We start from the raw sequence: 105889 nt of genomic DNA, 5'->3' as shown, positions 1-105889 counted from the left end.
CCCTCTTAGACAGTGAGCCTCACGTGGGCCAGGGACTGTATCCTATGTGATTAACTTGAATCTGCCCTAGCACTTAGAAGAGTGCTCGACACATAGTAATTGCTTAACAAATGATTATTATTATTAAGTACTATCAAGTCATTTCCGATGCATAGGCACGCCACGGATATACTTTCTTCAGAATGTCCTGTCCTCTGCCATAATCCGCAGCCTTTCTAATGGTTTTTCATTTATCGTTGTTATGGTCTCAAACCATCTAGCTCCTGGTCTGCAGCTTCCACGTTTTCCCTGGACTTTTCCTAGCATTAGTATCTTCTCCAGAGAATTAGTGCCCCGACTATGTGTACAAAATATGTTAATCTAAGTTGAGTCATTTGGCCTTCCTAAGACCACTTTGGTTTAACTTGCTTCAAAATCCATTTGTTTGTTTTTTGGGCAGTCCAAGGTATTCACAAAAGCCTTCTCCAACACCACACTTAACAAATACCATCACTGTTATCAATCAATTTTATTTATTTAGCTTTTACTATGAGCAGAATGCTGTACTAAGCACTTACAGACTAGAGGAGGAGACAGACATGAATATAAATACATAAATAACAGAAATGGACATAAGTGTGTAGGGCTGAGGGAGGGATGAAATGAAACAATCACTTGGCACAAGGGGATTCAGTGCAAGAACAGTTATAATAATAATTGGGGTACGTGTTAAACACTTTCTTTGTGCCTAATGCTGTACTAGATACAAAATAATCAAACTAGGCTCAGTCTCTGTCCCTCCTGAGGTTCACAGTCACTGGGGAAGGGACAAACAGGCTCACTGTCTAAGAGGGAGGGAGACCAGCTATTAAGTCCCCATTTTCCAGGAGAGTAAACTGAGTCCCAAAGAAGAATAATAATTATAATAATAATAATGATAAGAATGGTATTTGTTAAGCACGTACTATGTGCCAAGCACTGTTCTAAGCGCTGGAGGAAATTCCAGATAATCAGGTTGTCCCATGTGGGGCTCACAGTCTTAATCTGCATTTAACAGATGAAGTAACTGAGGCCCAGAGAAGTGAAGTGACTTGCCCAAGGTCACAGTGGGAAAGTGATGGACCCGGGATTAAAACCCAGGTTCTCTGACTCTGAGGCCACACTGTTTTTTTGTTCTGTGCACATTAACAACTGTACACTATTTAAAACAGCAAAATAGTGGTGACTGTCTTTGCTACTAGACTGTAAATTCCTTGTGGACAGGGATTCTAACAACTCTGTTTAGTTGTACTCTCTTAAGTGCTCAATACAGTGCTCTGTATGCAGATAGTGCTCAATACATCATACTAATTAGCGGAATGAAAGGTGTAAAACGCTTTGTTAGCAGTGAATGTAGTAGTAATACAGGAATTTGTTTTGAAGCAGGCCAGACATGGTGATCACTTTGAAGCCCCTACTTCTAATCTACAAATTCCCATTGAATCATCAATTATTATGCTGCCATTTTCCCATTACAAATTTCTTCAATCATTCAATCCGTGGTATTTATTGAGCACTTTCTATGCCTAGAGCACTGTACTGAGGACTTGGGAGAGTACAATACAACATAATTAGAATTATGGGCCCATTCCCTGTCCATAATGAGCTTACAGTCTAGAGGGGAAGACTGACATTAATATGAATAAATAAGTAATTAATATCTATTTTAAAGATATGTACATAAGTGCTATGGAGTTGGGGTTGGGGTAAATATCATGAGTCATGTATCATTAATATAATGTCTGTCTCCCCCTCTAGACTATAAGCTCATTGTAGGCAGGGACTATGTCTGCTATATTGTTATACTGTACTCACCCAAGTACTCAGTACAGTGCTCTGCACACAATAAGCAGTAAATATGATTGAATGACTGACTGAAGCAGAAGGTAGAGTGAGATGTAGAAAAGAGGGCTTAAGCAAGGAAGGCCTCTTGAAGAAGATGACGTTACTATTGTTTTGAAGATGGAGAGTAGTGGTCTGGCATATATGGAGCGGGGGTGGGGGAGAGTTTCAGGCCAGGGGAAGGTTGTGGGAAAGGGGTCAGCGGCAAGATAGATGAGATGGGGACACAGTGAGTATACTGGCACTAGAGAATGTGTGGGCTGGGCTGTAGTAGGAGATCGATGAGGTGAGGTAGGAGGGGGAGAGCTGATTGAGCACACCCCCTGCATCCTGGAAGAAATGACCTTTCATCTTGATTCTATTTAATGCTCTTGATTCTATTTATTGCTCTTGATTCTATTTATTGCTATTGTTCTTGTCTGTCCGTCTCCCCTGATTAGACTGTAAACCCGTCAAAGGGCAGGGAATGTCCCTATCTGTTACCGATTTGTACATTCCAAGCACTTAGTACAGTGCTCTGCACATAGTAAGCGCTCAATAGATACTATTAAATGAATGAATGAATACCAACCTGATTACCTTGTATCTACCCCAGAACTTAGAATAATGCTCAATGCATAGTAAGCACTTAGCAAATACCATTATTATTATTACTACATGGAACAGACACTCTTTTTGGTTTGTCCAAATCATCAGGGAGTATGGGTCTCATATTGGCATTTTCAGCCACACATGTGCCCATAGCAGAATTTTACCATCAGCGTGGGACATCTTCTTTGAGTATGAAGGACACTATATATTCAATCAATTGATCATGATATTTATTGAGTTCTTACTGTGGGCAGAGCACTGGACTAAGTGCTCAGGAGAGTACACTACAACAGAGTCGGTAGGCACTTTCCCTGCCCACGGTGAGTTTGTAGTCAGACATTAATACAGTCCTCTGTCTTCTCCAAAGCTCCTCAGAAGATTCACGCTTCTAGCAAGGTGAGTCCTGGATTCATTTGGAATCACCACTTTTCTGCCTGTGATTGAGTTTGAATCTTGGGGGATTTATTATCCAACTAAAAACTGGGCTAGGCCCTGTCCTAAATGGAATATTTCTCTTCACTAAGACCAGTCATTTTCACATTTCTGAGTGTGAAACGATTTAATTATCAAATCTAATTACCAAAGGCAAACTTGTAGACTGTAAGTTCTAGACTGTAAGCTTACCTTGGGCAGAAAACTTGTCTACCAACTCTGTTGCACAGTACTCACACAAGGGCATAGTACAGTTTTTTGTACACAGTAAATGCTCAGTAAATACCATTGGTTGAATGACTGATTTTAGATTCCTCTACTGGAAATTGGACAAAGGTCATGGAAAAGATATATAGGATTAGGGTCGCTTCCTCGTCCATGGGGGCTGGTATTTTATTCCATGTTCAGAAAACAACAACTCTTGGATAGTCCAGGAATATTAGGGACCCTTAGGAAAGGACCGATCAAATTCCAAGCCTGTCCTAACAAATTCCTTTGTAATTTGCCTCTTTAAGGCAGACATCAGGACTTTATGACCTGTTTCATTTTCTAACAAGATTTTAAAAATACCCTCCTGGGCTGGGTTATTTTTTGTTTAACGCATTCAAAGTCCTAAAAACTCAGATCACATTGATGGAAACACTTAGCAGATGTGTTCTATTTCTGGACAAAGTTTTACTATTAAAGTGGATTTCGTACACAATGGAGTGATTAGGTGTGTGTAAAAGCCCGGCGGAGAAGACTGCTGTCTCCCAGAATCGAATCCACACTGAGTGCCTGGCTTGGGAGAGAGCCCGGGTCGGTCCTTTACCATTTTTTATTTCACTTGGGCTCAACTCCCCAGTGTGACTGTTAATGGCATCCTTGTGAACTCTAAAAATTGGAAAACGCTCTTCTCTTCCCTCCCTCTTTTCCTCTCTCTCCTCTTCCCTCATCGCTTTCCCTCCTCTTTTCCCTCACACCCTCTCCCCTTTTCCTCTCTCCTATTCCCTCAACCCCCCCCTCCTCTTTTCCTCTCTCCCTCCCTTTGCTTCTCTCCTCTTCCCTCACTCCCTTTCCTCTTCCTTCTGTTCCTCTCCCCTCCTCTCCCCTTTTCCTCTCTCCTCTTCCCTTTCTTCTCTCCCCTTTCCCTTTTCTTTCCTTTGCCCTCTCTCCTCTTTGTCCTTTCCATTCTTCTCCGCTCTCCTCTGAGCTCTCCCCTCTCTTTTTCATTCTCACTTCTCCACCCTTTCCACTCTCTCCTCTCTCCCCTCATCCCTCTTCCCTTTCTCTACTCTCTCCCTCCTCTAAGCTCTTCTCCCTCCTTTCCCCTTCTTCCTTCTCTCCCCCCCTTCTCTAAGCTTTCCTCTCTCCTCCCCTTCTTCCCTCTTTCTCCTCTCCCCCCTTCTAAACTCTCTTCTCCCCCTCCTCTAAACTCTCCTCTCCACCCTCGTCTAAGCTCTCCTCTCTCTTCCCCCTTCTTTCCTCTCTCTCCTCTCCTCTCTCTTTTCTCCTGACCCCTCTGTCCCCTCTCTCTCCTCTCTTCTCTGGGCACTTTCTCTGAGGCTCCAACTGCCCATGTGTAAAGTCTTCGCCTACCTGTGGAGATGATGTGCCATCATCCCATCAGCGCTCTAGGTTGGGCGATGTGTCACTCCATGCCAGTCCTTGATGGGTGGGGAGTGGGGGAGTGGGAGCAGCAGGATGAAGGAGAGGAACAGAGGAAGCAGGAGAGGGGGGCAGAGATCACTATCAAGACAGAGAAGCTGAAAAGGACAGAGAGGAGAGGGATATAGGAGGCTCAATATAATAACAGAAAATGTCACCAGGGAAAAAAGCAATCGAAAAAGAAAAGGGGTCTAGAACGCCTTTGTCCTCTTCTAAATTCTTAGAGTCTTGGGACACTTGGAGACCAGGACAAAAGTGCTGCCCCTTGGGGGAGCGAGAGAGAATAAGGGAGCAGGGGCAGCACAAAAATCCCAAGAGAAAGAAATAAGGCAAGTGGCTATCAAAAAGAAAAGAAAAATGCCTGCAGGCCTCAACCCGTTCAGAACAGGAAAAGTGGAAACGATACGGGGGCTGAGGCTTCCACAGAAAGACAAGGAAGGAGAAAAGGAGGAGGAAGATAAAAAGGAGGAAGATAAAAAGGAGAAGGAGGAGAAGGAGGATGAGGAAGAGGAGGATGAGGAGGAGGAGAAGAAGGAGGAGGAGGAGATGGGCCTCAATTTTGTGTCCTGTTGCTATTTTTACTTGTGCCTTCTGATTTTTGCCATTGCACAGTCCTTTAATGGATTTTCCACACTCCCAATCCCCAGAACACCACACCTTGTCTTCTTATATGGCCAATGGAAGGCATTTACTCTAAGTACCATCGCTTATGGAAGACTTGAGTGAGTTTTCATTTAGGGATTTTGCCACCTCATAATCCCAGAATATCCCTCCAAAATCCCAGCCACACTATACCAGAGGCAGGGGAATGCCTCTCCATGTGGGCAGCGAATGTGTCTCCCCACTCAGTCATACTGGACTCTCCCTAATGCTCTGCACAAAATAGGTGCTCAATAAATACGACTGGTGGATTGATTAATTGAGTGCCTGCTGGGATTTTGCCATCAGCTGGGAAGGTTTCTTTTTTTTTAATGATACTTGTTAAGCGCTGACTATGGGCAGGGAATGTGTCTGATTACTGTTATATTTACTCTCCCAAGCACTTAGTATTTGGCACACAGTAAGCTCTGGATAAATATGATGGATTGATTGACTGATTGATCTCACCATCTCTCTCTAGGTTCTCTTCCCAAACTCCCGTTAAAACACCCATCTACTCCCAACCAAAGACAACTAAAACAGTATTTTATGCTCTTTTCCAGGACGGTTCACCACTGACTGCGGGCAACACAAATCCCCGGCCTTTGCTTTGACCTCCACTTTAATTTTCCGAGGTCCTCCAGGGGCTCCCTGAGGGAGAAGCGGACAGTCCTCCAGGGGCAGGGGGTTTCAGGGGCTCTTTGCAAAATTCAGCCCTGCTTCTCTTTGAAAACCCTTCCAGGGATTATAAGTGATACTTGCAGGTGGCTCAACCCTCCATGCACATCTGCTGGACAGACTCTGGACAATAACCTGATTTTGGGCAGGGAATGTGTCTGCTAATTATGTTGTATTGGACTCTCCCAAGCATTTAGTAGAGTCAGTCCTCTCTAGACTGTAAGCTCCCCTCTAGGCTGTAAGCTTGTTAGGAGCAGGAATCATGTCTGTTAACTACGTTGTATAGTACTCTCCCAAGCGCTTACTACAGTCCTCTCTAGACTGTAAGCTTGTTGTGGGTAGGGCAAATGGCTGTTAATTCTGTTGTATTGTTCTCTCCCGAGAGCCTAGTACAGTGCTCTGCACATAGTAAGCGCTCAGTAAATACTAATTGATTGATCTGGACATAGCGAGTGCTGAATAAATACAACTGATTGATTGATTGACTGGGGCCTGATGTGTGGGTGGGCTGATTGGAAAAGCTCAGTGGGTTAAGAGAGTTTATGCGGAGAGTACCCGGAGGAAATTTAAGACCCGCGACAGAGAAGACGGACGAGCAAGGCTTGCCAGGAAGAAGAGAAATTTACTTATAGTAACGTCTGTCTCCCCTTCTAGACTGTCAGCTCGTTGTGGGCAGAAAAAGTGTCTGCCAACTCTGTTATATTGCGCTCTCCCCGGCCCCTAGTACAGTGGTCTGCACGTACTAAACCCTCAATAAATATCATTAATAGACTGACTGAAAAATGCAGGCTTCGTGGAGACCCGAAGAGTAGAAGGGTAGGGGCAGGGAGAGGAATCCAGCTGCAGGAGGGCAAAGGACAAGGGCGACCGAGAGATAAGGCTCTTTTTTTCCCCCCCCCGGAGAGGGGAAGAGCCGCATTTTATTACTCTCCTAAAATCCCAGCAGTTTCCTAACTAAATCAAAAGTCTGGTAGGGGGCGGGGCGCGGAGAAGCCAGACTCGCTAAGCCAACAGGCGTCTTACACCCCCTCCTTAAATACCGTCTTTTGGCATTCGCTCAGCTCGTAGTGGGCAGGGAACGTGTTTTACATCTCTGTTCCGTTGCTATGCTGTAGTCGCCTAAGCGCTTAGTACAGTGCTCTGCATATAGTAAGCGCTCCCTAAATACGGGAAGCAGCAGGGTGTAGTGGATAGAGCCCGGGCCCGGGAGTCAGAAGGTCATGGGTTCTAATCCCAACTCTGTCCTTTGTCTGCTGGGTGGCCTTGGGCAAATCATTTTAATTCCCTGTGCCTCAGTTACCTCATCTATAAAATGGGGATGAAGATCGTGAGCCCTTGCGAGTCCCCCGATTAGACTGTAAACCCGTCAATGGGCAGGGACTGTCTCTGTTGCTGATTTGTGCATTCCAAGCGCTTAGTACAGTGCTCTGCACATAGTAAGCGCTCAATAAATACTAATGAATGAATGACAGAATCTCTATCCAATCCCATTCGCTTGTGTCCACCCAGCGCTTAGTACAATGCCTGGCACATAGTAAGTGCTAAACAAATACCATGATTATTAATTATGATTGATATCTGTCACTCCCGTAGACTGTAAGCCCGTTGTGGGCAGGGATGGTCTCTATTGCTATACTGTACTTTCCAAGCGCTTACTACAGTGCTCTGCACCCATAAACGCTCAGCGTGGCTTAGTGGTAAGACCCCGGTCTTGGAAATCAGAGGTCATGAGTTCTAATCCCGGCTCTGCCTTTTTTCCAGCTGTGTGACTTTGGGCAAGTCACTTAAATTCTCTGGGCCTCATCTGTAAAATGGGGATGAAGACTGTGAGCCCCACGTGGGACAACCTGATCACCTTGTGTCCTCCCCAGCGCTTAGGACAGTTCTTCGCACATAGTAAGCGCTTAACAAATGCCATTATTATTATCAATGGGAAAATAAAATGGGGGAGGGCGTTAGGGTCCTCCCACCCGCCATCTCGCTCGCTCGCAAGGAGGATGGGCCAAGGATTGTCCCTCTTTATTACTCTATTGTACTTTTCAAGAGCTTAGTACAGTGCTCTGCGTACAGTAAGCGCTCAATGAATACGATTGAGCGAATGAATGAGGCTGGAGGAAATCACTGCAAGGCTCTGGGCCAATTCCGACCACTTTCCCCCCCCGCCGGACCCCTCCATCGTCCCTCTCCCCTCCCCCTGTTCATTCATTCACTCATTCAATCGTATTTATTGAGCGCTTACTATGTGCAGAGAGCACTGCACTAAACGCTTGGAATGGACAATTCGGCAACAGAGAGAGACCATCCCTGCCCAGCTTCTGTTGTATTGTTCTCTCCCAAGAACCTCGTAGGGTGCTCTGCACATAGTAAGCGCGCAATAAATACCAATCGATTGATCTGGACATAGCAAGTGCTTAATAAATACGATTGATTGATTGACTTCCCCCTCTCCAGGGCCAACCTTCTCCCCCTCCTCCATCCAGCCCGCCCCTCTCTCCCTTGCCCCTCCGTCCCGGACCCCCTGTTTTCCCTCCCTCCAGGGCCGCCCCCGCCCCCTTTTTTCCCCTCCCCCCCCGGCCCCCTCCCCCCTTTTTCTCCCGGGCCGCCGCCGCCCCTCCCCCTGCTCCGGCCCCTGCTGCCGGTTAAGCCCCCGCTGGCGGGCTAATTGAGAGGCGAGGGCGAGGGCGAGCTCCCTCCCTCCCTCCCTCCCAGCCGGGCTGGTCCTTTTCTGGCTCGGGGGCCCGAGGAGCCCAGGGCGGGTGGACAGGGGGAGGAGGAAGAAGAGAGGAGGGGGCTCCTGCAAGGCCTCGCACCGCGGGACGCCGCAGCCGAGAGGACCCTAAGCCTTCCCCGGAACGCTCTGCGCCATGGAGCCCGTCGGAAAGCGGCCCGGCCCGGCCCTGCTGGTCCTGCTGGCCGTGGTCACTCTGCTGGAGGCCGGAGGTAGGAGGTGGCAGGGGGTGGGGGAGAAAAGGGGAACGGGGGGGGGGTCCCCGCTCACCCCGACCCTTCCCCTAGTGCAGGCATGCATGCCAAGAGGGGACGGGGGTCCCTCTCTGAGCAGCCCCCTTCCCCAGCCAGGACCAGGTGTGGGTCACCCCAGGGACCCCCTCTTCTCACCGGGAAAAGGGGACACCTGGGGCTCTTTGTTGGCTTCCCGGAGGAGGGGGCTAGCGCAACTTTTTCTTGCCCCCCTCTCGCCCCCTTCCCTCCAGCATGGGGGTGGGGGAAGAAACCTCATGGTCCAGTGGAAAGAGCTGGGGGAGGCAAGGGGCCTGGGTTCTAATCCCCGCTCTGCTACTTGCCTGCTCTATGGTTTTAGGCAAGTCACTTCACTTTTCTTTGTCAGTTTCCTCCTCTTCAAATGGGGGATAGAAATCTCTGCTCCTCCTCCAGTGTAGACTGTGAGCCCCGAGTGGGACAGGGACTGCATCCGGACTAAGTATCATGACTCTATCCCTGTGCTTAACAAATACCATAATTCTTATGACTGTATGGAGGCGGGAATGTGTCTACCAACTCCCTTGTGTCTTCCCAAATTCTTACTACAGTGCTATGCCCACAGCAAGCACTCAGTAAATGCCACTAATTGATTGAAGAGGGAGGACAGGAAGGTGTCACCCAAAGCCAGTTAGTGTGTCCTGATCACTCAGTCTCTTCAACACACTCACACATGCACACGTTCATTAGTCCCCTCCACCTGGCAGGGCTGCACTGGGTAGGAAGTGTGTCTCGGGCTGTCCCGCTTGCCCCACTCCGTTCAGACCTGGGATGGGGTATGTGAAACCCCCACTTCTCCAGACACTTCTTTGAGCAGGACCCCTTCTGCTGGTCTTTGATGACTTTAAAAGAAAAAGAAAAATGACAGCTGCTTCCAGCCAGCTGCCTGGGCTCTTTTTTCCAGCTCCTCTTGGGGCAACCAGAAAGTAGCCTCCAAACCCTTATAAAAGTTGCTGGGCTCCAAATGGGGAGGTGAGGGGCGAGGACTTAAGCGTCCCATGACATTCCATCCCACCTGCCTCCTGGTTATCATCCCAGGTCCCGCCAGCCGGGCACCATCATCAGAGATTGGCGACCGTTGACCCTGGAGATTTTCCCACAGTGGAGAGGCAATATGGCAAAATGGAAAGAGACTGGGGTGGGGGTTTGGAGACACCGGTTCTAGTCCCAGCTCTGCCACTGGTGGATTGGGTGACCTTGGACACGTCAGCCTCTGGCTTGCAGTTGTTTTGTCTGTAAAATGGGGTTAAGATTACTGCTCTTCCTTAATCAGTCTATCAATCAGTGGTATGTACTGAGTGTTTACTGTGTGCACTGAACTAATGGCTTGTGAAAGTACAATACAACGGATTGGAAGATGTGATGCCTGCCTACAAGGAGCTTATTCATTCAATAGTATTTAGTGAATATGGTTTATGGCCTACAGGAAGAGACGGACTTTAAAATAGATTACCGTTATGGGAAATAGTGTATAAGGATACATGCGTATGTACTCTGGGGATTGGGTGAGTATCAGAGTGCTTAAGGGGTGCATAGCCAAGTGCATAGTTGAAACTGAGCAGGGCAAGGACAGGTAGAGGAAATAAAGGACGTAGTCAGGGAAGGCCTCTTGGAGGAGATGTATTTTTAATAAGGCTTTGAAGGTGGGAAGGGTGATCATCTGTCAGGTACGAAGAGGAAGAGAGTTCCGGGACAGAGGGAGGACATTGGCCAGGGGTCAGCGATGAGACAGATGATTGACGTACAAGTAGGCAGGCAATTGGATTGTAGTAGGAGATCAGAATGTTAGATGAAGGGTCCTGTGGGCGAACTGATGGTGAGGAGTTACTATTTGATGCAGGGGGCAGTCCTCTGTACCTCACAGAGATATGGTGAGGGGCAAGTGAGAACACTGATGCAGAAGTGCTTTGGAAAAATGAAATTGCTCCTAAAAATACCTGGTGTGTTCTACTATTCTTCCCCACAACTGGAAATGGGTAGAAGCCACTGCCCAGTCTCAAATGTGTCTGGCAGAAGCTCAGGAACTGAATTAGGAGGGAATAATAGTAATTGTAAAATCAGTATGGCTTAGTGGAAAGAGCATGGGGCTTGGGAGTCAGAGGTCGTGGGTTCTAATGCTGGCTCTGCCACTTATCAGCTGGATGACTTTGGGCAAGTCACTTCACTTCTCTGTGCCTCAGTTACCTCATCTGTAAAATGGGGATTAAGACTGTGAGCCCTACGTGGGACAACGTGATTACCTCGTATCTACCCCAGTGCTTAGAAAAGTGCTTGGCACATAGTAAGCGCTTGATAAATACCATTATTATTATCATTATGGTATTTAAGTGCTTGCTATGCCCAAGCACTGTACTAAGTGCTGGGGTAGATAAAAGACAATCAGTTCAGACCCAGTCCCTGTCCCACATTGGGCTCATGGTCTAAGGGAGAGAGAGAACTGGTGTTTCATCCCCATTTTACAGATGAAGAAAGTCAGGCAGAGAAGTGAAGTGTCTCAACTGAGGTCACATAGCAGGCAAGTGGGGGAGCAGGAGGACTAGGATTGATGGATTGATTAGAACCCAGGTCTACTGACTCCCAGGCCCATGCTCCACAACAGGGGTACTATGACCTCTGACCTTGCTTTGGTGTTGGGATCCTCTCCAAGGACTGGTTTGGGAGGGCTGGCATGCCTTTTATGGTGTTTTTGTTTGAAACCTGAAACTTTTATGTGGGGGGGAAGGAACAAAGACCAGCTGGGTGGAGTGTGTTTCGGGATCCTTTTGGATCTCAGAGTTAAAGTGCTGGAACTATCAGCATTTCTACTTTAGTTGTGGTTATTTATTTAACCCTGACTGAATAAATAGATGGGCAAGTGACCCAAGCCAGTTCCAACCAGGTATTGAGAGGGGGGGAAAAAAAGAAAAAACCCCAAGCTCCCCACACTAGGAGTCTGAAAAGAGAAAGCATTTCCTAATTTTGTGACTCACTGGTAGGATTGTCAAATGTAACACTTAACACCTCAAGTATCAGATATTTGTCACAATGACCTCTTAGAATAGTAGTGGTGGAGGTTTTTATTGAGTGTCTACTGAGTGAAATGCACTGTGCTAAGCTCTTGGGAAGCTACAGCAGAAAGGATAAAGCCATGTGGTTTGATGTGGTTAAAAACCCCAAATTGGTTTTTTAAAGTTAGTTTTGTTTCAAAAAGGTGCCCAAAATAAATGGTATAAAGCAAACCTTTATATAAAGGTATATACATATACATGTATGTGCATATATATATATATACATATAATAATGTTGGTATTTGTTAAGCGCTTACTATGTGCCGAGCACTGTTCTAAGCGCTGGGGTAGACACAGGGGAATCAGGTTGTCCCACGTGGGGCTCACAGTCTTAATCCCCATTTTACAGATGAGGTAACTGAGCCACCGAGAAGTTAAGTGACTTGCCCATAGTCACACAGCTGACAAATGGCCGAGCTGGGATTTGAACCCGTGACCTCTGACTCCAAAGCCCGTGCTCTTTCCACTGAGCCACGCTGCTTCTCTACATATGTATTCACACATTAGTAAACACATAGATTCACACACGGATGTCTTTCATACTCAAAGAAGACACCACTGGCAGTTAAATTCACCTATGGGCATGGGTAGGATAGGGCACCGCAGGAGCCAGTCACAGTTGCAACATGTGCAACACACACACATACACACACAATCCCTTAATATGCCATCATGTTTATAGTAGAGCATTTAAAAAATTTCTTAAGTACTTACTATGTGCCAGGCACTGTACTAAGTACTGTGATAGATCCATGCTGATCAGGTTGGACACAGTCCATGTCCCACATGGGGCTCACTGTTTGAATCCTCATATTCCCAATGAGGTGACTGAGACACAGAGAAGTGAAGTGACTTGCATTTATTAAGCACTTACTATGTGCAGAACACTGTACTAAGCAGTGGGAGAGAATACCCATTTGGAAATTCCACGTAGTTCCTGTCCCCAGGGGCTCCAAATCTAAGAGTACAAGTCAGGAGACGGGCCTGGAAACAGACACATCTGACATGATAAAACAGTAAAACACAATAAAGACAAATACACCGAATAAAAATAAAATCAATAGCGTGCCATGGCTTAGAGGGGCAGAAATTCAGCCTCTTTGGGGCTCGGAGTTGCGGGTAAACTCTCAGCCTTCCCAGGATCTTGTGCTGCCTGCTGGGTCTGGCGCTGTTTTCGCTTTAGCCTCCTCGTCTCATGTTCCTTTTAAAAAAGGATTATTAAATGGCAGCCAACTCTCCCGCCTGCTGCTGTTCCCTGGGAACGTCGCCTTCAAATACATTTCAGAAAGAAACACAGTTATGTTTGCCGAATGAGAAATCAGAGTCATTTGGAAATCTGGTGTGAAATGGGGTAGAAAAGAATGGTCTGCCTCTTCCAATTGTCATTTTTTCAGCGGCACAAAAAATGTAAGATGAAAAGAATATTTGCAAATTTGTAGCGGACCAAAAGAACCCTGCTTTTCTTTTGAAAGAGAAGCAGTCAGAACTCCGTAAATTGCTGTTATAAAGTAATGCTCTATCCCACCTCCTGCTAAATCACCTAGTTGAAAACTCTAGAAAGGAGTAAGGCTGAGGTTGGAATGTAAAGTTAGCTGTCCCATATGTGATATGGATGGAGATAGCCAAAATGCCTCTGTTTTTGTTACTTTTCACTTTAGGTTGGATGGGGAGTAGAGAATCGATCAGCTTTCTCCAGACCTGTGGGCCAACTGCTTTTAAACTTCTCAGTCTTATGACTTTTCAAACAGATTAAGGAGAATGGGAAAGGGTTTCGAGACCGAAGACTTTTCTTAAAACCATGTGGTCGTGCTATTTTAGAAGTAGTTCAGCTGTCATGGAACCTTTTCCCATTTATAACGAAATGTTGTAGAGCTTATTTTTATTTACTGTATTGAGAGTTTCTAGTGTCCCCTGTTTGTCCCTGTCTTTCCCCTATTTCCCTCCCTTCCCATCTTTCAGTTTGCTTTCTGTTCTCATCCTCTTCTGTCTCCCGCCGGTATTCACCTCCTTCACTGCTGGTACCTTTCTTAATTTGGTGTGTCTCTTTACTCTCTTTGCTTTTGGAGGGTTATCACCCCAGTTACCTCTCCCTCATCTCCTCACTTGCTGTTACCACCACCCTCCTTCCCCTATTCTCTCTCCTGCTCCTCCCTTCCACTGAGTCAATTGTATTTATTGAGAGTTTACTGTGTGCAGAACACTGTACTAAGCGCTTGGGCGACTGCAGTACAATAATGAACAGACACATTTCCTGCCCACAACAAGCTTACAGTTTAAAGGGGGAGGCAGACTTGAATATAAACAAATAAATTATAGATATGCACATCAGAGCTGTGGGGCTGGGAGGGGTGATGAATAAAAGGAGCAAATCTAGGGCGATGCAGAAGGGAGTGGGAGATGAGGAAAGGCTTAGTTAGGAAAAAACTTTTGGAGGAGGGGGGGCCTTCAAAAGACTTTGAGGTGGGGGAGAGGTCGGCGGTGAGGTAGACGAGATAGAGGTGCAGTGAGGAGCGAAGTGTGCAGGCTGCGCTATAGTAGAGTAGCAAGGTGAGGTAGGAGGGGACAGGGTGATTAACTGCTTTAAAGCTAATGGTGAGGAGTTTCTGTTGGATGCTGAGGTGGTCGGGTAACCATTGGAGTTTCTTGGGGAGTGTAGAAATATGGCCCAAACATTTTTGTAAAAAAATGATCTGGACAGCAGAGTGAAGTATGGACTGAAGTGGGGAGAGGCAGGAGGCTAGGAGATCAGCAAGGAGGCTGATACAGTAATCAGTGTGGAATAGGATAAGTATTTGGATAACGTGGTAGCAATTTGGATGGAGAGGAAAGGGTGGATTTTAGCGATGTTATGAAGGTGAAACCGACAAGATTTAGTGATGAATCCTTCTCCCACACTCATCCTTTCCCTCCCCTGCTTCCTCTCCTTCTCCTCTTGCTGCTCGCCCAGGTCCTCATCCCCCTCCTGGGATGTCTCTCTGTGGGGTGAGATTCACTCTGGTGATATAGGAGGAGGAAGCAGCATGGCCTCATGGATAAAGCCCAGGCCTGGGAGTCAGATGGACCTGGGTTTTAATCCTGGCTCCACCACTTGTCTGCTGTATGACCTTGGGCAAGTCTCTTAGTTTCTCTGGGCCACAGTGTGTACCTGACTATCAACTCTATTGAATAATATTCTCCCAAGTGGTTAGTATAGTGCGCTGCATACAATAGACACTCAAATACTTTTGAAGGATTGATACAACTTACATCTATTTATCCAGGTCTTTAATCTCAATATGATTGTACTGCTTCCTGTTTTATACTTGTTCTTTCTCTGAATGTACTCATCTGTAAACCACTTTTGTTTGACTTTTCCTGAGGTCAGGGGACATGTCTTGCTAGTGCTGTACTCTCCCAAGTGCTTAGTACAGTGCATTGCTTTCAGTAGGGGCGCAGTAAATGCCATTGATTGTGAAGGTCAACATCCATATGCATACTCTGTAATTCACAAGATTGGAAGCCCTTTGAAGGCAAGGATCATGACTTCTTACTCTTTGGTACGTTCCCAAGCACTTAGTACACTGCCTAGCCTACAGTGCTCAGCTCACATTAAGTGGTCAGTAAATAGCTTTGGTTGACTGGGGTTGTTGTGCTTGGGATCTGAAGTTTCTGAGTTCGTTAGGGGCATTGCTGAAATGTCCAGGTGAATCCCGTTCTAGGGGAATATCCTGAAAGCAAGAAACATCCCAGATTATTTACAATTTGGTAGAAAAAGACTGAGTAATAACCAGAGTGGAAGAGAATAATTAAATACTGAAGTTGTAGAGTACAGATTGAGGCAGTGTAACCTCAAGAGCACAGGCTGGGGAGTCAGAGGACCTGGGTTTTAATCCTAGGTTCTACCATTTAATAAATGTGGTGTTTGTTAAGACCTTATGGTGTGCCAGGCATTGTACTAAGCCCTGGGGTAGTTACAAGCAAATCAGGTTGGACACAGCCCCTGTCCCACATGGGGCTCACAGTCTTAATTCCCATTTTACCGATGAGGTAACTGGGGCACAAAGAAGAAAAGTGACTTTCCCCAGGTCAAACACCAGACAAGTGGCGGAGTTGAGATCAGAACCCAGGTCCTTCTGACTCCCAGGTCTGTGATCTATTCACTACGCCAAGCTATTTCCTCCAGTTTACTCTGTGTCGGGCACTGCACTAAACACAGGGTTAGATACAAGCTAATCAGATGGACTCAGCCCATGTTCCACATGAAGTTCACAGTCTTCATCCCCATTTTACAGATGAGCAGGTCCTGTCCCTCACAACTATCACCTAAGCACTTCTGTGCTCACAGCTCCTTTACATGTCATTCATTCATTTGATCGTATTTATTGAGCTTTTACTGGGTGCAGACCACTGTACTAAGGGCTTGGGAGAGTACTGTATAACAATAAACACATTCCCTGCCCACAACAAGCTTCAAGTTAGCTTTCATACCTTATTATTAAAGCACATACTACTCTTAATTTTCATTTCCCTATCGCTCTTATCTGTAAATTTTGTGTATGTCTACCCCTTTCTATGTAAACACCTTGTGGAGAGGGATCTATTTCCTTTTTGTGTCATTATGCAGTTGGATAATAATAATAATAATAGTGGTGATATTTGTTAAGCGCTTACTATGTGCCAAGCACTGTTCTAAGTACTGGGGGGATACAAGGTGATCAGGTTGTCCCACGTGGGGCTCACAGTCTTAATCCCCATTTGACAGATGAGGTCACTGAGGCCCAGAGAAGTGAATCTGTGACCTTTGGCCATTTGACCTTTGGGCACTCTCCGCACCTTCAAGCATATCTCCTCCAAGAGGCCTTCCCAGACTGAGTCCCACTTTTCCTCATCTCCCACTCCCTTCTGCGCCACCCTCACTTCTTCCTTTTGATCTTCACTTGCTCCTCCCTTCTAGACTGTAAACTTATTGTGGGCAGGGAATGTGACTGTTTATGGTTGTACTCTCCCAAGCACTTAGTACAGTACTCTACACGCAGTAAGTGCTCAATAAATACAACTGAAGGAACGACTGAATTTGATATTTACCCCACAACACTTAAGTACACATCTGTAAATTATATATTACACTTTTTTATCAGTCAAACAATCAGTGGTATTTATTGAGTCCTTTCAATGTGCAGAGCACTTGTCTAAGCACTTGGGAGTCTACAATAAAACAGAATTAGCAGATGTGTTCCCTGCCCATAATAACCTTCAGTCTAGAGGGACTGTAACATTTATATTAATGTCTGCCTCCCCCTCCAAAATGTGAGCTTGCTGAGGGCATTGAACATATCTACCAACTGTGTTATTCTATACTTTCCCAAGTGCCTAGTACAGTGTTCTGCACACAGTAAGGACTCAGTAAATACCACCGATGATGATGATAATAATAATAATAAAAATGATGGTATTTAAGTGCTTACTATGTGCCAAGCACTGTTCTCAGCTCTGGTGATCAGGTCTTTTTAACTCTCATGGTTTCCCAAGTACTTAGTGCAGTAGTTTTGCACACATTAGACAGTAAACTCCTTGTGGGCAAGGATCATGTTTACAAACTCTGTTGTACTCTCCTTCCTCTCTATTGTGCTCTACACAGTAGACTATAAGCTTCTTGAGGGAAGGGAACATGTCTACTCATTCTGCCGTGCTCTCCAAAGCACTCAGCACAGTAGTCAGCATGACTTAGTGGAACGAGCATGGGCTTGTGAGTCAGAGGTTGTGAGTTCTAATCACTGATCTGCCGCTTGTCAACTGCGTGACTTTGGGCAACTCACTTAACTTCTCTGTGCCTCAGTTATCTCATCTGTAAAATGGGGATCAAGATCGTGAGCCCCACGTGGGACATCCTGATTACCTTGTATCTACCCCAGCGCTTAGAACAGTGCTTGTCACATAGTAAGCACTTAATAAATACCACCATTATTATTTTTATTATTATTATTAGATAAGAGTGGCTTTATTGCCATTTTCCCATCCATGCAGTCTCCACCTACCCTTCGATATCACTGTTTTAGAAGCATTCTCTTTCATTAATTCCTGGATTATCATTGGGTTGGCTTAATGCTTGCATCTGAAAAATAGACAACAATTGGGTGTTTCATTTGGCTGGAGAAGGATGGCCAAAATTTCACAGTAAGAATGTGAACCCGAAAAAAAAAAAAATCCCTTGGAGAAAAAATTGATCGAAGCTACTGTCGTGGATGATGATAAATGATGGGTGATGTCATTGTGTCAGGGACGTCTGTGTAGTCATCTGCTGATGGATTGTTGGGCGGATCTCTCTCCTTCCCAGCGGCGGCTGTAGTGTAACTTTAGACATCTGGAAATATGCCTTTTCTGAGTTTTCGACAAAAAGCAGCATTCTGCCATTTTTGTGGAAGAGAAATTGTGGATCCCACTTCTGCCACAGGTCTCTTAGGTGATGCCATTGAAGATGGTGATTTGGAGACCCTATTTATCATTGATGGATATCCAAAACTGAGTCTCTGACTAGGTGGTTCCCTTGCTGGTCTCTTCGTGCTGTGCTCTGGGAACAAGATGGGTAGGGATGAGAGAGAGAGAGGGAGTGATCTCAGGACCATCAATTCTCTGGACCGAGGCTCACTTGACCATATCATTCATTCATTCATTCATTCAATAGTATTTATTGAGCGCTTACTATGTGCAGAGCACTGTACAAAGCGCTTGGGGTGAATAGATAGAGACAGTCCCTGCCATTTGACGGGCTTACAGTCTAATTGGGGGAGACGGACAGACAAGAACAATGGCAATAAATAGAGTCAATATCCTGGGTCTTACCTGTGTCCTCCAGGCAAAGTACTTGATTAGTTCAGAGCTCCCAGTTACTCATCAGTATGATACATGAGAAACAGTGTGGCTTAGTGGATAGAGCACACACCTGAGAGTGAGAAAAATCTGGTCCTAATCCCAGCTCCACTGCAGGTGTGCAGTGTGACCTTGGGCAAGTCACCTTAATTTCTCTAGACCTCAGTTCCCTCATCTGTAAAATGGGGATTAAGACTGTGAGCCTCATGTGGGACAGGGACTGTGTCCAACCTGATTAGCTTATATCTACCCCAGTGCTTAGGAGAGTGCTTGGCACATAGTAAGCGCTTAATAAGTACCATTATTATTAATAGTAATCTCCCTCATTATTTTCAAAGGGACATTGGATTCTTAAGCGCTTTTGAACAGAGAGGGTTGATCGCTCATATTATCATTATTATAATAATAATGCAGATTATTATTAGAAATAGGGTGGTCTAGTGGAAAGAACAGGAGTCTGGGAGTCAGAGGACCCAGGTTCCAATTCCTGTTCTGTCACTTGGGAAAGTCACTGAACTTCTCTGTGCCACAGTTACCTCATCTTTAAAATGAGGATTAATCCTCCCCCTTTCCCTCTGACAGTCTATGAGCTCCATATGGGACAAACACTGTCCAACCTGGTTATCTGGTTCCTATCCCAGTGCTTAGTACAATGCCTGGCTTATAGTAAGTGCTTAACAAACATCATAAAATAAGCAAATGATTATTATTAATTATTCCATTCAAATTGCTACACTTTTCATAGGGGGCAAAATTGAGATAAAGTGAGGACTAGACTCTACAAACCACGAGAAGCAGTATGTCCTAATGGAAAGAGCAAAGGCCTGGGTATCAGAGGACCTGGGTTCTTATTCCAGCTCTGCCATTTGCCTGCTGTGTGACCTAGAGCAAGTCACCTAATCAGTCAATCATATTCATTTAGGCTTTACTTTTCTGCTACCTCATTTTCCTCAGCTATAAAATGGGGACTAAAACTGAGGGACAGGACCGTGTCCAACCCGATTATCTTGTATCTGCCCTATTATTTAGTACAGTGCCTAGCACAATTAAAAGCCTCCTGAAATTTGTATCTGGCCTCTATTTCCAAGAATTATCCTCTCTGAGTTTCTAGCACTAAGCTCTGCCACTTGCCTTCTGAGTGACCTTAAGCAAGTCGCTTATCTGCTCTGTTCCTCATTTTCCTCATCTGTAAAATGGAGACTCAACACCTGTTCTTCCTCCACCTTAGACTGTGAGCCCCATGTGGGACAAAGAATGTGTCTAACAACTATCTTGTCTCTGCGGCAGGATTTAATACAGTGCTCAGCACTAAGTAGGTGCTTAAGAAATACTGTTATGATCCCTAAGCGGTCCTTTATAAACACTCTTTTCAAAATTGTAGTTGGGAGGACAGCAAAAAAAAAATGCAACTTAAAACCCTCAGTTCTTGTTTTTCAAATAGCTAAAAATGAAGTCAGGCATAGTTGGGAAATTGAATCTAAAAGCCCCAAATGAGAATCTGCTCACTGTCTGTTCTCATTTTGTCAGACTTGTCTCGTTCTTCCAGGTCCGAGGAAAAAGATAAAACAGACACGAACTCGATGGATGGATTTATTTTGGAATGGGAGCTGTGAGACAAGGAGATGTGGGCCCACACATGTTCTTAATAAATATTGGTGCTGGGTGAACCTGTTACAAAACAGCATGTCCTGCTGACATGTTGAGAATTGGTTATGCTCTTTGTCCCCAGTGTCCCCATCCCCTGCCCCTCCTCCTCCTCCTCCTCCTCTTCCCTGTCAGAGGTCCTCACTGCCCTTCCGGAAAGGGGGATGGGGTGGAGGAGATCAACCACTGGGCCATGTGGGAGGGAGTCAGAGTTCAGCATTGTTATGTGGAAAGAGTACCGAATTTGGGGTCTAGCTCTGCCTCCTGCCTGCTGTGTGACCTTGGGCCAGTCACTTTACTGGGCCAGCTTTCTCATCTGTAAAAAGGGGGATTAAACTGTTCTCTCTCCCCCTTGGGCCGTGATCCCCACGAGGGACAGGAATGGTGTCTGATCTGATTAGCCAGTGTCAACTCCAGCGTTTAGTTCAGTGCTGGGCATTTGGTAAGCGTAAAATGGTGATTAAGACTGTGAGCCCTATGTAGGACAGGGACTGTGTCCAACCTGATTATCTTGTATCTCCCCTTCTCAGAACAGTACATGGCATGAAGTAAGTACCTAACAAACACCACAATTATTCATATTCTCTAGCTAAGTTCCTCAGTCTTGCTCTGGTGGCCAGAGAGATTGAGGCAGCCTCCCGAGGTGACCCCCCACCCACCCAGTAGACAGGGGAAGGGCAGTGATTATTTTTACTACATGGCATGTAGAAACAGCATGACATAGTGGTTAGAGCACAAGCCTGGGAGTTAAAGGGTCATGGGTTCTAATCCTGGCTCTAACATATTTCTGTTGTGAGGCCTTGGGCAGTCACTTCAATCGTATTTATTGAGTGCTTACTGTGTGCAGAGCACTATACTAAGCACTTGGAAAGTACATTTCTCTGAGCCTCAATCACCTCATCTGTAAAATGGGGAGAGACTGTGAGCCCAACATGGGACAGGGACTGTGTCCAACTTGATTTCCTTGTATCCACCCCAGTGCTCAGTACAGTGCCTGGCACAAAGTAAGTGTTCAAAAAATACTATTATTATTATTATTATTCTTACAGGAAAAGGGGCCTCCCAGGACTCATCTGGTCCTGCCTGCCATGGAGCTGGGAGAGAACCTTTATGGTCAGAAGAACCTGGGTTCTAAACCCAGCTCTGCCACTTGTTTGCTGTCTGACCTTGGACAAGTCACCTAACTTCTCTGTGCCTGTTATCTCATCTGTAAAATGGGGATGAAGACTGTGAGCCTCATGTGGGGGGTGGACTGTGTCCAACCTGATTAGCTTATATCTACCCCAGTGTTTAGGACTGTGCCTGGCACATATTAAGTGCCTAACAAATAACCATCAGCTGGATTGCCAGGGTTCTCTGGCCCTGCCACTCCTCTGAGAAACAAGCCGACCCAATAGGGTTAGGGTGCAAGAACTGGAGCCACCCAAAGCCCCTCCATTTGTCCTCCCACCCCCTCAGCATCTGCTTGGCATCGCCCCGACTTGGGTGTTCTGTGGTGGCATAACCATATGGGCACATATGATTCTCATCACTTTCAGAGCCAGGAAACTTCCAGGCGCCGATGAGGCAGAGTCACTGTCAGAGCTGGGCACAATGTCTGCTGTGAAATCTCCCAACTGCATTTCAGGAAACAGAGGCTCTGGGGTGGATGGGAATTGGCGAGTTTTCTCTGAAAGAGGAAAATCTTTCTAATCCGGGGACCATGAGGTACTGAATACAGTCTTCCCTTGGACCTTTCAGCCCGGCCATAAAAACCAGCCACTCCCCAAACCAGTCCCTTCTGGTCTCTTCTCTCATGAGGAGCAGCGGGGCCTAGTAGCTAGAGCATGGGCCTGGGAGTCAGAAAGACCTGGCTCCTAATCCTGGCTCCTCCACTTGTCTGTTGTGGGACTTGGACGAGTCACTTCACTTCTCTGTGCCTCAGTTCTGTCATCTGTAAAATGGGGATTAAGACTGTGAGCCCTATGTAGGACAGGGTCTGTGTCCAACCTGATAATCTTGTATCTCCCCTTGCTCTCAGAACAGTACATGGCCCGAAGTAAGTGCCTAACAAACACCACAATTATTCATATCTCTAGCTAAATTCCTCAGTCTTTCTCTGGTGGCCAGAGAGATTGAGGCAGCCTTCCGGGTGAGCCCCCTGCCCCCCACTAGCTGACAGGGGAAGGGCAGACCCATTTCTCTCCTGGAGGTCTGGCATAAACCCTGGACGGATGAGTCTCAGAATTGAAATACCAGAGCCTGACATGGGCTGGCAGTTATGTGAGTGGTGCCACTTGTCAGCTCTCAACCCTGTGCAGAGTGCTACTCTGACCCTCTAGACTGTAAGCTTGTTGAAGGCAAGGAACATGTCTGTTCTATTGTTGTATTGTACTCTCCCAAGCACTTAGTCCAGTGCTCTGCACACAGTAAGCACTTAATAAATATGATTGACTTACTGCAACAAGTGGAGAAGCGGGTAGGGGCGCGGCATGTTTCAAGGTTCATGAGAAGGGGTTTTACAGGAAGGACTCTGATGGCCTTATTGAAGGCCCATCTACCTTCCCTGATTAAGCCCGCCTTTCTTCTTCTCCCACTCCCTTGTGCATCACCCTGACTTTCTCCCTTAATTCATCCCCCCTACCAGCCCCACAACACTTATGTCTGTAACCGTGATGTATTTATTTATGTGAATATCTGTCTGCCCCTCCAGACTGTAAGCTCGTTGTGTGCTCTCCCTAAGCGCCACTGTAGGACACAATCTTGCCCTATTCTTATATGAAGAGTATTCATTTCAAAAAAACAAGTTTTTTCAACATTGCAAGATGCCTGTGATTCCTCTCCAGTATTTCCATTCATACGTTATTGCTCCTCTAGACATTATTGCTCCTCTAGACATTATTGCTCCTCTAGACATTATTGCTCCTCTAGACATTGTGTCAATTATAATAATGATAATGATGGTATTTGTTAAACTCACTCTGTGCCAAGCACTGTTCTAAGCGCTGGGGTAGATGCAAGGTAATCAGTTGTCCCATGTGGGGCTCACAGACTTAATCCCCATTTTACAGATGAGATAACCGAGGCACAGAGAAGTGAAGTGACTGACCCAAAGTCACACAGCGGATAAGTGGCAGAGCTGGGATTAGAACCCAAGACCTCTGACTCCCAAGTCCGGGCTCTTTCCACTAAGCCACTTTGCTTCTTTTATAAATTAATGGCATTTATAGGCCTGTAAGGGGAGGGAACCTCATCTAGTCTCATGAAATTCTATCTACCCCAGCTCATATCACATAGTAAGAGCTTAATAAATGACCTAAGAATTTATTGAGTGCCTCCTGGGTTCAGAGCACCTGCACGTGTAGACTAGGCTTTAGAAAATATTTTTCTAAACTATATAAATTCCAAGAAGTTGATGAAAATCTTGGCACTTTCTCCTGGTGGGTGGGTGGTGGGGGTGGGGTGTGTGTGTGTGTTTTTACTTCATAGAGCAGCCAGATAACGGGAAAGTAACATATGGCTGCCTTTTACTTTGAACTTTCTAACTATCACAGATCTAAATCATTTTGCTCTTACGCTTGTTCTGATTTATAGCTCACTTTTACTCTAACATTTTGCTGTTCAGAACTCTGTCAATCAATCAATAGTATTTATTGAGCACCTACTGCTTGCAGAACACTGTACTATGGTTGGGGGAGTTCAATTAAGTCAGGGATGATTCAAATCTATAATTCAAGGACTTTATGGTCTGCTGTGTGTAGAGCAACGTACTGAATTTTTTAAAAATTGCATTTATTAAACGCTCGCCATGTGCCAGGAACCATACTAAGCTCTGAGTTAGATACAAGCTAATCAGTTTGGTCATAGTCCATTCCCACATGAGGCTCACAGTCTTAATCCCCGTTTTACAGATGAGGTAACTGAGGCCCAGACAAGTAAAGTTACTTGCCCAAGGTCACACAGCAGACAAGGTGGCGGAGCTGGGATTAGAACCCAGGTTAGAACCGCATGATCGAAGCTCTTCTTATTCCATGCCTTCTAGAGCTTTCCTTTGCTTGGGAGCCAAGGGGGATGTCCAGGAGAATTTCAGAGAGGCTGAGCTGGGCAGAGTGAGACCTGGACTTTGGAAAGATAGTAAAGTTTAACCATTTATCAGATAACAAAGGGGACAGAATTTAACAGATCACTTTATGGTCAGTGTTGCTTGCTGCTAAAGGTATCCTCTAAATCCTCTAACTGGGGGGGGGGGAAGTGGGACTCATGTTCTCTTCACAATTCTGAATGCTCTACTGTGAAGTAAACTCTTACATATGTTCTTGTAGGGAGTTCTGCTAACCCTGTCATTTGTGGAAGTTTCCTCAGCTCACCCACGTTGACTACCTCCTACAGTTTGGCAAAAAAAAAAAAAAGAAAAGTATTCAGGGCAGAATATGAAACTAGGCCTGAGAGCTTAGTTTATCTTCAGGATTAGTGCTTTTCTGTCTTCTCTGATTTCCTTGCTTCTCCTCCTCACCTGTGTGTATATAATCAAAATTATAATAATAGCAGCTCTTACTTTGAGCACAGGGCTCAGAGGGATTTGGATAAATCCCGAGGTCCATAAAGGGTTATGAGGAGTAAAGTAGAGGGGCAGGTTGGAATCTTAGGTATTATGTCCTTAAATAGTATGCTGGATGTTAAAGAGAGCAAATAATTATGGTTTTGCCAAGCATCTTGTTGCCATAATCAATCAGTGGTATTTAGCGAGTGCTTACTGTGTGCAGAGCATTATACTACGCACCCTCTAGACAGTAAGCTCAAAGTGGGCAGGAACTGTGTCCACCACGTTAGAGAAGCAGTGTGGTCTAGTGGAAAGAAGGACCTGGATTCTAATCCTGACTCTGCCACTTATCTGCTGTGTGACCCTGGGCAAGTCACTTCTCTGTGCCTCTATTACCTCATCTGTAAAATGGGGATGAAGACTGATCCCCCTATGGGACAAGGATTGTGTCCAAACATATTACCTTGTATCTACCCCAGCACTTAATGCAGTGCCTGGCACTTACAAAGCACTTCACAAATACCGCAGTTACTGTTGCTACCAACTCTGTTATATTGTACTCTCCCAAGAGTTTAGTACGGTGCTCTGCCCACAGGAAGCGCTCAGTAAATATGATTGATGGACTGATACAGTGCATGAGTTGGTAGACACATTACCTTTTCAGAAGAAACTTACAGTCTAGTGAGGGAGATAGGCATTAAAATCAATTCCAGATCTGTACATAGGAGCTGTGGGGCCGGGGTTGCGGTGAATATCAAGTGCTTAAAGGGGAGAGCTCGAAGGATGAGGTGACACAGAAGGGAGAAGGAATAGGGAAAATGAAGGCTTAGTTGGGAAAGAATTAGTATTGTATTAGTTGCCCTCTCCTAAGTGCTCAGTACAGTGCTTTGCATACAGTAAGCTCTCAATAAATACAAATTGAATGAGTGAATGAATGTAAAGCCTCTTGGAGAAACTATGGTTTTGCTAAAGCTTTGAAGGTGGGGAGAGTGGTGGACTTTCTTCTTTTATAGGAGTGGTCACCTGACTCTCTGCTTTTGATAGGTGGCCAGCCTGTTCTCTGCTTTTTTTAGAGGGCCGGATCTCAACTTTGGGGGCATTGGCCCTCTGATTTGCAGTTTTTGGTGGGATGGCTGCCTTAATCTTTGCTCAGTCTTACAGCCTAGAGGGAGAGGAAGGCATTAAGATAAATAATTGATAATATTCAATTTATAGACATATATATAAGTGCTCTGGGTGTCTCCTGTAATGTGTGTTTTCATTGCTTCCGCTTAGATTGTGAGCCCCATGTAGGAGGGGGACTGGGCCCCATCTGATTATTTTGTATCTACTCCAGTGCTTTTCATTCATTCATTCAATTGTATTTATTTTACACTTACTGTAGGTGAAGCACTGTAACTAAGCCCTTTGGAGAGTAGAACATAACAATAAGGCACATTTCCTGCCCACAACAAGCTTACAGTCTAGAGTTAGTACAGTGCTTGGCAGAGAGTAAGTGCTTAACAAATACCGCCATGATTGTGATTTTTACACATCCACCTAGGCAAATCAGGCTCTGATGTTCATTCATTCATTCAATTGTATTTGAGCGCCTACTGTGTGCAAAGCACTGTACTAAGTCCTTGGGTGAATACAGTAAAATAATAAACTGACGCTTTCCTGCCCACAGCGAGCTTACAATCTGGAGGGGGAGGCAGATATTATTCTAAATAAATTAGAGATCTATACAGATATATATGTATGTGCTTTGGGGATGGAAGGGAGGATGAATGAAGGAGCAAGTAAGAGCGGCGCAGAAGGTTTACGTGCCATTACGAGTTGTCGGAGAAGGAATCTGTCCGATAACCCTAGTTTTCCTGAAGGAGGTGATCTTCAAAAATGTGACTTCTATATTTTCAGAGAACACCCTGGGCATATTTAAATAGGTACAACTTGCCATGGGCAGGGAGTGTGTATCCCAACTCTCCTGTATTGTCCTCATCCGAGCGCTTAGTACAATGTTCTACCCACAGTAAACACTATTGATTGATAGATACATAAAGGTATAGTTGTGTTCACACACTGCACAGTTATATGCTCATGCACATATTTGGATTTCTTTTCTTCCAGTTACTGCAAATTTGATGGAAGACTGCTGCACTGAGGGGAATAAGTGGGCGACTGAAAAAAGAAATTGCAATATGCTGTACATTTCAGAAGCCAAAGAATGCAGGTACTGCCTTAGTCGGTCACCACTGGGTTGTATTCTCGGTGAATCCATGTAGGTGATGGTTTTGTTCGTCGGGTAGGCAGAAGGGCAGAATTCCAGAACCTTCTCTTACCCCATTTTTGGTAACTGGGGGCGGACAGTCAGTGACCACTACATAATAGTAATAGCAATAATAATTATGTTATTTGTTAAGTGCTTAGTATGAGCCAGGAACTGTTCTAAGCACTGGAGTAGATACAAGGTAATTGAGTGGGAGAGCAAGCCCCTGTGCAAGTCAGAGGTTGGTGGTGGGGGGTGAATTTTAGAGAGACAGCCCTGCTACTGCCACCGGGAAACAGCAAAGTAAACAATTTATCATCTAATGCTTAGCATACAATAAGTGCTTAACAAATACCATAATCATCATCATCAATAATAATAACTGTGGTATTTGTTAAGCCCATACTATGTGCCAGGCACTCTACTAAGTGCTGGGGTGGTTACAAGATAATCAGGTTGGACTCAGTCCCTGCCCCACACTGGGCTCACACTCCCATTCCCCATTTTGCTGATGATGTAACTAAGGCACAGAGAAGTGAAGTGATCACAAAGCAGACAAGTGGCGGAGCGGGATTAGCACCCATCACCTTCTGACTCCCAGGCCTGTCCTGTGTCCATTAGGCTATACTGCTTCTCAAGAAATAACCGAGCATTATGAGTCATTAGTATTTATTGAATGCCTGCTGTTTGCAGAGCATTTTACTAAATGCTTGCAAGGATGCAGTAGTTAAAAGACATACTCCCTGCCCTCAAGCTGCTTACGGTCTAACAGGGGAGGCGGTCACAAGGTAACTGACCAATGGGAGAAAGCCAGAGTGGATATGTAGAGTAGAAGCAGCGTGGCAAAATGGATAGAGCCCAGGCCTGGGAGTCAGAAGGTCATGGGTTCTAATCCCAGCTCTGTCACTTGTCTGCTGCATGGTCTTGGGCAAGTCACGTCACTTCTCTGTACTTCAATGACCTCATCTGTAAAATGGGGATTAAGACTATGAGCCCCATGTGGGACAGGGACTGTGGCCAACATGATTACCTTATATCCACCCCAGCACTTAGTATAGTATGTTAAGCGCATAATAAGTGCTTAATGAATGCCATTATTGTAATTATTAATATCATTATTTCTTGAGGTCCACTATCCTCCGGGTGTGGCTGCCATCAACACTGTGATCCCAGCAGCGTGGACAACTGCCTAGAGAGACTGGGGCTGGGGGGTTATTTAGGAGTTTGGGGCTGGGGGGGGAAAAGGGAGGGAGTTTCACTCCAGTTTCATTTGGAGACCTCGTCCCTCGTTGCCTGGGGGAATTTTAAACTCAAAACAAAAGCCAGGACTAGCCCCCCGACACTGGAAAGAGCAGAGTTTTCTGGGAAGTTTCTCAAACCCCAAGGAAAGCAGGAGAAGAGGCAGCTGGGTTTTTATCTCACGCCGTTGAGGTTCAGCGAAAGGTGACGAGCAGAGGCGAATGGAAAATCTCCAGAATCTGTCATCTTGTAAAGGATAGTCCCACAGTAAGCGCTCAGTTAAATACCACTGATTGACTGATTCAGTCAATCGATCAGTGGTATTTATTGAGCTACTGTTGTGTGCAGAGCACTGTGCTAAGGACTTGGGAGAGTACACTAGAATTCCTAGGCATGGTCCCTGCTCTCAAGGAGCCTACAGTTTACTGTTGGCAGAGCACTGTATTGAGTTCGATCCACTTAGTAGACACAGTTCCTGTCCTCAAAGAGCTTATAGTCCATCGTGTGCACAGCACTGTACTGAGTGCCTGTGGGGGCACACTATAGGTAGTAGACACCATCCCGGCCCTCAAGGGGGAGGGAGTAACTCAAATTGCAAACAGAGGGGAGTAATAGGGTTGCTTTGGCAGAGCTTTTTTTTTCTTACTGGTACTTATTAAACGCTTACTATGTATCAAGCACTGTTCTGAGTGCTGGGGTAGATAATGATGATAATAATGATAGTATTTGTTAAGCACTTACTAGGTGCCAGGTACTATACTAAGCCTGTATCCGGGATGGATACGATCAAATTGGGTTGGATACGGTCCTTAACCCACATTGCCCTCACAGTCTCAATATCCATTTTACAGATGAGATAATTGAGGCACAGAGAAGTGACTTGCCCAAGGTCACAAAGCAGGCACGTGGTGGAGCCAAGATTAGAACTATACTCTGGCATCCAGGCTGGTGCTCTTTTCACTAGACCACACTGCTTCCCAAGGGCTGTGATCGTCCAAGTGCTTAGATGGTGTGGAAGTGCTGAAAAGGCATTTTATCGGGGGAAAAACTGAATAATAATTATAATTATGGAATTTGTTAAGCGCTTACTCTGTGCCAGGCATTGTATTAAGTTCTGGGGTGGATACAAGCAAATCGGGTTGGACACAGTCCCTGTCCTGCACAGGGCTCACAGTCTTCAACCCCCTTTTTGTTTGTCGTTTGGGCTCCTCCTCCTCCTCCTCCCAACACTTTACAAATATCGTTTTCCTAGCCAACATATTCACCGCTCTCCAACATTTGAACTTCCAGAGTAATTGTGAAATTCAGTTTCACCCACAACAGAGGTCTGTGTCCATAAACCACCCACTCCGCATTGTGGACACACGGCTGGAAAGGGGGCAGGCATTTTAGGGGGCTGAAGACTGGATGAGCCAAGAGGTCAGACAGCTGCCATTTTGGGTTTTTCCAAGCCCAACTGTAAACTGGCAGAACCGGTCACAGGTCGGACGGGGAACTGGTCTGGGGTTAGGGTGAGGCCTGTGGACCTCGACGATTGTGTCAGTGTTTTAGCTTCATTTAATCACTCATTCATTTGGCTGCATTTATTGAGCGCTTACTGAGTGCAAAGCTCTGAACTAAACACATGGGATAATGTAATAATAATAATAATTATGATTACGGCATTTGTTAAGCGCTTACTATGTGCCAAGCACTGTTCTAAGCACTGGGGTAGAAACAGAGTAGTCAGGTGGTCCCACGTGGAGCTCACACTTTTAATCCCCATTTTACAGATGAGGTACATGAGGCACAGAGAAGTCGAGTGACTTGCCCAAGATCACACAGCTGACAAGTGGCGGAGCCAGGATTAGAACCCACGTCCCCTGACTCCCAACCCTGTGCTCTTTCCACTAAGCCAAGCTGATTCTATTAACAATAAATAGACACATTCCCTGTCCACAATGGTCTTACGGTCTAGAGAACATGAGGACAGTGATTTTGGAAGGAACTGGGTTCTATTCCCGGATCCGCCACTTGTATGCCATGTGACTTTAACTTCTCTATGCCTTAGTTTCCTCATCTGTAAAGTCGGTATAAAGACTGGGAGCCCCATGTGGGACAGGGACTGTGTCCTACCTGATTAGCTTGGATCTACCCTAGTGCTTAGTAATAATAATGATGATGGTATTTGTTAAGCACTTACTGTGTGCGAAGCACTGTTCTAAGTGCTCGGGTGGGTACAGGGTGATCAGGTCGTTCCAGTGGGGCTCACAGTCTTAGTCCTCATTTTATAGATGAGGTAACTGAGGCACGGAGAAGTTAAATGACTTGCCCAAAGTCACACAGCAGACAACTGGCAGAGCAAGGATTAGAACCCATGACCTCTGACTCCCAAGCCCGGGCTCTTTCCACTGAGCCACGCTGCTTCTCTAGTACAGTGCCTGACATATAATACACGCTTCACGATAATACTAATGATGATAATAATAATGGCAGTATTTCTTAAGGGCTTACTATGTGCCTAGCACTGTACTAAGCACTGGGGTGGATATAAGATAATCGATACAATACAAGATGTAATAAATACCATTATGAAAAACAATCCCTCACTGAAGAAAATGGATAAAAATGGAATACTTCCACAGCCCTCTTCTCCACTCAAACAATGAAGCTTGTGAACCACTTCCTGAAACCCTAGACATGGTGGAGCGATGCTAGTTAGGGGAAGAATGCTTCTTTCGGTTCACGCTGTCATCATTGTCAGAGTTCTGCATTTCAGTCAGCGGGTGGGGCCAATCCTGTGCCCAAGAATTGACAACTTGGACTAAAATCCTTATTTAGGACATTCTTGAAGAGTCAAAAGGATTAGAGACAAAGCAAAGCCAAAAAGCGGGGAACTCACAAAATCTGGAAAGACTACTTTAAAGCACATTTGATAAGGGTAAGTTAGGATTTGGGGTGTAAGTCCACTCGTCCCTGGACGAGCCAAGACCTCTCCAGTTTCATTCTAAAATCAATCATTCAGCTTCAAAATGGGGCCTATTATGCATTTTGTCTGACCAGGGAGAATGGGAGAATTATTTAGATCCCCGCTACTTAGCCTCAGAATCAGTCAGTCAATCGTATTTATTGAGTGCTTACTGTGTGCAGAGCACTGTACTAAGCACTTGGGAGAATACAGTGTAAGAGAGCTGGTAGACACGTTTCCTTCCACAAGGAGCTTGAAATCTAGAGAGGGAGACAGATAATAAAATAAATTATGGGTATGGACAGAAGTGGTGTGGGGCTGAGGGAGGAGTGAATAAAGGGTATAAATCCAAGTGCAAGACTAATACGAAAGGTAGGAAAAATGAGGATTTTAATAATAATGATAATTGTGATATTTGTTAAGCACTTACTATAATAATAATGGTATTTGTTAATGATGGCATTTGTTAAGTGCTTACTATGTGCCAAGCACTGTTCTAAGCACTGGGGTAGATACAAACAAGGTAATCAGGTTGTCCCATGTGGTCTTCACAGTCTTAATCCCCATTTTACAGGGGAGGTGACTGAAGGCACAGAGAAGTTAAGTGACTTGCCCAAAGTCATTCAGCTGATAAGTGGAGGAGCCAGAATTAGAACCCATGACCTCTGACTCCCAAGCCCCGGCTCTTTCCATTAAGTCACGCTGCTTTTCACTTACTGTGGGCCAAGCACTGTACTAAGCACTGGGGCAGATACAAAGCAAATTGGGTTGGACACAGTCCCTGTCCCACATGTCTCACTGTCTCAATATAAGGCTTTGAAGGTGGTGACACCAGTGGTCTGTCAGATATGATTGGGAAGGGCCTTCCAGGCCAGGAGAGGGGTCAGTGGCGAGATCGAGGTACGGCGAGTAAGTTGGTCTTAGAGGAGTGATGTGAGCATGCTGGGTTGTAGTAGGAAATCAGCCAGGTGAGAAGGAAATGTCAATTCTATTCAATACCTGAGTCCCAAGGTAATATCTTATTTAGCCTGCTGTAGGCAGAGTTTGAACAAACACCTCCCCTTCTCCCGACCAGTGAGACCTCCATGAGCATATCACAGTTTAGCTTGTGGGTCATTTAAATTTGATCTTAATGCAAAGTCCAGATGTTTTTTTTGGGGGGGGGGGGGCTTGATCTTCTGCCATTTGAACAAAATTTTCTTACTGCCACTTCATTGCAAAAAGAAATTCTATCTTCAAAACACCTCGGCACTTCATAGGAGACGCAAACCCTCTTCGTATTTAACTGCCTATGGAAAATGAAATGCCTGGAAATCTGTATCCAGGTAAAGCACTGTGTATTAAAACAGCATTGAGGCAAATCGCACTAGGTTACAAAAGAGTTTGCTGGCCAGGGAGGAGATCTGAAAGGGGATGGTGAATGAAACAATGAGCTTGTCTAAAGGTCCAAGTTCAGTGCTAATATTTGTGATGGAAATGAAAAGGAATGGAGAGATTGGACATCTGTTGCAGGGTTCAGCAGCAACCTGTGGAGAAGAAAATAAGACCAAGAGGAAAGGAATTTGGGTTTATTTATCCAATTAGTAAGTGGATTGGCAGTTTCTCCTGAAGTGTGGACCAGGGAAGTATTTGAGCACTGCATTCTGGTTACTCTGAATTCCTTTGGTCAGCTCTGTAATGGAGATGGTCAAGAGTGAATTAAACACATAGAACAGTGTCTAGAATCTAGTAAGCACTTAACAAATACCATAAAAAAAGCCCATCTCAGCTATAGCCCAGAAGACTGAATGGGAGGTGTAGTTCAGGGAGGAAGTGTGATCTAGTGGATAGAGCCTGGGCTTAGGAGTCAGAAGGACCTGGGTTCTAATCTCAACTCCGCTACTTGTCTGGCTGTGTGACTTTGGGAAAGTCCCTTCACTTCTCTGGCTCTCAGTATACCTCATCTGTAAAATGGCGATGAAGACTGTGAGCCCCATGTGGCTGTGTCCAACCTGATTACTTTGTATCTACCCTGGTGCTTAGAACAGTGCCTGACACTAGTAAGTGCTTAATATAAAACACAAATATATAACAACAATAATAATAATAATGATAATTCAGTGTGACCTGATGGAAAGAGCATGGGCTCCCAGTTCTGCCATTGGCTTGCTTTGTGACCTCGGGCAAGTCACTTCACTTCTCTGTGCCTAAGTTACCTCTTCTGGAAACAATGGGGATTAAGAGTGTGAGCCCAATGGGGGACAGGGACTGACTCTGTCCAAACTGATTAACTTGTATCTACCCCAGCGCTTAGAACAGTGCCTGGCACACAGTAAGTGCTTAATATTACCATGGTTATTGCTATTATTATTCTTTGGGTCCCAGTTCTTCTGTTCTGCCCCTTACTTAGAACCGTGAGCCCCATGCAGGACAGGGACTGTGTCCAACCTAATTTATTTGCATCTACCCAGCACTTAGAACACTGTTTGAAACATAGTAAGCACTAACAAATTCCTTAAAAAAAAAAAAGATAAAAAAGCTTCACCCTTTATGGAGCAGTCATTGTAGACCCAACCAGAGCTAAAATCAAGCCTCTTGATTCCCAGAGCTGAGCTCTTTCCCCAGAGCCTCACACGCGGTTAGATGTAAGATGTTTATTCACTGGGTTTAAGGCTAGTGGGAATGTGAGAAGCAGCATGGTCTAGCGAAATAAGAGCCCAGGTCCGGGAGTTAGAGAACTTTTTTTATGGTATTGGTTAAGCATTTACTATATTCCAGGCACTGTACTAAGCATTGAGGATAGATACAATATAATAAAGTTGGACCCAGTCCATGTCCCACATAGGGGCTTCCAGTCTTAATCCTTTTAGAACATGAGATCTAATCCCCGCTATGCCACTTGCTTTCTGTAGGACCATGAATGAATGACTTCACTTCTCTGTGCCTCAATTTCCTTTTCTGGCAGTTAATAATAATAATAATAATAATAATAATAATAATGTTGATATTTGTTAAGTGCTTACTATGTGCAGAGCACTGTTCTAAGCGCTGGGGGAGATACAGGGTAATCAGGTGGTCCCACCTGAGGCTCACAGTTAATCCCCATTTTACAGATGAGGTAACTGAGGCACAGAAAAGTTAAGTGGCTTGCCCACAGTCACACAGCTGACAAGTGCAGAGCCGGGGGTCGAACCCATGACCTCTGACTCCGAAGCCCATGCTCTTTCCACTGAGCCACGCTGCTTCCCAATTGTGGATTCAATGCCTGTTTACTCCCCTACTTACATTGTGAGCCCCGTTTGGGACAGGACTGTGTCCAATCTGACTAATTTATATGGACCCCAGGGCTTAGAACAGGTTTTGGTACATAATAAGCAACTAACTAATAAATTAATGATAAGAATAATGATGATGGTCATCATAATAATAATAAGACAGGACATCCAGATAGCAGACATCTCTAAGAGGGTTCTGTGAGGTGTCAGGAAAAGTGTGGCAGGACCCAGGAAATTTGGTTTTAAAATGTTCCTTCCACATACAAGCATTTCACCCCAAGATCAATCATCAGTGGTAGCTACTGAGAGCTAATTGTGGGCAGAGCTCTGTACCAAGCATTTGGGAGAGTATAACAGCACTTATCTACTTATCTGTAATTTTATTTATTAACATTACTGTCTGTCTCTCCCGCTAGTCTGTAAGTTCATTGTGGGCAGGGAATGTGCCTGTTATATTGTTCTATTGTCCTCTCCCAATCCAATAAATACAATTGAATGACTGACTGACCGACTGAGTTAATCAGTCCCATTTTGTGAGCACCTGCTGGGTGCCCTCAAGGAGCTTATAGTGTACTACGTGCAGAGCATGGTAATGAGTGCTAGGGAGAGTACAGTAATTAGTAGACAAGATCCCTGCTGTCAAAGATCTTACCACCAGATGTCCTGTGTGCAGAGCACTGTACTGAGTGCTTGGGAGAGTACAGTAGTTAGTAGATACCATCCCAGCCTTCAAGGAGCTGACACCTAACAACAAGAGCAGCTGCCTTTTCCACTGCTCCAAAACCAACAAACACCCCAGCATTTCAGTTGTTTGATTCCTTTCCTCTGACTGTAAACTCACTGTGGGCAGGGACTATATCTGTTTATTGTTGTATCGTCCTCTCCCACGCACTCAGTACAGTGCTCTGCACACAGTAAGCGCTCAATAAATATGATTGATTGACTTTCTCCAACAGAATGGTCCAGGAACAGTGCTGCCATAGCCAGCTGGAGGAACTGCACTGCTCTGCTGGAATCAACGCTGCCAACGAGGGGGAAGAGTGTGCTGCACACAGTGACAACTCCACTTATGAAGCCAAGTTTGTCAAGGTGAAGTGGGTTCCCTATGGCCATCTCTGGGGCAAGAGCAGAGAAGCGGCGCGGCCTAGTGGAACGAGCCCGGGCCTGTTAGTCGATAACCTAATTCCCGGCTCGGCCACTTGTCTGCCGTGCGACCTTGGACAAATCACTTCGCTTCTCTGGGCCTCAGTTAACTCATCTGTCAAATGGGGATTAAGATGGTGAACCTCATGTGGGACAGGGACTGTGTCCAACCTGATTAGCTTGTATCTACCCCAGTGCTTACTATGGTGCCTGGTACATAGTGAGACCATTTTAAAAGACAAACAATCAATCATATTTCTTGAGTACTTACTGTGTATAGAGCACTGTACTAAGCTCTTGGGAGAGTACAACACAACAAAAAAACCCCACCAAACCTTTGTTCAAAAAGGAGTTTTTTTCATCATATGGTTTGTAACAGAGGGTTGTCGGTTCATTGTAAAGCGAGGCAGTAAGTCAATCACGTTTACATTTGTAAATATATGTACAATTGTTGCCGAATTGTACTTTCCAAGGGCTTAGTACAGTACCCTGCACATAGTGAGCGCTCAATAAATACTATTGAATGAATGAATGTTTGCTGAGTGCTTACTATGTGCAGAACAATTTACTAAGCGCCTGGGAAAGTACAATAGAACAATAAACAGACACATTCCCTGCCCACAGTGAGTTTATAGTCTAGAGGGGGAGACAGACGTTAGTATAAATATATTTATAAATATTGGACTTCTTGAATCCCGGACAAAAATGGCAGGTGTAGCTAGCTCTACCTGTGAGGGTCTGGGCTTAGTGAACCACGACCAAGGACTCTACCTGCCAGGGCCTGGGATCTTTCTGAGTAGTTGGGGAGAGATGCAAACCTGTGACTTTAAAAGTCGAGGGAAGGGTGCCCTCTCGAGGATAGAAAAATAGATATAGATGGACTTGCACTCAATCAATCCATCTGTGGTATTTCTTGAGCGCTTACAATCAATCACTCGCATTTATTGAGCACTTATTGTATGCAGAGCACTCTCCTAAGAGCTAGGGGCAGCGTACAATATAACAACAGAACGGAGTTGGTAGACACATTGCCCACAATGAGCTTACAGTTTTCAGGGCTCTGTATTCCTTCCTTCATTCAATCATATTTATTGACTTGCTGTGTCAAGAGCACTATACTAAGCGCTTGGGAGAGTACACTATAACAATAGTTTCCCTGCCTACAAAGAGCTTACACACTAGAGGGGGGAGACAGACATTAATGTAAATAAATTACAGATATGGACAAAAGTACTGTGGGGCTGTACTGAGCCCTCGGGAGAATACAACAGAGTTGGTAGATTTGTTTCCTGCCCACCAGAAGCTTACAGTCTATAGGGGGAGGCGGACATTAATGTAAATAAATGAATTTCATAAGTGCTGTGGGGCTGAGGGTGGGATGAAGCAAGGATGCAGATTCAACTGCAAGGGTGCCGCAGAAGGGAGGGGGAGTGGGGGAAAAAAAAGGTTTTAATTGGGAAGGCTACTTGGAGGATATGGGATTTTAATAAGGCTTTGGAGGTGGGGAGAGCAGTGGTCTGGTATATGATGTCGGTGGGGAGGGTTCCTAGATCAAAGGGAGGATATGGGAAAAGGGTCAGCAGTGAGATAGACAAGTTTGAGGCACATTGTAGGAGCTGGTGGTAGAGGAGTGGAGTGTGCGGGCTGGGTCATACTAGGAAATCAGTGAGGTGAGGTAAGAGGGGGTGAAGTGATTGAATGCTTTCAAGCTGATGGTGCCGAGGTTCTGTTTGATGTGGAGGTAGATGGGCAACAACTGGAGGTTCTTGAGGAGTTGGGTAACATTCACTGAACTTTTTTTTTTTTTTTACAAAAATGATCTGGGCAGCAGAGTGAAATATGGACTGGAATGGGGAAAGACAGGAGGCAGAGAAGTCAGTGAGGAGGCTGAGACAGTGATCAACATGGGACAAGACAGCACCGTGGCCTAGTGCAAAGAACACAGGCTTGGGAGACATAGGACCTGGGTTCTAACCCCGGCTCTGCCACTTGTCTGCTGTGTGACCCTGGGCAGCCATTTAACCTTTTGGTGCCTCAGTTCCTCCATCGGCAAAATGGGGATTCAAGACCTGTTTTCCCTCCTACTTACACTGTGAGCCCCGTGTGGGACCTGATCATTTTGTATAATAATGTTGGTATTTGTTAAGCACTTACTATGTGCAGAGCACTGTTCTAAACGCTGGGGTAGAAACAGGGTAATCAGGTTGTCCCACGTGAGGCTCACAGTTAATCCCCATTTTTACAGATGAGGTAACTGAGGCACAGAGAAGTGCAGTGACTTGCCCACACTCACACAGCTGACAAGTGGCGGAGCTGGGATACCCTAGTGCGTGGCATATAGTAAGCACTTAACAGAGACCACACATTATTATTATTATCACTATTATTGTTGTTATTGTCATCTTGTATCCAACCCAGTGCTTAGTTCAGTACCTGGCAGAAAAGTAAGTGCTTGGCAAGGGCCATTAAAAAAAATAATTCAGCGGTTTCCTGAGGGTGACATTACTATGTGCCAAGCATTGTTCTAAGCTCTGGGGTAGATACAAGGTAATCAGATTGTCTCACGTGGGGCTCATAGTTTTCATTCCCATTTTACAGATGATGTAACTGAGGCACAGAGCAGTTGAGTAACTTGTCCAAAGTCACACAGCTGACAAGTGGCAGAGACGGGATTAGTGTAAGGCATCAATTTGGGCTCTCCGCACTCACAGGACAGACCTTTTTTCATAGTATTTGTTAAGCCCTTTCTATGTGTCAAATACTATTCTGTGCACTGGGTTAGATATGACTTAATTAAGTTATACACAATCCTTGTCCCTCGTGGGGCTCGCAGTCTAAGTAGGAGGGAGAACGGTTATTGAATCCCCGTTTTACAGTTGAGGAAATTGAGGCCCAGAGAAGTGAAGTGACTTGCCCAAATTTACACAGCAGATAAGTGATGGAGCTGGAATTAGAACCCAGGTCCTCTGTCTCCCAGGCCCAGGCTCTTTCGACTATGCAGCACTGCAACTCTGAACGTATCTGAATGATCCTTTTTCAAGAGCTGCAGAACAGTGACTTGTCCCGGCCAGAGACAAAAGTCTGTCCTGGGCCACGGCTTCGACGGGAGAAGGGTCTTACTTTTTGAGGGTACAAGGTCCTAGCAGGTTTCAGACTGCAAGAGCCACTCAGGGAAGGGGTGTTCCACACAAGCAGACCATCTCTCTCTCTGCAGCCCTGGGGTATGTCGAAGCGACCCGAATTCTTTCCCAATTTTGAAAAGGGCAAAATGAAGTCAAAGGATCCAAGCTGTTCGTCACCCCCCATGGAGTGGGAAAATAAATCAGGACTGATGGGATCAAAGTTTTGGAAAATGTAACTGAATCCACTTGGTTGGATTACAAGAATGTTGGCTGGCCATACTGAATTCCCGGAGGCAAATCTTTCCTTGTAGTTTTAAACAAATTTTTTATTTAGCAAGAGTTGCTCAGTCACACTCCTGGGTGAAATCTCCCTGTCGGACCTATCATCTCCTGCAGCAGAGTGCCATTTGTATACTTCAAAACAAGGCCCCGAATGAATGAAATCTGGGCCTCTTTAGTTGCATTCTCCAGGAATGAGAAGTTGGGAATGATAATAATAATTGTTATTATGGTATTGAGCAGATATGATGTGCTAAGTACTGGGAGAAATGCAGTCAGTGGTATTTACTGATTGTAGCTCCATTGTAAACTTGTTGTGGACGGGCAGTGTGTCTACCAACCCTGTACTGGACTCTCCCAAGCCCTTATTACAGTGCTCTTCTCGCAGTAGGTGCTTAAAAAATATCATCAATTGATTGTTTGAGCATTTACTATGTGCAGAGCAATGTACTAAGCACTTGGCAGAGGACAGTACAACAGAGTTGGAAGACACGTTCCCTGCCCACAAAAAGCTTCCAATCTGAAGGGGGAGACAGATAATCAGATTAGTCATAGTCCCTGCCCCACACTGAACTCCCAGTCTAGGCACTAAAGAGAGCAGAAATCTGAACCACACATTAGGAAACAGACACAGACAGGTCAAGTGACTTGTCCAAGGTCACTTAGCAGGCTGGTGGCCACACTGGGACTAGTCCCTTAGTCCCTGCAACTGTTTCTGCCCTGCATCCCTGTTAGAAGCCTCGTCAATCAATCCATCAATCAATCATATTTATTGAGCATTAACTGTGTGCAGAGCACTGGACTAAGCGCTTGGGACTCCCATGTGGGATGGAGACTATCTGGTTTGATGATTCTGGCCCTACCCCAACGCTTAGCATGGTACCTGGCACAGAGTAAGCATTTAATAAATGCCACAGAAGTGTCAGGGGTTAGAGATTACATGGCACCTTCTGAGGCCAGAGCCATACCTGTCGTGGCCCCAGAATTCTCCTCCTGACATCTCCGTCTGCCCTGTGACATCACTGCCCACCTCTTCCCTCACCCTGGAGAGGTGGGACTGGCCTTCAAAAACGGCTGAAGTAGCGGAGTTCACGATTCACTATCTACAAAATGCTGTGGTTGGCCGGAACTGCCTGGCGGCCTCGGTGAGAGCTGGAGAGAAAAAGGTCATCCGGGAAGCCCTCTTGGAGGTGGTGTGAGATTTCAGGAGGGCTCTGCATGTGGAGAAAGCTGAAGGGGAGAGAATTCTAAGCAGCAAGGCAGGGCTGAGAAATCTTTTGACAATGCCAGGCCTACTTATTTAAACCCATGCAAGCGTAGGAATTGTTCTCCAAAACAGGGGTCTCACAGAATTTTGAAGGCATTGAGGGTGATTTGTGGCCTACAGTTGAAACCAGAAAATCAACCATAAAGGTTCGGGGTGGAAGCTTTTAGGGACTTGGGGGTGAAATGGCTCTTAATGTGTTCAATCTTTCCATTTCGCGGTTTTTGGTAACTGCCCTGCTGGGATCTCTTTTACTTCCTCAAATACAGACCCGCTTAATCTGGTTTCTGAAGTCAGGCCCCAAGATTTCACCTTCTCATCGTCATCCTTGTCCGCGACCTCCTCCTCCCCTCCCTACTCTCTATGGACTCATGTCGTGGAACGCTCCGCCCTATGTCCCTCCCTGCCTTGGTCCCCGGGGGAAAAAATGACACTCCCCGAGGTCGCTCGCCCCAACCCCTCCCCACCCGGCAAGCAGAGAAAATGCCCTTTGGAAACCCCAACTACGAAGGACAGAAGAAACAGAGGACGAAGAGATCTTGGGGCCTGAAGGCCTCCCTGCCCCCGGAGTTCCCCCCAGAATCCTCGGGTCACCCTGCTCGTCAAACGGGCCCTTTGCCAACCCCAACTTGGAAGGACAGAAGGAGCAGAGGCCCAAGAGGCTCCCCCTTTCCGGCTTCCTTGGGTCCCTCTGACCGTTCTCCCAACATAGCTTTCCTTCTGTGCTTTTCTTGGTTTTAGCAGAAGTGCTGTCACTGCTGCCTCCTGGGGAAGGCGGCCCACGCCCAGGGGCAGAGCTGCGAGTACAGCCTCCTGATTGGCTACCAGTGCGGACTGGTCTTCCGGGCCTGCTGCGTCAGGGGCCGAGAGGGCGGAGAGATGCTGCTGCCAGACGCGGAGAAGAAAGAAGCCGAGGAACCGCTGGGAATAGGTGATCTTCTCGGGGCTCTGGGTCTGTTGACGTCTGGTTCGCTCACGGGCCTCGGGGCGAAAGAGTCCAGGGCTGGAGGCCAGGGGAAGCAGCGTGGCCTAGTGGATAGAGCCCGGGACTTGGGAATCTGAAGGACCTGGGTTCTAAGCTCATTGCGGGCTGGGAATGTGTCTGTTTATTGTTGTATTGTACTCTCCCAAGTGCTTAATACAGTGCTCTGTGCACAATAAGCGCTCAGTAAATACGATTTACTGAGTAAATACAGAGAAGCAGCGTGGCTCAGTGGAAAGAGCACGGGCTTTGGAGTCAGGGCTCATGAGTTCGAATCCCAGCTCTGCCACTTGTCGGCTGTGTGACTGTGGGCAAGTCACTTAACTTCTCTGTGCCTCAGTTCCCTCATCTGTAAAATGGGGATTAAGACTGTGAGCCCCACGTGGGACAACCTGATTCCCCTATGTCTACCCCAGCGCTTAGAACAGTGCTCGGCACATAGTAAGCGCTTAACAAATACCAACATTATTATTATTATTATTACGATTGAATGAATGAATAATCCTGGCTCTGCCAACAGTCTGCTGGGTGACCTTAGGAAAGTCACTTTACTTCTCTGGGCCTCAGTTCCCTCATCTGGAATATGGGGATTAAGACGGTGAGCAGCATGTGGGACAAAGTCTGTGTCCAATCCCATCACCTTGTATCTACCCCGGTGCTTAGTACAGTGCCTGGCACATAGCAAGTGCTTAACAAATACCACAGTTGTTATTATTATTACTATTATTATTTGAGCATGAATGGGCACTTGACGGGGGATTTCAGAGAGAGAGCGCCTGGATTTCCTCCTCTCCAGTCAAGATTCCCATGAGAAATCATTCCTTCATAGAGTAGACAAACTTGAATGCGAACTGCACGTCGTCACTTTCATTTTCCAGTCTTTCCAAGAGGCTGCCTTCTGGTCCCTTCTTTTGAATTTCTTAGGTTCAGCATAAAAAACTTCCCGGTAGCAAACTGAGGGAGTCTGTTCCCATGGACCAAATGTGTTTCTTGATAATACTGTCTTCTGGTGGTCTGAGACACTGAAGCAATGAAAATATATGAGGTGATAGCTGTGATCCAACAGACTATGACTTGGTTAGATTCCCAAGTTACAGCCTCCTGTTTCCCAGGGAATAATGCATCGCCTTCAAAATTCTCCCTCTAAATAGAGAACCAGTCTGGCCTAGTGGATAAAGCACGGGGTTGGGAGTCAGAAGGACCCGGGTTTTAATGCTGGCTGTGCTGCTTGTCTGTTGTTTGACCTTGGACAAATCACATCACTTCTCTGGGCCTCGGTTGCCTCATCTGTAAAATGGAGATGAAGACTGTGAACCCCTTGTGGGACATGGACTGTGTCCATTTGATGAGCTTGTATCTACCCCAGATCTTAGAACTGATGCCTGGCATACAGTAAGTGCTTAACAAATGCCATTAAAAAAAAAAATCAGCCATTTTTTCATTCACAGCATCTCATCTGGTCTGATCTGGTGCTCGAACTTGCTACACAGAGAGGAGGCTATTTGATCAGTCTTCCTATTTTGCCTTTTTTGGGGAAGCATCATGAAAGAGCCTGGGCCTAGGAGTAAGAGGACCTAGGTTCTAATCCTGGCCCTGCTCCTTGTCTGCTGTGTAACCTTGGGCAAATCACTGTACTTCTCTGTGCCTCAGTTCCTTCATCTGTAAAATGGGGATTCAATTTCTGCTCTCCCTCTTAAACTGTGAGCCCCATGAGGGACGGGGACTGTGTTTGGTCTGATTATCCTGTATCTTCCCCAGCTCTTAATACAGGGCTTGGCACATAGTAAGCACTTAATAGATACCATAATGATTATCCAGCCTTTCATTTGCAGAAACTGCAGAGGTTGTCCTTTTTTTTTCTTTTAGTGGCATTTGTTAAGCTCTTATTATGAGCTAGGCTGTACTAAGAGCTGAGGTAGACGCAAGCTAATCCATATCCTACATGGATACTAGCAGCATGGCCTAGTGGCAAGAGCTCAGACTTGGGAGTCAGAGGACGTGTGTTCTAATCCTGGATCCTCCACTTGTCTGCTATGTGACTTCAGGCAAGTCACTTAACCTCCCTGTGCCTGTTATGTCATCTATAATGGGGATTATTTTATTGCTATTGTTCTTGTCTGACCATCTCCCCCGATTAGACTGTAAGCCCGTCAAAGGGCAGGGACTGTGTCTGTTACCGATTTGTACATTCCAAGCGCTTAGTACAGTGCTCTGCACATAGTAAGCGCTCAATAAATACTATTAATGAAATGAATGAATGATTAAGACTGTAAGCCCCACATGGGACAACCTGATTACCTTGTATCTACCCCGGTGCTTAGAACAGTGTTTGCCACACGGTAAGCACTTAACAAATACTGTAATTATTATTACCCTACATGGGGCTCACGGTCTTCATCCCCATTTTACAGAGGCCCAGAGAAGTGAAGTGACTTGTCCAGAGTCACGTGGCATAGCTGGGATTACAACTCAGGTCGTCTGACTCCCATGCTCTTGTCCACTAGGCCACACTGCTTCCCATGCTGTATTTCTTACTTTTGCAGTGGCGACTGGAGCCAGGGGAACCCTGCATAGAATAACTAGCCAGGCTAGCGAGAGACCAAATTAGAAAGAAGTGCACATTTCTAGAGGGGTTGAGAGTCAAGAAGCCTCTTTGTGTCAGGGAAGCCCAAGAGGATTTCACAACCATCTCCATCTAGGATACGGGAAGTTGCTTTCTGTGGTGTCGAGGAGAAGTTGGCCCTATCAGGCATGAGGGATTGTAGGCCCAACCCAAGTGACTAGTAAATGGTGGTCAGCAGCCTCTGGTGTCCAGTCCCTGGGAACCAGAGTGGGAGAGAGTCATTTCCGGTTTGGGAGAATGTGTTGTAGACACAAAAATAAATAAAAGTAGTGGCCAAGCACTATTTACCACCTCAGACAAGTCAGGGAGGAGTTGCCAGTTGATCTGGAAATGGTTAGGAGCGAGAAGAAATTCGGATCTCTCACGCTACATTTGTTAATACAATCTGGAGGCTCTTCATTCCTCGGGCATCTTATTTCCATTTGACTCCTTGAAATCACCAGGCCCAAGCAGAACTTTTCCCTAGAAAAGTTCCAAGCATTCGTTCATTCATTTAATGGTATTTATTGAGCATTTACTGTGTGCAGAACACAGTACTAAGTACTTGGGAGAGGACAGTAGGACAATAAACAGACTCATTCCCCGAGCTGATAGTCTAGAGATCTGAGCCAGTCCAAACAATTTTCAGGGTTGATTTTTGTGGGAAGGGAATCTCTGGAGAAGCTGAAGTAATGTTGGGTAGACTTATTATTATAAGAGTTAATGAAGACTGGTTTGGAATTTCTATTAAGGGAGGAAAACTGAGAGGTTATTTTAACTTCCTCTCTGCCTTCTTTTCCGTAGATAAAATTCCTGAAGAAGACCAAGAAGACCCTTATCTTCATGACCGCTGCAGAGGTAAGAATTGACCATTTCTTTCCCCGCAAGACTGCTGAATCAATCAATCAATCAGTGGTATTCATTGAGTGCTTACTGTGTGCAGACCACAGTACTAAGTGCTTGAGAGAGTGAGAAGCAACATGGTGTAGTGGATAGAGCATGGGCCTGGTGGTCAGAAGGAGCTGAGTTCTAATCCCGGCTCTGCCACTTCTGCTGTATGACGCTGGTCAAGCCACTCTTCCAGATGTTAAAATAGCTGAAGCCTTGCCCTGAAGAGCCAGGGCTCAGGAGTTGTTACCCCATTTCTAGTCACTGGCCCACTGTGTGACCTAGAGCTAGTCTCTTAACCTCTCTGGGCCTCATCTGCAGAATGGGAGATAACCTTCATGAGAGGGTTATAACCCACATGAGAGGGTTTGGGGAAAAAAGAAAAGGCTTTACAAATGCCAAGTAGTTGGTACTTTTCGAGTAGAGGCAGTGTGATCTAGTGGAAAGAGCTTGGGGCTGGGAGTCCCCAGGTAGCCTTGGGCAAGTCACTTTCCCTCTCTGGCCTTCGGTTTCCTCACCTGTAAAATGGAGAAGAGACTTTAGTTCTCCCTGCCTCTTAAGAAGGCGATTCCTGAGTGGAACAGTGAAGGGGTCCTAGCTGATTATTTTACATCTACCCCAGGGCTTAGCGTAGTGCCTGAACACCTAGGAAACACTTAACCAATACCATGGCGAAATCCATGATTCCTTTTCTTGTAATCAATTTCAATGTATAATTTCACGAGAGACAACACGGACGAGCGGTCTCAGCCTCTGTGTTCAGATTGTTGATCCCTCAGGATCCATGGGTATGAATCCCGCTCCGGGCAACCCTTGTTTAGAGAAGCAACATGGCCCAGTGGATAGAGTCTGGGCTTGGGAGTCAGAAGGACCTGGGGTTCTAATCCTGACTCCACCACTTGTCTGCTGGATGACCTTGGGCAAGTCATTTCACTTCTCTATGTCTTAGTTACTTCCTCTGTAAAATGGGGGATAAGACTCTGAGCCCCATGAGGGACAGGGACTGTGTCCAACCCAATTTGCTTTTATTCATCCCAGCGCATAGTTCAGTGCCTTGAATATAGTAAGTGTTTAACTAATGCCATAATTATTGTATGGGACATTGTGTCCAATCTCATTACTTTGTATCTACCCTAGCTCTTAGGACCGTGCTTGGCACATCAGTCATATTTATTGAGCATTACTGTGTGCAGAACGCTGTATTAAGCACCTGGTCGAGGACAACAATATAACAGACGTATTCCCTGCCCGCAATGAGTCAACATAGTAAGCGTTTAACGGATCCTATTAAAAATACAAATTAAATAAAACTAAGGAGAAGTTGGCAGGAGGTGCTTGTGTGTGTTTTGAACGCCGCCCCCGCCCACCCTCTCGCCCTGCCGTTCTCTCTCCAGGAGGTGGTCCCTGCAAGCAGCAGTGTGGAGACACAGGAAGCGCCGTGGTCTGCTCCTGCTTTGTTGGCTATCAGCTTCTCCCGGACCAGGTCTCTTGCGAAGGTAAATCTGTGAATGATGCTTCGTCTTAGGGGGCAGAGAGACCCTCGCTGCTCTGGGAGAGGTCGTAGGGGCCGGGGAGAGTGCATGGTTGTTGTTGGGGGCGGGAGAAATGGATGGAGCTCCTCGTTGCTCCAGTGGAGAGCATGGGGGACACGGGCTAGTCCATGACGGGGGCCAGCGGAGGGAGGTAACGGACGGAGCCCCTCGCTACTCCAGGAGGGGGTGGGGCCCAGGCCTGAGGAGATGGAGTCACGCTCAGCTCTGACCCCCGACCAGCTGTCGTCCCCCTCCTGGAGTTGGTGGAAGAAAGGTTTTGCCTAGAACTGCCTGGGGTGGTCCGTTGGGGAGGGCGGCAACCCCAGGCTGGGGAAGCGGTGGGAGAGGGGACGCCGCCATCCCAAACAAGAGGCTGTCCAGGGAGGGGTGGCCCAGTTCTGGACCCTCCCTCCCCACCCCATCTTCTAGGAGAGTCCGGCTGTAGTTCCCTGGAGGCAGATGGATCAGAACCCCAAGAACAGGGCCCTGGGGAAGTCTGAATTCAGGCATAACTCCCCACTCGCTCCCAGAGACTCCCGGGATGGGTCAGGAAATCTGCAAGCCAGACCTGTTCCCCACAGAGCTGGGGGTCTGAAGGAGGGACTCCTGGACTCTTTCACCTCACCAGGCAACCTCCAGCATGGCTACATCTTTAGTTAAGAGGCAGAAAAGCGATAAGGGCTCACTCGTCATGGTTGTACTAGTTAAGCGCTTACTCTGTGCCAAGCACTGAGAAGCAGCATGGCCTAGTGGATAGAGCATGGCCTGGGAGTCGGAAGGACCCGAGTTGTAATGCCGCTTCGCCACTTGTCTGCTGTGTGATCTTGAGCAAGTTGCTTCACTTCTCTGAGCCTCAATTCCCTCATTTATAAAATGGGGATTGAGAGCTGTAAAATGTGGGACATGAACTGTGTCCACGTTGGTTAGCTTGTATCTACCCCACCGCTTAGAAAATTGCCTGGCACAAAGTAAGCGCTTAACAAATACCATTAAAAAAACACGCAGCATTAAGCGCTGGGCTAGATGCAAGGTTGGGATCGGGGCTTGTCCCATACCGGCCTCACTCTTGGGGCCCCCCCATCCACCCTTGGGATCCAGTTCTGTGCTAATTTTTCTTCCATTTCCGGTTGACGAGTTGGACTTCTTGTTCTTGGCCACCCCTAGACATCAACGAGTGTATCAGCGGGACGCACAACTGTCGGCTCGGAGAGATTTGCATTAACACGTTGGGATCTTTCCGCTGTCAGCGCGAGAGCAGTTGTGGAACTGGCTATGAGCTAATGGACGACAACACCTGCAGAGGTAGAGACCATGTCACGGGGAAGAGACCATCCCGCGTGGAACACAGGGACCTGAGAAAGGGCCGAATCATAGCCGGGTCTCTATTCTGGGACTCTCACATCCGTAGCGGGGAGGATTGTGTATTGCTAAGGAACTCTGCCTATGAGGCAGAGCCTCCTAAATCCCTGTCTCCAGATCCCAGATCCCCTAAAACCCAGTCCACCGGGCACTGCCACTAAAATGGGGGCCGGGGTGGATTTTAGCTGCTGCGTGTGCTTTACAAAAAAATCATATTTGTGCCACCTCTTTCTAAAAGAAAGATGTAAACTTGTTCCTTCAACTGGATTAAAGCAGAATGTGTTTTGGACTGGCTGGGCTTTGCCCAGATAGATAAGCTGCACAACAAATTTTGCCCTGCCCCTTCCTCTATGGGTGGAGATCTTTGTGCATATCTTTAGACACTGGGGCTTTACGTTTTCTGAAGGAGGAAATCGTTCAGGGAAAAAGCTGGATTGAAGTAGTTTGTGGGCAGTGGGCTTTCTCTGCTCAAACACTCCACCGTGGCAGAGTTTACTGTGTAGTTTGTACCAGGGCGGTGCCGCAGAGACCCTGGGCAGTTGAATGTGAATGCAAGTCAGCGGTATACCCAGTAAACCCCCTGGGGATGTGGAGGCTAGGAGTGGAAGAAAAACCGTTGAGTTGAGCTCAGGGCAGGAGTTTGTTAGCGTTTTGAAATGCTCCCATCCCCACCGGCCCCCGCAGCTTATTTTAAGTCAGTCGAGAACGCGCCGATTTTGAACTCTCTTGTGCTTTAAGTGAAGTGAGACGCTTCGAGCCGGACTCTTGCTAACCATTTCTTTTTTTGTGACGTACCAGATATTGACGAATGTGAGACTGGTATTCATAACTGCCCCTCCGATTTTATCTGTCAGAATACGCCGGGATCTTTCCGCTGCCGACCCAAGCAGCAGTGCAGGACTGGTTTTATACAAGAAGCTGTAGGCAGCTGTATCGGTAAGACGCCCTCTGTACCGACAGCCGATTCTGAGCGGTATCAAGGACAGCCGGGGAGCCAGTTGTTGCTTTCGGCTGTTTGCCATCACGTATAGAAGGGGAGCTCTTACTGTTCCCCATCACTTTATCAGTGGTATTTATTGATCGCTTACTTTGTGCAGAGCAATGTACTAAGCGTCTGGAAAGTAAAAAAACAACAGAGTTGGTAGATATGATTCCTGCCCGCAAGATACTTACTATCTAGAAGGGGAGATAGATGTTAAAATAGATTAGGGATGGGGGAATTAGTGGAATAGAATATATTGAGTGCTGCTGTGCTCAGTGCTTGGGAGAGTACAGTATAGGGAAGCCGCGTGGCGTGGTGGATAAAGCATGAGCCTAGGAGCCAGAGGACCTGGGTTCTAATCCTGACTCCACATTTTGTCTGCTTTATGATCTTGGGCAAGTCACATCACTTTTCTGTGCTTCAGTTTCCTCAACTGAAAAATGAGGATTCAATACCTGATCTCCCTCCTACTTAGGTTGGGATAGCGACTATATCTGCCTGACTAACTTGTATCTGTCTCAGGGCTTAGAACAGGGCTTGACAGATAGTAAACGCTTAACAGACACCATAAGAAAAACTAGACCTCAAGGAACTTCAGTCAGCCGTGAACAGAGCACTGTTCTGAGCACTTGGGAGAGTACAGTCGAGTTTGACACGATCCCTGTTCTCTAGGAACTTACAGTCTAGCAGGAGAGGCAGTCATTAAAAGAGTTTTCAGATAGGAGGAAGAAGGAGTTGAGTGAGTGTGTTGGGAGGGCACTGTTAGGGCTGAGGTGGACAGAGGAGAATGAGACGAAGTGGAGTCGAGGGCCAGTTCTCTGTCAGAATAAAGAGAAAGGGAAGCCAGGGAGCAGTTAAGCAAGACAGTGATGAATTGAGCAGAAACCAGATAGAGATATAAAGATACCAGGATCTCTACCTTAATTAATTATGGTATTCATTAAGCCCTTACTATGTGTCAAGCACTGTTTTAAGCACTGGGATAGATACAAGTTAATCACATTCAACACAGCTCCGGTCCCACATGGGACTCACAGTCTAAGAAGGAGGAGGGAGAATAGGGATCAAATTCTCATTTTACAGTTGAGGAAACTGAGGCACAGAGAAGCGAAGTGACTTGCCCGAGGTCACTCAGCAAGCAAGTGACGGAGCCGGAATTAGAACCCAGGTACTCTCTCAGGCCTGGGCTCTTTCCACTAGACCATGCTGCTTCCTCCACCCAGGCATCACTGACATTTTATATCCTCTAAGAGGACCGTGCTCTAAGTTTACCAGGAGTTCCGACGTGAGATTGATACCTAACTCCAGACACCCTCCATTTGCCTCTCCCTCCCTGCCACCCTGAGCCTCCATTCAACTCACAGGAATCATCGACTTGGATCAGCGACATCATGTTACCTTAGCACCAGTAGCATCTTGACTTTCTGGTGCCTTTCATCAGTGATATTTATTGAGCTTACTATGTGCAGAGCCCTGTACTAAGTGTTTGGGAGAATAGAGTACAACAGAGTCGGTAGACATGGTCCCTGCCCTCAACAGACTTCCAGTCTAGAGGACCTTTCCTATGAAAGCTCCAAGTAATAGTCCCTTAGAGAATTTTCAACCATGGATCTTGGATGAAGGCGGTCTTTTGATCATTAAGCTATTATCGTGTGCTAGGCACTGTACTAAGCGCTGGGATAAATAGGAGCTCCACATGGGCTCACTGTCCCCGTTTTATGGGTGAGGTAACTGAGGCCCAGAGAAATGAAGTGACTTTCCCAAGGTCACAAGGCAGACAAGTGGTGGAGTTGGGGTTAGAACTCAGTTTCTTCTCCCAAGCCCGTGCTCTGTCCACTGGACCACACTGCTTCTCAATATTTTGACATAGGAATCCTCTCCCCACCATTTTTATGCCTCCTTTCCCTCAGGCCCAAACGGTGAATTCTCACCCCATTTAGAATGGCCGCATAGCTGGGTGAGAATCTTAATTCTTATTCTCCAAACGTAGATTTATTCATCCTCAAGCCGGGAGGGACCCTGAGCTTTTCCTTTTGCTGCAACTTGGCTGAGGGCAGAGGATGTCTCAGCAGAATGCTGATTGAGGTCCTTGGAATTCCTGGCGGAGTGGACGTTTAGTTGAAAAAGGCTAAGAAACGGTTAGGTTTGCAATGAGATGGGGGCTAAGCTGACAAGGCCTCCAGAAAGCTTAGTATAACTGGGCCAACATCAGTTTGACTTAGTACAAGGCTTAGAATAACAATAATAAAAATAATTGTCGCATTTGTTAAGCACTTACTATGTTCCAGGGACTGTTCAGTGCTGGGGTGGATACAAGCATATCAGGTTGGACACAGTCCCTATTCCACACGGGGCTCAAAGTCTTAATCCCCATTTTACAGCTGAGGCAACTGAGGTGCCGAGAAGTAAAGTGACTTCCCCAAGGGCACACAGTAGAGAAGTGGTGGATTTGGGATCAGATCCCAGGTCCTTCTGACTCCCAGGCCTATCCACTAGGCCATGCTGTTTCTCAGCTAGAAAGACTCTATCTTCCCATCTAGACTGTAAACTTCTTGAGGGCAGGGATTGTGTCTACCAACTCTATCGTAGTATACTATCTCCCCAGCACTCAGTGAAGTGCTTTGCACACAGTTAGCACTCAATAAATACCACTGGTTGATTGGTGGGCAGGGGCATGTCTACCAGTTCTATTCAGCCAGGAAGTCAATCATATTTATTGAGTACTTGCTGCGTGCAGAACACTTTACACTGTACTAAGCACTTGGGAGTAACAATATCACAGATACATTCCTTATACATAACGAGCTTACAGTCTAGAGGACTTATAAGCTCTCAGTCACTCAGTACAATGCTCTGCACACAGTAACCGCTCAGTAAATACCATTGATGGATTGACATGGAATTTCCCTTGCTCTAGCAATGAGCGCTAGATGATATCGATGAGGCCGAGCAGAGTTTGGCAAAGGTTAGGTTTGGCCATTAAAATGGAAAAGATCTCCTAAGGACACGCTGCGCTGTTCTACTTTACTCCTTGCAATTTTAATCAACGGAGCAACTGCCGGGAGAACAGACCGAACTATGCAGGGGCAGAAGAAAAGGGAAAAAGTGAGTTTTAAATCAGCACTGAAGCACTCCAGTGGCCAGTAAATACTGGTTTACCGACAGGTTCATTTTCAAACAGCAAAATGGAGAGAGAGGAGAATTGCCATTTTAGGATGGGGGTGTTCAGGACAAGCACAGAATTGTGGTTCAAACGCCACAGGTGTCTCAACCGGGACAAGGGACACGTAGTTAAACTGGAGAGTGGTGGGCTCAGAATGAACCAAAGGAAATATACCTCTGCCCTGCCTGGGGAAAACTGATGAATTACATTACCCCGGGATCGGGGATGGGGAGAATTGATTAGTAGGCTCAAGAGGGATTTGAATACCTTCATGCCGGAGAGGTCCAGAAAAGGTTACTGGAAGTAAAGGGAAGGATGACGGAGGGGTTGTCATGGAGACAGAATCCTGGACAAGGGAGGGATCAAGGATTTGACCCAGTAATGGTGATGCTCATGTGCATGTGTGTGTGGGGAAAAGTTTTAAAGACCATGAAAATGGAAATCAAAACCTCGGTAGAAGAAATATGTGTGCTGTAGGCACAGTTATATGTATGCATGCATGCATACACAAATGTCTGGTTGGCCTTCATACTCAAAAGAAGATGAAATAAAGGTAGAGTGCTCTGCACACAGTAAGCACTCAAATTCCACTGACAATATATTAAGCAGTTGGGAGAGTTCAGTTCCACAAGTTGCCCACAATAAGTGGTCAGTCAAGAGGGGGAAACAGAGATCAATATAAATAAATTATTCATTTTTTCTTTGTTTTATTTATTTATATTAAATCTCCTGCTTCTCTTCCCTCCCCTCAGCTAAGAGGGACAAGTACTGGTCTTGTCTCTGGACGAGTACAGGTATTAGAGCCAAACTCTTTGCTTCCCGCCCACCGCCATCCTACACAAAGGATGAAGGGGAGTTCAGAAATCTGCTAGGTGAAATAGTAACTGTCTGAGTTTTTAAGCTGCCACTTCTAGTAGGAAGAATGCTGGCTCTGTGTGGGGGCCAGTTTTCAGTCAATCAGTGGTATTTACTGAGCACGTACCAAATGCAGAGCACTGTACTGAATGCTTGGGAGAAGACAGTATCACCAAGTTGGTAGATGTGTTTCCTGCCTGCAATGAAGATCTGTGTCAGATCTTTTTACATCCCTGGGTTGAGCACAGTGCTGAGCACTCAGTCAGGACCACCATGATTGGTCTTCCTCAGGCTCCGGGTGGGTAGGGCAGCGTGGAGAGTGGTCCATTCCTCAGCACAGTGCTGGGCACACAGCACCATCCTGATTAGCACCGTTACAGAGAGCCGCCCAATGTTTGGAGCAGATTTATCGAGGACGAATGAATCCTTTTGGGAGATTGGGCCTCTCTAAACTCTTCCAGGTATTCCAGCTGATAAAGTCTTCCTTTCTTCCGGTCATAGATATCAATGAGTGCCTAAGCACCAGTGCCCCGTGCCCCGTCGGGCAGACGTGCATCAACACGGAAGGCTCCTACACGTGCCAGAAAAATGTGCCTAACTGTGGGCGGGGCTATCACCTCAATGAGGAAGGAACGCGTTGCGTAGGTTGGTACGAGGAATCCTCCAGTTTGCCGTCACGCCCTGCGGAGTGGGGTGGGGATGTTGTGGGGAGGGAGGGATTCCTTCAGGGGGTGGTGGGCAACAGGGAAACTAAGTGAATTCTTTACTTTCACTGACAGCTGTCCTTTCCGGCTACATAAGACCCCTAGGAATTTTTTTACTTAAGATGCTATCCCAGATGGAAATGTCAGTGTGGAGGTTTATATTCTCCCCCCCCCCACACATATACATACACACACATTTCTTCCTCTTCTTCTTCCTTCTTTTTTCTTCTTCTAGTGCTTACTGTATGCGAGGCACTGAATTAAGCGCTGGGGTGGATACAAGCTAATCAGGTTGGATATAGTCCCTGTCCCATGAGGGGCTCACATTCTCAATCCCCATTTTACAGATGAGATAACTGAGGCACAGAGAAGTAAAGTGACTTTCCCAAGGTCACAGAGCAGACAGGTGGCGGAGTGGGATTAGAACCCATGACCTTCTGACTCCCAGACCCGTACAAAATCATCAGGGCCTGTGTGGGGCTCCCGGTCTAAGTGGGAAGGAGAACAGTTATTGAATCCCCATGTTGCAGATGAGGGAACTGAGGCACAGAGAAGTTAATTTACTTTCCCTAGGTCACATGACTCTCAGGCCTTGCTCTTTCTACTAGGCCACACTGCTTCTCTCCATTCCTTCCTCCATTCCGTGGCTGAAGTAAGGCCCTTGTGCCCTACCCTTACCCTTCTGATCTGCTCTGATCCGCCTCCTTCCTAGAGATGCAGAGCTGTTGGGGGAGAGTTAGTTGTGTTCCTGGACACCCCCTCCAGGACCCACAAACAGCCCCCTTCCGCTACTAGAATCCTCCTCTTCCACACAGTCTAGAACGCTCGGTGAGAGAAGAACTGAAAATATCCCCTTCCGATTTAACAGTGGGCTTCAGGGGACCAGCATCAATCAATTGGTGGTGTTTATTGAACGCTTACTGTGTGCAGAGCACTGTACTAAGCTCTTTGGGGAGGTCAGTGCAACAGAGTTGGCAGACATTCCCTGCCCCCAACGAGCTTTCAGTCCAGAGGGGGAGACAGACATAAAATATGAATAATTTATAATTACGTGAGTTACCGATATGTCCACATAACTTCTGTGGGGTTGAGGGTGGGGCGACTATCAAATCCCTTCTTGGCCCCAGTCCATAACAGGCCTACAGGCCTGGTCTCTCCCGGGAAGTCCTCCGACATTCTGGAAATGTTCCAAATGCCCTCTGGGAGACCAGTCTGTATCTGTGGACATCCAAACACACCTGTAGTTAATGAAATAATAATAATTATGGCATTTGTTAGTGCTTTCTACATGCCAAGCACTGTTCTGTACTAAAACCTTACTTCCCCTGACTAGGCTGAATTTGGTTCCAGATGTCTTCCTGTCCAGGCTTCTTCTCTTCAACACCTGGCCCTCCTCAGCCGGCCTCTGGGTCCCGGGCCTCAGAAGCCGCGTCACAGCACGTGGCTCCAGACCAAGGGGCATGGGCTGGGGGGCTGTTTTGATCCACTCTGGGTTCCGGTGAACGGTGAACTCCCACCAGGTGGGACACATGTGAGGTCATGACATGCGTTAGCGGTGAGCGCGGCAGAGTGTGTTACGTCCCCTGGGTCTGTCCGAGCGGCGTCTCGGAGTGCCGACGGCAGCCTCCCTGGTTCTAGTTGGCGATGACTCGGGTGCCGGAAGGGGTGGCGGTTCTATCAAGTGACGTGTCCCCTTTTCCAGATGTGGACGAGTGCTCTCCGCCGGCTGAACCATGTGGCGAAGGCCATAAATGTCTCAATTCCCCCGGGAGTTTCCGCTGTGAGTGCCGGGCTGGTTACTACTTTGACGGAATTAGCCGGACCTGTGTCGGTAGGTGTCTTCGTCAGTCTGCTCATCTGACATTCTTTAGGGGTGTTTTCTTAAATGTACTTGTTAAGCGCCTACTATGTGCCACGCTCTGTGCTAAGCACTGGGGTAGATACAAGAGAGTCAGGAAGGACACCATCCTCCAGTCTAGAGGGAGATCATCCAAAACCTTTTCCAGGTTAAGGATGTTAGCCCATTACTTCACCAGATCTTCTTCCTGAAGTCCTAATGATTAGCAAATGTAGTGACTAACAGTGATAATTATTCCAGTATTTATTAACTGTTTTCCATGTCAAAACACTGAAATAAAAGCTGGAGTATTTACAAGGGAAGTAGATTGGGCACCCCCAGTGGGCTCTCAGCCTGTGAGGGCGAAAGACCAGTGATTTTATCCCCATTCCCTAGGTGAAGCTCAGAACCAAGGCCAAGAGAGGTTTCGTGACCTACCTAAAGTCACAAAGCACTCGGTGGTAGAGCCAGAATTAGAACCCGAGTGCCCCGACTCCCATTTCACCACTCTTCCCACAATACCACACTATCTTCGGCCTCTCTCTCCGTCAGCACCCAAGGCTGACACCCCAGAGCTGGCGAGGGGAAGGGTGCCTGGGAAGCCTGGGACGGGAAGGTCCGGCCCTCGGAGGGGGCCTCGGTGCTGACCATCGTCTGACGCTTTCCTCCCCACAGATGTGAACGAGTGCCGGCGCTACCCGGGCCGGCTCTGCGGTCACAAATGTGAGAATACTCCCGGCTCCTACTATTGCAGTTGCACGGTGGGCTTCAAGCTGTCCTCGGATGGCCGCTCCTGTGAAGGTAGGCCCCGGCCGTCTCGGTGGTCACTGTGGCCCTGTGGGGGATCTACGGAAACGAGGGAGTCGCTTTTCCGGGGTGACGGGTCACTCAGCGGAGGGACCGAGGGACCTTAGTTGCTTTTCATTCATTCCATTCGTTCGTATTTATTGAGCGCTTACTGAGTGCAAAGCACTGTACTAAGTGCATGGGGGAGTACATTAGAACAGTAAGCAGTCACATTCCCCATTCACTTTCCCACATGGAAATGTGAAGGATGGGGAATCTCAGCACTGGGAAGGTCATTCGGACCAGTCATCCCGCCTCCGGGCTGGACAGATGCTTGGCTGAATCCCGGCTTTTCATTCACTCATTCAATTGTATTTATTGAGCACTGACCGCGTGCAAATCGCTGTACTAAGTGCTTGGGAGAGTATATTAGAACAGTAAACAGATGCATTCCCTGCCCACAACGAGCTTACAGTGTGGAAGGTCACAATGGGCAAAGGAGGTACTGTAATGACTGGTCCTGAGGGTGGGACTGAGGGCTGAAGGACTGAGGGCTGCTGGACAGTGGCCAGTGCCCGCCCTTACCACTGGACTCTATCCTACCCAGTTATTCATTCATTTAATAGTATTTATTGAGCGCTTACTATGTGTAGAGCACTGTACTAAGCTTGGAATGTACAATTCGACAACAGATAGAGACAATCCCTGCCCAGTGACGGGCTCACAGTCTTGTATCTACCCCGGCCCTTAGTACAGGAAATAGTAAGTGCCTAACAAATACCATTAAAAAATTATTATAAGTATTTGACACCTAAAGAGAATTTTTTCACCTTTAGATTTGAACGAGTGTGACAGCAGTCCCTGCAGCCAAGAATGTGCCAACGTTTTTGGCTCCTACCAGTGCTACTGTCGCCGGGGCTATCAGCTGAGCGACGTGGATGGAGTGACCTGCGAAGGTAAGCGGTGGGCCGGCAAGTCGGTTAGGACGGAGCCGAAGTTGAGACTGCCTAGCCGTTTCCTCTCCGATTCCTCTCACCCATCGACAAAGGGCAAGTGGCGGGTGGGAGAATGGAAGGACTGTAGTTTGCTGGAAACCAGATCGCTTGGCAAAGGTAATGCAAGGATGTGACTCCCCAGAGTCCCGATTTAACAAGAAGAGGAGGTAAGCGGCATGGTTTAGCGCAAACAGCCCGGGCCTGGAAGTCAGAGGGCCTGGATTCTAAGCCTGGCTCTGCCACTTATCTGCCGTATGACCCTGGACAAGTCACTTCTCTGGGCCTCATCTTTAAATCCCGCATGGATTACTGCATCAGTCACTTTGCTGACCTCCCTGCCTCCTGCCTCTCCTACTCCAGTCCATTCTTCACTCAGCTGCCCAGACCATTTTTCTACAGAAATGTTCAGGCCCTGCTTTCCCATTCCTCAAGAACCTCCAGTAGTTGCCCACTCACCCCCGCATCAGACAGAAACTCCTCACCATTAGCTTTAAAGCCCTCGATCAACTTTGCCCCCTCCTACCTCACCTCGCTGCTCTCCTACTACATCCCAGATCACACACTCCACTCCTCTAATGCCAACCTTCTCACAGTGCCTCAATCTTGTCTCTCTCACTGCGCTTGTCCTACCTCTGGACTGGAACACCCTCCCCCCTCATATCTGACAGACAATTACTCTCCCTGCCTCCCTTCAAAGATTCATTAAAGGCCCATCTCCTCCAAGAGGCCTTCCCTGACTGAGCCCTTCTTTCCTCTTCTCCCACTCCCTTCTACGTCACCCTGATTCCCTCCCTTTATTCAGCCCCCCTTCCCAGCCCCTCACGTCCGTATCAATCAGCTATTTATATTAATGCCTTACTCCCCCTCTAGACAGTAAGCTCGTTGTGGGTAGGGAATGGGTCAATTTGCTGTTCTACTGTACTCTCCCAAGCCCTTAGTACAGTGTTCTGCACACAGTAAGCACTCAATAAATGCGATTGAATGAATGAATGAGTAATGTTTGTCTCCCCCTCTAGATTTTAAGCTTATTGTGGGCTGGGAATGGGTCATCTTGGACTCTTCCAAGCACTTAGTACACAGTGAGCGGTCAATAAATAAGACTGACCGGCTGACTGCCCGATGACTGGCTCTTGCAGATATCGACGAGTGCGCGCTCCCCACGGGTGGGCACATCTGCTCCTACCGCTGCATCAACGTCCCTGGGAGCTTCCAATGTACCTGCCCACTCTTGGGATACAGATTGGCCCCCAATGGACGCAACTGCCAAGGTGAGGAGAGCTGGGCATTGGAGGGCATGGGGAAGGGTGGTGGGGAAACTTGGGGAGAGTCCTTGGGAAGCTGCTAGGCAACGAGATCCTTGAGGGCAGGGAACTGGGCCGTCCTCTCCCAGTTGCTTAGTGCTTAGTTCGGGGCTAGGTAGACCATGAGCTTCTGGAGGGCAGGGATCATGTCTACTAACTCTCGGGGACTCTCCCAAGTGCTCATCACAGTGCTCTGCACACAATCTGTATTCTTCTTGAAGGCAAGAAGTGTCTCTACTAAAACTACCGGGGACTCTCCCAAATGCTCAGAACTGTGCTCTGCACAAAGACTGCAATCTGCATGTAATCACAGTGGAAAGAGCAAGGGTTTGGGAGTCAGAGGTCCTCCACTTGTCAGCTGGGTGACTTTGGGCAAGTCACTTAAATTCTCTGTGCCCCAGTTCCCTCATTTGTAAAATGGGGATTAAAAATGTGAGCCCCACGCGGGACAACCTGATTACCTTGTATCTGCCCCAGCGCTTAGAACAGTGCTTGGCACATAATAGGCATTTAAAAAATACCATCATCATCATTATTATTATATTCTTGAATGCAAAAAGTGTAGGTACTGTGTCTACTCTCCCAAGTGCTCAACACAGTGCTCTGCACACAATAGACTGTAATCTTCTCAAAGATGGGGATTGTGTCTACTACTAATAATTATGGTGTTTATTGCTATGTGCCAAGCACTGTTCTCTCATGTTCTCTCCCAAGCATTCAGCACAGTGCTCTTTACACAGTAGACTGTAAGCTTGAGGATGGGGATCATGTCTATCAGTCAGTCAATCAGTGGTACTCACTGAGCACTTTCTGTGCACAGAGCACTGTACTAAGCATGTTGGAGAGTACAATATAGCAGAGTTGGTAGACACGTTCCCTGCCCACCATGAGCGGACGGTCTAGAGGGGGAGACAAGCATTAATATAAATAAATACATAATGGATATGGACAAAAGTGCTGTGGGACTGAGGGAGGGGTGGATAAAAGGAGCAAATCCAGGTGCAAGGAGGATGAAGAAGGGAGTGTGAGAAGAGGAAGGCTTCTTGTAGGAGATGTGCCTTCAATAAGGCTCTGAAGGCGGCAAGAGTGATCGTCTGTCAGATTTGAAGAGGGAGGGTGTTCTGGGCCAGAAACATGGCGTAGGCAAGAGGTCAGCAGTGAGGTAGACGAGTTGGAGGTGCGGTGAATAGATTGGCATTAGAGGAGTGGAATGTGCAGGCGGGTTGTAGTAAGAAAGCAGCGAGGTAAGGTAGAACTTCACTCTCGATGTTCATAGATAGATATTAATGTCTATTTAGCCCTCTAGACTTTAAGCTCATTGTGGGCAGGGAACTTGACTACCAACTCTTGTCATATTGGACTCTCCCAAGTGCTTAGTCCAGTGTTCTGCACACAGTAAGTGCCCTGTAAATACGATTAATTGATTATATTCTCCCTCGTGGGGAGAGTCTAGATCCCTCTGGTCAGACAGCTCCTGTGGTCACAGTCCAGTTGTAGGTCAGACACGGTGGGAGAGTTTTGCATCTCTGCTCATCGGGTTGCCGTTCCCTGCTCCTCACCGTTCCATTTCGGATGTCCTCTTCTAGATATCAACGAGTGTGTCACCGGGATCCACAACTGCTCCGTCAATGAGACCTGCTTCAATGTCCAGGGGTCTTTCCGCTGCCTGTCCTTCCAGTGCCCGGAAAACTACCGCCGGTCTTCGGACGTGTAAGTAGGCGGAGCCCGAAAGCGTCCCCTGGAGGCTTCACCCTCAGCCGGTATGGTCGGTAGCCCTGCCGGTCTTTTCTCTGTCGCGTGACCCGGAGCAAGTCACTTCACTTCTCTGGGCCTCAGTTCCCTCACCTGTAAAATGGGGATGAAGACTGTGAGCCCCACATGGGACATGGAATGGGCCCAGCCTGATTAGCTTCTATCCACCCCGGTGTTTAGAATGGCACCTGGCACATAGTAAGTCCTTAACGAATACCATTAAAAAAAGAAAACAACACAAAAAATGGGTCCCAGAAACTTGTCATGGGGCCCGTGGCTTGTCACAACTTGATTATGACCATAACATAACTAACCTGGGAGTCAGAAGGACCTGGGTTCTAATCCTGACTCGGCCACTTTTCTGCTGGGTGGGTGGGAAGGGACTAAGTGTATTCAGGCTCTGCTTCTTCCATCCTCAGCCCTGATAGGCACCTGACATTTCATGGCGTAGTGGATAGAGCCCGGGCCTGGGAGTCGGAAGGTGAGGGGTTCTAATCCCGGCTCCACCACTTGTCTGCTGTGTGACCTTGGGCATGTCACTTCACTTCTCTGGGCCTCAGTTCCCTCATCTGTAAAATGGGAATTGAGACTGTGAGCCCCAAGTGGGGCAGGAACTGTGTCCAATCCGATGAACTTGGATCTATTCCAGCACTTAGAACAGTGCTTGGCACATAGTAAGCACTTAACAAGTACTGGAATTGTTATCATTATTATTTTAGCAGGTAATAACATTTTCTGGACGTGAGCTACGGTGGTTCTTAGGTAATCGGTGGCGGAGTTGGAGTTGACTGATTGAGGGACCCGTGGCTCCCTTCTCTGGCTTTTTCTGCTGTTTTCTCTCACTCTTTCCCCAGGATCTGTCTATATTGTGTTCTCCACTCTTTTTAAACTTGTTCTTCTTTTTTTTTCCCCCAAGGCGTTTGTTTCCCTCCAATCCCCTAGGCGGTTGAAAGCCGGGGGTACCCCGTAAATTACTGCAGGGGGGTTACGCGATCTCTCCGTGGGCTTTTCATGTTGGTCTTCATCTCTGAGCAGCTGAGAAACTACACTCGCTTTTCCCACCGCCTCTCATTTGGAATTCCCTCCCCGAGATCCTTTAATTGGGTCTGGCTCGCCCTTGGGGCTTGAAAAAGATCCGGGTGTATTAGCGCGATGTTCAAATCCAACGTGTTTTCCAACCACAAAGCCAAAGGGAGAAATCCCCGAGGCAGGAGGCGTTAGCCCAAACTGTGCCTAGCTGTGTCCGTGGTTTTTTTCCCCTCCCCTCTTTCCGTGCATCGGACATGAGCTTTGTATTTTGACAGCTCTGCTGAGCGCAGGACACTGACCCTCCCTAAATCAGTGCACAAAAAACAATTCAAGGAAATCCAAAACCAGCTGGCTAAAGTCTCCGACACATTAAAGGATCCCCGGGCAATGTGCCCGAGGAGGCCGACCGGTGAGCCTGAAAGGTGCCGGTGTCACGTGACTTCCACTTCTTCTCCGTCTGATTCCTCTCCCGTTTGGATGCCTCATCTGATATCCGACAGCACCGCATAGTGGCAACCCAGGGGATGGGGGTGGGGGGATCACAATAGGTGGTCTAGTGGATAGAGCCCGGGCCTGGGAGTCAGAAGGACCTGAGTTCTAATCCCAGCTCTGCCACAGTGTCTGCTGTGTGACTTCAAGTCGCTTCCCTTCTCTGGTCCTCAGTTCCCTCATCTGTAAAATGGGGTTTAAGCCTGGGAGCCCCATGTGGGACGGGACCTGTGTCCAACCTGATTAGCTTGGATCTACCTCAGCGCTTAGTACAGTGCCTGGCACTTAGTAAGCACCTAACAGATACCACCACTATAGCAGGAGGGACGGTTGTCCTCACGGAAAAAGCCCCAGTTCTGCCTCACGTGGGCTTGCGAGCCGAATCAATCAGTCACTCGATCACTCAAACGGTCGGTCTTGGGTAGGACCTTGTGCCAGGGAATTGGAGCATCCGTCCAACCCCGGGAGAAATGGTTTTTGTGGCGGGTATGGCGGGCACGGCAGAAGGGCCAGGGGGACTGGAGCTCTTGGCCTTGATCTGGCCATGGCTAGTGGTCGGTGCTCAGAACAATGCTGCATGAATAGAAAGTGCTTAATAAATGTTATAGTAATAATAATACTACTACTAATACTAATAAAATTAACAATCATAATAATGGTAATAATCTGATGATCTAGCTGATCCTGGGAAGGGAAGAAACTTCTGTGACCACCATCCCTCTTAAAGAGACTTGCAGGAAGGCAGTGTGGTCTAGTGGACACCTCGCCGGGAGTCAGGAGGCCTGGGTTCTCGTTCTAGCTCTGCCTCATGCTTGCTGGGTGACCTAGGGCCAGCCACTTAACCTCTCTGGGCCTCAGGGTTGGCATAGATTATAATTACAATGAGTCACTTCCTCTCCTGACCTCACAGGGCAGGGAGCCTAAAACGAGGAAGAGTAAGAGCTCTGTAGGAATACTTTGGGTTGGGAGCTCTTTCTAATGTGTCGGCGGCTCCTCAGGAGAAAGGAGAAGAGGGGGAAATGCAAGAATGCCTTCTGTCAGCCCGTCGGCCCCCATCTTAAGAGAAGTTGGTGTGCAAAGAAAGGAAACCGGGCAGGGGGCATAATAGGCAGCGTGATGAGGGCATTTCATGTCCTCGGGTTCCCCTATCCTTTTTATTTGGGAGAAACAGGGGCGCCTAGTGGATAGACTATGAGAGTCAGAAGGACCTGAGTTCTAATCCTAGCTTCTCCCCATATCTATGTGACCTTCACTTCTCTGTGCTTCAGTTCCCTCGTCTGTAGAACAGGGGACTTCAGACTATGGGCCCCACTTGGGACATGGATGGTGTCCAACCTTATTGGCTCGTATCTACCCCAGTGCGTAGTACAGTGCTTGGCACATAGTAACTGCTTAAAAAATATCTTATAAGATGGATTTCAGTAGGTTCTAGGGTGGCACCCAGGGTGCATCTCCTGTGGGCTGACGCGGGTACGCGGTGTATACTTCTTGCGGGCCGACGTGGGAACTCTGGGTGTACCTGTTGTCGGCCAATCCAGGAGCACCAGATGTACCAGCTGTGGGCCGATGTGGGAATGCTAGATGTACCTGTTACGGGCCAATGTGGGAACAGTGAATGTACCTGTTGTGGGCCAACAAGGGGATGCTGGATGTACCTGCCACGGGCCAACGCGGGAATGCCGGATGTACCTGCCGAAGGTTGATGTGGAAACCCTAGCTGTATTGGCCGGGGGCTGCAGAGGGAACGCTGGTCGCATCCGTTCGGACACAGCCCTTACCCAACATCGAGCTCACCATCTAAGGAGTGGGGAGAACTGGCACCTACTCCCCCTTTTTCAAATGAGAACACTAAGGCCCAGCAAGACTGTGACGTGTCCTTGGTCACACAGCAGGCCGGGGGCAGAACTAGGATCAGAATCTGTGTCTCCAGATTTCCAGTCTTTCCCCTCTAAGTCATGCAAAAGAGGAGCTTCAGGGGAGCTCAGCCCCACCCCCGTTAACTCTGTGTGACAGTACAAGTAGTGGTAGAGGTTATAGTTATTATTATTATTAATGTTGTTATATTTGTTAAGCGCTTACTCTGTGTCAAGTGCTGGGTAGGGACCAGTTAATTGAGTTGGACACAGTCCTTGACCCACATAGGGCTCACAAGCTAACTAGTAGGGGCAACAGGTTTTAAATCTCCATATAGTAGAGGAAACCGAGACACACAGAAGTGAAGTGGCTTGGCCCAGGTCACCCAGTAGGCAATGAAGCTCATTCGGTGCAGAGCACTGTGCACTAAATTCTCCCAGTTTTCCAACCAGCTCCTTTGAAAGCTGCCACAGTCCCTTGTCTGGGCTTTACTGAGAGGCTACCGAGAGCCAGCTGATGCCAAGGTCCGGCTGGATGGGCTTGCTGGCCGGTCAGTAAGTCAGGTAGTCAATTGTATTTATTGAGCATTTACTGTGTGCAGAGCACTGTACTGAGCACTTGGGAGAGTACAATAGAACAGTGTAATAGATACATCCCCTGCCCACAGTGAGCTTACAATCTAGAGGAGGAGACAGACATTAATATAAATTACGGATATGGACATAAATACCGTAGGGCTGGGAAGGGGGATGAATAAAGGGAACAAGTCAGGGAGACACAGAAGGAAGTGGAAGAAAAGGAAAAGAGGGCCAGAGAAATTTGTGAGCTACACCTGCGGTTGCCCAGATGGCCCTCAAACAGAGTTTGGGGGTGATCTGGAGGAGTAGGGTTCTCTGAAATCCAAAAAGCATTTTTTAGCTAGTCTTCTCCCCCTCTTCTCCTACCCCACCTTTCCCAGTAGGCTTAAATCAACCCATCAATCAATGATATTTATTGAGCGCTGACTGCAAGCCCCTCCCCACCCACCTGGGCTGGCTTGAGTGTTCCCCCCCCCCCCAGACACCCATGGCCCTGGCCCTTCCTCAGCTCGAGAAGCTTTTGGAAGATGGGAGGGGGCAGGAGGAGAGGAAGTAAGGGAGCTGGATAATCGCCAACCCACGAGATCGGCGCCCAGATGGTGGAGACGCTTTTGAACACCGGGAGCTGCGGGCTCGGTAACTCCAACCCCACAGGCGAGCGGGGAGGGAGTCAGCTGCCCCCCTGGCTCTCCCCCAGCTCCGGGGGCCGCCGATCCACACTTGGGCTAGTCAGTCAGTCCTATTTCTTGAGCCCCTCCCGTGTACAGAGCACCATCCTGAGTGCTTGAGAGAGTACCATATAACAACATAACAGGCACATTCCCAGCTCACATAGGCCAGCAGCCTAGAGGGGCTGATGGACATGAATATAAATAAATAAATGGCAGAGATGTACATAAGTGCCATGGGGCTGAAGGAGGGGGGAAGAAAGGGGGCTAATCCAAGGGCAAGGGCCAGAAGACCGCCGGGGAGTTAGAGAACGTCCTTCCGGGACGGACCTTCCGCCTGCTCAGAGGGAGAAGAAAAGGCTGAGGCTTCGATGGAGGCACGTGGGCAGAAGTGTCGGTCTTCCTCGGCGCGGGGTCTGGCGGGAACGGGACCCCCTTGGGGTCGGAGCGCCGGCCGGAACGCTTCCTCGCAAACCTGAACCCCGGCGGGAAACGCTCACCAAGGAGACCTCCCCCAGAGTCCCCTCTGGTCCCGCTGGTCCGAACTGCACCCCCCCCGCCCGCCCGCCCCCTCCGCCACCTCCTGGTGCCTGGCTTCCTGCTTGTTCACTAATCCTCCTCTTGTCTTGTGTTCTCACTTTTCTTGCAGTCGCTGTGAGCGCTTGCCTTGTAATGAAAGTAAGGAGTGCCTGAGCCTGCCTCTGAAAATAACCTACTATCACCTCTCTTTCCCCACCAACATCCAAGTTCCGGCCACCGTTTTCCGCATGGGCCCCTCCACCACTGTCCCGGGGGACAGTGTCTCCCTGTCCATCACCGACGGGAACGAGGAGGGATTTTTCACCACCCAAAAAGTGGGCCGCCACCACACCGTGGTCCTCCGCGAGCCGATCCTGGAACCCAGGAACCTTCTCCTGACCGTTCAGATGGAGCTCACTCGCCACCGAACTGTCACCAAGTTTGTCTCCAAGCTCTATATCTCTGTGTCCCCCGAGCTCTGAGAGCTTTTTGCCCGTGGCCGTTAGGGGTCCCCCCCCCCCCCGACCGACGACGAATAAAGTTCCAATATCCGCTCTCTCGCCGCACGCCGTTGTTGCCCCTCTTCTCTTGACTTCCTCCTCTCTCATCCTTCTCTCCATTTCCATCGCCGGCCTGTCTGGGGTCCCATCGCCTCACGGTTCTCTATCGGATGTGCTCGCGTGACCCTATAAAGAATATCCGGGTGTGCAGGACAGAAGGGCAGGCAGAGCGGAGGAGGTCGGTTCTCCAGGGCAGGAATCGGGCTGACTCCATCTGTACACCCTCAGGTGCTCGGCATAGTGCTCTGCACACAGTAGACTGTCACCTTGAGGCAGGGGATCGTGTCTACTAGTTATAGTGAACTCTCCCAGGTGTTCAGCGCAGTGCTCTGCACACGGTAGGCCGTCGCCTCCTTCAAGGGTAGGAATCTCTTCTACTAGCTCTGTCTAACTCTCTCCGGTACTCAGCGTGGTGCTCTGCACCCAGGAGGTGCTCAGCAAATACTACTGATTGACTGAACACAGTTGGAAGCAGCAGCAGAGAGGGTCAGCAGAATCCTAGTCGAAAGATTGTGCCTTCAGGATTTAAATGCTTTCTCCCTCTCTTTCGGACTTGGGACGTTTGAGCGGACGATCGCTGGTGAAAGTTGAGCGTAGTCGAGTGGTGCGTTCTGCTCTCAGAAAAAGCCAAGCTCCAAACTGGAGCCGAATCCTCCCCTTACTGAGAGGCGTGTAAATTCTGCGGTGGCTGCCTGGGACGGAGGGAGTGGGCACGGCCAGATCACCTGTCAGCTCTGATTTACACCCATCTTGGCCCCTGCCAACCCTCCGCGCGGGGCAGGAGTGGAGTTGTACTTCCAATTAAGGGACAGTGGAGGGTTTGCTAATGCGTCCTATTCTTGGGAGGGATCAGGTCTTGAGTCACAGGAGATGTAAACTCCTTGTGGAAAGGGACTGTGTCAATTCTAAGCTTTGTTTTTTTTTTAATGGTATTTCTTAAGTGCTTACTATCTGCCAGGCACTTTGCTAAGCGCTGGGGTAGATCCAAGCTGATCAGATTGGACATGGTCGCTGTCCCACATGGGGTGCACAATCTTAATCCCCACTGTACAGAGGAAGTAACTGAAGCACAGAGAGGTGAAGTGGCTTGCCCGTGGTCACACAGAAGACAAGTGGTGGAGGTGGGATTAGAACCCTGGTCCTTCTGACACTGACCCGGGCTCTATCCACAAGGCCACATTGCTTCTGGTTGTATTCTCCCAAGCACTCAGTACAGTGCTCTGCACACTTTAAGCACTCAGTAAATATCACTGAACGAAACTGAGGTCAGCACAACGTGGGAAGCATCATGGCCTAGTGGATAGAACACGTACCTAGAAGTCAGGAAGCTCTGGGTTCTATTCCCGGCCCTGCCACTTGTCCGATGTATGACCTTGATAGCTTGCATCTACCCCAGCACTTAGTACAATGCCTGGCACATAATAAGCTCTTAACAAATACCACCATCATCATCATTATTATTATTAGGCCTTCAGGCACTCACAGTCTAATGGGGGAGACAGAAAATATTAGCAACCAGTGGGAGCAGGAGGAGGGAAGACTTGTAGAGTCTAGACAGTAAGCTCATGGTGGGCAGGGAGGTTGTCTACCACCTCTGTTATACTGTAGTCTCCCAAGAGCTTAGTACAGTGCTCCGCACACAGAAAGCGCTCAATAAGTACTACTGATTGATTGAAGAAGCATATAGAATGTGTGACACTAAAGTTCCAACTCAGAGGCTCATTCCTTCTTGCCGGGGGTCAGCTCAGGGGCTGCGGTGGGGAAGCCCAAACCCAGCTCTCTGCTGCCTTCCACCCATCCAAATGCCCTTAGATATGACATTGTCGTAATCATCATCAGTAGCATTTAATGAGTGCCTCCCGGCTGAAACCCTTGGGACTGCACAATAGACTTAAGAAGACGCGGTCCTTCCCCTCAAGGAGCTCACAGTCAAATGTGGGGAGATCTAGACTGAGGAGATGCAGTGCTCCGCACACAGTGAGAGCTTAATAAGTTGGATTGATCGATTGAGAATTATCACCAGGAGGAGAAAGTAGGGGATTTGGGTGGGAGTTAGTGGTTAGGCAAAGAGGTATGTCAGATTAGTCCATAAGTGCTGATCAATCAATCAATCAATGTTAGTTATTGAGCACTTTGTATGTGCAGAGCACTGTACTAATAATTAATTTATAATACATATTTTAAAGCTATGTAGATCAGTTCTGTGGGGCTGTGGGCAGGGCAAATATCAGATATCCAAAGTTCACAGATCCAAGGGCGCAGACAACACAGAGGGGAAAGCGAGCTGGGGAAAAAAGGGATTCATTCGGGGCCATTTGGAGCGGATGTGACCTTAATAAAGTTTTGAAGGTGGAGAGAGTTGAGGTCTGGTGTTATATAGAGGGGGAGGGAGTACCAGGCTAGGAGAAGGAAGTAGGAAAGGAGTCAGACTGAGGGATTCTAAGTCCCAGGGTGGGTCTGAGGAGTTGGGGGCCGGCAGTTGAGAAGAAGACCCGCTGGAGATGGTGAGGGAGTGATCGTGTCCCTGTGTTTCCTGTTCCCCAGAAGGATACAATAATAATAATAATAATAGTGGTGGTGTTTGTTAAGCGCTTACTATGTGCCGGCACTCTTGTAAGTGCTGGGGTAGTTACAAGGTTATCAGGTTGTCCCATGTGGGGCTCACAGTCTTAATCCCCATTTTACAGGTGAGGGAACTGAGTCGCAGAGAAGTGAAGTGACTTACCCAAAGTCACCTAGCTGACAAGTGGCAGAGCTGGGATTAGAACCCAGGACCTCTGACTCCCAGGCCCGCCCTCTTTCCAGTAAGCCATGCTGTGATAGAGCCCTCGGGCCTGGCCCCACTGGGCCCCTTCCCCCCACCTCCCCTTTCTCCCAGAAGCCAGGGCCGTGTCCCGTGAAGTTTCCGTGGCCGGCATCCCGGCTGGGCCGGGGCTATTTGAATCCCACCGGGGACCTCGCCGTGGCCACCCAGGCTCACGGCACTGGACACTGGCTCCCTCAGCCCCCCGCCGCACGCAGACCCAACTGCAGAGGGTCCCAAGCTTCCCGGAGGACCCTAGGGGCTGCCCGCCTGCCGCCCAGCGGGGACAAGTCATCTTCCAGAGGATACGTGGGTCCCGGCTTCTTCCGTCTCTGTCAGGCTGGGCTCTTCCTGGCCTCGGGACTACCCGTGCTGGAGCGGGACCGGGGAATCGATCAATCAGTCAATCTCTCAGTCGTATTTATTGAGTGCTTACTGTGTGCAGAGCACTGTACTAAGCAACTGGGATAGAATACTAGAGCAATATAAGAGACGCATTCCCTGCCCACAAAGAGCTGACAGTCTAAAGGGGAGAAACTCGACAAGAAGTCGCTCGCTTTGGGGGTTGTGGGGGAAGAGGCCAAGTGGAGAGCTCAGAGGCCCGGGAGTCAGGGGTCCCGAGTTCTAATCCTGCCTCTGCCTCTTGCCTCGTTGACCTCAGCTATGTCACGTGACTTCCTTATGGCTCACTTTCCTCATCTGTAAGATGGAGATTACATCTCTATCTCTGCTCTACTTCCCCCTTGGACAGTGAGCCCCATGTGGGATGGGGATGGTGACTCATCTGATTATCCTGAATCAATCAATTGATGCTATTTATAATTATGGTATTTGTTAAACGCTTTCTATGTGCAGAGCACTGTTCTAAGCGCTGGGGTAGATACAGAGTAATCAGATTGTCCCACGTGGGGCTCACATTTTTTTTTAATCCCCATTTTTCCAGATGAGGTAACTGAGGCACAGAGAAGTTAAGTGACTTGCCCAAGGTCACACAGCAGACAAGTGGCAAAGCCAGGATTAGAACCCACGACCTCTGACTCCTAAGCCCGTGCTCTTTCCACTATGCGGTGGTGTTCTCTAGCACTTACTATGTGCAGAGCACTGTAATAAGCCCTGGGATAGATACAAGCTAGTCAGGTTGGACACAGTCCCTGTCCCACATGGGGCTCACAGTCTTAATCCCCATTTTCCAGATGAGTTAACTGAGTCCTAGAAAAGTGAAGTGACTTGCCCTAGGTCACAGAGCAGATGCATGGCAGAGACAGGATTAGAACCCAGGTCTTTCTGACTACCAGGCCCGGGCTCTAGCCATTAGGCCACATTGTTTCTCAATACATATCATCGATGGATATTTCCAAACCATAAGGAAAACAGCGGTCGCGGTGGGCAGGGAACATGTCACCCAACTCTGTGGTCCTCTCCCAAGCGCTTTATACAATGCCCCACGTGTAGGAAGCGCTTAATAAATACCACTGATGTTGAGCGGAAAGGCACATGGGCAAAGCATTGTGTGCTTTCTTTATTTTCTGAACTATTACCATTTTTCTGTGTTCAGAATAACTTCTTTTAAAGAACCAATGTTTCTGTTAGAAAACACTGTATTCCTCGGGTGTCGAGATGCATTGGGAACTTGTATTTCCAAGACGGCAAATCAATAAATCTGCCTCGTCTAGGCCCGAGGGCAAAGTCTGGGAATCTATCTGCTGGCTTCCGTTCTATTTGGTAAACTGATTCTCTTAACACTGAGCGGTTTGTAATGTCAAAATAAAAGTGGCTTTGTCGTTAGGTGGGTCCTCTCATTTTTAAAGAGGAATTGGAGGAATCTTATCTCTTATCTCCCGAGAGTGAAGTTTCCTGGCTCCCAGAACACCCAGAGCACTGCAGGAGTACTGTCTAGCAGCAGGAGGCCTGGGAAGCAGTGTGGTCTAGTGGATAGAGCCTGTGCCTGAGAGTCAGAAGGACCTGGGTTCTAATTCTGACTCCGCCACTTGTCTGCTGTGTCATCTTGGACAAGTCACTTAATTTCTCTGTTTCTCAATCGCCTCATCTGTAAAATAGGGATTAAGACTGTGCTCCCCATGTAGGGCAGGGACTGTGTCCTATCCGATTAGCTTGGCTCTACCCCAGCGCTTAGAACGGTGCTTGACACATAGTAAGCACCTAACGAATACAGTCAGTACAGTCAACCGCTTAGGATAGTGCTCTGCACACAGTAAGTGCTCAATAGATACGATTGAATGAAAGACCGTTATTATAATTATTACTATTATTAGTCCTATTTCAAAACGAGGGAAAATTCAGAAGAAAAATGGCCAATATCGCAGAGCCGACCAGCTGAAATGACAGTGGCTCTGCTTCATTCTGACCCCAAGCCACTTCAGGGAACTTCTTACCCTCACCTTACCCTCATCCACTCTCTTAGTGGGCTGCAGTTCTGTGGGGTGGGAGGTACTCTTTCACTGAACGTTTTCGGTCGACTCTGGTTCCTCATAGAGTGAGAAACGAGAAGACCGACACCGTCCGCTGTATTAAGTCCTGTCGGCCCAACGACGTCAACTGTGTTCTGGATCCGGTCCACACGGTGTCCCACACGGTCATCTCTCTCCCCACCTTCCGGGAATTCGTCCGCCCCGAAGGTGAGTGACCGCCGCATGCTTCCATTTCAGCCTCTAAACGAGCCCACCGGAAACACCCGGGAGGGCAGAGAATGGGTTCGGGGGTGCCAGCTTGCTGCTTCCGCCTCGCCAACCACCGCTTCGTTTTGAGGAGAATCAATCGGCACTGACCTCGCTCCGGCTGAGGGTGGTCACGAAGCACCCCCGCCCCCTGCTCGGCGACCAGGAGCTGCGGAGGGTGGAGGGAACCACCGGGAAACATCCCCGTCCCCTTCCCGCCGCCCGACTTCTCCGGAAATACTCTCAATAGGTCAATGTAAGGAGGCGGCATCCAATTTATGGACATCGGACTTCCATTTCCCTTTCCCGTGTGCATGCATGGATTATATCTCATCATCAGGAATGTTGTCTTTTGCAAACGAAGAACGGTCACACTCACGTACATATAATGCACATATGGGTCTACCCAGACACACACCACACACACCAACACAGCCCAGAGAAGCAGCGAGGCATAGTAGAAAGAGCACAGAGCTGGGGATCCAACGACCTGGATTCTAATCCCAGCTCTGCCACTTGTCTGCTCTGTGACCTCGAGCAAGTCACTTCACTTCTCTGGGCTTCAATTGCCTCATCTATATAATGGGAATTCGATTCTTGCTCTCCCTTCTACTTAGACTGTGAGCCTCATGTGGGACAGGGACTGAGTCCAACCTGATCAACTTGTATCTATCCCAGCTCTTAGAAAGTGCTTGACATAGAGTGATTGTTATAACAAGAACCATTAAAAAACAGAAACACGTGCACACACTAAACCCACACGTACAACCAAACAAACACACACACCTAGCAGACTTCTCTGGTGCCTGTTTTCTGTGCAGGGTTTAGATCGCCATTATTTTGTTAGATGAGAAAGGCAGAACTCTAAAACCAGAGAACAATTCCCAGGTTTTCCACCTCAGGAATGTAATTTCAGCTAGAGAATGCAGCATATCCGTTCCCCCGCACAGACTTCCTAGCTCTTGGTCGGACAACTGCAGGGTCCATGGTGGTGACCGGTCTTCTCCCGGAGTTCCCAGCATGGCGGGGTGACTGGGGAAGGTCCTCGGGGTGCCGCTACCTCAGACTCCACCCATGTGTGAGGACCCCTTTCCCGGTGCCTCCGTGGGGTAGGGCAGGGGTCCATTTGGCTCCCTGGGAGGACAGGCTGTCAGAGGGATGCGGGTTGTACCCGTAGACGTCCACCCTCACGGTCTGGATCAAACCGGAACCGTTGTGGCCTAGTGGATAGAGTCCAGGTCTGGGAGTCTGAAATAGCTGGGTTCTAATCCCTGCCCCAACACTTGTCTGCTGTGTGACCTTGAGCAAGTCACTTCACTTCTCTGGGCCTCAGCTACCTCATCTGCCACTTATCAACTGTGTGAGTGGGCAAGCCACTTAACCTCATCTAGAAAATGGGGATTAAGACTGTGAGCCCCAACTGAGACAACCTAATTACCTTGTATCTACCCAGTGCTTAGAACAGTGGTTGGCACATAGTAAGCACTTAACAAATACCTAATTATTATTACTAAAATGGGGATTAATGTGGGATAGGGACGGTGTCCAACTTGATTAGCTTATATCTATCCTAGGGCTTAGTATTGTGCCTGGCACATAATAAGCGCTTAACAAACACCATAACAAAAACAAAAAGAACGCCCAGGATCCTTGACCGGCCCCTCCTAAAGCAGCGTGGCTCAGTGGAAAGAGCCTGGGCTTGGGAGTCAGAGGTCATGCGTTTGAATCCCGGCTCTGCCACTTGTCAGCTGTGTGACTGTGGGCAAGTCACTTAACTTCTCTGTGCCTCAGTTACCTCATCTGTAAAAAATGGGGATTAAAAAAATGTGAGCCCCCGGTGGGGCGATATAATTACCCTGTATCTACCCCAGCACTTAGAACAGTACTCTGCACATAGTAAGCGCTTAACAAATACCAACATTATACATTGACCTATCGAGGGTATTTCTGGAGAAGTCGGTCGGCAGGGAGGGGACGAGAAAAGGTTCCCGGAGGGCCCCCCGACCCTCTGCAGCTCTGGGTAGCCGGCGGGCCTCACGACCACCCTAGGCCAGAGACAGGTCAGCGCTGACCGGTTCGTCTTTACTTCGGTTCCCAGAGATCATCTTCTTGCGGGCCATCACCCCGGCCTACCCCGCCAACCATGCCGACATCATCTTTGACATAACGGAAGGGAATATCCGGGACTCCTTCGACATCATCAAGCGCTACATGGACGGCATGACCGTGGGTGAGCAGCGTGTTCTGGCCGCGGCCTGCGGGGAGGGTGGGCGGGCTGACCGGGCACGCACCGGGACCCACCTCTCTTGGCAGTAACTCTCATTCATTCATTCATTCATTCATTCATTCATTCATTCATTCATTCATTCCATCCACATCAGAATTTATTCTGATTTGCTCCAGCCAGTCAAACCCACTTTTCCCCCACAAGATAGAAAACCATCCGGGTGGTCCCTGCTCCTGGTCGGGCGAGCCAGATCACAGCCTCTCCCCCACCACCTCCTCTCCCCCAGCAGTGGGGAGAAGAGAGAGAATAATAATAATAATAATAATAATAATGGTATTTGTTAAGCACTTGCTATGTGCCAAGCAATGTACTGAGCTCTAGGGTGGATACAAGTTGATCAGGTTGTCCCACGTGGGGCTCTAAGTCTTAATCCCCATTTTACAGGTGAGATAACTGAGGCCCAGAGAAGTGAAGCAACTTGCCCAAGGTCACCCAGCAGACAAGTGGCAGAGCCGGGATTAGAACCCATCCCCTCTGACTCCCAAGCCTGTGCTCTTGCCACTAGGCCACGCTGAATTCATTCAATCGTATTTGTTGAGCGCTGAAAGTGCTGGGAGAGGCTCCTAATCATAATAATAATTATGGTGCGTGGAAAGCGCTTACTATGTGCCAAGCACTGTTCTAAACACTGGAATAGATACGAGTTTGTCAGGGTGGACACAGTCCTTGTTCCAAATGGAGCTCACACTCTTAATCCCCATTTTACAGATGAGGAAACCGAAGCCCAGAGAAGTGAAGTGATTTGCCTAAGGCCAAACAGCAGACAAATAGAGGGACCGGGATTAGAACCCATGACCTTCTGACTCCCGGGCCTGTGCTCTATCCACTCCGCCATGCTGTTTCCCTAGAAGATAAGTGACTTGCCCAAGGTCACATAGCAGGCCAGAGTCGGAGCTGGGATGAGAACCCAGACTCTTCAGGGCTCTTTCCACTAGGCTGCACTGCTTCCCGTGAAATAATAGCCAGCCCGCCCATGGTGGAACCTCTCGAACTCGATATAAAGCCCTGAATGTAGATCTAGCTGTTGTCTAGCTGTTAGAAACAATGTGGCTGAACTAGAGCCCAGGCCTGGGAAGCAGAAGGACCTGGGTTCTAATCCTGACTCTACCACATGTCTGCTGTATGACCTTGGGCAAGACACTTAGCTTCTCTGGGCCTCAGTTACCTCATCTGTAAAATGGGGATTAAAGACTGTGAACCCGATGTTGCGTCCAACCTGATTAACTTGTATCTACCTCAGGGCTTAGAACAGTGCTTGCAGCATGGCTCAGTGGAAAGAGCCCGGGCTTGGGAGTCAGAGGTCATGGGTTCGAATCCCGGATCCACCACTTGTCGGCTGTGCGACTGTGGGCAAGTCACTTAACTTCTCTGTGCCTCAGTTATCTCATCTGGAAAATGGGGATTAAGACTGTGAGCCTCACGTGGGACAACCTGATTACCCTGTATCTACCCCAACATTTAGAACAGTGCTCTGCACATAGTAAGCGCTTAACAAGTACCAACACTGTTATTATTATTATTATAGTAGCTCTTAACGAGTACCATAATTATTGTTATTATTATTGTCTGCAGTTGACCAAGAGCACACTTCTGGGTTATTTTGGTAAAAAAGACATCTGGCCCTGAGGCAGGACCCTATCCCCTGATTATAAGACAGTTATATAAGACTGGGCAAACTGCTATGGACTGATGCCAGTCCACAAAAGCCCTAAACTACATTTATCTGTCTTCGGGGACTCTAGACTGTAGATTGTAAGCAAGCTGTGGGCAGGGAATGTGTCGTATTGTCCTCTCCCAAGCACTTAGTAAGCACATAAGAAGTGCTAGATCAATACAATTGATTGATTGATTGGTTGACTTTCCAGGCCTCCTGAGTCATGTTTCCCGAGCCCCCTCGCTCACGTATTTATTGTGTGCTTTCTGTGTGCAGAGCACTGTAATAAGTGCTTGGAAGAGACCAAGCCCGTTGCTGGGTAGGGATTGTCTCTATCTGTTGCCGAATTGTACTTTCCAAGCGCTTAGTACAGTGCTCTGCACACAGTAAGCACTCAATAAATAAGATTGAATGAATGACAATACGACAATAAACAGACACACGGCTTGCATTTGGATTTCCTCCCTTCACCCGTCCCTCATCCCCACAGCACATCTGTCATTTATTTATTTATATTAATGTCTGTGTCCCCCTCTAGACTGTAAGTTCCTTTTTTATGGTGTCTGTTAAGCACTTAGTATGTGTCGAGCGCTGTTCTAAGCACTGGGGTAGATACAAGTTAACCAGGTTGGACACAGTCCCTGTCCCACACTGGATTCACAATCAGTTATTGAATCCTCATTTTATAGATGAGAAGTGATGTGACTTGCTCAAGGTCACACAGCAGGCAAGCCGCAGAGCTGGGATTAGAACCCAGGTCCTCTGATTCCCAGATCCAGGCTCCTTACACTGAGCCACACTGCCTCACTGTGTGCAGGGAATATGTCTACCAATTCTTTTTTTTTAATGATGTCCATTAAGAACTTACTACATGCCAGGCACTCTCCTAAGCACCGGTATAGATACGAGATCATCAGGTTGGACACAGTCCTTGTCCCACATGGGGCTTACAGTCTTAATCTCCATTTTACAGATGAGGTAATTGAGGACCAGAGAAGTGAAGTGACTTGCCCAAGGTCACGCAGCAGATAAGGGCGGAGCCAGTGTTAGAACCCAGGTTCTTCTCCCTCCTGGGCCCATGCTCCATCCACTAGGCCATGCTGCTCTTATAGAGTACTCTCCCAAGTGCTTAGTACAGTGCTCTGCACACAGTAAGAGCTCAATAAATTCGATTGATTGATTGATTGATTGATTGATTGGCAAAGCTAAGCTTCCAACTGACCCGTGGGGGGGTTGGATGCTTCTGCCCTTGACAGGTAGTTCTGACAGGTAGTAGAGAAGCAGTGGGTGGCTCAGTGGCAAGAGCCCAGGCTTGGGAGTCAGAGGTCGTGAGTTCTAATCCCGGCTCGGCCGCTCGTCAGCCGTGTGACTTTGGGCAAATCACTTCACTTCTCTGGACCTCAGTTCTCTCATCTGTAAAATGGGGACTAAGATGGTGAGCCCTACTGGGATGACCTGATCACCCTGTATTCCCCCAGCGCTTAGAACAGTGCTTTGCACACAATAAGCGCTTAACAAATATTATTATTATTAGTAATAATAATGATAAAGCCGTTTTGCACTATGACCCATAAGTGGCGCTGTTGGACCTTTAAACTTCCACATGTCACTCCACAATCCAATTGGGATTTCCTTCCCTTCCCCACCCCAAAACTCAATTAATTGCATGTTATCACAGCAGGCCTTAAACTTGAATCTCAGTATAATGAGTGTTTATTCCACCTGGGTGAGAAATCCATTTAGAACTATCGTTAAAGTCTTCAGATTGGTTTGCAGCTTCTTGCAGACACCAAGTGATTTCACATCTTGCCACTCTGCCGTTGTTTCCTGGCACCGTCCCAAATATAACCACGGAAGTGTGAAAACACGGAGTACAAATCCATCAATCAGTAATCATTACTGAGCACCTATTGGGTGCAAAGTAGAACGAACGGGGTTAGTAAACATGAAGTGACAGTCTAGTGGGGGATAAAGACACAAAAATAATTTACAGAGAGGAGAAATAGAGCGGCCTAATGGGTAGAGCACAGGACGGGGAGTCAGAAGGACCTGGGTTCTAATCCCAGCTCTGCTACTTGTCGCCTGTGTGACCTTGGGTGAGTCACTTCACTTCTCTGTGCCTCAGTTACCTCATCTGTAAAATGGGGATTAAAACTGTGAGCCCCGTGTGAGACAAGGACTCTGCCCAATCCGACTAGCTTGTAAATACCCCATTGCTTTGTACAGTGCCTGGCATATAGTAAGGTCTTAACAAATCCCCTTAAAAAAGACATTTATTGAGCAATTACTGTGTGCAGAGCACTGAAATGAGCGCTTGGGAGAGTACGATACAATAGAGTTGGTAGACATGATCCCTGCCCACAAAGAGTTTACAGTCTGGAAGGGGAGACACTTACTTGCTGTGTGCCCAAGGGCAAGTCTCTCAACGTTCCTGAGCTTGAGCCTCAGTTTCCCTATCAGTAAAATGAAGAGTCAATCCCTCTTCTCCCCTCTTTCGTACACTGTGAGCCCCATGTGGGACAAGAACTGTTTCCAATCTGATTATCGTCGATCTACTTCAGCTTATAGCACGGTGCTTGCACGTAGTAAGCACTTAACACTAATAATAATGAATAATAATGATGGTATCTGTTAGACGCTTACTAGGTGCCAGACACTATACTAAACATTGGGGTGGATACAAGCAAAACAGGTTGGACACAGTCCCTGACTCATGTGGGGCTCACAGTGTCAATCCCCATTTTAAAGATGAGGTAACTGAAGTACAGAGAAGTGAAGTGACTTCCTAAGGTCACATAGCAGAGAAGTGGCGGAGCCGGAATTAGAACCCGTGACCTTCTGACTCCCAGGCCCGTGTTCTGGCCACTAAACCCTGCGGCTTCTAGTCTCATTATTATTATCATTGCTGAACAAAGGAAAAGTGGCTCTGATATAATTTAGTCCTAATGCACTAAGGGTTGTAAATTATGTAGCACAGTGCTCTGGGTGGTTCATTCGATCGTATTTATTGAGAGCTTACTGTGTGCAGAGCACTCTACTGAGCTCTTGAGAGAATATAGTGCAAGACTGTTGGTAGATTAATTTTGACAGAAGTTTTGAGGGAGTCACTGGAGGCCTGGAAGGTAGCTGATCCTGGACATGCTATCATGGGTGATATGATCTGCACAGCACGCATATGCTGAAAGTGGCCCAGTGGCAACTAATCTAATCTAACTGGAAAAAAAATGGACCACTTGGATGGAAATTGGATTTGGTAATGGGTTTTTGGCAGGATTTGGTAACAGGCTTTTGTCTAGGCTGAAAGTTCTGTGCCCTGGAATGGAAAAGCGGTATGGCCTAATGGAAAGACACACACGCGCACACACACGCACGCACCATTGGAAAATATGTGATGTTTGCATTGAAAAGGTAACTTTGCAGCAGAGAAGACTGTTACTAAAGGTTAAGAGGGAACCCCAAACCCTGTCTTAGCAGTAGTCATGGAAGAATTCAGATTTGTCTTGGTGAACTGCCTGTCTTGGTGGAGGCCAGCAAAGGAGTAGGAGGTGGGAGAGGGACAGGGAAGCAGTGTGGCCTGTTGAAAAGAGCACAGACCTGGGAGGCAATGGACCTGGGTTCTAATCCTACCAGCTGTGTGACCTTGGGCGAGTCATTTAATTGCCGTGAGCCTCAGTCTCCTCATCTGTAAAATGGGGATTCAGCATCTTTTCTCCCTCCTACTTAGACAGTGAAGCCCATGTGGGATAGGGACCGTGTCTGATCTCATTATCCCGTATCCACCCCAGTGTTTAACACGAGGTTTGGCACCTAGTGAGCGCTTAACAAATGCCAGTTATTATGATGTGCCCAACACTCCGGGAAGCATTTAGATAGGTGCCAGATAGAAGAGACAAAGCTCTTGTCTCCCTCAGGATAAGAAGGGAGGCTAGTTGGTGTTTTATTCCTTTATTACAAATGAGGAAAACGAAGTACGGGGGGCATACGGCAGGCCGGACCAGAGCTAGGACTCCAACCCAGGCTTCCTGACTCCCAGTTCTGGGCTGTTCCCACCGGGCCACACTGTCTCATTCCCCCTTCCCTTCCTGCTGGCAATTCTTGGCAGGTAGGTGATGGTGGTATTGGTAATAATAGTAACATTACTATAGTAATAGCAAGAGGAGAAGGAGGAATAGCAGTAGTGGTCATATTTAATAATCAATTATGATTATTGTACTTGTTAGGCACTTGCTACATACCAAGCACCGTACTAAGCGCTGGCATGGATACAAGCAAATCAGGTTGGACACAGTCACTCTCCCATATGGGGCTCACAGTCTTCGTCCCCATTTTACAGAGGAGGGACCTGAGGCCCAGAGAAGTCAAGTGACTTGCTCAAGGTCACATAGCAGACAAGTGGCAGAGCCAGGATTAACATCCAGGTCCCTCTGAGTCCCAGGCCCGGATTCTATCCACCAGGCCACGCTGCTTCTAAGAACAATAGTAATAATAATGATGGCATTGGTTAAGTGCTTACTATGTGTAAAGCACTGTTCTATGCGCTGGGGAGGATACAAGGTGATCAGGTTGTACCACGTGGGGCTCACAGTCTTCATCCCCATTTTACAGACGAGGGAACTGAGGTCCAGAGAAGTGAAGTGACTTGCCCAAAGTCACACAGCTGACAAGCGGAGGAGCCGAGATTTGAACCCATGACCTCTGACTCCAAGCCCGGGCTCTTCCAACCGAGCCACGCGGCTTCTCCGGGAGTAAGAGCGGTAGTTACAATGGTAATTATTAAGTGTTTATTATGAGCAGGGCTCAGTGCTGAGAAAGAATTCCCGGATGGGAATTAGGCCCTGGACCCTTTCGGTTTACGAGACCGAGGGATAAAGTCGAGTCTCGGGTACAGTAAGGGGTGGGGGTGGAAGGTGAAGGCGGCAGAGGCCCCTGGAAACCAGCCAGCCCAGAGCACCCCGAGATGGCTCGGAATGTGAAATGGTCAGGACCTCGGGTTAATGTATCCTTTCGAAAATCCGTTCTTAGCCAGGATAAAGGGGCAACAGACACGCGGCCCAAGCTTGTTGTCTTTCTAAAGCCTTTTACAGACTTTCGCTGCATTCCTCTTTAACCGGCTGTCATTGAAAAATGAAGAATGCTTTTGCAACCGGTACAAAAATGTCCTATTAATGCCTGAGGTATTATCAACCCACTACAAAGCTTTTCTCTGAGAGCCAGGCCTTCAGTTCTCTAGCCGGGGAGATGGCTCCGCACAATCTGGGAGACCTTTCAGGAAGATTTGAAAAGGTAATAGCTCATCTGCTGTGACAACTCTGAGACGAATGGCACCCCACACCAAAATGCGTGATATATTTTCAAAGGTGCAGATAGAAAAAAAAACGGATTCCCGGGGCCGGTCAGCTCCGTTGGTTAGAGCGCGGTGCCGGTAGTGCCAGGTTGCAGGTTCGATCCCCGTGCGGGCCTCGTGCGTCGTTTTAGAAAGCAGCGGGGTCTAACAGAAAGAGCACGGGCCTGGGAGTCAGAGAACTCGGGTTCTGACCCCTGCTCACCTCTGTGGTTTTGGGCCAGTCGCTTCATTTCTCTGGACCTCAGTTATTTCATCTGTAAAATGGGGATTGAGACTGTGAGCCCCATGTGGGACGGGGAGCTTAGAACAGTGCTTGGCACACCGTAAGTACTTTAGAAAATACAGTTATTAATATTATTATCTTGGGCAAGTCACTTAACTTCTCTGGGTCTCGTTTTCCTCATCTGTAAAATGAGGATTAAATTCCTGTTCTCCCTCCTCCTTAGACTCTGAGTCGCATGTGGGACAGTTACTGTGTCCAATCTTCTTCTATGGTATCTTCCCCAGTGTTTACTACAATTCTGGGTACACAGTCGGCTCTTGACAAATGTCGCAGTTCTTATTATTATCCTCACGAACTGTGGTATTCTTAATTGTAATGATGATAATAATGGTCTTATTATCTAGACTGTAAGCTCGTTGTGGGCAGGGAATGTGTCTGTTTATTGTTCTACTGTACTCCCCCAAGTACTATGTACAGTGCTCTGTACACAGTAAGCACTCAATAAATACGATTGACTGACTGTTTACTGAATGCCTAAGGAGTGCAGAGCCCTTTCTAAGCCCTTGGGAGATTACACCGGAAACACCAGACACGGTCCCTGTCCTCGTGCGGGAAGCTTCATCTCAAGAGCATCTGCGAAATTAGTCGATCAATTAATCTTATTTATTGAGCACTTATGTGCAGAGCACTGTACTAAGAGCTAGGGGGTGTTCAGGACAACAGAGTTGGTAGACGCTTGCCCTGCCCGCAAGGAGCTTACTGTCCTGATCGAAAAGTTCAGGATGGTATGAGGTTGGGGGGGAGTTGCTGGGGACTGGGACCTGTGGGGGGAAACCCGGCTTTGAGGGAGACATTTTTAGTGGTCAGAAATGTCAAGCAACCCTTTGAGGTTTGGGCAAGGAAATTATTCTTTCTGAGAAAGTACTTTAATTATAACATTCAGATATGAAGAGAGAGTCATAAGGCAACTTTGATTTCTCACTGGTTCTAGAGGGGCCAGTTTGACAGGTGTGTGTATGTGTGTGTGTGTGTGTGTGTGTGTGTGTTGCCCACTTTGCAATTCATTCATTCATTCAGTTGTATTTACTGAGTGCTTACCATGCGCAAAGCTCTGTACTGAGCGCTTGGGAGAGTACACTATGGCAATAAACAGAATTGGTATTCTTGCTAACGATGGCACTAGTCAAGCGTTTCCTCTGTGGCCAGCACCTCGCTCAGCCCAACGTCAGGCCGGACGCGGTCCCTGCCCCCGGCGCCGGAGGGAGGGGGAGCGGGAACCTGATCCCCGTCTGACAGACGAAGAACCCGAGGTGTGGAGAGGTTAAGTGGCTTCGCCCTCCCACCCAGGGGCTCAGGGCTTTTCCTCTCCGAGGGACCGCTCGGCCTCGCCGCCGGCCCGCACCCGTTCGCAGGACCTCGCTCGAGGAAAGGGGCAGCAGGCGAGACGTTAGACGCCGGCAACCAGGGCTTGGGGACCACCTCCCTCTGACCCCATTGGTCCTGGGGTCCGGGCTCTGACCGTCCGCTCCTGCCGCAGTCCTCGGCTCCTCAGTGGGACTGGTCCGCCTTCCCCGCATTCTGGAAGCGGCATGGCCTGGTGGATAAAGCACCGACCTGGGAATCAGAAGGTCATGGATTCTAATCCCAGCTCTGCCGCTTATCTGCTGTGTGAGCCACTTGACTTCCCTGTGCCTCAGTTACCTCATCTGTAAAATGGGGATTAAGCCTGTGAGCCTCGTGTGGGACAATCTGATTATCTTGTATCTATGTCAACATTTAGAACAATGCTTGGCACATAGTAAGCACTTAAAAACTATTATTATCATTATTATTCTCTGTGCCTTAATTATGTCACCTGTACATTAATAACAATAAGAAGAAGAATGGTATTTGCTAAGTGCTTACTATGTGTCAGGGACTGTTCTAAGCACTGGGGTAGATACAAGATAGGTTGGACACACCTGGGGCTCACACTCTTAATCCTCATTTTACAGATGAGGTAACTGGGGATGGGGAGGAAGACTGTGAGCCCCATGCGGGACAGGGACCGTGTCCCACCCGATTTCCATTTGAGGACAAGCTGATAAACACTGGAGACTGCAGGAAGGAGGGGCACTCACTACAGTGCCTGGTACATAGTAAGCGCTTGACAAATATCACAGCTATTATTATTATTAGAGTGCCTAGCACAGAGGAAGCGCTTAACAAATACCACAGTAATTATCAATTATTACGGCCACGGGGCAGACCAGCCCGGGTGGGAGGGAGGGGCCCGGCCTCTAAAAATCATTACGGAGGAAGGGGTTAAACCTCCCATGCTGACCCCGTCCTCCGATCGTGTTCTCAAAGTTTGGTCAAGGATCAGCGTTCCATTCGGGGCTTGGAAAACTGCAGTATTCCGCAGCGGGGCTAGAAATAACAGGTTTTCCATCCTCCTCCACGGGTGATGACGGATGGGTAGCACGAGGGCTTGCTTTCACGCGGAATCCTCTGGATTAGAAGCTCTCGTTCCGGGGTGCAGTGAATGGGCCGGCTAAGTCACCCCGTCATGCCTTTCGCTGGCCGAGGGCCAAGACATTCTTAGGGTTATGACACTTAACGGCTTCGAGGACGCCGATCCGCTCCTGTCCAAAACTCTCTGACAGCCCCTCCTGTGGCCGGAGAGCAGGAAGCAGCGTGGCCTAGTGGATAGAGCCCGGGCCTGGGAGTCAGAAGGACCTGGGTTCTAATCCCCGCTCTGCTGCTTGTTTGCTGTGTGACTATGGACGAGCCACTTCACTTCGCTAGTCCTCAGCTACCTCATCTTTAAAAGAGGAATCAAGACTGCGAGCCCCAGGTGGGACAGGGACTGTGTCCAACCTGATCAACTTGTATCTACCCCAGCGTTTAGAAAATTGCTCGACACATAGTAAGCACTTAACAAGTACCATAATAATAATAATTATTATTATCCCATTGGATCAGGAGAGTTCAGGTCCTTTTCAGGGTGGTGACTAACCCTCAGTTGAATTCAGTTCAACTCTCAGCAGTTCAGTTGAATTGAACTATGGTTTTTGGTTTTTTGGTTTTTATATGGGTTCGTTAAGCGCTCGCTATGTGCTGGGAACTGTCCTAAGCTCTGGGTGAATACAGTGGATTTAGAAGACATGGCTCCTGCCCTCAAGAAATTGACAGCTGAGCTACACTTCCCGAAGTGCTAAGTGCCCTGCCCCAGGCACCTCGTCCATCACTCCTTCAACCGGGGGCCAACCCAGCCACAGAATAAGGGATTTCTCAAATATCCCCGTGTCCAGTGCTCCCAGGTGGCTTTCCGGGATCAATCAGTCGATCGATGCTATTTATCGAGCGCCTCCTCCGTACCTACCGTATCAACCTCTCGGGAGAAGACCATACAGCAGAGTTGGTAGAACTGCTCCCAGCCCTCAAGGAGCTGACAGTGTAGAATGATAATAATAATGATGGTATTTGTTAAGTGCTTACTATGTGCAAAGCACTGTTCTAAGAGCTGGGGGGCTACAAGGTGATCAGGTTGTCCCACATGGGGCTCACAGGCTTAATCCCCATTTTACAGATGAGGTAACTGAGGCCCAGAGAAGTTAAGTGACTTGCCCAAAGTCACACAGCTAAGTGGTGGAGCCGGGATTCGAACCCATGACCTCTGACTCCCAAGCCCGGACTCTTTCCACTGAGCCACGCTGCTTCTCTAAGAAGAAGGGGACCGAGCGCTAAGGAGACGTACAGAAGTGCTGCGGGGCTGAGGATGGATTTAGGACCAAAGAGCTTCGTGTAGGCGAAGCAGACCCCAGGCCCCCCAGCTGGCCACTGCAGTCTTCCCACAGGGCTTCTCACATTCAAACTGCCCAAGAGTGAGCCAGGCAAACTGCAGAACTGTGCGTCAGGCTAACTGCAGAACTAGGAACAAAACTCCAGAACTACGGGCCAAACTGCAGAACTGTGAGCTAGTCAGACTGCAGAGCTACGTCGTGTAAGCGGAGGCCAGGTGCGGGCTGAAGTGCCTGAGGACCTGCATTTTTCAAAGAAGGGAAGGGGGTAATTATATCTGAAAGAGGTACAGACAGGCTGAAGAATCCCTGCAGCATCTGATTACCAAAACAGAAACCCTGATATCCAAGGAATCTGGGAAAGTGACGGTACTAAATTCAGGTCCTCTGGACTGGCCATACGACAGTCTTCGATAACCAAGGCTGTCTCAGAGATACTGATTCTGAAAAGAGGTTCATCTGGGACTCTGGATATTGAAACCCCAAAGAGTAAAATATCTAGGTTTTATATAATATATATAACAATCCATCGTATTTTTTGAGTGTTTACTGTGTGCAGAGCATTCATTCAGTAATATTTATTGAGTGTTTACTATGTGCAGAGCACTGTACTAAGGGCTTGGAAGGTACAATTCGGCCACAGAGACGATCCCTGCCCGATGATGGGAGAGTACTGTACTAAGGGCTTGGGAGAGTACAACGTATCAGAGTTAGCAACACGTCCCCTGCCCACGAGGAGCTTCTAGTCTACGGGGAGAGGCAGACATTAAAACAAATGATGGCTTTGGACCTAAATGCCCTGGGGCTGAAGGAAGAGTGAATAAAGGGTACAAATCCAAGGGCATTGGTGATTCGGAAGGGAGAGGGAGAAGAGGAAATGAAGGATGAGTCGGGGAAGACCTCTTGGAGGAGATGCATTTTCAATAAGTCTTTGAAGGTGGGGAGAACGATCGTCTGTCGGATAGGAAGGGGCAGGGAGTTCCAGGCCAGAGGCAGGTTGCGGGCGAGGGGTCGGTGATGAGATAAATAAGCTCGAGGTACGGTGAGTCGGTCGGCATTAGAGGAATGAAGCGTCTGGGCTGGGTTGTAGCAGGAAATTTGCCAGGTAAGATAAAAAGGGGCAAGGTGACTGAGTGTCTTAAAGCCAACGATGAGAAGTTCGATGTGGAGATGGATGGGCGACCACTGGGGGTCCTTGAGGAGTGGGGAAACACGGACTGAACAGTTTGTAGAAAAGTGATGTGGGCAGCAGAGTGTTGTGTGGAGGCAGGGAGATCAGCGAGGTGGCTGATACAGTAATCAAGGTGGAAAAGTGCCTGGATCAGTGCGGTAGCAGTCTGGATGGAGAGGAGAGGGTGGATAGTGGCGATGCGGTGAAGGTCGAACTGACAGAATTCGGTGACAGATTGAATATGTGGATCGAATGAGAGGTGAGTTGAGGATAATGCCAAGGTTATGGGCCTGTGAGAGAGGGAGGTTGGTTGTGCTGTCTACAGTGATGGGACAGACCCAGGAAGGACAGGGTTTGGGTGGAAAGATGAGTTCTGTTTTGGACGTGTTATGTTTGAGGTGTATAAATTTGGTCCTGTGTGATCTATGAATTATATATCCTGAGTTCAGCCTCTTAAATCAGTCAGGGCTGAGATATAATTCATAAAAATATCTATTGTCTGGATCGGCAAAGGGGGATCAGTGCTTGGCACACAGTAAGTGCTTAACAAATACCATCATCATCATCATCGTCCTCACCACCCCCTCTAGACTGTAAGCTCCCTGCGGGAGGGGAACCTGTCTACTAACTATTATCTTGTATTCTCCCAAGCGTCTAATCATTCATTCAATCATATTTATTGAGCGCTTACTATGTGCAGAGCACTGTGCTAAGAGCTTGAAATGTACAATTCGGCAACAGATAGAGACAATCCCTGCCCAGTGATGGGCTCACAGTCCAGTGCTCTGCTCACAGTAAGTGCTCAGTAAATAGGATTGATCGACTGACTGATCAAAATACCGATCAGTTGGAGCAATAATCGTTTGCACCCACTAAAAGAGCAGGGAAGGGAGGGGCAAAAAGCAGCTTGGTCTAATGGAAAGAATGTGATCTGGGTTCTAGCCTCAGCTCTGCCACTGGTCTGATGCGTGACCTTGGGCAAGTCACTCAACCCCTCTGGACCTCAGTTGGCATCTTGAGAGAAGCAGCATGGCATAGTGGATAGAGAATGGGCCCAGAAATCAGAATCCCTGCTCCACCACCTGTCTGCTGTGTGACCTTGGGGAAGTCACGTCACTTCTCTGGGCCTCAATTACCTCATCTGTCAAATAGGGATTGAGACAGTGAGGCCCACATGGGACAGGGACTGTGTCCAATCCAATTTGCCTGTATTCAACCCAGCGCTTATTACAGTGCCTGGCACATAGTAAGCGCTTAACAAATCCCATCATTAATTAATTAATTAATTAAAGTGGGAACAGTATGTCTGCTACCTCTCCCTCTTAGACCCCGAGCCCGGTGCAGGCTAGGGGCTGTGACCTATGGGGTGATCATTTGTCTTCCCCAAGGCTCTGCACAGATCTCAGCATGTAGTCTGCAAGTAACTATTTACCAGAGGGCCAGGGGAACAGGTAGAGGTTGGCAAAAAGATTGGAAAAAACTTGGCTGAAACTGTGGAAGCTGGCTGGGTTCACAGGGGTCCCAAAGCCTGTGAAGATGAAGGGAGTAATACCCTCTGGAGCCACGGTAGCTCGGAATGGGAAACAGCCCAGACTGTGCAGGGGCGGTGGGGAGGAAGATTGGCAGGGAGAGAGGTGGTGAGGGAAAGAGAGCGGGAGAAAGAGAGAGGAGAAAAAGGGGGATTGGGAGAAAGGGAGAGAGGGGGGATGGAGAGAGAGGAGGGAGAGGAGAGAAGGAGAGGAAGAGAGAGGGAGGGAGAGTGGAGAGAGAGGAGGGAGAGAGAGATTCAGTTGTATTTCAGTCGTATTTATTGAGCACTCACTGTGTGCAGAGGACTGTTCTAAGCCCTTGGGGGAGTACAGTATAACAATGAATAGATGCATTCCCTGCCCACACTGAGCTTACAGTCGAGAGGGGGAGACAGACATTAATATAGATAAATGAGGGAGAGGAGAGAGGAGGGGGAGAGAGACAGAGGAGAGAGAAAGAGGAGGGTGTGGGGAAGGAGAGGCAAAGAGAGAAAGGGGGAAGAAAGAGGGAAGAGAGGGGAGGAGAGCGTAAAGAGGAGGAGTGAGGGGAGAAAGGGAAGAGAAAGAGAGAAGGGTGGGGAAGGTGGGGGGGGGGTGAGAGAAAAAGAGAGAGAGCTTACTTGCCCTGGCTATTTTAGCACAAGTCATTTTCACCCAGTCCAGAAGGAAAACATGAAAATGTTCTGAGGCTGGCCTGGCGTGACGGGAGGATACTTGGAAATCTGCAACTCTGATGAGTGTGGTGAAAGGCGGGTGATTCTGCCACATACGCCGGAGAAGTGAGGCGGTATTTGAACAGGACAAAGCAGAAATGTCATCGCTGCATTAGAGAACAGGTGGCGACAGAGGGCTAAGCCAACATTCAGCTCCCCCATTAGATCCTGGGCCAATGTTTTCTTTGCGGAGAGCCTTAAGAATTCTCCCGGAATACCGCAAAGGCCAGGCCGCTGGGGGCTTGGGAACCCAATAGCTCCACAAGATCTGCGGGGACTACACCTCCAGTGACCGGCCACAGCTCCCGCTCTGAATCCCCAGACAAATCGGACTCCGCTGTGAGAATGGAATAGCCGCCCAGACCTTGCAACACAGCGAGCCCCGGGATGCTTCATTTTTTTTTTCTGATGGTATCTGTGTAATGTATTAAGCGCTGGGGTAGATACGAGCCCGTTGTTGGGTAGGGATCGTCTCTATTTTTTGCCGAATCGTACCTTCCAAGCTCTTAGTACGGTGCTCTGCACGCGGTAAGCGGCCGATAAATATGACTGAATGAATATGAGGTAATCAGGTTGGACACAGTCCATGTCCCACGTGGGGCTCACAGTCTTCATCCCCATTTAACAGATGAGGTAGCTGAGGTCCAGAGAAGTGAAGTGACTTGCCCAAGTTCACACGGTAGACAAGTGGCAGAACTGGGATCAGAACCCAGGTCCTTCTGACTTCCAGGCCCGTGCTCTATCCACTAAGCCTCACCGCTCTGACACCAAGGACCGTGCTCTATCCACCGGGCCACGCTTTATATGTTTTGCGGTCAACATGATTTATGCGTTTCCGGTCCACGACGAGCTTGAGGTCTGGGGGTCGGGAGGAGGGGCAGCAGGTGACTTACTCCCATTTTACGGAGGAGGGCGCTGAGGCCCAGAGAGAATCGGTGACTTGCCCGAGCTCATCCAGCAGGCCAGCGGCTAGAGCTGGGACTAGAAGTTGGGGGTCCTGACTCCGGGCCCGGAGCTCTGTTCGTTAGGCCACACTGCCTCTCCCGACTCAAACGACGAAGTGCGTTGCTCTCCACTGGAGATTCCAAAGGGCTAATGATGTCACCCAAGGAGCTCCCCTGGGAAAACTCTTCACACTCCCCTCCCCCATTATTTTTAACAAACAGTATTTATTAAATGTTTACTATATGCCAGGCACTGTTCTAGGAGCTGGGGTAGATCTAAGCTAATTAGGTTGGACAGATTCCTTGTCACACATGGGACCCCCATTCTTAGGCCCCATTTTACAGATGAGGGGACTGATGTACAAAGAAGCTCGTGTGAGCGGGGAATGTGTCTGTTCTATTATTATTGTGTACTCTCCCAAGCGCTCAGTACAGTGCTCTGCACACAGTAAGCGCTCAATAAATATCATTGAATGAATAAATACGACCGACTGATTGCTTCAGTTCATTGTTATTTTGTACTCTCCCAAGAGCTTAGTAGAGTGCTTTGCACACAGTAAGCGCTGGATAAATACGATTAAATGAATGAATAAATACAATTGCCTGACTGATTTGCCCAAGGTCACACTTACTAATATACCTACTGAACGCTTACAGAGTGCAGTGCACTGTACTAAAGGTTTGGGAGCATACAACAGAATTAAAAGAAGGGTTCCCATCCCAGAAGCATCGTGGCGTAGTGGATAGAGCTCGGGCCTGGGAGTCAGAAGTTTGTGGGTTCTAATCCCGACTCCACCACTTGTCTGCTGGGTGACCTTGGGTAGTGCACTTCACTTCTCTGGGTCTCAGTTCCCTCATCTGTAAAACGGAGTTTGAGACTGTGAGTCCCATGTGGGACAGGGAATGTAACCAACCCTATTTGCTTGTATCCAGCTCAGCGCTTAGTACAGAGTCTGGTACACAGTAAGTGCTTAAAAGCACCTCAATTATTATAACGAGTTCAAGGGGTTCCGGAACTCGGCTCCCGAGGAGGGGGGCCGGTGGGCCGGCGCGGCCCCCGTGACAGACCGTCCATCTCTGTGTATCCCCTGCAGGCGTCGTTCGCCAGGTCAGGCCCATCGTGGGACCGTTCCACGCCGTCCTGAAGCTGGAGATGAACTACGTGCTGGGAGGTGTCGTCTCCCACCGCAACGTCGTCCACGTTCACATCTTCGTCTCCGAGTACTGGTTCTGAGAGCCGGCCGGTCCCCCCGCCCCCTCCCCTGCCGCCAGCCACCCCGCCCCTGACCGGAACTACGCCGACCTATAACCCGCAACCTGTTTGTAAACCCAGTAGCCCGCCACCCCCACTTCTGGCTCTCTGTAGAACGATGAAACCCACCATAGGCTCTGGGGAATCGTAGTCGGGTGGAGCGCGATGAATGGTTTTTGGATTTTTTTTTGCCTTTTTTTGTATAAATAAAATGCTCAGCTGCCTTGTGAGTTTAAAACTTTTCTTCTCTTTGGGCAAAGTTTTTTTATTTATTTATGATGTTTGTTAAGGGCTTGTCTTACAGGTCTTACGCTGTCAAGTCGTCTCCGAAACATCGCGACTCCATGGACACATCTCTCCCAGAACACCCCAGTCTCCATCTGCGAACATTCTGGTTAAGGGCTTACTGCGTGTCAAATGCCGTTCTAAGCACTGGGGTCGGTACGAGCCAGTTAGGGCGACTACAGTCCTTGCTCCCGATGGGGTTCACAGTCTAAGTAGGAGGGAGAACAGGTATTTAATCCCTATTTTACAGTCGAGGACAACCCCCTTTTCCAGACCCCTCCCCCACCGACCACATATACACACACCTACTTGTCTTTTTTTTTTAATGGTAATTGTTAAGCACTTACTATGTGCCGGGCACTGTATGTACCAAACACTGGGGTGATACAAGTCAATCAAGTTGGGCACAGTCCCTGTCCCACTTGGGCTCACAGTCCCCATTTTACAGATGAAGAAACTGAGGCACAAAATAGTGAAGTGACTTGCCCGAGATCACACAGCAGACAAGCGGCGGAGCTGGGATTAGAAACCACGTCCTTCTGACTCTCAGGCCTGTTCTCTAACCATCAGGCCACACTTGTATTCGAAAGAATAGGCAGTGGAAGACCCCCTAGTCCCGGCCACTTTTTGTTCACCAAATGCCTGCCCCTCATCGTTTTGTCATGTATGTAGTTCGCGGGCGGGGCTCTGTTTTCCCTTTACTGTCTCTCATTCCTTACTGAGGTCTGATTCCAGGAGAGTGGCTCCTTTTTGTATGGCGGGGTGCCATGCCGGTCTCTTCTCAGCAACTGATTCCGGATTTCAGTGGGGACCGCTGGACCGTCGCAGGGTTTGCTTCTTGACGCTGAGGACTGTGGGAAGCACCAACGCTTTGAAGAACAATAATAATAATAATAACTGTGGTATTTGGTAAGCGCTTATCATGTACCAGGCATTGCACTAAGCACTTGGGTGGATTCAAGTAAATTGGGTTGGATACTGTCCCTCTCCCTCAGTCTTAACCCCCATTTTTATAGATGAGGAAACGGAGGCACAGAGCAAGTATGCAGCTTGCCCGAGGTCACACGACGGACAAGTGATGGAGGCAGGTTTAGAACCCAGGGCCTTCGGACTCCCAGATTTGTGCTCTTTCCACGTGGCCATGCTACCACGAGGGTCCAGCAAGGAGGATTGCTTAAGGGAGAGAGAGGGCGGCCTGAGGCACTCAGGACCTAGGTTGTACTTGCCGACATTTGACCGACAGCTTCGCCGGGAACTCCCTGTGGTAGACTCAAATTCCGTACATTCCGTGAGCCCCATGTGGGACAGGGACTGTGTCCGCCATGATTACCTTGTATCAACCCTAGCGCTTAGAAGAGTGCTTGACACACAGTAAGCGCTGAACAAACACCATCCTCCTCCTCATCACCATGGCCTCGCCATCAACAGATTTCAGATCCGTGATATGAAAATGCCGAGCGCTTTTAACCCGGTTTACACCTCCCCCAAATCCCAGGAGGATTATAAATGCCACCGGCACCCGAGCGGCTTCCCCGAGGGTGGGGAGCCTTCCGGTGTCTTTCCCGCTCCTTAGACGGATTCACGTTTCACGGTGTTTTCTTGGGGGTCTGGGCGCTAATCCCCTCTGGCTGGGCGAAAGCTGGGTATATTAGAGGGTTTGGGACTCACCTTCCCAGCGTAGAACAAGGAGCAGCTGGCTAGAAGCTCTGACCCTTGACCTCAGCCCGGCCCGACAGATTCGGCCTCCACAATGGCCTCTCCCAAGGAAGGGGAGCGGGGTGGCTGAGGGCTGGAGGTTTAAGCACGGTAATCCGCGACCTTTCACCTTTCTGCTCCTGGTTCATCCCCGGGGCCCTGTTTTTCATCTCGGCCACGTGAATCAGCGTCACTTTCTCAGTGGCGAAGGAGAAGAACCAAAGAAAGAAGAGTAGGAGGAGGAGAAATTGAGTATTATGTGTCAAGATCTGTGTTTAATCGCTGGGGTAGACGCAAGATGATCAGATGGAACACGGTCCCCACCCCACACAGGGCTCTCGGGCTAAAAGACGGAAGAACCCAGGGTTCCCCGTTTCACAAGTGAGGAATCTGAGGCCCAGAAGGGTTAAGTGACTTGGCCAAGGTGACTCAGCCGGCAAGTGGCAATCAGTCAGTCAACCGTTCAATCAATCCATGCTTCTGAACGTTTATCAGGTGCAGAGAGCTGGGATTAAAATCTGAATCTCTTGACTCACTCAGTTCATGTGGCTCAGTGGAAAGAGCACAGGCTTTGGAGTCAGGGCTCATGAGTTCGAATCCCAGCTCTGCCACTTGTCGGCTGTGTGACTGTGGGCGAGTCGCTTAACTTCTCTGTGCCTCAGTTCCCTCATCTGTAAAATGGGGATTAAGACTGTGAGCCCCACGTGGGACAACCTGATTCCCCTTTGTCTACCCCAGCGCTTAGAACAGTGCTCGGCACATAGTAAGCGCTTAACAAATACCAACATTATTATTAGTATTTACTGACTCCCAGCCCTGTGTTGTTTTTTTGTGATACCAGTTAAGTGCTTACTTGGTGCCAAGTACTGTACGAAGAGCTGAGGGAGATACAAGGTAACCGAGTTGGTCACGGTCCCTGCCCCATGTGGAGCTCACAGTCTAAGCCCTGTGCTCTTTCAGCGGTTAGTACAGTGCCTGGCACAGAGTAAGCGCTTAACAAATCCGGGGAAGCAGTGTGGCTTAGCGGCAAGAACCCAGGCTTGGGAGTCAGAGGTAGCGAGTTCTAATTCTGGCTCCACCACTTATCAGCTGTGTGACTTTAGGCAAGTTACTTCACTTCTCTCTGCCTCAGTTCCCTCATCTGGAAAATGGGGATTAAGTCTGTGAGCCCCTCATGGGACAACCTTGTATTTACCCCAGCGATTAGAACAGTGCTTGGCACATAGTAAGTGCTTAGCAAATACTAACATTATTATTATTATTATTAATAAATAACATCATTATTACCATCATTATTATTTCTATTAGGCCAAGCTGTTTGTCTTGGTGTGGGACCCACTCCACAGTTACTCTCGTCAGGGAATAAAGCTGTCCTTAACACTTAGGTATAGAGATAATCCTTTTTCTCAGCTGCCTTTAGCGTGAGCGTAGCAAAAAATGAATGTACTCTACTTATTTCTCAATCAGTTAATTGTATTTCCTGAGCACTTGCCGTGCGTAGAGCACTGTACTGAGCCCTCGGCAGAGTAAAGTATACCAGAGTTGGTAGGCGTGTTCCCTGTCCACAAGGTGCTTATAGATGAGAGGGGGAGACAAATATTAAAATGAATTTTGGGGAAGGACTTCAGTCCTATGGGGTTTATGGAAGGATGAATAAAGGGTGCAAATCCAAGTGCAAGTTCTTCTCTTCGACTGTAAGCTCCTTGTGGTCAGGGAACATGTCTACCAACTCTGTATGTTGCACTCTCCCAAGTATTTGGTACAGCGCTCTGCTCACAGTAAGTGCTCAATAAATATGATTTATCAATCGATTATTTACTTAGTCATTCGTCTTTCTATACTGGGATCCCCCACCTCCTCCCAGGAGGGATAGATCCTTTTTGTTGCTGCCTGTCATCCCCATGAGACTGTAAGATATTTGAGTCAGTCAATAAACCAGTGCGATCTATTTTGCTTACTGTGTGCAGAGCACTAGATTAGACATATGGGGAAGTTCGATAGAGTAAGAAGAGCTGTTTCCTACTCTCAAGTGGGAGACAGACACTAAAATAAATGACAGGTAGGAGAAGCTACCAAATATAAGGAGATGTGTACGTAAGTGCTCATTATGGGCAGAGAATACGTCTGCCCACTCTGTTGTATTGTAGGCTCCCAAGCACTCAGTACTCCCTGCAGTAAACAATCAAGCAATACCACTGATTGATTGTTGCGGGGTGGGGTGATGAGTATCTAAACGCTTAGGGAGCGCAGCTCAAGTGTGAAGGTTTTTTTTTTTTGAGTATTTTAAATGATATTTCTTAATCTCTTACTCTATGCCAGGCTCTGTACTAAGAGCTGAGGAAGATAAGAAGTTGACCAGGTTGGACACAGTCCCCGTTCCACATAGAGCTCATTGTCTTAGTCCCCCTTTTACGGATGAGGTAACTGACGTCCAGAGAAGTTGTGACTTGCCCAAGCAGACAAGTGGCAGAGCTGGGATTAGAACCCAGATCCTTCTGACTCCGAGGCCCATGCTCTACCCACTAGGCCACCCTGCTATAGTACGATGCAGTAAGGAGGGCCCTCCAATAAAATGGGGAGGGGGGAGAGAGATTAGTCAGGGAAGTCTTCCTGAAAGAGGCGAAATGATTTTAGTAGCGCTTTGAAGGTAGGTAGGATGGCGGTCTGCTGGATAAAAAATGCAGGGGACTTCCAGGCCGGAGGTGGGGTGGGAACCAGTGGTCGACAACGAGACACGGAGAGTAGGAGGAGGAAAGGAACCACAGTTTCTACTTTTGTTGTTCTCTGCCAAGTGTCAGGAGAAGCAGCGTGGCTCAGTGGAAAGAGCCCGGGCTTGGGAGACAGAGGTCATGGGTTCTAATCCCGGCTCCGCCGCTTGTCAGCTGTGTGACCCTGGGTAAGTCACTTCACTTCTCTTTGCCTCAGTTCCCTCATCTGTAAAATGGGGATGAAGACTGTGAGCCTTACGTAGGTCAACCTGATTATCTTGTTTCTACCCCAGCGCTTAGAACAGTGCTTGGCTCGTAGTAAGCGCTTAACATATACCAATATTATTATTATTATTACAGTGTCCTGCACTCAGTAGACACCCATTCCAGTGCTCTGCTGCCCAGATCATTTTTCTCCAAAAACATAAAGGCCATGTTTCCCCACTCCTCAAGAGACACCAATGTTTGCCCATCCACGTCCACATCAAACGCAAACTTCTCACCACTGGCTTTGAAGGCCTCAAGGACTCAAGAAGCAGCATGGCTTTGTGGATAGAGCACGAGCTTGGGAGTCAGATTCTGGGTTCTAATCCCGCCTCTGCCGCTTGTCTGCTCTGTGACGCTGGTCAAGTCACTTCTCTGTGCCTCAGTCACCTCATCTGTAAAATGGGGATTAAAAGTGTGAGCCCCATGTGGGAAAACCTGATTACCCTGTATCTACCCCAGCGCTTAGCACATATGAAGCGCCTAACAAATACCATAATTATTAAATACTGACTGATGATCGACTGACTGACTGACGGTAGGTACACTGCACAGTGTTCTGCACATGATAGATGTCCTGTACAGTGCTCTGCCGCCAGAACAGTGCCTGGCACATAGTAAGCGCTTAACAAATACCATTAACAACAACAGCAGTACAGCAGCCTGCGAGTAATACTGAGCTTCTTCTCCAATTCGCTCGCCTGGATTCTCTCTTGAGAGAAAGAAATTCATTCACGGGTTCGACCCGAAAGGTTCCGAAGGCCCGTCTTGCGTCTCCCACCCTGCCCTCCCCGTGACCTCAGGGCTGGGCTCCGGGACCACCCAGCCCCTGGATCTGCTGGGTTGCGTTAATACTGCCGGCATTTCAAGGAGACGTTGTAATAACGATAAAATAGCCCCCCGGGCAGAAGGTCCCATCCTAACTTCGTAACTACAGTTGAGGTTTCAAAAATTATAAATCTGTGCAAAAACCAGGCTAACCAGAAAAATATCAGCTGCTACTTGCACTGTGGCTGGCCCAGTGGCATTTAGAAATTAGAAAGGAATGTTTTTTCCACTTGGAGGAGTGGAAATGCTGCTGTTCCTCTGTGTGGTTTGACAGTTTGATAGTTTCTTTCTTTTTCAAAAATAAATTGTATTTGTTAAGTGTTTACTGGGTGCCAGGTACTATACTAAATGCTGGGATAATAATAATGTTGGTGTTTGTTAAGCGCTTACTATGTGCCGAGCACTGTTCTAAGCACTGGGGTAGACACAGGGGAATCAGGTTGTCTCACGTGGGGCTCACAGTCTTAATCCCCATTTTACAGATGAGGTAACTGAGGCACGGAGAAGTTAAGTGACTTGCCCAAAGTCACACAGCTGACAAGTGGCTGAGCCAGGATTCGAACCCATGACCTCTGACTCCAAAGCCCGTGCTCTTTCCACTGAGCCACACTGCTTCTATCCTGGGTAGCTTCAGGATCATTAGGCTGGACACAGTCCCTGTCCCACATAGAGTTCACAGTCTGAATCCCCACTGTACAGATGAGGTAACTGAGGTACAGAGTAGAGAAGTGACTAGCCCAAGGTCACACAACAGACAAGTGGCAAGAGAAGACAAGAGAAGCAGCGTGGTCTAGTGGAAAGAGCCCGGGCCTGGGAGTCAGAGAACCTGGGTTCTAATTCTGGCTATGCCACGTACCTGCTGGGTGACCTTGCGCAAGTCACTTCACTATGCCTTAGTTCCCTCATCTGCAGAATGGGGATTCAAAACGTGTTTTCAAGTCCACTTAGACTGTAAGCCCCATGCGGGGCCTGATAATCTTGCATCTCCCCCAGTGTTTAGTACAGTGCTCGGCACAGAGTAAGCACTTAAATACCATTATTAATAATATTATTGTTGCTGTGGTTATCATTATTCAGCGGCGGAGCTAGGATTAGAACCCAGGTCCTTTAACTCCCAGGCCCATGCTTTTTCCACTAAGCCACACTGCTTCTCTAAGGACCTTATAGTCTAGTGGGGTTTAGGGATGGGGGTGGAGGTGGAATGTTCCCCTCCTCACTCCCTCCATTGAGCACCCAGTGGGTCAAGGATAGGCTCACGAGAGGCTAATAATTCATAAGAATAACTATGGCTTTTGTTAAGTGCTTGCTAAATGCCAAGCGCTGTACTAATCGCTGGGATAGGTACAGTACACACAGATTGGACCCAGTCCCTGTTCCATGTGGGGCTCACAGTCTCAGGAGGCAGGAGAACAGGTATTAAACCCCCACTTTACAGATGCGGGAACTGAGCCCAGAGAAGCAAAGTGACTTGCCTAAGGTGACCCTTGAAGGAGCTTGTCGCGTGACATTTTTTTATAGTATTTGTTAAGGGCTTACTATGTGTCAGGCACTGCACTAAACACTCGGGTAGATACGAGCTCCTCAGGTTAGATCCAGTCCACATCCCACGGGGGGCTCACAGTCTTATCCCCATTTTACAGCTGAGGCACAGAAAAGTTGTATGATTTGCCCTAAGTCACACAGCAGAATACTGGTGGATTTGGAATCAGAACCTAAGTCTTGGGCAAGCCACTTAAATTCTCTGTGCCTCAGTTTCCTCATCTGTATTTATTGAAAGTTTACTGGGTGCGGAGCACCGTACTAAGTGCTTAGGAGAAGACCAATTCAACATAGACCTGTTCCCTGCCCACACTGAGTTTACAGTCTAGATGGTGAGGCAGACATTAATGTAAATAAATAAATTATGGTTATGTATATAAGTGCTGTGGGGTTGAGGAGGGGTGAATAAAGGGTATGAATCCAAGTGCGAGACAACACAGATGGGAGCGGGAGAACAGGAAATGAGCATTTAGTCAGGGAAGGCCTCGTGGGGAAGAAGTGTTTTTACACAATAACCTAGGTGAGCCTATCTTTCTAAATGATTTTGGGTCTATCAATCAATGATAATGATTGTGTGTCGATCGATCAATTGTATGTATTGAGTGCTTCCTGGGTGCAGAGCACTGTGCTAAGTGCTTGGGAGAATGTGCTCTAGCAATATAGCAGAGTTGGTAGACGTGTTCCTTGCCCATAACAAGCTTAGTCTACAGGAGGAGACAGACAGTATCAATAAATAAATGATGGATACAGACATAAGGGCTGTGGGCTGATGGAGGGATGAATAAGCGTGGTTCAGTGGAAAGAGCACGGGCTTAGGAATCAGAGGTCATGGGTTCTAATGCAGGCTCCGCCACCTGTCAGCTGTGTGACTTTGGGCAAGTCACTTCACTTCTTGGTGCCTCAGTGACCTCATCTGTAAAATGGGGATTAAGACTGTGACCCTCACATGGGGCAGCCTGACTATCTTCTATCTACCCCAGCGCTCAGAACAGTGCTCGGCACATAGTTAGCGCTTAATGAATACCAACATTATGAAAGGGAGCAAATCCACATGCAAAGGTGATACAGAAGGGAGTGGGAGAAGAGGAGGGCATAGTCGGGGAAGGCGTCTTGGAGGAGAGGTTCCTCATCCGATTGTAACTTCCTTATGGATGGGGATTGCGCTTAGTGCAGTGTTCTGCTTCCAGTGGGAGCTTGGCAGATATCCCTGATTGGTGAATGGGCAGACGGACGGGCGGAGGGAACGGCTAATAGGAATGGCTGTTGTCACCGGATCAGTAGGTGCCCGTCCCGGTGGACTGATTGTCTCGAAAGCTGACTCAAGAGTGTCTAAAGATAACAGGCGGGTGCACAATAAAGCGATTTAATGTTTCAGTGGCTGTCTATGCTGGGTCAGGTATTATTTTTAGTCATCACCCGGGCGACAGGGTAGAGAGTTTGCTCACCGGGTTCACAGAGGACTCCACGGGCCAGCTTGAGGGAGAGTTCTGGAACCCAAGATGAGCACGTCTGACAGGAGGCGAGGGCCTGACGGAATGAAATTCAAGCTAAAGGTAGAGCAGGGTCCAGTCGGAAGCCCTGGGAACACGCAGGTTACACCTGCCTCAGATTCCCGGAGACCAGTATTGGCCAGAATCTGAGACAAGCGGCACGGCAGACAAGCGGCGGAGCTGGGATTAGAACCCAGGTCCTTCTGACTCCCAGACCCGGGCTCCGTCCATCAGGCCACACTGCTTCCCTAAATCGAAGCGGCCCAACGTCGGACCGCTGAGCCTCGGGAAAGTATCTGCGATCGGGGCTGAAAGTGCCACGGAGAGGGGATTGGTACTCATTGGAAAACCAAGCAGCTGAGGCAGCCCGAATGGGCATTATCAGCTTTCTGTCAACAGCGATCATCAGAATTTCCTTTCCCAATCACTGTGAGCTGCGACCTCATCGCGGCCAAGGTGAAACTCCGGCGGGGATTAACGGCTAATAGAGAGAAATGAGGAGGTGCTGAACAAAGTGAGGATTGTCTGGAATGCCCTCCATCTTCACATCTGCCAGCCCATCACTCTCCCCACCTTCAAAACCTTACCGAAGGCGCATCTCCTCCAAGAGGCCTTCCCTGACTAAATCCTCATTCCCTCTTCTCCCACTCCCTTTTGCGTCGCCCTTGCACTTGATTTGCGCTCTTTATTCTCCTCTCCTTCACAGCATTTACATCCATATCCGTAATCTGTGTGTTTATATTAATGTCTGTCTCCCCCTCCAGACTGTAAGCTTGTTGTGTGCAGGGAATGTGTCTACCAACTCTTTTGTACTGAACTCTCCCAAGTGCTTAGCAGGGTGCTCTGCACAGAATAAGGCATCAATAAATAAGATTGAATGATTGATAATAGCAATGATAATAACAATTCTGGTATTTGCTAAGCTCTTTATATGCCAGGCACTGTACTAAGCGCTGGGGTAGTTATAAGGTAATTTTGTTGACTGATTTTTTGTCCCCCAGCCCAGCACCCCAAGGCGGGAAACATATTAGGGGAAATGAAAGCGCTACACAAACTCAAGGTTTTATTATTCCTTAATCTGGCCACCATTTAGCGCGGTCCTTCCGCCAAAGCAAGTGCTTAGTAAATATTTGCGATGATGTTGGAGTCAGGCTGGACCGTAGCTTCGGGCTAAGTGCTCCGATGACGGGATTTTGCTGATTCTGAAAAGCGGCCCGTAATCCTTTGCACGTCTCCTTCGGCGTGGGCTTCTGGGTCACAGAGATCAGCCGGTTCCATCCTTCTAGAACTTCCCCTTCCTTCAAATCCTCCAGAACCCGGCTCTCCCCAACACCAAGTCCTTCTGAAAGCAGGTTTTGGTCAGGGCTCCCAAGCGCTTAGTACAGCGCTCTTCACCTAGAAAGCACTAAGTACCACTGATTGATTGATGAATCCCCATTTTGCAGATGAGGTAACTGAGGCACAGAGAAGTGAAACGACTCGCCCGAGGTCACACAGCAGATAAGTGATAGAACCAGGATTAGAACCCAGGTCGTTCTGATTTCCGGCTTGTGTTCTGTGCATTAGACCCCCACAAATGATGATAATGATCTTCATAATTATGGTATTTGTAAGGTGTTTACTATGTGTCAAACATTGTATCAAGTGCTGTGGTAGATTCAAGATAATCAGTTTCCACATGGGCTTGCTAAGTCAGGGGGAGAGCAAGTACTGAGTCCCCACTTTACAGATGAGGGAACTGAAGCACAGAGAAGTTCAGTGTCTTCCCCGAGGTCGCACAGCCCACAAGCTGTAGACCTGGGATTAGAACTCAGGTTCTTCTGACTCCCGGGCCCGTGCTCTTTCCGCTGGGCCATGTTCCTTCTTCAAAATGGGGATGCAGCACCCGTTCTCCCTCCCACTTAGACTCTGTGCCCCGAGTAGTACAGGAAATATATCTGTATCTATCCCAGAGCTTAGCACAGTGTTTGGCACATAATAAGCACTTAACAAATTTTTTTAATATTATTATCATTGTAATTATCATCATTATGATTACTGGGAGCCAGAGAGGTCAAGCAACTTGCCCAAGGTCACCCAGCAGGCCAGGGTCATAGCCGGGACTACAAGCCGGATACGTCTCTTGCTTCCCAGCCCCGTTTTCTTTCCACTAGTCCCGCCGCCTCCCTAAAGAAAGTGAAGCTAGAGACTCATTGCCCCTGCCATCATTAGCTAGCATTTCCAGGGCAATTTTGTCCAAATTTAATCCCGAGAAAGGGCCGGGGCCCCACCAGGGTTAATCATTGCTAATTTGGCCCCGATGAAACCAGCCGGGGACTGCTTTTGGTCTCCTACAAAGGAGGCACAGAGAGTTGAAGGGTCTCTTTGAGAGAAACAGAACCGCGACGGAGTCAAAGGAGAAATTCCCAGCGTTCGGGCCCCGGCTCGGCCTCTCCGCTCCCTGCTCTCCGCCCCTCCGGCCCTAGCTTCCCGTCCTGAGAGGCGGGGGAAAATGTGATATTCATTCAAAAGTATTCACTGAGCGCTTACTATGTGCAGTGCACTGTACTAAGCGCTTGGAATGTACAAATCGGCAACAGATAGAGACAATCCCTGCCCATTGACGAGCTTACAGTCTAATCGGGATATGGGAATGAGCTTTTATTATTATCATTATATTATTATTAAATAAGATTAGTTGATGTTAAGCAGAGTGGGTGCAGAGCCCTCTACTAAGCGCTTGGGAGAGGACAAACTGATCTGCTCCCTTTATTATTCCACCCTGCCTCAACCCCACAGGATTTATGTCCATATCTATAATTAATTGATTTACGTTCATATCTAGACTATAGATTCCCCCTCCGGACTATAAGCTCGATATGGACAGGGAATGTGTTTGTTATGTCCTTAATTCTCTCTGTTCTCTCCCGAGCGCTTAGTACAGTGCTCTGCACACAGCAAGGCTCAATACATAACATCGATTGCTTGATTGATTGACTGACAATAGAACAGAGTTGGCAGGAGCATTCCCTGCTCCCAAGCGGCCTCCGGTCTGTATGAGGCCAGATGCCTGACCGCCCCCAGCCAGGTTCTGTCCCACGTGCTCCTCGCCCCCCCGGGTGACTTCCTTCGCTCCTTGGTCCCACTCCTGTCCCCCGGCTCAGAGCCTTTGGGTGGGCACAGGAGAAGGCGTGAGCCACAGATGGAAACGAAGGAAGACGAGCTCTTGGAGCTTAGGGAAGCAGCGTGGCTCGGCGGAAAGAGCCCGGGCTTGGGAGTCCGAGGTCATGGGGTCTAATCCCGGCTCCGCTGCTTGTCAGCTGTTTGACTTTGGCCAAGTCAATAATAATAATAATAATAATAATGTTGGTATTTGTTAAGCGCTTACTATGTGCAGAGCACTGTTCTAAGTGCTGGGGTAAATACAGGCTAATCAGGTTGTCCCACGTGAGGTTCACAGTTAATCCCCATTTTACAGATGAGGTAACTGAGGCACAGAGAAGTGAAGTGACTTGCTCACAGTCACACAGCTGACAAGTGGCAGAGCCGGGAGTCGAACTCATGACCTCTGACTCCGAAGCCCAGGCTCTTTTCCACTGAGCCACGCTGCTTCCCACTTCACTTCTCTGTGCTTCAGTGATCTCATCCATAAAATGGGGATTAAGACTGTGAGCTCCACGTGGGACAACCTGATTACCTCATATGCCCTCTGGCGCTTAGAACAGTGCTTGGCACACAGTAAGCGCTTAACAGATACCATCATTTTATTATTATTATTATTATTGTCTGCTGGGTCACCTTGGGTAAGTCACTTCACTTCTCTGGACCTCAGTTCCCTCATCTGTAAACTGGGGATGAAGACTGGGAGTCCAGTGTGGACCAGGGACCGTGTCCAACCTGATTAGCTCGGATCTAGCCCGGTGTTAAGAACAGTGCTTGACACGTAGTAAGCGCTTAACAAATACCATCATCGCCATCATCGTCATCCTGCTGATGAACACAAGCAGGCACGAGGCCTGGACAATGGTAGGCCCTGGCTGGGGCCAGTTCCGGACGGCCGGTCCAGGGGTGGTGAGACTCTTCCCCTGTTTCGGCCTCGGCGCCGATGGACCCCGGCTGGACCCTGGCCGGGCCCCGCCTGGGCCTCGGCAGACCGAAGGACAACCTGGGCTTTTGGAGTGGAAAGAGTGGACGACTCGATAGTCTCCCCGGGGCCGGAGCCCAAACTGGGTGAGATTTTTTTTTTTTAAACGGTGTTTGTCAAGCGCTTACTCTGTGCCAGGTCCTGTACTAAGCGTTGGGGTAGATGCAAGACGATCAGTGTGGACACAGTCCTTGTCTCACGTAGGGCTCACAGTCTTCATCCTCATTTTATAGGTGAGGAAACAAAGGCCCAGAGAAATGAAGTGGCCTGTCGAAGGTCACACAGCAGAAGAAGAGGAGAAGCAGCATGGCTTAGTGGATAGAGCATGGGCTGGGGAGTCAGAAGGTCATGGGTTCCAATCCTGCCGTGGACCTCGGCTAAATCATCTGTAAAATGAGGATTGAGACTGTGAACCCTACGTGGGACAGGGACCGCGTCCGAACCCACTAACTTGGATCTACCCCGGCGCTCAGAACAGTGCCTGGCACACGGTAAGTCCTAAACAAGTACCGTGATTATCATTAAGGGGCGGAGGCGGGACTCAGACCCAGGTCCTCTGACTCCCAGGCCCTTTGCACTTGACCACGCTGCATCCTTTCAGTGAAAGTTTCAATCCAAGGAAGAAAAGAAAAGGCGCATTGTTAGCCAGAGGCGGTGTTTGGGTTAGGTCTCCGGGTGAAGGCAGGAAAGGCAGAAGGTGCAGTTGGATGTTGATTGAGTAGGTGTTTTCAACGGCAGGTTTCAATGGCAATGGGAAGGAGAGCAGAGCCGACCGGTTCATTCAGAAGAAATCGATTCATTATCTTCCCTTTCGCAAACACTGAGAAAGGACGGGGAGAGAAGCCTGTGTGCATTTCCTTAAGAGGGTGTCCTTCAGCTCAAGGGGTGGAGGGGGGAGGGGGCTCAGTATCACGGTGACGTCCCTAAGGTAACCGTGCAGACTTATGAAGAGCAGAGCAAATAGACTCCTAAAGCCCCAGTAAATCATTAATTAATAATATTATTGATGGGGTCTGAAGGGATCTGCGTAGTGCCTTTTGCTTTCAAGTTTTCAAAAGTTTTCTTTCATTTGAAAGCAAACACTCAGGTGGCCACTCAGGGGACAATGGGTCCTCCTGGCTCTCCGGAGAGGGGAGAAGGGAAATTCTCCAAGCCGTCGGGATCAAAGACGATAGCAGGCTGGGTAAGATGGGTGTCCTTTGTGGCTCCGGACCCAAACCGCCCCCTGCCCCCTCACCCCCGCCCCCCCCGGTCTCTTCAGAGACAGCTAAATGGACGAGGAGAGGGCGGGAGCGTTTTTATTAGACTTCTCAGAGCACTTTTTACTCATTTGCTCCCCCCTTTCCACCCCTCCTTCAGCCCCACATAGACGTGATTCAACTTTTTATAATAATGTCCCTATCCCCCTCTAGACTGGAAGCTCGTCGCGGGCAGGAAACACTTCTACCGACTCTGTTACGTCGTCCTCTTCCAAGCACTTTGTACAGCATCCTGCACGCATGAGACACTCGATAAACACGACCGATCGGTCCCTTGAAATACGATTGATTGATTGAGGGAAAGGAATAGAAATGATGCTTTCTGGCCCTCTGCTTCAAGTGCTTTAGGCTTTATTCACCCGGGCGGTATTTTCTTTAAAACAGGTGACAACCAACTTCATTATGATATTTACTGAGCACTTATTACTTACTAAGCACTGGTGCAGATACAAGATTATCAGCTTGGCACAGAGTTAGCAGTTTGTCCTAGTGGAAAGAGTGGGGGCTTGGGAGCCAGAGGGCCCGAGTTTTAATCCCACCTGTGAATCAATTAATCACATCATTTTATTATTATTATTTTTAAACCAGACTTGTGCAAAAAGCTGGTGACTATAGGAGTCCTGAGTCATCTGCGTCTCTCCCTCTAGGCTGTGAGCTGGAATGTGTCTGTTTGTTGTTATCTTGTGCTCTCCCGAGCACTTAGTACAGTGTTTTGCACACAGTAAGCACTCAATAAATGATTGATTGAATGAATAAATGAATCTGTAGCCGGATCCAGAGGGTCTGAATTTGGGGAGGGGGCTGGGAAGGTTGGGAGCAGCGGGGAAGGGGAGGAGACCTTTGGCAGAACATACTAATGCAGAGATCGTGACTGGGAGGCGGAGGAAAGAAGCAAAGCACTGTGGGCCGGGTACGTGACCGGTCTTTGTTATAGTGTACTCTCCCAAGCGCTTAGGACAGCGCTTTGCACACAATAAACGCTCAACAGAAACAATTGAATGAATGATTGAATGAATGTCAATAATAACTGTGGCCCGTTAAGCCCATGTACTGACTGCTTGGAAGAGTACAATAATAATAATAATGTTGGTATTTGCTAAGCACTTACTATGTGCAGAGCACTGTTCTAAGCGCTGGGGTAGATACAGTGTAACCAGGTTGTCACACATGAGGCTCACAGTTAATCCCCATTTTGCAGATGAGGTAACTGAGGCACAGAGAAGTTAAGTGACTTGCCCACAGTCACACAGCTGACAAGCGGCAGAGCCGGCATTCGAACCCATTACCTCTGACTCCCAAGCCCGGGCTCTTTCCACTGAGCCACGCTTCTTCTCTCTACAATACAACGGAGCTGGTAGACACGTTTCCTGCCCACAGGCCTTTTTCATTATTATCATTACGATAACGATAATGATGACGATTTGGCCATCTGCTTAGCAAATGGTAACAATAATAATAATAATAATTGTGGTTTTTTTTAAGTTTTTAAG

General features: G+C 48.0%; 1 protein-coding gene across 4 annotated transcripts; it reads left to right on the top strand.

The window, feature by feature from the left end:
- The first annotated feature begins 8564 nt into the window (after positions 1-8564).
- Positions 8565-90451, top strand: FBLN1 (fibulin 1). Of its 4 annotated transcripts, none has more exons than XM_029079158.2 (17): positions 8567-8787; positions 27010-27112; positions 35545-35677; positions 41141-41327; positions 44785-44838; positions 46263-46364; positions 47565-47702; positions 48558-48695; positions 53261-53404; positions 55166-55294; positions 55976-56101; positions 56923-57042; positions 58218-58349; positions 59969-60092; positions 71128-71270; positions 73408-73539; positions 90051-90451. In XM_029079158.2, the coding sequence occupies exons 1-17, from the start codon at positions 8712-8714 to the stop codon at positions 90188-90190; spliced, it is 2121 nt and encodes a 706-aa protein (XP_028934991.1). In that variant the 5' UTR covers positions 8567-8711; the 3' UTR covers positions 90191-90451. The 4 variants fall into 4 exon arrangements, with proteins under 4 accessions (XP_028934993.1, XP_028934992.1, XP_028934991.1 ...); XM_029079157.2 differs by having other exon boundaries at positions 41138-41327; XM_029079160.2 differs by lacking the exons at positions 71128-71270; positions 73408-73539; positions 90051-90451 and adding an exon at positions 65402-65837 and having other exon boundaries at positions 8565-8787.
- The last annotated feature ends 15438 nt before the right edge of the window (positions 90452-105889 follow it).

This window comes from Ornithorhynchus anatinus, chromosome 14 (genome assembly GCF_004115215.2).
Source record: "Ornithorhynchus anatinus isolate Pmale09 chromosome 14, mOrnAna1.pri.v4, whole genome shotgun sequence".
NCBI classification, from domain to species: Eukaryota; Metazoa; Chordata; class Mammalia; order Monotremata; family Ornithorhynchidae; genus Ornithorhynchus; species Ornithorhynchus anatinus.
This window is presented reverse-complemented; position numbering and strand designations above follow the sequence as displayed.

Bases quoted from the DNA above. Each gene is read 5' to 3' on its own strand.
- FBLN1 (XM_029079157.2), top strand. From the start codon at position 8,712: ATGGAGCCCGTCGGAAAGCGGCCCGGCCCGGCCCTGCTGGTCCTGCTG. The intron at 46,365-47,564 runs GTAAATCTGTGA...GGCCACCCCTAG, and splicing joins GGACCAGGTCTCTTGCGAAG to ACATCAACGAGTGTATCAGC. The intron at 55,295-55,975 runs GTAGGTGTCTTC...TCCTCCCCACAG, and splicing joins AATTAGCCGGACCTGTGTCG to ATGTGAACGAGTGCCGGCGC.